This window comes from Micrasema longulum, unplaced genomic scaffold, assembly GCF_059751315.1.
Source record: "Micrasema longulum isolate JH-2025_06_02 unplaced genomic scaffold, ASM5975131v1 h1tg001268l, whole genome shotgun sequence".
Lineage (NCBI taxonomy): Eukaryota > Metazoa > Arthropoda > Insecta > Trichoptera > Brachycentridae > Micrasema > Micrasema longulum.
The window spans coordinates 278267-394875 of NW_028278455.1; the positions used below are offsets into that span (position 1 = coordinate 278267).

The following is a 116609-nucleotide window of genomic DNA, read 5'->3' on the forward strand; positions in this document are numbered from 1 at the left end:
TAAGGCATTCCTATCGATTTAATGAATTCTCTTTGTCATTTTCTTCGCGTTTCTGCCGCGCGGGGTGGAAAAGTCTGGAATCAAAGGCAAAACTTCCCGTAAAGGATAATACAACTTTCTTTTATACCCGTGTATCCATAGTTGCGCATCCTGTTTGGCCGATATATCCTCGAATCCAGACAGGAAAATGCGCGTCCCTAAAATTTTTCCAGAGTTTAATTTTTAGCTTTGTAAGATGTAACACGGTCGCTCGGTTATTGACCGTCAAATCTGGAAATTTCTGTCAAGCGTACTTATTATTTAAGTATCGAACGTTTTGATGTAAAAACATTGAAATACTGCTAACTGTCAAATTAAATTTTGAATTATTTGATGATTCTGTGAATCTGCGTGTTCATTTCTCAGGTTGTGTTCTCTTTGTTGTTTGTTTTTTTAATAAAAATCAAATTAATAAACGTTTTAGATACTTGTTAAATCAAGATAATTGTTTTTGTACGCGTTACAAAAAAATGTCGTACAACTTTCGTGCTGGTCAGGTAAGCATCTTATTTTACAGTTATCATGCTATCGTTACTTGTGTACAGAAAACTTAATTTTACTTCGTAGATAAAATTTAAGATAAACGCAAACTTCCCATTGTAATACGGGCCCTGATCACCGTTAAGACGATCATCTTGTTACGTTCGCCGCATCACGGCATATCATTGCCACTAGATAATGTCACAGCTTTCTTAAAAACAATGAAGTTATGTACTGATACAGTAATCATGCTATGGATTAATTAATATTAGTGATATCAAAGGGATTAATGTAATTTAATCAGTATACTATATTAAATAAAAAAAGGGCATCTATGATTGATTGGTTTGATAAACAAAAATTTAAATGTATATATATATATATTGAAACTATATTTTTAAAGGCTTTCATGATTGAAATTACAAATCGTTTGGATTTTTTTTTTAAAAACGAAATATTTGCGTTCTTATAATTTACGCAAATATTTCATTTTGAGGGCCATTTTCAACGAGTTTTAAATAACTCACTATTAGAAAATGGGAATCAAGTTGGGGTAGAGTGGGATTCGAACCATGGACCTTTGATCCGTGAGTCCGAGACACTAGCCACGGGACCACAACCCGACTCATTTTATTTCTATCATTTTTTCAACTAATGCTACTGAATTGCGTTGTGGTCCCGTGGCTAGTTTTGCGGACTCACAAATCAGAGGTCCGAGGTTCGAGCCCCACTTTATCCCAAATTGATTCTCATTTTCTAATGATGAGTTATTTACAGCTCTTTAAAAATGGTCAAAAAATTAAAATATTAGGGGTAATCATAAAAAAAAGATAAATATTGTTTATCTTAAGTTTTTCTGTTGTACCATTTTGTAAAAGACGTACTTTTTATTTGCAATTTGTTTTGTATTGTTATCAATGGGCCTATTAGTGTAATCTTCCCAACAACGGGGTGTTGTCAATTCAATGAAAAGTACACTGCACTTGTAATTTTTTTATACAAAGAGGGATCCGGTACCTCTTTCTACGTTTTTATATTATTTACACCCCATAAATTCACATAATCCCCCTGCAGAGGCGGCGCGTAGGGTTAAACAGGTTTACTCCCAACTCCGCCAATGAGGAAGTTCAGCGGTTTTTAATTCTTTTTTTATTAAAGAAATCCAATTTTTATTTGCTTAGTTTAAATTTTATATATATATATAATTCCTCTGTACGTGTGATGTCACCGTACTCCTCCTAAACGGCTTAACCGATTTACGTGCGGTTTTCAGAGAAATATAGATCTTTGCGCTGTGCGTGTTCGTAGATATCAAAATCTTCAATCGAATATGTAAAAAAGAAGTTAGGAGCATAAATGTTTAATTCATCGATCTACCAGGGTTGCATTCGAGGAGATTTATTTGCAAAAATATGGAAAGATGTTTTTTTTGTGTATAAAACAAGTTTGTTTTTGAATGTTTACAAACAGCATTTGTTTTTTGTGGATCTCAATCAGATTTTTTCCTTAAATTACTTATAATTTCCACCCATTTGTTTCTTTTTATTGGATTTTTGGTAACACTAAAATAATATTAAATTCAATACATTTAAAAAATCGTATTCCTACATAAGTACACCCCTTTGTTGGTGAGACGACCGGAGTTTGACGTTTGCAAAAAGAATGCCATATTTGAAAAAATATTTATTTTATGTTTTGGAATTCAACTGTAAACAAGTACCTAGGTACTTAGGTACCTACTTAAATGAAATTTTTTAATATTATCAATTTTAAGGTTTGGAGTTTAATCACAAACAGGTAGTAAAATACCTACTTATCAATGAAGTATTTTTCCAAGCTAATAGCAGGGAAGCCAACGTTCGGGCAGGACAACGTCTGATGGGTCCGCTAGTAGTCTATAAAATTGCAATTTTCAATTATAAAATAATTAAAGGGTTAAGTCAAATAAAAAAATTAACCAACGATACCACACGTAAGAAATTAGAGATAAAACAGTATAAGATTATTTATGAGGAGAAAAACAGTATCTCAAAACTCATTATACAAGGGTTTAAAACTGTGCAATGAGTTGTACCCGAAGAAATAAAAGAAATGAAAAAAAAAACCTTGATATATTTAAAATCAATTTGAAAAAATATGTTCTTGAAAAATTTTGATATAAATAGGAAAATATCACTTTTTTTAAAAACATTTTTAAAGTAAAAAGGGTTTATGAAATACTGTCCAGTAAAAAAATAATTTTGGTACTAGTATTAGTAGCATTAAAAACGTATTTAAATTTGTAATTTTGGATTCCCGCAAAAACGGTTATTGTATTGGTCACGCCCCTAATACGTCACGATTTATGTTCATTTTATTCAAATTTTTACAGAACATCGTCACGAATCTTGACGTCACAACTATCAATGCCGAACGTGTCGCATTTTTCTAGTGACATATATTTTTTAATTTTGTTTAAGGCTGTATATGAAAACATTTCTCCACAATATCCATATTGATTTTGAAAATACAATTGTTTTTTTCTGAATCCATTTCATATATTGTTTGCGGTATTTGTAGTAAAATTGATTGATATTTCCGTATTGTAATTTATTTAAAGTTTGTATTAATATTTGAGATGTTATGAATTAACTCAATAAAGTATAAATTAAATAAAAATGCTTCATTCGATAGATATTTTGCCACATTAACTGCCAGCCTAAAATGTTGAAATCTCGAAAAAATGAACATGGCTCGGAGATCAAATAATAAAAAAATGGAAAATAAGGCAAAAGAATATGTACATATTTTTGTGGAAAAGTGTAAAAACGATAGCTCCGCTAATAGACGGAGCTGGCATATGGATTAAAAACTGATGTTCAACTATAACTCCGCCAATGACGAAGGTCAGTACTACCGGGAATTGGATTTATAAAATGTTTTCTTAGGCGCCGTAAAAATTAAAGCATTTTTTATTTTTTTTTATTTTTTATGTTCTTCTATTTAGGAAACATACAGTACAGTTTTATATTTTACACAGTTAGACCAGTGAAGTTTCCATATTATATAATAATTATATTTAAGGTTATTAATTAAAGTACAAAAAAGAGAAGGAAAATAAACATAAATAGAAGTTGTTTAAAAATTAAAATTAAAGTAAAAAAACGAAGAAAATTTGTAAAAGTAATTAAAAGTTAAGAATTAAAATAAAGGATGAAAAACATGCTTAGATGTAAAAATAAAATAAAATAATAACATTTTTTAAAAAGGAAAAACATAAATATACACATACATATTTTAAGGGATTAAAGAACCGATGACGAAACTAAATTTATTTCAATTTAAAAAACATCTTCAAAATTAATGACACATAGTAAGGGCATCAATATATTGATTTCAAATACATGTACAATATAAGTAATCAAAAGTAGTTTAAAATTATAAAAACATGTCAATGCAGCAGATTAATTATACTGCGAAGTTTGTCTAAAATGTATGAAAAACAATGGATAAGTGATAAAAATTACTACTTTAAATGCCGTCTCAAGTTCTTCTTAATAAACTAATGATGGAGTTTTGTGATAGATTTCCGGTTTTAGGTTCGTTTTCGGTTGTCTCACCGAAGAGGCGTCACGCGTAGAGTAATTAAACAATAATAAAACTGGAAAATCGTAGCGACGACGATACTATACTATGCATAAAAATAAATAAAAGACGCTTTTTGTCTTAGTTTTATAGTCGATTAACAAATGCTTGAAGAAAAAAAAAACACTGAACTTCTTCAATGCACTATTTTTTTATTTAATATTTATTATTTTTATTTATGCGCCACAACAGTCAACGAGGCCCATTTACCAACAGTAGTGAATTATTATGCTCTTCTTCTTTATTTCATTGGTAATAGTTCTAGGTGACTATTTGTTACTATTGTTAAGAATTGTTTAAATTTCTTTATTAGTGTTTTTTTTCTTTTTTCGTTTCTTTTCTTGAATTAATTTATAAGTACAAAATATTTCTCTTCATCATTTTTTTTACATCATTATATATTTTGATACATAAATATATACTATTTACCTAAGTATTAGTTTTGAATAGTAATACATATATATATATTTTTTTAAATGTTATTCAAAATTGTTTTCTTATTTTTTTTTTAAACTGGTTCAAAGTATTTCTAATACCAAATTATCTTTTTTTTATCGATAATTCTATAACTGGTAATATTTTATTATTTTATATAGTTTATCTTTTTTAGACTTTCTTAATTTGTTAATTAATAATGTTGTTTTAAATGCTATGTATTACTTATAATTATGCTTACATGTATGTATATTTAATTGTATTTGTAACTAATATGTAAAAGGCACTTAGTGCCGTTTATTTCAATAAAATAAAAAAAAATAAAAAAAATATACAGAACACCCGGTCTTGATAAAATCAGTTTTTTTTTACGATCTCACCGGGAATCGAATCCGGAACCCTTCGTGTGTGAGGCAAGAGCCTTAGCCATTACATTACGGGGACCGCCATGATGCTTGTATACATGATCGATAACAATTAAAAAAAAAAAATTAAACATACCCGCCACTGAGTTTGTAGTTCACAGTCCCCTACACCATCCGATTGATAAAAAATATAACTGCATCTCAAACAATACTTTACGGGAGGATTACATAACACTCATAAATCACAGCTCTGTGTCATAACATACGAGTACTCGTAACACACGTGGACAGTTGCAGTGATATGTCATTTCCTTTATGTGACATATTTGCTACCATTAGCTTTGCAGGTTTGTTTACATGTCATAATCCCGGATTACCAAATACATACAGTACACAATGATTTTCGTTTAAAAAATAAAATTCGTAAAAAGAAGCCCGGAATTACAATATGGAGCTGTCAGTTATAAAGCCGGGATTTTTATTGAAAAAAATGTAGTTCAGTTTCAGTGCTGCAGAGCAGCGTTTATTTTATAATTAAAAAAATACATACAAGAATATGTTACCCACTAAGACTTTTCGGTGGGACACATTTTTTTTTATGACAGGTTTATATTAAATTTATTTTATTTATATTTTACAAATTTATTTATAAATAGGCACTATAAAGTTTTAAGACTAGTTTACTTGGGGCTAGTTGACCCAATTATTCAATATGGATTAAGAATATGGGGATTAAGTTTTAAATCTTATACGGATAGAGTCTTGAACTTACAGGTACAAATTTTAAAAATTATCGTACCTGTAAAAATAAAGAATGAGGCAAAAGACAACAATAAAATATTATTTGATTTTGTTAACGTTTTGCCAATTAACAAACAGTGTCAATATAAGATAATGACAGATCACTTCCTCGATTGCAGTTTCAAATCCAAAATAAACCACCAGATCATGACCCGACAAGTATCGGCACAGCAGCTGATGGTACCACGACAGAAAAACTACTATGGTGACAGAACAATGAGTAGTGTAGTACCAAAACTGTACAATTTAATACCAGCCAAAAATCGCGAAGAAAAAAACCTAATTTCATTTTAAAAAATAGTCAAAAAATTATTAAACAGCAAGTGAAACTTAAGTGTATAAATATATCTTATTCTTTAATGATTATTAAGCTATGTACTTACTTAAAAATTAAAAAAAAAAAATGTAATGTAACCCGCAGACAAGCTTCGGCTTTGCGGGAACAAAAATACAATTTTGTATGTTATTTACTTGTTAAAATGAATAAAACTTAATAATAAAAAATAAAAAAATAAAATAAAAGATATTTCTTCAGTTCTTTTTTTTCATTTGAAGATCTTTCATGTTAATGATGGTTTGTGGGAGATCACTGAACAATCTTGGAACAACGCAATTTAACGTTCGCGCTCCAAAGTATTTACAAATGTATGTTCAAAAAATTTAACATTTTTTTAAACATTAATTTTCCTATGGGTAATAGTAATACAATGAGGAATTCCACTGTTTTCTAATTTATTTATTTTCTATTAGCGTACAATTTAACTAAGCAAAAATACATTTTTTTGTGCGTTATTTATTAAGATTATTTACAAAGATATGATTTTTTAAAGTTACATTTATCATATACCGCGCCAAATGACTGTAATCAGTGTGTCACTTTTCAGTAGTGACGTCATGAAACGGTTGACGTTCTTACTTTCACTGACCGCGGTAGGTTGAATTTCTCCAGCCAATAACAAAACTGACAAGAATCTATAGAATATTGCTTTGATTACTTCATTTAGTTTATCGTAATTTGCTCATTTCTATGTTATGGTTGTTTTTACGAACGTTTCGATTTAGAAAAACCTAGAAAGTTGACATAATCTCTGGTTGAAATGTCAACAAAGTATTATTTGCCGGATTTCTATACTCTTTTTTTTCTATGGTCAAAACGTTCCTTACAAGGTGCGGGGCGGGGGCTTTAAAGCGGAAACCGGAAATACTACACGTAGATATAAGGAGTGACGTCATTATTTACGATTTTAAAATGAATACTATTTTAAACAATTTTTTATTTATTTTTGCTTGCCTTTTTGAGATATTTCATCCTACTCCAAATTTTTTAAATATTTACGTGTACACGAACACATTTTTAAAATTTAATTCCGGATTGGGCTGGAATTCCTCAATATACTATTCGTTATTGGAATGCCCTACATCGATCTTTTATTTATTTTGAGGATAATCCATACTAATAATATAAATGCGAAAGTGTGTTTGTTTGTGTTTCCTTCACGTCTCAGCGGAGGGACCGATTGACATATTTGTTTGCATAGAGATAGCCGGAGAGTAGGTAAATTAAAAATGATACATATTTTTTCTATTATAGACATTGTTTAATTTAAAACGTAATTTCATAATCTCAGACAAAATAAGTTAAATAATAACCTAAATGCATTAAAACCACTTCCAATTAATTATATTTTCTCTGTAAATCAGCTTCGGAAATATTTCCAAACACTAGAATGGCCAGTCTCCATAGAAAATTATATTACACGGCTTTTAAAATAAATAGAACCAACATGAGAAATACTTTAAGCTGGACGCATGTCAGTTTGTATTCTAATTTTTTGAAAAATAATGTTTACAAAATCTTCTCTTCGGACATCTATCTCCTTTTGTTAACCATGGAGTTGAAACAGTGTTTGATTTATTTAGTTTTTTATTGCTTACTTCTTGGCATGAGCACTTAACCAATTTACTACTATGCTCTATTTTTTATAAATTTATTGATATCATTTTAACTTTGCTGGAATTCCACTCGTCCATGCGCTTTTTAGCTGCAAGACGTGTTGTAATCTTACTCCTTTTTATTATTCATTTTTTTTTTTTAAATATCATTAATACACTAAATTTATTTGTCAATTTTTAAAATGTGTAAATGGGGGCTGAATTTCTAACTGTCTATGTGCTCTGTAGCTGCAAGACGTCCTGTAATCTAGCTCCTATCTGTTGTAATTTTTGATTGATCTTAATTGAAAACGAGTAACTAGAATCCCAACCGTCCATACGCTTTGTAGCTGCAAGACGTACTGGGATATTTATTAAATGTACAGCGCCCTTGAGGTGGTTTTTAAAAAAAATGGCGCTATATAAATTATCTAACTATATATTTATATGCGGGGTGTGGGACTGCGTCCTAGAGTCGGCGGCCTGCTAGTTCGTGTATTGGGCCTTAATATTATTTAGTTTTATTTATGACTAGTTGTTGAACTGACAGATGTTGGCTATAGTTTCAGTTCCATTGACAATCAAGTGGTCTTCAGGTCTCTCTTTAGGTGCACTTGCTGTGTTGTAGGTTGTAGGGCTTACAAATAGGATTAGAGGATTAGGGGTGAAATATGGCGAACAAGAGACACACCCTCCATCCGTACGTCAACCCTGGGGTGAGACTGGTAGATCATACTTAGAAGTATTTTTTATTAATAATAATACAATACGACACCCAGTACAAATAACGGACAGTAAAATAATTTACGCATTTTTATGTATATATATTTAGGATATAGGCAAGAAACCCCATTAATTTCTAACATATGGATATTTAACAGCTTTCTATTACTATTGAAACTATTATATTGTGTGTTTTCGGTTGATTTTGTAAGGAATATTGAAATTGCTATATTCCTCCCTATTATACAATATTTTTCAAAGGTGCAAATATTATTTCTCTGCTAAATTGTTCAATAAGTTGATCATAACTTAACTTAACTCATTAACTTCAAAATACCTAATCGAGTCACTAGAAGTACGGAGTTGTTAGCAACTACGAGTACATACGTGGGTACTAACTATGCACGACACTCCGATTCCGCGTTTACATTCCTTAGCCAACAAATTTACTTGTGAAATAGACATTTTTGATACGACAATTATCAATTTTAAAACGTTCTTAAATGCACTGTTTGAAACAAATTATTAATGTCGTAATAAAACTTTCTTTTTCATACAATTCTTTCTCTGTTTTTGATGTGTATTATTATTATCTTATCTCTTTCTGATATTAATTTATCAAATATTTTTGTGTGCCGTATATTATATTATTTTCACATATATACTTACTGTTAACTAATTTTCATTATTTGTTTTTAACAATAATTTGTTGATACCATTTTTTTATACTTATAAGTATATGAAAATGTATTTATTTTTTGTTTGAATTCTTTACAAGTTATTTACAATTTGCTTTTTAATTCAATTACTGTTATTATATCCATATAATTTTTTTTTTTCCTTTTTTACTATGTAAAGTTTCACTTTTTATTTTGCATGGCAGTATGCTTCTTATTGTTTCTAAATGTATACAAAAAATCATTGTTTATCTTTTAAATTTTTACGCACTATGTTTGTACTTACCTGTATATTTTTTGTAAATGCCCCTTGGGCGTATTGTAAAATTAAATAAAATAAAATAAATAAATAAAATAACAAAGAAAATTTAAAAAAAAAACCTAACCGAGGACTGGATATCCCCCCCTAGGGAGTCATTATGATTAACAAATTACAACAGGGATGGAAAACATTTTAGAGAAGGGAATATGGTAGTCTAGGCATTTACAGGGCTTATGACATGCCATTGGCTGGTTTAAGAGGCCACTGTTTGAATAAATAAATTAACATTGATTAGCTGTCTTGCTGCGCCATTTGATAGAATAATAGGTTCGATTTTCACGAAGGGAATGCCGAAAGAATACATTAATATGCATTTAGGCAGGCTATCATTTTTGATAATACAGATTTCAATGGTAACCCAAAACACAATGTAGGACAGGTATTGTTTGACATGGCGAATTTGCAAATTGAAACGAATCGCGAAGTTGCAATGTGCGTGTCTGTTGGTAATATCCCAGCTATACCGATTACGATACCGTCTTCGCTTCTAGCGATCTACTCAAAATAATATCTACGACAATCGAAAAGCCGTGTTGTCGCGTGTTCTGGGTAGGTTATTTTTTCGGTCGTCCTCTCACGAACCGGGCACGGTTTGTCCTTAAGGGAAGCCCGCAGGGCGCACTCCCTTCATCTAAATAATCGAATTATATTTCAACAAAGATGAGTTTGAGAAGGGAATAAGAAAGATACAATATATTTGAGTTTTTATCATTTTACTTTTATTTTTTTTCTCTATATGAACTTTATTGGGAACAACCTGTGACGAGGCATTAATTAAACTTTTTAATGCTTCTAGCTATAGTTCATCTCCTTGTATTCTAAATAAATACATACTAGTTGGTATCCATATAATATAATATACGTATACGTCATACACCCACCTACCTAACAGCTCGATACTTTAAGGACTCGGGCTTAGAGGATAAGATTTAGCAGCTTGCCCACCACATATGGCACACCTGATGACTGATGACATAAGTCTTCTTAAAGGTGCCGGCATCCACGGAAGATTGCTCGTTGCTGAAGAAAAAAAGCTACCCGAAGGAGCTCTCTGTATTCTGGTATCTTTAGCATCTTTTTGATGAAAGAAGGTAATCTAATGGGAATTGAATTCTTCGCTGACTGGGATTAAATTGATTGGACATGACTTTTTAAAGAAATAAAAAAAAACTTCATACATCATCTGCCCACTCAAATGTCCATGTACTTGTAATTTTCTCAAACTGAACGGTTTGGGTAAGTAGGAAAAAATTGCCTTAAGGCAATATGCCTGCCCTTATATCGGGGGTTAAGGGTCATAAGGGCGAAACTACAAAAACACAGTTTTGAGATAAATGATAAAACAGTTTTCAAAAAATAATACTGTCTTTTAAGGGTAACAAATTAATAAAATAAAAAATACAGTTAATAGAGCATAAAATGTTTTAGAGACAAAAATATGAAACTACGCTTTCGTCTATATGACCCTAACTTGCGCTTACATTAGTAAATTAACAAAATGATGTAAAAGGTGTTTTATTCTTCTGACTTTAAACAAAACGCTTCATTTGTAGTTTCACACAAATTTATCTAGGTAACTACTTATCGGATGAGTTTCATCTTTTTGTCACTGACAGGATATTTTGTTTGGATATCAGATTAGTACTTAACACAAAACAGCATTTTTTGTAGTTTCGCCCTTATGACCCTAAGCCCCCGATATGTAATAAATTGAAATATATACTCAATAAAGTGTTAAAATAAAAAATGTTTGTTACTCACACATAAGCAAAGTTTATTAATGAACTGTACCACGTATTATGTAAATAAAATGGGGTTTTAAGCTATGAGGTATTTTGTAAACAAACATTGAGGTTAGATTAACTTTAAAATATTTAAAAATAACTTCGACTTGTTATAAACTACTAAACTAAGGTGTTTTTCTATGTATGAATCTGCCGCACCGTAATTTGACATCATTAATTTAAAAAATAAACCTTAAACCTAATTTCTAATCCGTTTTAAATATGTCAAGTCACTTTTATGCCTGCGCCTCTCCCCTGTTTTTTGTAAAAACGTGTATTGTAAAGACAAGAACTAGCCAAATGGCGATATTCAAGGGGGATGTTTTAGGAAGCGGATAACGGGTGACATACTAAATATTATATACATACGACGATACGACATAATAAATTACTGTTTAGTATTAATATGTTTTGAATGCTATATTTTCCTCATAATTCCACACACATTTATGTATATGACTGTATTTGCAACTAATATGTAAAAGGCACTAAGTGCCGTTTATTTCAATAAAAAAAAAAATTATAATAAAAAAAATACATGTAGGTATGTGATGGCATAATAATTTTTGCTCCTCCGGGAGAGTAACGGTTTTAACATAGCTGTTTCATATTTTTGCCGCCTCTAGTAAGTATTAGAAATATAAATATTTAACATGCTGAGCTAATAAATTTCACATGAAAATGAAATTTTATCACAATAGCAATAATTGTCGTCTCTGGGCGACGCAACAGCGACATAAGAAAAGTGTTTAGACCTTTTATGTGTAGATTTCTAAACATATATAATTTTTGTATTTGGCTTACTAGAATATTCTGATTGTCTTATCGCGTAAGCGCATGGATATTTTTTAGTATGACGTAATTAATACTGACATTTTCTTGTACTTGTACTTGTATTTAAGTTTTGAAGCTTAAAAGATGCACTTTTGCCTAATCGTTAGTTTTAGACTATTGTGTCATGAATAAGAAACAATTGTATTGTGTTTGTAACATTGTAAGAGTAGGTAAAACAGGGCGCTTTAGAAAAATATATTTGGGTATGACTTTATTTCTTTGAACAATGCAATTCGTATGTAAAGCTCTTAAATTTTTAGATTTGCTGCGTAGTAATATTTCATATAAAGGAAATAGAATTTTGTCACGTTTGGGATTACGCAGTTTTGTTTTAGACGAATTTATTTTTAACAATGGCGTCTTGACGCCGGCCATTTTGCTTCATAACAAACTAATTGTTCTCCTTTATAAGAGGGAAATGCATTGAAAACACGGTCAGATTGTTGGCAGATTGTGGTCAGAATTAAGAGACAGTAAAACAGATAGTTAGACCAGTGGAGAGTGTTACTAGGCGGCCTTCGTGGTGTAGTGGTCAAGGCGCTTGACTCACACACGGAAGGTTCCGGGTTCGATTCCCGGTGAGAACACAAAAAATTCAATGTGATTTTTCTCAAGCCTGGGTGATCTATGATGTAATTGGGTCTCCTGGCCTGTTGTTGTGCAAAAAAAAAACTTAAGTATTGCATTGAATAATGTAATCTTCAGTGCACCTACGGTTTTTACTAACGCCGTTCCCCCGCGGGGGTAGGCGGAGAGGATAGAACGCCGTATTACTCTGTGCATCAGGACCTCGCTTCTTCTACTTTCTTACTCCTTTTCTTCGTAGTCGACATTTACCTGTTTGTTACTGTTGTACTTTTAAATTTGTGAGAGAAATAAAGGAAAGTTTAATCAAAAGTGTTTCTCTACATTTCGATCAACAAGACTGCCAAGTTCCAGTACCATTAAGACGAGACAGATAAAAGAAAACGACATGAAATCTAAAAAACGAAAAACCAAAACGATCATCTGTGGAAACGCGGGCTATCGCTGCGTTTTTTTGCCTTATTATTGTCGTGGCTTCTCATAGCCCTTTTGACTTCCGTGTCGTCATGAACAAATTCGATTATTGTTATTTGTATACGGGCACGCGAAGGAGATATAAAGTTCAGGCAAGTTGGAGGCCGTGGTGCCAGGGTTGCCAACTCGTCATCATCAGCAAACCCTTATTCGCACCCAATGGTGCATAAGGCACGGCACTGTTGATTCAAATGCAGCGTATTTCGATCATCTCTACGTGCTCTACGTACAGTACTCTTAACTAAATTGTTGACGATTTGAGATTTTGAGTTATTCTGTTATTTATTATGATTTTTATACAAATTTATATATCTTGATATTTTCATGTTTTTTCATTATTTTTTTATTTATTTATTCACATTTTTTGCTTACAAACCATAATTAATAATAAAAATAACGTTAACAATATACTTTTTTGAAATGTTTTTACATTTGAGAATAAACAAAGTAGACTAACTTAACAAACCGAGATAATAAACAAAATATTCAGACTGTTTTAAAAACTAGGTATATACGTACATCTATATTATTTATATTACAAAACATACAATCAAAATAACAAAAACCTAACATAAGCTATACACTTGTGGAGCAGTTGATTCAATATTGGTATGGGCGAATGAGACAATCCATTTTACTTCTACCTAACTCCACTATCCATTTTTTATAGCCTTTTTTAACTTTTCTCATTATTTATTGTTTTAATAGATGGTGGAAGTAGGTTATTGATTTTAATTGAATAATACTCAAAATCCCTTTGTCCGAAAGTGGTTTTAGTTTGTATTTGTTTAAGTTGTCTATGTGTTGAGGATCTACTGATTGTATTATTTGTGTGTGATGTATTGTGGGGGTTATGTCTTTCATTTGAGTAAGAGTAGTTTTTTAATCTATAAGTGAGTATTGTTTTAGCGTATAATTGTTTTGGTGTCATAAGTTGTGATATATGGAATATTTCTTCAGTAGATGTCTGTATCGGGACTCTGAGTATTATTTTAATTATGGATTTTTGTGCAACAAATACACTATTTAAAACTGTGTCACTCGCACCACCCCAACCGATTATACCGTACTCCAAAATTGATTGGCACAATGCAAAATAAATATTTAAAAGTTCTTGTACATTAATCATATTTCGAATTGTTTTGAATATATACGTTAGTCTCTTACGTTTATTAGTAATATTTTCAATCTGCTGTTTCCACTTTAAATTTATATCAATAATAACTCCTAAGTATTTGACATTGTCTGTCCTATCCAGTATTGGGCAATTACAATGAGCACTTTGAAGACAATTATTATCATGTAGTTTGATGTTAAGATAAGCATTTTGTGAATAGTTTCTAGAACTGATTTGAAATGGAATGAAGTTAGTTTTAGGTTTATTAAGAGTTAAGTAATTAGTACCTAGCCATGCCTTTACTATATTAATATATTGTGTATTTTTGTATTATTTAATTTAGTACTGAATCTTATTTGGCGTATTATTTATTACTCTTATTTCTTACTGTAGAGTAAGTTTCTAGAAACCATAACTCAATTATCATTTCAATTATGTTTAAATATATATTATTTTTCTATTGATTTCGATAAAACTATTATTTTGTTTTTTTTCAACGCTACTATATTTTAATATTATTTTGTTGAGTTCAACGATACTATTATTTTGTATGAATCTACATTTGTAAAATTTATATTTTAATATTTATATCTGATTATTTTTTTTACAATGTATTTTATTATTTATTATATATACCTTGTTTTTCTGGATTGTTTTTATATTGCATCACATGTCATTATAATTTAATCTGCTTAATTTTACTATATATTTTTTATCGTTAATTATTATGGCTTGACACGGGCACAGCCTAAAAAGCCTTAATAAGTTCATTTATATTTAAACGAGTGTAATTTTGAATGAATGAATAAATAAATAAATATAAACATTTGAAAAATACAAATAAAGTCATAATTTAAAGACGTATGCAATTCAGAAACGAAAATCAAATATGATGATAAAACCTGGACGAGTGAAAACACTGCAGAACTGTTTTCTTCATCCGCCGGACTCAGACAAACTTTACCAATTCAATCGACTGAAAATACGGGATCTAAAAAAACAATTAAAATAAAATACATACGTTTATTTTTTTTAAACATGCATTATATTCATTCACAATACGTAATTATGAAAATAATTCGTGCAAAACATCTCTACAGATAGGTGTGTTTTTTTTAAATTGCATTTTTTTCACTGTGCACAGAATCCAATGCCTTTGAATTAGCTCTTTTTTTTACAAACATATGTATATTAAATAAGTGAACGCATATTATATATTTCTCATTGTACGCAAACTGCATCAAACCGATTACAACTAAAAAAAAAGAAAGTATATTATGCTAAAAACACGCCTAACTACAGCATTATTTTGTAATTGGGATTAAAGAATAAATGTAGCAACATTATTTATTTTAAATCTTTACCTCGTTCATTTTTGATCCAATGCAAGTCTAGCCCTTTTTTTCGCTCGCCACAACTTCACGAACGTCTCACAATAAATCGTAGCTGATTTCAGAATATTTAAGCTGCGTTCCGGGAGTCGGGAGATAAAAAAATACATGTATATATTTTTCGGGAGCGTTGGCAACCCTAGCGTGCCCCGAGTTTCCTTCGATTTTGGCAATAATTCGATTCTCTTATTAAGACATATTTATCGCTAATTGCGAACCCAATGACGGTTGAATAAATATCTCAATTAAATTTATGTAAAAAGTTCAGTGACATGATGCTTTCAAACGTAAAGTGTACACCTGTTTTATATAATGAGAAACTTCCGTCCTACGGGAAATAGGATACAAAAAATGTTTTCTTAAGCTAGGGTTTCCTAAGACAGCGGTGCCCGTATCTTAACGGCCGCAGTGAACGGTGATGTGGGAGACAGCAGTCGTAACGGTGACTAGAGAGTGGTTTCCTAGGAAAACGGTGTTATCAACACCATTTTCCTAGGAAATCACTTTCTAGTCACCGTTACGACGGCTGTCTACCGCATCACCGTTCACTACGGTCGTTAAGATACGGGCACCGTTGTCCTAGGAAACCCTAGCTTTACGTGGGGTAAAAAATAAAGCATTACGGCAAAGTTTCTTGAAAATGCACGAATAAAAAAAAAGAAAAAAAGAACTACTTTGAACGACGTCACTAGTTCATATGAATCAATCAATGATAGGAGAGTTGTGGAAGACTTCCGGTTTACTTGCCGTTAACGGACCAATCGGCAGAACTGACCGAGAAGAAGCGGAAGAAAACTTGAATGTAGTTATGCAGAAAGCAGCTAGCCGTAGAAAAGTGAAACTGAGATAATAGCACTTTTGTGAAAAGAGTGAATAATCAAATCTACACAACCGTTGGAATGTTTTTGACTTGAACAAATGATAAACAATAAATACGAAATTGGTATAATAATGACAACGTTATCTTTAGATATTGTTGATCAATTATATGTGAACACAACATCTACATCTACATCTACACCTACATCTACTACCTGCATCGAATAATTTATTGTTGGTTGTGATTTTTTACAATTAAATTGAAATGTTCATGGAAGCAGAGAGATAGGGAGGAAAGTAGAGTAGGCCACTTAAACCAGCCAATGACAGGTCATAAGCCCTATAAATGCCTAGACTTCCTTAATCCCTTCTCAAAAACGTTTTCCCTCTCTGTTGAAATAAATTTAAATATATTATTTTTATTTAAAATCTGAAGTCTAACAAGGAGGCTGTCTGTCTCCGGCGCTTTTTAATATATGTATGGATGATCTTACCGATCGTTAAGATGATATAATTATGTAGAAAGTAATAAAGTAATTAGGTAGAATATAATAGCCGGACATGTGGCCAACAGGCTGCTCGCTTATTCCTGGAACTGCTGTAACTGAGGGATGGTGCTCATAAACTAAAACACGAGTTAAACTGCATTCAGTATTTTTAACTGCTTTATCACAATTCATAAAAAATACGTTTTTGTTTGGGATTCTACTACAGCCTTTCCAACCATCAAATGCATTAAAAAAATCGTTGCCAAGATAAAGGATACCTAAAAACATTACTTAGAGGAATATTTTCGTGGCTTGGCTTGGAAACACCATGTAAGCGGTCTTGGAGTGAAAGACTTTAAGTACGGGGCTATATAAGTTATCCATCGTAATAACAGTAATGAAGAGAGCATACGCTATGGTGCGCGCTGTGGCGAGTGCTGCAATCAAGTGTAATCATGTGGCACGTGGCCAAAGGGTTGTTTCTTCCCCTCCCTTATTTCCACTTTACAAGCCTGGTATTTAATGCACTGGAGAGTAATAAATAATACGACAATCTTTTATTGATATTTTTTTAAGACCGCAACAAGCCAAGAGGCTTGATTACAGTGTTGTAGATATTACACAAAACGCCCAGGCTTTTGAAAAATCATATTTAACTACACTGGAACCTTTTTTTACACGAGGGATACGTTCTACACTGTACGGTGTAAAAAACGTATAATAAACTACTACTACTACCACTACCATCACGCCATTTCCCCGTAGGGGTAGGCAGAGAGAATGGACCGCCACACACGTCGATCCTGACATACATTCCTAGCTTCTTCCACATTCATACATCTTGTCGTACATCCCCTTCGGTTCTGTCTGCTTTTGACACGTGACCAGACTTAAGATTTTGGTTTATCTGATCATGTCGCGTCTTCCTTGGTCGTCCTCGTCTCACGTTGCCGTTCATTTTCGTCATATATACTTGTTTTACCATTCTTTCGTCGTCGATTCGTTCTACGTGACCAAACCATCTCAGAGACCCTTTCTTAATCTTATCAATTATACTTGACTCAGATTTACACTCTCACCTGATTTCATCATTCGTAACCCTGTCATACATTGATTTCCCACACATTCGTCTAAGAGATCGCATTTCAATCGCGTTCACTCGGCTTTCATCCTTCTTCTGCCAGTTCCATGTTTTAAATAAAAAACAATGCTAGATGGGTCCCATGCATAAAAATCGATTCTAGATTTTTATTGTAGGTACCATATTTCATTTTTTTAATATAGCGTGACATCAAAATACTTTAAAACCGTTGAGTACTAAAAAAAATGGTTAAAAATAAAGTTGATTTATTTTTATTTGAATTGTAATGAATAACCATCAAGTTTATGCTTCAAAAATTAAAAAAATATAGATAGGTGCATAATAATTATTTTTCCTTTTTAAAAAAACGCTTTTTACAATTTCTCGCATAAATCAAAAAATTGACTCGTGCGTCCGAAAATCGCATGACTATTTAGACAAAATTTCTAACGATAAAAAGAAGATAACCATAAATCATATCGAAATAATCGCTCGCTGTATTTTTTATTCGGTGGATCGACGATCGTCGAACGTCAAATGGGCATAATAAAATTCAATGTTCATTTTGCTATCCTATTACGGGTAGATTATTTACATTCAGAAAGGCGAATTCAGATGGAAAGTAATGAAATTTAGACTAGAATATCTATTAGCATTTTCAGCCCGAATTTCAGCTCAAACGGTTTTCAGTATCGACGAACGCCCGAACGCCTGTTCGCAGTTTGGGAGTAGCCTTGTCTAGAAATGGTTGTGTTTATGCGTTTGATGAATTATTATATTTCATATACGTAATTTTCTATGCGAATTTCAAAACTGATTAAAAAAAGTGAACATAAAATTTCTAAAAACAAGTTAGTTCATTATATAAGCCTATAAGGTGTTTGTTTATTAATCAAAAGGTAAAATTAAAAGTTTTCATTATTATTTTATTATGTAAAAACTACTTTAACCAATATTTAAATCATACACTGATTTTAGTGTACATTTTTTTTCACACCAAGCATGATGCGTTAAAATATTATTTAAGTAGCTAAACTTGTATAATTGTTTACATTCGGGTTTCGTCGGGGCTGACATTGTCAGACTGGCGGGAGACTAAATAAATTCTTACGTTATATACAAGCGAAAGCAAGGGTTGTCAATATCTAATGCGTGAGAATGGACAAGACAAAAGTCGGAATAATAGTCGTGCGTGAATGAGAAAATGTATAAATGTAGAGGAAGCGAGGTATGTACGCACATATAGATCAAAATGACGTGTTATTCTCTCTGCCTACCACTAATGTAGTATTTAATTGGGTTAAATACCATTCTGTTTAATTATTAATAGTATTTTCATTGGATTTAACATCATTTTATTTGAACCGGTACTAGATTTTTATAGGATACGTTTAAAAATGTACCAATTGGGCGAAACAAATCGGATTATTTTTTTCAAAAAATAAAATTAGTAATCTCGAATCGGTGTTTGATTTAAATATTGAGATTACAACACGGAGTTCTACAAAACGCCAACTCAATTCAATAAAATATATTTAATAAACTTCCAACATTTTTTTTTTTTTAGTATATGTTTTTAAATCTTTTGAAAATAAATAAAAATATTATGCATTTTAAAAACCTTTTTTTTTAGTTCACGTCTTTAATTTAAATATATTTATTTATATTTTACAATTCTCTATACAGTGTTTATCTTGTAACCGATGTCCCGACTGTGTCATATTGTAAAATCGAGACAGGATCTTGACTTTCTTGGTTTAAGTCTTTCTAAATTTAAACAATCAATTAAACAGACAGACAGATTGATCTCGTCTCGAGGTCTTTTTTGTACTAGCTTTATTTTTAAAGTTATTTTAATCGTACCTGTACCTATATACAAACGTATTTTATTACAACTAAATAGATTGAACGAGTCCGTAAATATATTTTTATTTATTTAAATATGTTTGTTTTTTTACAATATACATAAGAGGTAAAAGAGAATATTAAAAAAATAAAGGATAATTACATAGCAGTGAAATACATATTAACAGTAAAAATAGTAAACAAAAAAATCCCACAAAGGCATGGCCTGTTCGTGGGTAAACAAGAAATGTTTGTGAATTTTTGCTCCTATAATAAATAGATAGGTATAATATTTTTGTGTAATATAAGAAAGAGAAAAAAAAATATTCTGTAAAAGATTATAGGGTACTTTTTTATTATATAGTAATTAAAAAAGAAAATAAAAAAGAAAAAAAAAACATAAAAATATTCCTTATTATTAAAGGGCAAAAAAAAAACAATAATTATTAGTGACCGACCGAAACGAGATAATCAGCCGAAACCGAAACCGAATTTCGGCTTCCGATCTAGTTTCGGCCTAAATCGAAACTTTTTTTAATAAGTTAAAAGTCACTTCAAAACGCCCAAAAGTAGGCGTTTTTATTATTAAACATTATAAGTTCATTAAAATAAACGTTAAATAAAATACGCAATGAAATAAAAAGAATAAATTTAATCGGTAATTTAGTTTATTTTTACCGCTTTTTGGTTCGCTGTTATGTTATGCATAATATAGCTTATGTGTAACAGTTCTTCGATGTACGCTATAGAACGTTTACTTATTAACTATGAAGCAATGAGGAAGTTCAGTGTTTTTTTTTAAATTTTTTATTTGTTAATAGACTGTTAAACTAAGTCAAATTTTTTTTAAAAAATTTTTATATATCGTATTATCGGCGCTACGATTTTTTAAAGTTTTGTATTTCTGAAATAACTCCGCGTGTAACGTCAGAGGTTCATTTCCGCTTATTCTCATTCAGTTCTTCCTATTGGTCCAGAAGCGGCAAGCAGACCGGAAATCTTCCATAGCTCTCAGATCATAGGTTGATTCACATGAACCAGTGACGTCATTTAAAGTATTGCGTTTTTATCAAAGTATTTTTTATTATTTTTTCTGTACATTTTCAAGAAACTTTGCAGTACAATTTAATGCTCTAATTTTTACCCCGCGTTTTTACCCGTATCCAATTTCCCGTAGGGCTGAAGTTCCTCATTAAAACAATATAAGAACTAAAGACTAGAGGTCCGAAATTCTGACAAAACCGAAACCGCGGCCGAAACTAGTTTTATTGGCCAAAACTGTCCGAACCAAAACCGAGACTTCAGTCGGTCACTAATAGTTACAGACAACATTAAATAAAACATCATTTTTTATACTTTGAGAGTAAAAAATTTTTTAACATAGGGCATCTTTTAAAATTAAAATAAATTATTTCATCTAGTACGGTAGTATTTTTATTACAGTCAGCGCGTTTGCCTACCATGCGAGAGGTCTCGGGTTCGATTCCTGACATGGTTGATATGAAATATTTATTAAAAAAGGTGTTTTCACACCAGAATATTTCATAGTCCCTGGACTGGTACCTGAAGCGTAAGACTGATCATCTTACCTTCGTGTAACAAAAATGATCAAGATACGCTGCGATTGGTGTACCAATGCAGAGCCCGATGCACCATTAGGTGCGGAAAGGGAATGCTGATGATGATGAGTACGAAAATCAGATCGTTGAAATTCTAAAACAAATTTTTAAAATGTCTCCTCTTGTTTTTTTATTTGAATTATTTAAGTTGATTGTAATTTTTAGTACGAGCGTCCATTCGCACCGAAGAGTCTCCGAAATTGGGAAGTTCCTCGTTGGTTTCCGTCTCGCCCTCGCACGCCTCCGGCGGCGGCGGGGCTACCGACCTTCCTCAGTGACGATCGGGGCCGCCTGCTACCAAGGGCTCCCCGGAACGGAGCCCCCGCTTGGAAGCACTATCCGACTGCTTGGGACTACCCGGATAACATCTCCAGAGAAAAGGGTAAACACACCCTCTAATACATATTCATAAAGATTTATATAATCACTGATAATATAGTCGCTACAAAAGTAAATGGTGGAGTACTCCATGGCTTTTGGCCATGGAGTTTGGAGTTGGAGTTAGGATATTATGTTAAGTACTATTTTTTGTAATTGAGGAGCAAACATAACAAATACTGATTTGTCTAAATTTGAAAAAAAAATAGGTTCATATAAAATTTTATAGTTCACATTATGTATATTTATGAGAAAAAACAAACTATTCATTCAAAGCGCGTTTTTTTTCTAAATAAAATATGTCCTAAAGTTCATGCATGTGTTGTTAACTCTTGTGTGACTGTGATGTCACACTAGTCTACATACGATACAAGACCTGATATAATCTCTTTTATTTTTTAAATGATAAATTTGTAATCTTCAAATGGACATTTTCGCACCGGATTTGGAAAGTAAAATTTGTATAACTATGCTGGATTCCAATAAAGAAAAAAAATTATCCTTGTTACGCGAAGAATGAATGTGACGCCAATAAATATAGAGAGAGCACGAAGATAGACTCATAACAAGAAAGACAGAGACGCTGTTCTGTGGCCAGTGTTTGTGAGAAAAGATATTCAGTCGGTTATTGAAAGTGGTGGGGGGTACATGCACGCACGTAAGATGACCAGCGTATTTATGATTTTTAATTTATTTTGCCATAACAGGGCTAAATTATTATATGTTTATTTTTGTAAATTATGGAAAAGGAATTATTTAACAGTAAGTCTCCATGTTTTTTTTTAATGTCTGAACTTAAAAATATTCCGTCTTTTGCTTGTAGTAACACAATGTTACATCACCGCGCGCAAAGCAATTATGTACCACAGACTTTTAAGAGTAGTAAAAAAAATATTTTCTTCATTTTTCAAAGTTTATATTTCTGTGACAAATCACTTTTTGAATGTTTGTTCGTCATTTTATTGTGTTCCTTTTTACTAAATAAATACAAGGGCGCTTGGTCAGAAGCTGAAAAATTAATTTAAATCATCATCATCGTCATCATCCACTACAAGACATACGCCTACCCTGTCTCCTCCAAATCTTCCGGTTCTGCGCCGTCCTGATCTACTGACCCCTGGCAAACCTCTGAATATCGTCCAATCATCTCATTAGTGGGCGTCCTTGGGGCCTTGTATTACTCGGTATCCCCTCAAGAACGAGCTTTGTCTTCTATCATCAGACATTCGAGCAACGTGGCCTGCCCATTTCCGCTTCAACCAACTAATCTTTTCCACCACATCACATACTTTGGTCAGACTGCGGATCCAAGCATTTATCTTTCGAACTCTTAATGTTGTTCCAAGCATAGCTGTGTAACTTCCAATTTATGAGAAGAATATTTAATTAGAGTCAGTCTCCTCGCCATATGTAGGTAAGGATGGGTAGTGGTAGGACACATCTGTTAGTTTTTAAAAAATATATATGGACCCCTGTATTTAGGAGCCTTACTTACGTCATGTACAAGGATAAGGTACTCTGAAAAAAACATTATTGTTTATCTTGGAAATGGGATATTCAATCACTGATTATGGTTTATTACCTTTATGAGCCCAATCAAAGTCCAAGAATAATAGCGCGTGATAACTACTTTTAACGACAATGAATATCTGTTAAGCATATTCCATCTTTCCTGCATTCTGCTTCAAGATTATGGCGTTGTAAACTGAAAAATTGGCACTAAAATAACAGATGTTCGATACTCTGTGAAAAAATATAATCCCATGGACAATAGTCATCATTCCTTTATTCAAACCTATATAGGTAACATCTCATCGTTTCGTGTCCGGTAAAAATTTGGGTCGTTTCTAAAGTACTTTAGTGATGACGGCTGAAGTTTGCTGCATCAGCCAGCATTGGGAAAAACATTTTAGTGATTTTACCTGTAGAAGAAGCGCGGTAATGATTCTCCCAACGCTGCTGCATATTTTGTTTTATACAGCGCTTGGTTTGCCAAGGGGAAATTCTGAGAAGAAAGGTGCCGTTCTTTTACAAGTTGCGGCTCTTGCTCATCGGTTAAATACTTTAGTCACTAGTCTTTAGGGATTAATTATATTCGATAGATTCATTTAAATAGTTTCCAAAAACAAATAAACCATCACGCCGTTTCCCTGTAGGGATAAGTAGAGAGGATAGAATGCCATACCACTCTGTCTTTGCATACAGACTTCGCTACCTCTACATTTATACATTTTTCTCATGCACGTGAAATAGGTTTCAGAGTGATAAAAAAATCAAGATACGCTGCGATTGGTGTACCAATATAGTGCCCTATGTACCATTAGGTGCGGAAAGGGAATGATGTATGCGATGTGGAAAATATAACCTGAACGATGCTATTATTTAATTTTAATTTTATAATGTGTTTTTTTTTACATTTCAGCTTGTGAATTGACTAAGGAACCACCTCCAGGCCGCTATTTGGATTGGCTTCCAAAGTCTGCTCCGAATTTAGTAAAAAGCCCTGAAAAAATAAATTTAATAAATCCAGAATCTGCTCAGGTAACTTTTATATTCAGCTATGTAATCATTAACTTACGGGATGCAGAATACAGGTCTGCGTGTAAAATATCATGAAAACGTTCTGGATTAAAATTCTAAAAAGGTATTGCAAAGCAAAGTTAGTACGTTTGCTTTGCCCTGAGGTCATGGGTTTGACTTCTGGCAAAATAGATGTGAAATGTTTATTCAAAAGGTTTTACATGACAATATTTCAGAATCCCCAGCTGACACCTGAAATGTTGAATTGTTTATCATACTTTCTAATAAAAAAAACATTATGGAAACATGCTGCTTTCGGCGTAGAAATACAGTGCCATATGCATTATTAAGTGCAGATAAACTAAATATGACAATTATAAATCTTTAACAATAATATATTTATAAAAAGTTAAATAATCAGTTTGAAAATCTGAAATGACTTATTTTATGCACTGATTCTCTATGCCGTAAGTCCGAGATACTAGCCACGAGACCACAATCTGATTTTTGTTCTCGTATGGGAAAGATCTCATTTGATTGCTTTCTGGGAAATAAACCGTATTCTTTTTTTAAATTTAGGAGATAAGGTAAATTATGCTTTTTAACAACTTTTATACTGGGTTTTAGATGGAAGGATCATGATGATTACATTCTTAGATTGTAATAAATTGATAAAAACATTTTTTTAAAATTAGTTAGAACCACGCTTTCATATAAACATAGGCGAGTAAGCTTTTAAACATCACAAACAAAATACCAAACTTTATGTATTAAATCCTATTTACTGAGACTACTAAGTGAATATGGTAAGTGTATTATATCAACAGTAAACAGGCTTAATGACTGATGCATCTTGGTAGTAGAGTTAATTAAAGATTTTTTTAAATGAAATTTTTTATTTATTTTTAATCAATTCCAAAAGAATGTAGGTAAGATAGATATTATGTAAAACTATTAGGGGTATTTAGGACAAATACCCAATACAGATTTTAATTTAAACCTAAATGACATTCATAAAAAATAGGCCCAATTTTATGCGATATAAATCTGTTGAATTTAAGAAAGTCATATAAGAGTTTTCTTTATGTAAATGACAAAATTTGTGCTCGATATACATGGGTATCGGCTAATATGACACATCTTTAAATTTTTAGATAAGTGGAATATATAACTCAATTTTGTCAATAGTCACTTATGCTTTTTACCATCAATATGTTATTACTTATTACATGTAAATGATTGTCCGATGTCAATAATAAAAATGAAAATATTATTGAAAGAATAGTCACAGCTGTAGTTACTTACCCTGTCTTTGGCCAATAATATAAAATTATGGAATCTTACCACTAACCACCAACTCTATAGCTAAACTTGCTCAGTCGTTTCGTAAAATAACAAATAATGTTAGTTGTCAAACATTATTATTTTTTACTAGTAACCATGTGATTCATTTTAACAATATTTAAGATTACAATGGCACTTTTATATATACAATACATAAAATATATTGTATAATAATTTAATTTCCGTTTTTCTTTGTTGCAGAGTACTGAATGATTATTATGAAAATATTTTTTTTGAATCTTGTTTTGTGCACGCATTCACCAAAATAAAATAAGATAATAAAACTTTATTTTGTAGTTTTATTTATTTTTTATTGTGCACGATTATCAATCACATTGTTATTATTTATATAGAGTTTAGGAATGAGAAACAGCAAACATGTCATCTTACCTAAAAAGCACTTGTGGTAAGCGCACTAGTATATTAATAAGCAAATATATGAATGGTAATGTGTTTCTAATAAATTTGATACTTTCTATATAGCAAACCAACAATAATGATCTCCGTGTTAAGGAATACCAACCAGGTTGTTTGACTGATCCCAAAAAGAGTGTTAATATTCCGCCATTGTTTTCAAAAGACAAAGTGCTAGAAGAATTAACAAATGGCGCAGAAATAGCTGAAGAAATCAACAGATACACAGTTAGAGAAAATAGCAAAATGCTTGAGAAAGCAAATAATACCTCACTTAGTAATAATAAAGATTGTATACCTTTACCGATGGTTGATGGAATGACAGGATTCCATTATGCTCGCAGAATGCACATGGACAATCTTTTACATCATCCATTACCAGATGCAATGGCTGCCAAACACAGTCACAAACTAATTAAAGAACCAGGAAAAGATATTGACATCAAACCCTATTCTTCAGCGTGGAAGGGATCATTTCCTGAAGAACATCGCCCGCTTACAAGTGGAGGAAATGGATTACATAACAAACATGATTTAGATCATATACTCTTGATCAGACCTGCAACTTCTGGGGGGCATAAGGAAGTCTCTCTAAAGAATACTACAGCAATGGACCTCGCTATCTGTTGGGATTACAGAACTAAAGATCCTCGAGATGAACCAAAAAGACCTAAACGTATTGATGGTTCCAATGGTTCTAAAGCACCGGCAGTATTCGCAATGGTTCATTCACCTAATCAAGACCCAGTCGTAGAAACGGGGAGATCTAACGCAATATTCTCGCACAATGTTCTGTCAGATAGCTCAGGAAGTGATCGTGTCATTCCGAGTTTTGAAAAGGATATGTCAAAATGTAGAAGAAAAGAGGCATGTGATGTTCCGAAATGCGAAGAACATTCTCGATATGAGAAACAAAGATCCCCGAGTGTTAATCATAATTCGAGTAAAAAGGAAAGTAAAAATTCTAATTCAAACCAAAAGGAAGGTAGAGCGCAAAGTGAAAAACGAATCAAGAGTGGATCGTGTGACGGAATTCACGGTTGTGGTACGCCAGAGAGGCGGTCGTCTCGCAGCTCTAGGAAATCAAAGAACAGCGAAAGTTTAGAAAATGAGAGACTTTTAAAAAATGCTTGGACAGAAACATCAAATTCAAAAAATGACAAGAAAGAAAACACAATTGCACAAAAACATATTGAAAAAAGCCACAGAAGTAATAGAATTTTAGATGAATTTAATAACAATGGAAGTTCTATAGAGTCCTTCAAAAAGAATCAAATGTGCCAAAGTTCTCCGAAAACGGTGAGTTCTATAAAATCTAAAGATAGTATTTCTTGTAGTAGTCGGGAATATATAAAATCATCAGCAAAAAGTGGCAAAAACACCCGACCTTGTGTTGCATGTGATGAACATAACTTAAATCATGATAAAGATCAATTTACAAATGAGATGAAAAAACCAGACTATAAGATGGCTTTCAAAGCGGGAAAGCCAAATTCAACTAGCAGCGACGGTAAGAATGGTGAAGTTTCAAGCAGTAACACCAAATCATCATTTCGGATACCGAAGATGAGGGATCCGTACAGCAAGAAGTCTTACGCAATCCCAACATTAGCTCCCCCTTTCAGTAGATGGAGAGATACAACGGGTTACCCGGAGCATTGGAGACTAGCAAGTGTATATCAACATGCGTACAAGCATCCCGGAGCTCGTAGGCATCCGCTTCTTCCAGCAGTTTACCGGTGAATTGTTATAGAATATCTCTAGATTGGATATACCTTAACAGATTGCCGAGATAATAAAACTCAAACGGTCATGGATATTAAATTTAAATTCCACCGAGTGACAGAAGGTAATGCTAAGTGCCAAATAGTGTGTATATATTTTTCACAGTAATATTAAAATTATCAAGATATATCCATACAGTCTAACTAATATAGCGGTTATGTTTCCTCTAGATGCGAAATAATGCGAGAAATGTTATATTAATCATAAATAAAAACATAATGTACAGTTTTAATGCATTTTATTGAAATATAAAATACATTTTAATGACATTGATGTAAACAAACATGATGTAGACAATGCATTGTGCATTTGGTTTGATTGGTGCTCATTTCCATCAAGAAATAACAAATCCACAAACTTCTTTAAGCGCCGGACATGTCTGATCTATGTAGGATCAACAAGAGACTTACTGAGAAGCATTTTATGATTTGACAGATGTCTCCCTAATGGTTCACGGAAGCAATCTTCCATATTCAATAAAGAATGTACTCTTTCTAATATTATCCCAGGCCTTATTGCAGTACTGGAGCCAAGTACGTTCAGTTAGTTGTACATTAGTAATTTGGTTTCTAGTGACACCGAAAACTTGCCACCTCAGCCTTTTGGCTAATTCTTCTATTGTAGGGTGACCTCGGTAGATACCGCTAATTTCTGAAATACATTTTAAATAATTGAACTTGTACACATTTAAACATTGATACTGATAGCATTTTACAAATTAGGATGTTTTGTATGGTAAACAAAGATTAGTAACGTTTTAGACAGTTTTAAAATATTGAAGATGTCTACAAGTCACATCTGCTCGGTGAAAGTTTTTGCGATGACATCCAAAAATTTTCCAAAAAATGAAAAAGAACATTACATTATAAGAATGGTCATGAAAATGTAAAAAAAGAAGCGCATCATCTTGTAAATTATCAAAAATGTACAAACTTCCATATAAAAGCAGATGACAAGTAAAAGGTTTTTCCGTAAAAAATTGCTCAGAGACATTAGCGTCTTTACTCAATGGACAACTTGATATTCCAAAACATCATTATGTGACTTGTTTATAATCTAAATTATTAAATAAATATTTGTATACATTTATAATATAATACCTAACTACCATGCATTGGAAAAATAATTTCACTAATAGTTAGCCTAAGAAGAGCACTCGTCTAGGTAAAGGGCAATATAAAATAAATTTATGGCTATATAATATACCCAATTATGTTTTTTGCACAAGAAATATTTTCCAGAGACTACCATGCAAATAACTGTATAAAATTGAAGATAGGTTCCACTATATAAATCTCTGGAAATATTAAATGGCGGCATATGAGGTATATCCTGAAAGTATGTTCCGTTTGACAGATCAAAGAAAACACATAAATATTCAGAAAAAAAAATATTGTGAAAAATCTTTAGACCTTAAACTATCTTTTTACATAATCCCACCATTTTATAGGCGCTTGTCATAGTGCGACACAAGCTTTTATATTTCTTCTTCGTAAAAAGGTGCCTCCCTCTTCATAAAAGGGGATGCCAACTTCTTTCGTAGTCGTGCACATTATCACGACCTTCATAGAACTGCCACACCCATATTCTAACCATTGAATCATTTATCACATGTTCTCCGTACACCTCTGTGGACTGATTACATACTCACAAGCGTCGGGTTTTTCAATTTTATTTGACATTTCAAACAAAGTGTACACAACAGTCAGCTACTCATAATTGCATCAATTCCTTCTCAATAGGTCAGGGTAAGTACCACGCATGCGCTTAATTGCGATCGCAGCGCTGCGATAGCAAGAAATACAAATGGAACTTGCTATCTAGATATACCTTGTATTTACAAATGTTAATAATAATATCTTGTCTTTGTTTCATTCCACTGATTTTGAAATGCAAATTTTGCAAAAAACATACACTATAAAGTTGTTTTTCTCAATTCTCAATGTGCCATAAGTTATTTAAAAACCGTGGAAACAAGTGTATACTATCATTGTAAATAAATAAATAAAAATATACCATTGAAACTCTTACCATTGTTTTCATCAACTGAAGGCAGAAGAAATAGATTAACAGGATTTCCACATCTCTTGGAGTTTAAATTGTGAAACAACCCATCTATAGATGTAGAATCATCATTTGAATCTAGATCGTACATGTACATTCCACTTTCAATATGCATTTTTGACTTATGGAAGGCTTTCCGGTATAATTCCTGCATCATACTGATGGACGTCGGTTTAAAATCTTCAGCAGAGCATTTGTTATGGAGAAATAGTAAGTGTGGGTAGTATTCACGATGTACTTGTGAGTCTCCAGAGTCAGATAAAGAAGAAGAATTGGAACTTAGATGGTTAGATGTAGGATTTGGATTAGAAGCCGCTGGGATTGCTGGTTTTACCATTTCTGCTGACTGGATAAATCTAGAATTAAAAAATATTGTTAAAAAAAATTTAGATATCCAGCTTTAGACATTGAAGCCTTTGCTGCTCATCTAGTAGTCTGGTTCCTCGACGACCTAGGCTTAGAGTTTTTAAAGAAAGGGGACTCATCACAATAGACCTTCGCTGGCAACAGCGAGGTCATAAAGAAGGTAGAGGCAAGCCATCAAAAGAATGCCAATATGTATTTGAGAACTGCGCACAATCTGCATTTGTCGACCGGAATAGAACACTCACAAAATGTTTCTTAACATTTCAAACAGTTAATATAATTCTTCTTCTTCTTGGTTTAGATCAGTTGATCTGTTATCGGTGACAGTTACAGGGTGACTCCTGAGACGTTTAGTTCCAGCTGGGATTTCGTGAGCCACGGTATAAGAGATTCTGGAGCTGTCTATTCTATTGATGTGATCTCTCCAGAATCTTCTCCTTGTTCCGCTCCATCACAAGTTGATTTTATTTCTTTATTCCGAATTCGGTCCCTTAGGGTTTTCCCTGTGATCGCCCTTGGTACTTTCATCTTTGATATTGTGAGTTAATTTTTTGTTCTTACCGTATCTACCGTTGTCTCTAGTGGAAGCGTCATGATTGGTCTGACCGGACGATATATCTGAACCTTTTCTTTCAATCCGCATGTGTTTATTGTGCTATACAACATTTCTCAAGCAGATGTTGGCTTTATTAGTTTATTTTATATCATTAATAACAATAATTTCCTTAATAAAGGATAAATATAATTATAAAATCGATTATTAACAATTGCATGTATAATAAGTATCCTTGTTGAATTTGCCAAATAAATTAAAATGTTAAAACAGATTGACAAAGGCAAAATGTGCGCAGATCTAAAATAGTTAATGGCATTTATTATCTGGTTTACTTTTAAGTAAAAGAGCAATATTTGAGTGACATGTGAACAATGCTAATTAAATTTTGGACACTATACAGTCTTCCTTGGACTCTTCAATTGTTTTTCTTCATACAGTATGATAATCGGTGGCCTCTGTGGTGTAATGGCTAAGACACTTGACTCACAAAGGCTCCAGGTTCAATTCCCGGTGAGAACACTAAAATTAAATGTGATTTTTCTCAAGCCTGAGTGTTCTGTGGTGTAATTTAGCATTGTGATTGGGTCTCCTGGCCCGTTCTGATGTTATTTTCTTTAAATAAAGAATATATAATAATAGAATGATACCTTAGCATGTTGACATCAGTAAACCAATCTTGCACTAATATGACGACATGGCAGACTGCGAGTAGTAGAGCTGCCGCTTCTAAGCCTGCGCCACCTCCCGCGGGCCTGCCCCCTCCCGGTACCCCCGGAGGGCCCCCCGTCCTGGAGAGGCCGCAGCCTCCAGACGCAGCAGTGTCAAGGAAAATTATGCGGGAGTCGGAAACGTAAACATCAATTCCTAAAACCACAAATACATACATAAAGTATAGGTTATTCAAAATGATCAATATTGCATGGGGATAAATAAATACCCCCCTCATCCCTCAACTCACACCTTCACAAAATCAAAATACTACATGGCACAAAGACTTGACTGATTATCTCCATATGTTTTTATATACGCCTCCATTTCTCCTTTAATGATACTAAGTAGAAACTGTTAAAATTAAAAAGTAGGACGATATCTATAAATTACTGACTGTTATTTTGATAAGAAAGCTTGTGCAGCTTCGAAACTGGTTGGTAATAAAATATAAAGTAAAAAGGTTAAAAGTAAAGTTGATTTATTTTAATTCAATAAATACCTGTTGTGCACGATTCTCCTCTCTCGATCTGTTCCATATTTTGACATTTAAACACCATGGAATCATCCAAAGACATGTCAGTATCATCTTTTTTAATCGAGGATTCTATGTTGAGAGATTTCAATTCATCATCTAGAGATTTGTATCCAGAAGCTTCGACATGGCTGAAGTTATCTGACTCCCCCAAATTTGAATTATAGTTGTCATCGATGTGGGATTTCAGAATTTTTTCTCCAATATTAGATACATTATGGCTGTGGGCTAGTATGTTGAGAATTGTAGATTTTCCAACACCTTGAGAACCTACGACATTAGCAAAAACGAAAGGTAAAAAAATAAGGTTTTCGTATTTAAATTTAGTTTTTTTTCTTCAATATGCTAAATTAATGGTTTGACTGTAAAATCATTGCATGTGAAAATGGTATCAAACGCAATTTTTTTTTATTTTTATTAAAAATAAAATCTTTGGAAGCCGCAAGCTAAGGCAGACCAGATCTTGTCTTGATCTTGTACCTGAATGTACTATATGGATATGTGTTTAGAATGGATTAAATCCGTTAATAAATAAAAGTGCCTTGATGTTTATTTATTAAATGTTATCAAACCAAGAGTTTTATACTTTGTATCACGATCATTTAATATATTTTTATTGGATTTTGAGTTTTGTCGTACCTATTACTCCAACGACTAGGAATCCAGTGTTCGAATCTTGCAAATATTCAGCCACAGCTGTATTGAATTCATGATTTTCATCTATTAATTTCATGGGATGTGGCATAGGAGTAGGTTGAATAAGCAAATTCACTTCAGGAACTAAAACAATTACAAAAAAAAGATAATTATCATTCAAGGCATGTGTGGTGGTTGGAAGAAATTGGTCTTAATTCATAGGCAATGAAAAATGAGGAAATCATACAATTTTGCCATTTTAATACAATGTTTTTTAAAAATCACACAATAAAAAAACATACATTGGATAAAATTTTTTTTTTTTAAAGATAATCCTGTTAAATTAATTCTATCCTAATTTATTTTTACAGTAATAACTAAATATCACATTGTTGAGAGCTAATAAGTCAAGTGTTTTTGTCATTTTATTATTTATTTTTTATTTTTATTTTTTTTTTTATTTTTTCTTTCTGTTGACGCCCATGGGGCTTTTACATTAAACATACTATATAATAAGAAAAAGTTACACATTAAACATAATTAACATTTTATCAAATATAAAAATTAAAAAAAAAAATATTTTTTAAATTTAAAAATAAAGTTACATAGTTAACATAATACACTATTAGGACATAATAATACATACATTATATTATGTTTATAATATAAGGCATAGTAGGATTAAAATAAAATATAATTATTATTATTACATGTTCTTTTAATGACAGGAAGTTTGAAGTGAGATGGATACGATCTTTAAAATTACACAGGAGTGGACCAAAGGAAATATTGTTTGTTCGGTTAATTAAAAAAATTAATTCATCCGCCTTTTTTAATTTCTAAGATTTCCAAGTTGTCTTATTTTAATATTTTATTTTCAACATGAAGAACTTTTAATCCAGGTCATTGATGATTATGATTATTTTCTATCAGATGGTTTGCAAATTCAGAAAAATTATTATTATTTAGGCACCTTAAGTGTTTTTTTACTCTAATATTAAAGTTTCTTTTAGTTTTTGCAATGTAGATTGAATGGCAAAGTTCTGTTTGGGAAATAGGCCCAGAACCCTGGACGAGCATTTTTGACTTGATGGCTACGCTCAGGTAAAAACCATGATAAAGGCAATTGAATGGAGACAAGTCCGCCTCGTAGTGAAATGGTTGGCGCATTCACCTACCTCGTTTAGGTCCCAGGGATGTTTCCTGGGATGGTCGACATGAAATATAAGACATGAAAGATATCTCGCTGTCTTTGGAGTAGATGATCGAGATACCCTACATTCAATTTAACAATGCAGTACCCTTTGCACCATCAGGTGTGAATAAGGGTCTAATAATGAGGTTCAATGTTAATTGATTTTCTTCTACCTGATAATCTTAGGGAGACCAAAGAGTCACTAAACGTCATTGGTAAAAGTAGCGATCGAGATTTACAAACATCCTGACAGTATAAACACAGATGATACGCTGTGATTTAAATCATCCCGGTACTCAGTTATAAAGAAATCACATAAAAGTGTACACTGTGAAACGTCACAGATTTCAAATAAACAAGTTGCAACATTACATATATCGTGATCGTAGAATGACAAGTGAGTTTGATCTTAAAAAGGTTTCGTAAGGGCTTAATATTCCTAGCATTGAATTATAATATACCACGCGTAGAACCAAGTTTGTATGCATCGTACTGTGTCCAAAAGTCCCCCCTCTACCTGACATCCCGCCTGCGCGCATGTGTGAAGTGGCCCTGTAATGTTGCCAGACCATGAACAATGCACACAAATATAAGATAATTTTATGTTATGTTATATTTTACAGCAAAAAATATTTTACTGACTGGACTATTACAAAAAAGGTACTTTTATTAGGCAAACATAAAAAATCATTAAATAATAAATTACTTCAGTAAATTAATACTGTTTAAAATTACACTAAGGCTTATTAATAGAAACCCGGGTAAAAAATTAGACTACCCTGGCAATACTAACAAAATGTCTACGTACTTTTATTTAACAATCTGACAGATGGTAAAAGAAACGAATTCTTAAATAGTATTACATGTGAATTTGCTTCTTACACATAAAATGTGAACCTACCGTATTCCCTTTTAATCCCAGCAGTATTTTGACACTTGCAAACGACACAACACGGCATAATTTAATATTAATTGGCAGTTGCGTACTAAACGATGTCTACAGAATACCTAATAGCCAAAACATAAAACTACTCATTTGTGAGTAGTTTAGTCGGATTCAGTTTTTGATGTGTGTATGTGTTATGGTTTCTGGACTATTTCAATTCTATGATTCCAGGTTTGAAAAAAAATATATATGTAACTAACCCAAGTCCCAAAGGATATATTTTTGTACTTGTTGAGTTGTGACATAGAGTGAAAATACAATTTTTACCGCTCTAAAGTTGAAGAAAATCACATGTGTCGTCGTTCTACGATCGTGACGATATATCTACACAAATAACCTTAACACTGATCATGGATGTTGTAATGCGATCCGAATCGTCGGAAGAGTACGAACGACACACAGCATAATAACCCATAAAAACTCACTGTGCATTTATAAATATTAAACAAATGAAAATAATAACAGTATTAGTTCAGTACTTGGCGGTTTTTTCTTGTCTTTGTGTTCATTCTGAGCTATCTTGGTTGGGTGAATGATCTGTGTTTCTATTTCTACGTCAGTCTCGGCGGCCTTCTTAGGGCTGTGTGGCCTGGCACTTTCGGCCTCTTTGGCGGCTGAAGGCTCCCGAGCCTTGATAAGGATCACCGGTTGCGGCTGCTTCTCCTTTTCTGCCAACACACCCCTTTCCCTCTGCAGCTTGTCCCTTTCCGACTCGCGATCATTCTTTACAAGGATTACGGGCCGTCGAATTGTGGGCTCTTTTTCCTGGATGTAAATTTTATAATTTTTATAAGAATAGATAATTTTTTTTAAAATTCCAATCAGTCCAGATTGACTGAGCAATTTCTACTTGGACTGAGTATTATATATGATCGATTTACACATATATTTACCTTGGGAGATGGAAAAAACTTCTTTTTTCCTCTATTTTTGTCGTATTCAGACATTTTATTACCACTCAATTTAAAACTTCGTTATAAAAAAGAACTACATATTTATGTTAAATTAATGTGGAGTAGTTATTTGCGAAAAACATTAACCGTAAGGATAAGGAATTCTGAAACTCGATTTAAACAAACTTGAAACGTCAAAATTTTGACAATTTCCAAGTTCCAATAGTTTCTTCTTCTTTTACTTGTTTGGTGGCTACGCTGCTTCTACCACAATAATATTTTTTATTATATTATAAGTAGGTATGTAGATGGTAATAGTTTCAGGCAGTGCAGTGCTCCGTTTTTTAAACTCTGTATATATAAAAATGAATCGCCGTGTTGTGTGTCGCAAAAACTCGAAAATGGCTTGACAGATTTACGTGCGATTTTTTGTAAAATTTTCTAATTTACGTACTCGAGGTTTGCAAATAATAATATCTCCAATATATTGAGTAGAAAAAACGTAAGAAGCACACATGTGTTTTCATCGATTTTCCAGGGTTGCATTCGACTGAAATGCTCATTCCAAAAAAAATTTAGAATGTTGTTTTTTTGTAAATTATAAATGTTTCTATTTTAACGTTTACAAACATCAATTAGTTTTAATGGATACTGAATTGATTAAGTTCCTAACAATTTCTTGATTTTTGATAATGTTTAAAAACTTTTAACCGACATTCGAGACATTTTTGGAAAATGAATTCTTACCCAGAATGCACTATTGCCGGTAAGGAGCTTAAAGTTTGACATTTGCAAAAATAATTATTTATTTGAAAAAATATTATTTCATATTTTGGAATTCAACCACAAACAAGTACCAAGGTACCTTTGTAATTAAATCCAATATTTGAATATTAAAAATGTTCAGTTTTGGAATTCAATCATAAACAAGTACTTTCATAATCATAAACATAAACAAGGAATAATCATAAACAAGGAATTCAATCATAAACAGTTTTTCAAGGCCAGATCGCCAAACTTTAGAAGAACATTCCTCACGGTAAGCTTTGAAAAAATCCTATTTTTTTTCCAAAAAGTCATAAAAAAAAAATAAAAAAAATCGTAATCTCAAAATGTACTAAATCCTTAATTTCTCAGACAAGCATTCCCTCCACAATCCATCCACAATCCCTACCCCTCTCCTACCCAGCAGCTTCCATTGTCCGCGTCTGGTGCGTATCGCTTCGTTGGTCAAATACGTTTTTATCACATTTTTTTTGTCGGAGAGGGGTACGGGTTTACGGAAGGGATTTCTGTCCAAGAAATTAAAGATTTACTCCATTTTGAGATCATATATATATTTTTTTAATTTTTGGATTTTTTTATTAAGATTTAAAAAAAAACTTACGATGAGGAATGTTCCTCTGAAGTTTCATGGTCTGGCCCTGAAAAACGTGTATATTATTTTTATCCGTAAGTAGCCGTTAAATATTTTATTTCTAAAGGCAATACTAGAATCATTTAATTTTTATTTACATGACAATACTAGTTCATATTGTCACTTATTGTCATTGTCATTGACGGTTTTGTATTTGGCATTTTTCGTGAGAATATGGCGTATTTTACTAAACATAGAATGCAAATTTTATTCCAATGTTTAATTTTGTACATTTGTTTTGTTTCGGGGAATTCTGACACTTGCGTGAAAAAAGGTCCTTGCAGGTGCGAATATGAAAACGGTACAGCTGTTGATCTTGACGACTCTAATGATAATAATGTTTACGCAACTTCCATAAGTCGGACTAACGATGTTAAAGGGTGGGACATGATATTTTACTATTTCCATCCCTGTAAAGCTTTCAAATTTCAATTCAACGATTCCGTGAAGAATGAATGCCAATCAACATCGGTGAGAATACCTACATTTTCTAAGACGCAAAACTACCCACAAATATAGCAATACTTTGTTTTGGTCTATCTTTTTTCGTGCTGAGAATAGTAAATTTATAATAGTTTTTATTTACCGTTCGAAAATATATTGTATGATAAATGCGTAAATAATAAAATGTAAAAAGTTTTTTTTTAATAGTGCCAACATTTTTAGGTATATCTCAAGGTCTCTTTACAGCAGTAATTTTATGTGATTGTTAATTAAGTTTGAATTTTCGTTTATTTTTATGCATATTTTGAAACATTATACATGTATTATAGATGTAAAGGTAAAGAAGAAAATAAATATAACTATCATCATCATTCCCTTTCCACACCTAATGGTGCATAGGGAACTGCATTGGTACACCAATTGCAGCATATCTTGATCATTTTTGTTACATAAAGGTATGATGATCAGTCTTACGCTTCAGGTACCTGTCCAGGGATTATGAAATACTCTAGAGTAAAAACATCCTTTTAAATAAATATTTCATATCAGCCATGTCGGGAATCGAACCCGAGACCTCTTGAACGGTAGGCAAAGGTGCTGACCATTACACCACGAGGTCGACTATATTACGAGACTAATTAAATATAAAGATAATGAAAATAAAATAATAGAAAAAGAAGACTTCTAAACTAACATAAATCAACACCATTGCTTACCAAATTACCATTTCTTCGGATATGGTCCAATATATTAAATATGAGGCTTAATAAGAATGTTCAGTGGTTTTTTAAACTTTTTATTTGCTAGCCAGTTTTTATGCATCATTAATAATAATTTATCGCTATGATTTTTCAAAGTTTTGCAATTTAAAATTGCACCACTCATTGAAAATCATGGCTACTTGGCAGCTGGGGTCTGGCCTACCAGGGCCTCGATTATGATGGGAAGATAAAGACGTCATACCTTCACCTTGACGGTATAGTTGAAGATAAATTCCCTCTAGCGATTATAAAGACATACTACCGACCCCCCACCTTAAAATTTTGGGTAGGTACATCGATATGAATCAAAGGGAAGCGTACGTCACGATACACATATCTAAGCTCTAAAATGACATAGCTTCAGTATGACGTCATAGTTGAAGATAAAAGTCTCCCGACCGACTACAAAGGTTTAGTACCGATACCATCAAGTTTTGAATTAAGTACATAGTTTTATACCGACGGGTCTAAAACCCCCCGATACGTTTATCTACGCATTAAAAGTGTCAAAAAAATTTGTTCCACCGAGCAATTTTTCCTTTAATTATGATTTATTAAAAATTTTAATCGTTTTGAGGTTGGAACTTTATTTCTTAAAAGCCTATTAAAAATATGAGAGAGAAATTGGTAAACTTTGAAGTCGAATTAAAGTCCGACATAACTGTCACTTTAATAAAACGAAGGCCTAGATGTGAAAATAATGTTGCTAGATTCTGTCCTATTAACAAATAAGAGTATCTAGGCGTTAGAAAATTACCACTCTAAAAAAATTATTTAGTTATTATATTTTTTCCATCTGTTTTACTATCTTTCCGAGTGTATGTATCGAGACGTTTAAGGAGCCGGCTTTGTAGTAAATCGGTAGATACATACAAATGATCGTTAAGCGTACCGTCTAGGTGATTTCCAAAAGTCAGACAAAATTCATGTTCATGTGAGCATTTTTTGTTTGAATTGGGATTTATTGGAGTTTATAATCGCTTTGAAGTGAGCGCTTTTTATTACAGAAGCTTATTTCAACTATAAATAAGAACTATTTGAAATGTTAATGACGTAAGGAACGCGGACTAATTGTTTGCTGTCATTCAATTGGCTTGTTTCGATCATATGATGTCGATATGACAAGTAGGTAGAACATACCGAGATAAGATACAAATAGTACAGAAGTTAAGTATACTGTCTCGATATATACAGATGAAGATAGCGTTCATAATCGAGGCACTGGGGCGTTAACCTCAGGGAGCGCACTTTGCAGACCCGCAGCCTTCTTTTCTCTTTCTCTTCCTAGAAAATAAGTCTCAGGGGGCGCAAAATTCAAATATTGCCAGGGGCGCTCATGACTCTAGCTACGACGCTGCTACTCGTAAACTGGAAATATATCACAACACTATAATCAATTGGTTATTGTGAGCACGTGTTCATGTGAACCTGTGACATTGCAAAATACTTTATTTTATTAAAACTATTTTTAAATGTTTTTTTTTGCGTTTTTTAGAATATCCACCGCATAAAACAGAAACACAAAACTTAATAGCGCTAATAATATGATATATTTGGCTTAGTAATAATAAAAATATTAAAAAAACCACTGAACTGCCTCATTAAAATTTTTATAAAAGTTTTTGAAATGATTTAATTATTTTTTTAAATTCAGTTAGCTCAACATTCAACGTGTTGGCTGGTTGAAAGCTAACCCTCCGGAAAAAGCCGAACCAAAAGCCATCGAGTTAGGTTAGGATAGGTTGGGTTAAGTTTAATGATAAAAAAATTATAGGTTTTTTTACTTAACTTATTAAGTTATTGACTAGTTATTATGTAAGTAAAAAAACGATTTATTTTATTATTAAACTTAACCCAACCTATCAGCGTAACCTTACTCCACATGATAAAATTAATTTCAAAATAAAATAATTATTATTGTATTCAAATTAAAGACGCCAAGCGAAGTTCAACCCTTTCGTTAAGCGTTCATTCAGCAAACGGCATAGCCATTCAGTTCAATGATAGCATTTAATGAATAGCCCAGCAGCTCAGTTGAGTGGCTGATTTAACTATTTGGCGGCAAAATATAGAGATTGTACGAAAAGTTGAAAAAAAAAAATACTTCATACTAAATGTTATTAAATATTTGTATATAACCACTTACCAATTTTTCTATGTCCATCGGTTTCGAGACACACCCGCCTCTTCATCAGGGCACTAATTAAACGAAGTAGAAAAGTCTGTAAGTGGTTATATACAAATATTTAATAACATTCAGTCAAATGTTTGACCACAAAGTTAATGCTTTAAATATCAATAATAATTACGTAATTCGGTTAGTACTGTTTATTTGAAAACTATTATTTTCTATGACTACGTTGTGTCAGGTTTTTTGTAGAGGTTGCATTATGACATTTGCTTGCAGGTTTGTTTACGGAAAATTGAAATGCACAATGTAAACAATACATATACAGCAATAGATGGTGGATATATTGACCGTGGTTCCATAAATACAGTATCTTTTGTATCTGGTGAAAGTGGAAACTCTATTGTCTATAATGTAGATTTGAACACGTAAGTAGATTGTCAATGGCACTAATGCAATTGTTTTATTTAATCAATAATATCTTTTGAGTATGTCCAAATGTCTGTAGACAAGGACTATATATTTGTTTATTTTATGTAAATGTAGTCAAGTATTCAAGAGAAGCCAAACTATTGATAGACATCAGAAGGCCTTCCATTTTAAATTAAGTTGATTTACCCATGTCAGCTGGAACGAGAAGGAATTTATTTTTACCTATTGCCATATTTATCTTTAAATTAAACACATCCAATACATACAGCGCTGCTGAGAATCAGTCTATATGACTTGTTTAGCAGTGCCGATTTAGTAAATATATAGTATATAAATATTATTGTTTGGCTTTATAAATATGTTTACACTGTACTTTTTGAAATTGTCTTTTTGATAAATCCATATCTTATAAGTCAACTTAGATTGTATATTTTTCTGTAAAAGTGTGTGTTTTAAATAAATAAATCTAATACAAAAAAGTAAAAATTAAATTACAATTACTATGGCGACTGCTTTTCTTGACGTTTGGCTTGCCAACCGCCGGCTAAATGCAATGAATAGCATGATAAATAATAAATAAAATAATAATAAATAAATATTTTTTTAAATCGCTAGAAGAGATCACGGCATTTTGTGTCCTGTTGTCATTTATTGTTCTTATTGCCCTCACTATTCTAACCATCTAAAATACTACCCCTTGTGATAAGTTATTGAGTCTTATATCTTCACTGACGCTTCTGGATCGCGCCTACAGGTCATATTCAGAAAAGGGGTCAATGACACATCACAAATAGGGGAACATCTTAAGAGGTTTAATTATGAACAGCTGTTGATCTCGGAATGTTTAAATCAGTGCAGGTAGCTCATAAACCCGCCCATGCTTAGCTCATTTTTCAGGATTTGTGTGAGTTTGAAGCTCATTGCTTTTTCCTAAAATCAATGCCATCAAAAATAGAATTGAAGAATATTTTGGTTACCTGTTCTGTGGTTTCGTTCAAATAACATTCCTCCTAGAGTTGCAGAGTCCTGCTTCTAATTTTTCCTTTATAAAAAACTAAGAGGAAAGTCCGTAAAATCAGGAGCTGTCCCTTTAAGTGTAGCTTTCCAAAACTTTTCATCCACCCTTTTGTTACTTTATTTACGTTTTGTGATCTGATTCGTAATTTATGGACTTGGATTGCATGTCCATTACAATAGTGCGCAATTGTATTGTTAATCCATGTATAAAAGTATTAAAAAATAAAAACCATACCTCTAATATTATGTTTCTCACATTTATTTTAAATTATTTAATACCCTTATTAATTTAATATAATTTATTGATGATATAACTATTATTCCTAAAATTATTGTACATAAAATATACATTAAAAACTTATAAGTACGAGACTGTTTATAAATTATTAATATTTAAGTTAAATTATCAAATTGTATAAATTATATCTATTTTGAATTAAATCTTATTAAACTGAATGAAAATTTTAATACATTGCATTAATTTCAATCTATTTAACATTTTCAATAAAAAACATTGTCATTATTGGTGTTCACATAAAGGTGAAAGATTTTTAGTTTTATTATTCTTATTCTATTTTATGAATTGTGTTTATATATTAATATAACTAAAATAAACATTATTAAGTGCAAAAACCTCATAAAATTAAAATAATTTCATTTGAAAAAAATATGTTCCCTTTGCCTTTCAGAGTCACAACAATTTTGTTGGTTTGCGTGAAGGGAGGCAATACCCTGGCTGTCACTGATCCAAATCCTAGTAATTTGGTATGAATATATTTACTGTATTTATTGTGTCAGGCCAGTATTTGATATTTGAATGTTTTTTTTAATGTTATTATGGCTTAAGAAATTATTGAATGTAAACAATTATTTTTTTAGTAAAGAAATATTTATTTTATTGAAATCTTCAAATACAAAGAATAAGTACTTTGGCGAACTTATTTCTAAAAGCAATATTTTCCAGCCAACCAAAAAATAGACTGGTCAAAAGAATAGTTAGTCAAAAATTTATATTAAAAAACTAAAATATATATATCAAAAGATACATATATGAAAAAAACCTAATTAATTAAAAATAACAGCTGTTTTTTAATGTGGAGAAAAGGCTCGCACACATTAACTTATGATGATGAAATATTTGTAGGCAAGTATGAAGGATGAATCTTATTTGTTGTTAATTTTTTTCAGCTGCTGACTTTGTACTCTCCGAAAGCGTGTGCATTCGGTGGCGGCGCCACGCACCATTCCCTCGGCACTACTCTGCTGATAGTCGTGTTCGTACTGGCGCTTGTATACTTGATAGCCGGATGTCTAGTGAAGCGTTTCCTGATGGGTGCTCAGGGTATTGAAATCATCCCAAATTTGAGTTTCTGGCGGGAATTGCCCAATCTTGTCAAGGTAAATTTTTTAAATCATCATCTGTTCCAACAGGACTGACCAATATAAATGAGTCTGTCTAGACAAACATTAAGGAAATATTAGTAAGATTGTAATGAAGAAATGACCAAACCTTTCTGTGTCCAGGCGAGTGTTTTTGACTTGATGGCTGCTTTCGTGTAAAAATCTTGAATAAGGTGTGATCTGCACTATTTCATTGTTCCTGTACTGGCACCGGAAGTGTAAGACTGATCATGTAACATGATCGAAATACTTAAATAAAATGTACCTTGTCGTTTTCGGCAATTTATTGATTTTCTCAATTTGTGCTTTAGTATTTGTAAGCGTATTAAAAATACTGAATATTTGTTTCTTTTAGGATGGTATGGCCTTCGTATCAAATGGCTTCAAGCCTCCTGCGCAAAGTACCAACCCTGGGCCAGGTCCTAACCCCAATCCCAACAGCTATGACAGCATATAAAAACACTCGTCCGAAGAGAACTTTGTGCTGAGCTATCTGATTAAGGCTGTTTATGTAATGTAAAGATATTCCTTACATGGAAAAAGGTATACCTTTAATTGAATGACTGATTTATGATTAGGTTTTCATACACATTGATGAGTACTTCTTTTTCTTTGTAACTCGCTGTGTAAGGTTATTTTTCCAACATTTAAAACCGACACATGTATTTTTTACTAATATAAATTATTTCTCATTGTCCGTCATCCCAGAGAAATATATTTTAATTTGTTGCATAATAATTTTTTTGTTTGCACTTTGGAATTTGGTATTCATTAAATTCAACCCGCTTAGTTCATAACCACTACTTATGTATATTATTTAGTTAAGATTTTGACATTAATTTTGTATTTATGTTATGATTTTTAGTTTGTTTTGTTTACCCAAGTATATACGGTGTGTTTTTTCTGCAAATTAAAACAATCATCGCTGATCTTAGTCCGTGCAGTTATGTACTTACTAAAGTTTACAAATCTATGTACTAGTTTTCAATCCACATTTTGTAATTTTTTTGGCAGTTTACAATGAAGTTCTGGCACCGCCCCTTATGTATGGGAGGGGTGTATGTAATTGGAAAAACAAGAATGAAAGTAGGCTGAATGCTGTCGAAATCCGATTTCTCAGGCGAATGTGTGGTAAATTTATGTACGATAGGTGCACAAATGTTGAGATCCGTGTACTATGTAAGTAAGAGAAGCATTATTGACAAAATCAAGCTGGAGTGCTGCGTTGGTTTGGACATGCAGAGAGAATGGCCAGCGATAGAACGGCTAAAGAGATTAACGATGCGAATGTTGATGGATGCAGAAAACAAGGAAGACCGAGAAAAACATGTCAAAAGTTGTATTAATTGTCGTTTGTGCATGAGAAGTTGAATAAGTACAGGGGAAGCGAGGTGTATGCAAATACAGCGTGATACAGCTTTCTTTCGTCTCTGCCTTGGGAAAACAACGTGATGGTTTGTTTGAAAAATTATGTACAAGCACAGGAGTTACGTAAACAAAACACGATTATATATTAACAGATTATCATAGCTGTAATCAGCCTATTAGATTTTGTTACACCAAGCGAAAGAATGCTCACATGCCAACAGGTGAGATTGGAAATACGTGAATGTACTAACCCATTTAATCCCATCCTATTTTGCAATTTTGGTGAGTAAAATAATTCTGAACACCCGCAATGTTTCTTTATCAATATGTTTATCAAATCTGCTCTTGAATATTTGTGTGTTAATTCTAAATAATATGAAGATGGTTAACTCTTAAAGTTATTTGGATCTCAAATGGATGGGCAATATTTTCTTTACATTTGAACTCTACAATACTTAAATATGATATAAACTTATTTATAATTTATCATGAGGTCATGAGGTCATTTTATAATACGGTACAAAGCTTCAAATTTAGCAAATCAAATGTAATATGTTGTCATTTCAGGTAAGATAATTGATTTTTAAATGCGTTGGTAAAATACAATAAAAAAAAACTATTTTAAGGTTTTCATTATTTGGTAAAAAATAACAATAAAATAGGAGCATGATTGTATTCAGTTGAAATAAAATAACATTTATTTGATCTATTGGTAAATTAAACAAAACATAATATTTGTATTAAAATACAATTTTTTAAAAAACATGAATACATAGTAATAATTCTCCTGAGTACGCCAAACTTACGCAATACAAGAAGTATTATTAGTATGTCTCTAGAGCCAAAAATATGAATCTCTTTTTTAAATTTTTTTTATTAACTCAGTTAAAAAAAAAACATAAAACCTAATGCCATTTTTTAAAGTTATTCGGATTATATCTCGATGAAAATTGAATAAACCACCAACTTTTTATCTTAAAAACATATTATTATGTATATCGTACAATTAAATGCTCAAATTTTTAACAGTTTGTGAAAAAAACAACGGCCAATTTGCTTTGATTTTATACTGCGTTTTCTTATTTATTTGGTGATGTTTATTTTTTTTAAATATTCTTAATTTTTTCCCTGAGTAAGGCTGCGTTCACAGGCATAAATAGGATCTCATTCAAATGTTGAACTTAAGCAAAATTTAAAAACTGAGTATAAAAAATATATTGTTTATGGTCAGTTCAATCTACAATAACATGATAATAAATTGTAGTCGAAAAGTGTTCAAATAAAGATGAGTTGTATTTAAAAATTGATGCCCAATTAAAAACAATAACTACAAGACTTTGTTTATTTGATTTAGATACAACTGAAAATTATCGTTTTAATACATACCAACATAGTAATTTTATGACACCATTTAGTATGAGAATACAATCATATAATACTTTGTCTCTGTTATATTAATTTTATTTTAAGAATAACATTTTATATTTATTTTGAATATATAAATCGGTAGTATGGTAGGAAGTGTTTTATATTAATTATAATTCACTAGTCTTTAATTACAATTCACTAGTCTGTATAATAATATTGTTTAAATGAATACCATGCAATATAATAAGTATGGAGTTGAAAAAGTATTCTTTGCTATTTTCTCATAACCAGGGCCCTAATTACAGAGGTGTCTATAAAGTAAAATCAAATTTTCTTTATGAAACTGTGCGTATTTGTATGAAAATTTTAACAAACCTTGTCAGTAACCTGTAATTCAACATGTTTCAAAAATATATACATATGAATATTCTGTATTTAATACAGAAAATTGGATTTTACGTTATAGATAGTTGAAGATAACTCTGTTAACTTCCTATTGTAGAGGCCCACATACTTCAATATCTTGATTAATTCATTATATTGGTGTTTCCTTTAATTTACTAATACAATGTAAAAACATTTGAGAATATAATATTATATTCAGCTTGAAAATCGTATTTAAAAATAATCTTTAAAAAATATCACGTTATTGCTTCCTTCAACACAATTAAACATTGTGTCTTAATAGAACTGCAATATTTCAGAAAATATTTGCCAGTGTTTTTTCGTATGGTTAACTCAAATATTTCATCCTAAAATGTCAGTATTTGTACATATTTTTTTGTTACTTTTCTCAGTTAATAGTACTAATTGTGTTACTGTTAAAAAAGTCATTTAAATATTGATCAAAAAATTAAATTGACTGTATTAATAATTACCAGTAAATCTCTTAATTTCCTATTATAATCAGGAGTTAAAGTTTTAATCCAGACCTTACCACAATTAGATGTTTATTTATGTTAGTCTAGGTTTTGTCGACAGTCAATAAAACTATTTGTTATATGACTTTGAATTTGAAATCCATAAGTTATTTTTATATGTTAGTAATGATACTTTATATAAAGGGGTTGATATATGAAGGGTACACGGCTAAAACGGGCTCATCGCATTTTTGAGATATTAATGCCATTTTTTTCACTCGAATGATTTCAATAAAAAGGAATATTAAAAACTAACAGAATGTGGCATCCTGCCTTCAAAATTGTAGGAAATAACTTTGGCAAAAAAAACAGTTAAGTGCGATGATTGTTGCAACAAGCTCATTTTCGTCAGTTCAAGAAGGGATTTTCAAAAATATATGATGTAGATGTTTTTGTTTATTTTTTGTGATTGTGTGTAAAAATACATACTAGATGAATTGAAAACCTGCTTTATTTAGTACATGAACTCAGTTTCCCACAAATAAAGTTTTTATTTTTGTTTTACTCTCCTGTAAAATAGTTATTTGTTAGTGACCACATTCTTGTTGAGCAACCTTCATATATGATATACATAAATAAAGATGTAATTTTCATAATTTTGTTTAGTTCTGCACTGTTTTTATTAGGTGATGGTTACTTATTGGTCAGTAAATACAACACGCTGTAAAAGCAATGCTTTTTATGACATACTTGGCAGCCATATTTAAATCTAATCGTCAGGTTTCTGGCATAGATTGTTAACTAACATTTCACTAATTGTGAAATATTGCATTTTTTAAGGTTAAAGCTCATGCCAAATCCACTATTTAAATAAAACCACAAGTAGAATATTATAAAAACATTCTTTTTTGCATTCATAAAATACAAAATATTTATATTTACTTTTTAAACGAAAAGATTATTTGATGCCAGTCATGAAGAAATCTCACTTTTCGAAAATTTGTTGCTAACAATTTGTGCCAGAAACAGCCAACGTAATATATCTACATAATATTTTAGCACTTTTAGGAAATAACTTATTTCATGTGCCCGTTTTCATTGTTGGGAGCATATTTGTTTTCCAATTAAAACATTTCTTGAATGCCATAAATCAACTAATGCCAGTAAATTATTTTTCGAAGTTAAAAAAAAAACTTTAAACACGAATCATTGGGGTGTGAAGCTGATCGACTACCAAAATTGAATTTGAAAATTTTTAAATTTTTAAATGACTATTTTGGTTTGTTAAAGTGGATATAAAATACACTGGATAGAATGATCTTGTGCCAAATGCATGTGACTATAAAACGCATTTTGTGCAGCAATTATTAATTTGTATGGTTTTGTTTTCTAAATTGTCAAATATGTATGTGAAACGTAAGCATCTATTGTTATTACAATGATAAAAAAAAGTTGTTAGGTCAACTGGGGGATAAATGTACTTGGGGTGATTTATATGAATAGTGTGGTGGTGTGGGAAGCGGGCATTTAACATCTTCGATCAGGATGACATTAAAAAAAAAAAGTTAATTTTCTTAATTTTTTTGTATTCGTAATTAACATAATTATATCACATTTAAAAAGTCTAGTTTGGGAAGGACAGGATGTATTATAATAAATTTCAGATTTAATATAATACATCCTTTTATCTTCAAACAAAAACAAAAATAAAACTTGTCATAGAAGCCCTTACTAAAATGTCTATACTTCTAATGTATACTTTTAAATATATAACATGCCTTCGTCATTAATCAATAGAAAATATAATAAAGAGATTTTATGACATTAAAATATTGAATGAACCGCGTACCGGAATATTTTCTCATTGATATTTTGACAGTTACAAATTGCAATGTTGTAACGGTAGTATTTCATGTAAACTAGCTTCAATTACCTTTCCTTTTATAAAACGAGAATCTAAAGTACATATCGTCGGCCTAACTTAAACAAAACTTATCATTTCGAATCATTTAGTTCTAGAATTGCCAAACAAGTGTCTTGTTTTTCAATAGACACATGTTTTGAAATTCTACAGTATCTGATAGCTACTTAAAAAAATATTAAGCTTTGTTTTTGCTCTTCTGTAAACCTCTCAAAATGCAGATTCGATTGTACCTGTGGGGACCGTCGATATATATGTATCTTATGCGATACCAGGGGCCTAAACAGGTTTTTTAAAAATCAGTACTCCCAAAATTTTGTATAGTTAATTTAAAACTAAAACTAGAAATATAAACTATTCTCCTCCTTTGAGGATTAATCTTTGCAAAGTGCCAACAACATGGAGCCACATCTTTACGGTCTAAAATTCAATGCCTGCTTGTAGAGCCATGTTCTTCGGCCACCCTGTTTCTTATTTTACATTTTAGTGATGTTCCATGGCCACCAAGGTACCTGATTTGTTCGCATCGCACCCTGGGAATCATAGTGGGACAACTCAAATACAGTTTTTTTTAAGGATTCAAAACATGCTTGCAAAATTGTTTATGTGGAAAAAATGTAAATTGTGTTATTAATGTACATATGCATATTATGTCACTATTCATAATTTATTTGAGAATATTTTTAGTTTCAACTGAACAAAACCATATTTTTATATCATCTACATGTTTATTGTAAATAACTTAACATTGTAATCATTTTTCAAAATAAATACACTGTGTTCACAAATATACTTTATTTTTGTTATTTTATGTAAAGCTAGTTCATTTGACAAATTCCTATAAACTGTATTTATAAAATTCGTTTCATCGGGATCGTAGTGAAACAACGGATGTGTGAAAAATGGGACATAGTCTTTCTTTTATATTTGATATTGAAAAAGTTGTAAAAGTTTTTTTTCCAGGTTTGAAAAAAATATACATACATACCCAAGTATCAAATGATACAATTTTGCACTTTTCAAGTTGTGACATAAAATATTTTAAAAAATCGAACCGCTCTCACGTGAAAAAAAAACCACATGCGTCATTGTTCTACAATCCCGATGATTAGGTTTAAATGTAATTTTAAAATATATTAAATGATAAGTGCAGGAGCTTCAAATTTGGAATGCTTTTACCTCATTTCTGCTTCTGTTCCCCCATTTTCATCGTTTTTTGAATTTGACTAAGAAAGAAAAAATAAAGTTAGCAAAAAAAAGTAATAGGTAGTAAGTAGCTACCCATAAACAGGTCAAGCTTTTGTGGGTTATTTTTTTGTTTGTAGTAAATCTGATATATTTTTTTATTGTGCTTTAAACGCTCTTTTAATTTGACTATTTTAGTGATGTCAAGCCGCAAAGTAAACTCCTAAATAATTAATAAGTTAAAAGGTTAGTTTTGTTACCACTGACGCAAACAATAGTATAGTAAATTAAGATAGAAAAATCATTTCGTATTTTAATATCTGTATCTTAGAGGATAAAACACCGAAGTCCACCTTTTGCTGTTTTGAAGTTAAAAATGCAAATTTATCACAATAAGCTATTTTATAAGTGAATAAAACACCACAATTCACTTTCACCATAAAAATGCTTTTTAAGTTGAAATAAAAATCGTAAGTGCGAGTCCCAGATACGCTATTTTAATAAGTACTATTATTATAAAAAAATGTTATTTTACATTGAAAGTTCTGTATAGGTTGAAATTATCTCATTTGGTTCAAAAGTTTTTGAAATTGCACAATCACAAAATCTTGTTTGTTGTGACTCCTGTGGTGTAGTGTTGTGATCTTGACGGATTTTCCGTCATATCTAGCGGATTGGAGCGCCCTCGAGGTGGGATAATTTCGTATTTGATGGGATTTTCAAGATGACAGAACTTTTGGTGGAATTGAAGGAAAAATATATGTATAAAATAAAAAGTAACTAACTTCGGAATTACTACCATCTGTGACATTTGAGTTTGATGACCAACAATGGCGGCGGCGGCAGAAAGTGAAGATGAAGAGGATTTAGTCTAACTTTAATAATTTTATTGCAGTTTAATTTAATTTGCTCGTGGTGTATTGGTCATCGCATTTGCCTACCATGCAAGAGGTCTCGGGTTTGATTTCGGACATGGTTGAAATGAAATATTTATTTAAAAAAAAGTTTATACACTTGAATATTTCATAGTCCCTGGACTGGCACCTGAAACGTAAGATTGATCATCTTACTTTCATGTAACAAATATGATCAAGATACGTTGCGATTTCTATACTAACTCAGTGCCTTATGCGCCATTAGGTGCGGAAGTGAATAATGATGATGATGATGTTAATTTAATTTTAAGAGTGAACATGAAAATTTAACAAAAAAAAAATAGTGCCGTGTAGTTATTTTAGTTCATAAAAAAAGGTAGTCAAATTCAGCGGAACATCTCGCGGAAATCCGTGTTAGTTTTGACGGGAATTTGACGGATTTTAATTTTTTTTTAGCGGAAATGTTTTTTTAAATTTTTTATTCATAAATTTCATAAAAAGTACATGTTTTTGTAAAACTCTAAACATATTTACTTTTACACATCTAGTAAATGTTATCATTGTAACTCTCCAAAAAAAGAGACTAATGAGAGAGACAGAACTAGAGACTAATGAGAGAGGCAGAGACAAAACTTTTGTATCTGCATACGGGTATAACTCTTGTGCTTGGAGAGTGAATGTAAATGACAAGGTGGCAACACTGTCGTGGTGTATCCTTTAAGGTACAGATATTACGATAACTTACTATAATGTGTAATGGGGGTTCCTCAATTTTACCCTCAAAGCACCAAAGTGCCTATCTCGCTTGGCTGAGTACCTGGCTGGTCATTGGAATTTCCCTGGTTCAATTCCTGAATCAGGCAATTTAAAAAAAAGAGATTTAAAGAATGAACATAGGTATTATAATGATTTTTCTACCTTAATTCATTAAATTCACTCAAATTTAAATGACAATCTTATCAACATTTTCTTAGCTCTTCCCAATAGGTGCATATATCATAATTTCTTTCATAAAGACACAATAGTTGTACGCTTCGGGTGTTGTTCAGTGACTATGAAATATCCGGTGTTTTCGCAGTTTTAACGATGTTAGGAATTGAACCCTGACGATTTTAGGTTAATCATAGAAACAGCTAAATACCCAAATTAAAAATGATATGTAAGATATTTACACACGGTATATTTTTATTTAATGTTATTTACAAGTTTTAAACAACCGTAATAGGGAAATATCACATACTACGATTACCGATAAAAATATATGAAATGGATTTAAAATAATTAATTGTATTTTCAAAATCAATATGGATATTGTAGAGAAATGTTTTCCTACATGAATGTAAAAAAGAAATTCAATAAAAATGTGTTGGTAGAAAAACGCGACGTGTTTGGCCTTGGTTGTTTTGACGTCAAGATTCATGAAATTGTTCCACACAAATTTCAATGGCAGGAACAAATAAACATGAATCGTGACGTATTAGGGGCGTGGCCAATGGAATGACCGTTTTTGCGCGAATTCAAAATTACAATTTAAAAAGTATTTTTTATGCTACCAACTAATAATTAGCAAAAAATTTTTTTTACTAAACAGTATTTTATAGAGCTTTATTACTTAAAAAATGTGATATTTCCCTATTAATCGTAGTTATGCAGAAAGCAGCTAGCCATAGAAAAGTGAAACTGAGAATTATCTCTTTTAAGCACTTTTGTAAAATGAGTAAATAATCAAATTTACCCACTAGTTGGAATGTTTTTTACTTTGACAAATCATAAATAATGCGTACATTCGTTTTTTTAATGCAAAAAATAATTTAACTTTGTATTTGACCAGTTTGAATTATTTTTATAGTCTGGCTGACCACGCAACCTAAGATGTGCATTTAGCAGAAAACAGCCAAATTTAATATTGAATGATATCTCATGCAAGCTTTGTATGTATGAGATGACATTCCGTATTAAAACATTTTTTTTTCTTTCAGCTATATTTTTTAATTCATGTATTTATAAAATTAAAATACCCATGTATTTACCCACTTTCATTTATTTAAGAGAACTAGATTTCTGTAGGAATAATCTTCCTTTTTAATATAAAAATCAAACACTGATTTGAGCCTATTGAATAATTATTTTATTTTTGAAATGTAAAAACAAAAATTTCGTGACAATTGTTTCGCCTTGTATTTTCAAACGATTGCGGTTTCAAACGATTTCGACATTTATTTAAAAATGCCCTAACAAGGCGAAACAATTGTCACAAAAAATTTGTTTTAATCCTTTAAAAATATAATAAAGTGTTCAATTGACTCAAATCAATGTTTAATTTTATATCAAAAGTATAAATACAAATTCTACAAAATAAACCCCAAATCAATAAGTTAATCTTCCCATCTGCATTTATACTGCAAGATTTTTCTAGTGCCGTGGGTATTTTTGCAAATTGAGAAATGCTGTTTTTGTGATCAACTCAATTTTTAGAAGGTGATTATTACTTACAGTTTTTCCATAGAATTATGTATAATTCTATGGTTTTTTGTATCAAGGCAGGCGCCATGGCGCAGTTGGTTAGACAGCTAACTGTGAAACTGGCGTCGCGGGTTCGATTCCCGCCAGTTGCAATAAAGAAATCTAAGAAATATTTTCTTCTCAATTGGTTTGGTGTTGTGGTGTATTTTTCATTACGTCTTTCCATATCCCCTCTATCCCACCTGCTGTCAAGCCTCAATATAGAGACTTAGCGGATTAAAAAAAAGCCTGGCTGTTTTTAGCAGAACATAGAATTGATCTAACGGCACCCCATAACATCAACACCAATGTTTTTCAAAATTGTGAACTGGCTGCTTTTTGCATAATTACGTTCAATCAATGCGTTATGCAATCAAAGTAAATAATTAATTACCTCTTCGCGATCTTTAGCAGTGATACAAGAGAATAAAGCCACAGCGACTTCGCATCCTTCTTCGTCGTCCTCAATACTTTCCACTAGAACATGTCCAATTGGATTAGACTTCCGCAGTCCAAATTAATATTCTACAACGGGGTGCTATTCTGAACCACTCTCGTGGCACGAGAAACACTGCTTTCTCGTGCTGCGAGAGTGGTTCAGAATAGCACCCCAGGGCTGTCCAAACCAGTGCCTCGATTATGAACGCTATCTTCATCTGTATTTATCGAGATGGTATACTTAACTTCTGTACTATCTGTATCTTACCTCGGTATGTTCTACCTACTTGTCATATCGACATCATATGATCGAAACCAGCTAATGGAATGACCGCAAACAATTAGTCCGCGTTCCTTACGTCATTAACATTTAAAATAGTTCTCATTTATGTTTTAAATAGGCTTCTGTAATAAAAAGTACTCAATTAAATGCGATTATAAACTCCTATAAATCCCAATTCAAGCAAAAAATGCTCGCTGCTTGAACATGAATTTTGGATGACTTTTGGAAATCACCTAGACGGTACGCTTAACGATCGTCTGTATGTATCTACCGATTTACTACAAAGCCGGCTCCTATAACGTCTCGATACATATACTCGGAAATATAGTAAAACAGATGGAAAAAATATAATAACTAAATATTTTTTTAGAGTGGTAATTTTCTGACGCATATAATATGTGTCTGACGCCTAGATACTCTTATTTGTTAATAACAGAGAACCTAGCGACATTACTTTCACATCTAGGCGTTCGTTTTATTAACGTATCAGTTAGTACCCTTGATTCATATCGATGTACCTACCCAAAACTTAAATGTGGGGTAGTATGTTTTTATAATCGCTAGAGGGAATTTATCTTCAACTATACCCTCAAGGTGAAGGTATGACGTCTTTATTTTCCCATCATAATCGAGGCCCAGCTCCCCCACAGTTCTAATCCTGGTCCATGTTTCGAAGCCAGGGTACGTTTTCTGATAGGAAGTTAAAATTTATCTTCAATTTTATCTACGAAGTAAAATTAAGTTTTGCGTATGAAAATCAGAATATGCATACATTTTTCTCTTTTGAATATGTTCAATTATATGTTACCGATGAAGATACTTTAAATGTTCATGCAAATATACTCATTTTCGTACACAACTATCGATTTTTCTTTATAGACAGTCGAAGATAACCCTGTTAACTTCCCTTTGTAATCGGGGCCCAGGAACGCTGTTTTTTTCCGACCCTCTATTTCCCTCGATCTTTTCCTTCACGACAAACTGAAGTATGGCATATTCTTGACATTCTACGGTGAATCCACATTTCGAATGCTTTAAGGCGGTTTATAATATTAACTTTAAGGCTGTAGTCTGGTAAAACGCACGCATGACTTTGCCATTTTAAAACGAATGTTTTTTTTTAAATCGCGCAATAATAAAAAAATAAAAAAACATAAATTAGATAAAAACAATATTTTTTAAAGGTATTTCCATAAAAAAATGTACTTAAAAGTTTAATGGAACTAAAATATAATTACTTTTATACCGGCAGATTACGCCATTTGAAATTTAGACTAAACTTTGATATCTGGGTTTTCATATAAAGACTAAGTATTGAACTAAATTTTTTTGAAACAATTTGAAGATAATACATTGAACATAAAAGTGGCCTAAGCTAAATCTTGTTTTTCTGTTTTTGAAAAGAAATACAAGCATTTTAAATCACATACATTTTTGTGACATTTTCCTTTATTTCTACCGGTTACCGGTACCGACAAGGGCAGGTATGATGGTAATAAAAACGTAAATAAGATATTGTTACAAATTTAATATTACAACCAGAATTATCTTCTTTTTAAAAAAAGAGAAAACAATTCTATAAAAAAGGTCTTAAATAAAATATTTCAATTTTTTTTATAAAGAATTACCGAAGGCATAATTTTACGAAGAAATAAAGAAAAATGACACCGTACAGTCTCTACACCGTACAGTAAGACAGACTATAATATAATAATATAACATTTGACCATTCGTTGTCTCAGTTTTTGGTTTATATTATCTTTACAAAGAACTACTTATCACCAGTTTAGATTTATTGAAGCATTTACATTAAGACGGTAGTTAAATAATTACCTTCTTGTTTACAGTAATCCATAATTTCTGTTACTTTTTCCATTACTTTTGGTTGAGATTCAAACATATATGCTGCCATCGCTACAACGCCGTCTGAACTATAGCGTCCCTCTGGAGATATCTGTGAAGTATAAACATGTTTCTTGTTAAATAATGAGGAAGTTCCGTGGTTTTATTAAATTATTTTATTTGACAATAATAATAATCAGTTAATAATAGTTTATTAACAAAAATAACAATTACTTTATCTACTACATACACACTTAGGTAATAGATTTCTCTGGATCATATCTAGTCTGCCTAACTTGGTACAACCTGTTTTAAGGCAGACATTTTTATGCAAAAATAAACAATAACATTACTACCTACATAATTTACTATGCAGTTATACAATATTAATTTATTATTTAGGAATGTATTTTGAGTAAATTTTCCGATTTATCTCGACCTAAACCCAGTAACCATTTTTTTACAAATTTATTAAATTGAATCTGGGTCATGGTTTTTTTGCAATCTTTGGGTAACATATTGAATATTTTGGGGGCCAGAAACCTGAAATTTCTTTGCCCGAATTCAGAGTTTGTGATAGACCCCATGACCCATCCTCTAGTTTGACTTCTGGTAGTGTGGGAGTGTTTTTTTTGGGATTTGATTGAATAATTTACTTTCACAAATATTATTATTCTAAACATAGATAATTGCTTTATATCTAAGATCTCAAATTCCTCAAATAACTTGACGCTGGGGTACCTAAAGGGCTTTTTAAACATTATTTTAATGATTGATTTTTGAGCAGATTCGAGAGGTTTTAATATCGATTTATTAGTGCCTCCCCATCCTATTATGCCATAAGTTATAATTAAGTTACATAAAATAAAATATAGTTGTTTGAGTTTAATTAGAGATAAGATGTTGATAAGATGTTACGTATCGATAATAGACTATCAAACTACGCATTTTTTAAAAGTTTTGTCATTTGGAAATATCACCGCCTGTGACGTCACGAGTTCAAGTCCGTGAATTAACATTTAAAAGTAGAACCCCGTTAAACGCGCTAAACGTCGAAAAACATGGCTGCCCGGAAACTGGAAATCTATCACAACGCTCTAATTGATCAGTTATTTTTAACTCACGTTTGCGTGAACCTGTAACGTTTCAAAGAAGTTCATTTTCATAGATTTTTGAGAAACTTCACGGTACAATTGAATGCTCTAATTTTTACCGCGTGTAAGAAAACATTTTTCGTATTTAATTTCTCTTAGCTCAATTCTTCTCTGATTGCTCAATATTTTATGATAAAGTTCACCCCCGCCTCCTTGGACGCCAAACATAATTTTTTTTTGAAATAATCAATCCATTCAACCAATGACTAAATAATTTGAATGAATTACTGCATTCGGACTTTCATTCGAATGAATTAGTAATTGAATGCATTTATTTTTATTCGAATGAATCCCCTCTAGTAAAAACCGAATGGAGGTATGTTCACCTCGTAGTGATAGTGGTCGGGTCATTCTCCTACCATGCTTCAGGTCTCAGGCTGGATTCCTGGCAAGGTAGAGGTGAAATGTTGATTTCAAAGGTGGTTTTACGCTGCAATATTCCCTTGTCTCTGGACTGGAACTTGAAGCGTAAGCTTGATCACCTTACATCATGCAACAAATGATCAAGATGCGCTGCGTTTGGTGTGCTTATGACTAATCACCAACGCAATATTTTAACATCTTTGTGTCGAAGGATGTAGAAATCCTAAAGTAACTCAATATTTAATAAGGAACTGCAAACTATTTCGATTTACCTAACCCATGCGAAAGAGTTCCCGAAAGTATTATTTTACTTGACAAAGATATACCTCCTTATGCTCTCAATGAAATAAGAATCTTTCCGGATGGTAGCCTGCTCGACGGTAAAGTGGGAGCGGCGTTTGTTCCTTTTGAGAGTGATAAAGAATTACCAGGCAGAACATTTAAATTAGACGATTTCTGCTCAGTTTTTCAGGCTGAACTACTCGCAATAAGAGACACTATCGAATGGTTATTTAAAAAAACCACCAGAGAGGTGGGTTATTGCAAAAATATTATTAGATTGTTGTTCGGGTGTTCAAGCTATAAGTGATACTCGGTCGGTGAATCCATTAATTGTAGATATTCAGAGTCAAAGCATCATTAAGCATCTAAAAAAAGAGGGATGATCATTCAAATAAAATATGCTGGATAAGAGGACATGCTGGTATCGTAGGAGATGAGAGAGCGGATGAACGAGCAAGAGCCGCAACTTGTAAAAGAACGGCACCTTTCTTCTCAGAATTTCCCCTTAGCTTTGCTAAACGCTGTATAAAACAAAATACGCAGAAGCGTTGGGAGGATCATTACCGCGCTTTTTTTTCAGGTTAAATCACTAAAATGTTTTTCCCAACGCTGGTTGATGCAAAAACTTCCGTCGTCATCACCAAAGTACTTTCGAAACGACCCAAATTTTTACCAGACACTGAGCTATGAGAAGTTACCTATATAGGTTTAAATTAAGGAATGATGACTATTGTCCATGCGATGATATTTCTTCACAAAGTGTCGAACATCTGTTATTTCAGTGCCAATTTTTCAGTTTACAACGCCATAATCTTGAAGCAGAATGCAGGAAAGATGGAATATCCTTAACAAATATCCACACTGTAGTTAAAAGTAGTTATCACGCGCCATTGTTCTTGAACTTTGCAACTATGGTGATTGGACTCATAAAGGTAATAAACCAAAATAAGTGATCGAACATCCCATTTCCAAGACAAACAAAAACGATTTTTCCGAGTACCTTAGCCTTGTACATAATACGTAAGAATGCTTAGGTTTTAAAATTATGTATCCAAAGATAGTTCGGTTGATGTGTTCGTTCAGCGAAGACAGTTATACAAAAAATGAATGATTAGCTCACTTTTCGATAGATGAAACTTACCGACTTGTCTCTTTAGGAAAACATCGATATTTTTGTTGTATTTTGTTTAACATTATTTTCAACATATTTCGTATGTCTTATTAATTAATGAATGTTAATATAACAATCCTATAAATTAATTTAATGAACCTGTCGTTTGGTATAAATATAAAATTTAAAAAAATATTTATAAAATTTCAGGATAGCGGAGAATAGGGAAAACAGGACAGATATTACGATGGTTTAATATGTACCGCTTACAATTTGAATTTTTTTGTACATGCAGGCTAGTAGACACTTCCCTTCCCTTGTCACTGGAGGCACATAGTCTTGAATATTTTGGATATCTGTATCGGGAGCCTTGATCAGCTCTAAACACTCGGCACTACCCAGATTAATTGGACCGGGGCTGGCATATTCTTCAGCACCCTAAAATTTAAAGAAAGAATTAAAAATTAAGGTTTAAAATTTTTTAAGTATTTTATTATTATTGACATAACGTACATTGCTAATTAATGAATTTTCCCATTAATTATAAATATTCTACGATGATACTGTCCTGAAAATTTTTCAATTAGTCTTCAAATTGAAGTATGTATGTATTAACAACATAGGTGCACAAATAATGTCGAGGTCTGTACATTACTCGTATATCGTATGTAAAGGCTGAGATAAGCATTATCGACAACATCAAGAAAGGAGTTCTGTGTTGGTTAAAACGTATAGAGCAAATAGACAATGAACGAATAGCTAAAACGGTTTACGATGCTAATATTGACGGATGCAGAAATCGAGGAAGACGGCCCACTCCTGAGACTTTGGTCAAAGCTATTAAATTTCCGCCACCCTAAAGTATAAGCGCTTCAAATTTTACTATAATATTTTAATTCTTTGTTTAATTTAAATACAGTTTTAATGAAATTTAATAAGGTTTTTTATTATTTATTAAAATTAATGTTTAAAGCAGTAACTAGTTTGTAACTTTCCATGTTAAATTATTTTACTATATGGCGATCGGTTTCAGAACACGACTTTCCTTTGTCAATGCTGAAAAATAAAAGAAACTGTCGTGTACTGAAATCCATTTGAAGTGTAATGTCCCTTTCCGAGCGTTTTTACAAGAGTTTTTATATTTTTTAGAAAGGCAGTGTGAATTTAAATATCAATTAAAAAATTTAATGACCTCTTTAAAAATTATTGATTCACCATAACCCGTCCCTAACTGTAATCAAAATATGTATAAAACAATAACATAAATAACTATTTTTTTTTTGTATTTACTTAATTATTATTTTGTCAAAATACTTTACGTAAAACATTTTTACGAAAATAACGAATATTATCTTTTAATCTACTTACATTGTCCATAAGGACAATTATCAAGTACTTACAATATAAAATTGCTATTGAGAAATAGATAGTAGAGGTGGGTTGCGCACGGATCGACGAGTGGATCAAGCCAAATAGGTAAATAGCAAATAGCAAATCTTCATTTGCTTTTAAATTTAGTCTACAAGTCTCTGTGAATTTATTAAGTTTTTTAAAACTATTTCAATTTATTTTGCTTATTATGTTTTACGTCGATAATTAGGTTAATTATATTTTATTATTATGTTAACTATGTTAAATAAAGATATCGCGTTGTGGTCATGAGGCTATTGTCTCGGACTCACGGACCAAAGGTCCGTGGTTCGAATCCCACTCTACCCCAACTCAATTCCATTTTCCAATAGTTAGTTATTTACAACTCGTTGAAAATGGCCCTCCAAATTAAATATTTGGGTAAATCATAAGAACGCAAATATTTCTATGTTAAATAAAGATATCGCGTTGTGGTCATGAGGCTATTGTCTCGGACTCACGGACCAAAGGTCCGTGGTTCGAATCCCACTCTACCCCAACTCAATTCCATTTTCCAATAGTTAGTTATTTACAACTCGTTGAAAATGGCCCTCCAAATTAAATATTTGGGTAAATCATAAGAACGCAAATATTTTTTTTTCATAAAAAAAAAGAAAAAAAAAAAAAACTAATTTAAGGCATAATCAAGTTAATTATATTAATTACGTTTTTATTTTATTATTATGTTACCTATGTTAAATAACCAATTTAAGGTACGTTTCATTATGCTTATTGTAAAATGTTTCCCTCGGCACGGGACAACCCCAGTGAGGGAACATTATTCTGTATAAAAAAAATAATACAAAATTGTAAAAATATAAATAAATAAATAAATGCAAAAATCAGCGTTAGCGCAATGATTTCATCTTTTTTAAAAATAAAACACCATAGTATGAGGCCATTTGAATTTCTTTTGAGCAATATTGTATAGATTCAGATTAACAAATCCTTCCATTTACAATTATAGTTATAAGTATTTTATTTCGCAATGTTAAAGCCGAATCAATAAATAATATAATGTACGATTTTATAAATTTTTCATACCTCGGCGTAAATTATGCTTTTACTTAGCATAAGTACCACAATGTGCAAAATAGTTATGGCCTTTCCCATGGCAGTTACACTGTTGGTCAGGTAGGTACAAGTACAGTTTTTATTTGCTATCTCTATACACATCTATTGCATTGCAATATGTCAGGATTGATTTTTGAAGAGAACAGATTTTTTGTGTAGCTTATATGTAATTTAATTCTGTGTGAGTTCATTGGCGTAGGTATTATTTTTGATTTAGTCAGTGCAAATATTTTTTCTCAATTTTTTTATTTTGAATCTTGATAAGGCATACATAAACATATTTTTATGTGTACTCTAATAATAACAATGTACCTACGTATATTTTATTATAAATTGTTGAACACATATTTCTTATCAACAAATTACAACAGAGATAAAGAACATTTTAGATAAGGGAATATGGAAGTTCGGGCATTAACAGGGCTTATGGCCTGTCATTGGCTGGTTTAAATGGCCACTTTACACACTGCGTAACGTTCGCCATTTTTGTTATGTGTTTGAACATCAATGTTTCTTCGATTCTTCCATCTGTTGATTTTAGTGAAGTTAAAGAGCTGAAACCTGTATTGTTGTGAAGAGATTCATTTGATCGAATTATTTCACATTACATACTAGGTAACGACGAATAATTCGATCAAATGAATCTTTTCACAACAATAAGGGTTTCAGCCTTTCAACTGTACTAAAATAAACTGACGAAAGAATTGAAGAAATATAGATATTCAAGCAAAATTGTGAATGTTATACAGTGTGTAAAGTGGCCAATTAAACCAGCCATGCCTGGACTGACATATTCCCTTCTCTAAAATGTTCTTCATCTCTGTTGAAAATTGTTGATTTTAATGGCTCCCTAAGGGGTGAAATCCTGTCTTTTGTCTACCAGCAGTTGGACAAACTCAAAATATTGTAACATATTTCTTAACCTTCTGTTTGAAATTCGATTTTTATTTTTCTTTTTAAAGGTTTTTTTCTATCATAACATATTTTTATTGCCTTATAAAATTGAATTTTGAGACTTCGCCTTTTTTCTAAATGGGAGTCTCATTTGTAAATTTTCTCTGGTATTGTGATCATGTTCATGTTGGCTTTGATGATTTTTTTTCCAAAATTCTGCATTTAAAAAAAAATAATAATATTATACATAAATATTATGTTCTTTGCTTATATGTGGCACTATTAATTAATTTATTTCATGCATTTCATATCGAACCTTCCAAGAATCGAACCCAGAACTTCAAGCATGGAAGGCGAACGCGCTAACCGCTACACTACGAGATGCACTTTTCTCCAAATTATTTCCTTTCTCAGGGTTTTTACCTGTGAGCAGCCATCGAGTCAAAAACAGTCCAGTTTAGGATTCTGGTTCTAATTTGCACACAGACCTGTACTCGTATGCCATCTCACCCTGTAGGCACATATTTTCTAAAATAATATATATTATTTGAATCATTAATGAATATATTGAAACTACTCTGATTTTGCTGATTGTGTACCAAAATGATTTTCACTTTTATATCAAATAAATTTGAAAGCACTGGTTTGCATCCATAGTTTCACTTCGAATCTTTTTAGCATGCCGGCGTCAGACAAGTTCTGAAAAGAAACCATTTGAAGACACAACCCCGACATTAATGGCGGCGCCGCATGCTTATTTACGGAATTTTGACCACCGTGCCATCTCAGCTACTATGCCATCTCAGACCACCTTCCCCTTCTGTAAATAATCACACATTTTTTAATAATATAAATACATTAAACTATTTGTTTATAAATTTGTATAAACCACTTAATTTTTTATTTTTTTTAAATTACACTTCGACCGGTTTCGAGGTTACTACCTCATCGTCAGGAATTTAACTAACTTATAATTACACGCGTTGCTATTTATATAATAAAATATTGTATGAAAGAGACAGAAAATTGAAAGAAAGAGAGAGAAAGAAGATAAAATAAATCATAACGGGAATAGTTTTAAAAGAGGACTCGAAGTTAAATTTAATTGATTATTTATTATTTGAAGTTTTTGATTAATGGCTTTACTAATTTCTAATAGTTCTAAATTATCTAAACGTAAACCATTTTTATTGACATGCAAAATTTCTACACACGTTTCTTGATTAAATTCATGGTTTTCGGATATAAGATGATTTGCGAATTCTGAAAAATTATTATTACTCAGACATCTTATATGTTCTTTGATTCTAACTTTAAATTTACGTGAAGTTTTTCCAATATAGAAATTTGGGCAATTTAAACAATTTAATTTATAAATTCCCGAATGATTTAATTTATCATCCTTATCTTTACAATTTGTTAATATAGGCCAGCTTTTTATACTAATAATAACATAGGTAAAATCGAAACCGGTCGAAGTGTAATTTAAAAAAAAATAAAAAAAATAAGTGGTTTATACAAATTTATAAACAAATAAATGTAAAATGTCATACCACAAAGTGAAAAATGTTTTTGATAACAATAATACATTAAACTATCTTTACACATCTCTAGTTAGAAGCCAACTGGTTTATAATTTTCCAATATGGTCATCTTATCAAATCACTTTCTCAAATTCTATTGAGAGAATTCAGAATAAGTTTCTTAGATGTATTTATTTTAAGATAACACCTAGAATATTCCTCTGTTATCTGGTCTCCACATTATGATGTTCACATCAAGAATATTGAATCAGTTCAACATCGATTTTTAAGAAAGATAGGCTGGAGGTTGGGCTTATCCAGAGACCTATATACGTATAATGAGTTAGAAACTACCTTAAATATATCTTCTCTTCAAGACCGTCGAAATAAATTCGACCTTATAGTCCTATTTAAAATTCTCAACTCACTCTTTGATGCGCCTGAACTACTGAGCTTAATAAAATTAAATATCCAAACTAGAAACCTCGAAAACTTACTCTTTCATACCGATAACCATAGAACTAACTATGGTTTTCATTCCCCTATGCCCAGAATTCTTAGGTCTGCCAACAAACATACCAGTCTTGATTTCTTCAATAACAAGTTGTCTTCTTTCAAACGATCACTGAATCAAATTCAATTATAAACACCCCTCTCCCGCTTCCACTCCCGCAAAGTTTACTATAAACCATTGAGTCTTTCTAATTTTGTTATAATAATTTTCTATGTATAAATGTGTCCATAAAAATGCCCATTGGGCGTATATATAAATAAATAAATAAAAGATGGGTTTTTTAGTAATCAATTAAATTATAACAAAATTCTAGACTCTCTAAAATTAACTAAATTGCATGAACGAAGAACATCAACCGATCTTACGACTTTATATAAAATAATAAAACCAATGATTAATACCCCTGATCTACTGAAGTTAATTTCATTCTATGTACCACCTAAGTTTAGCAAAACATCTACAATAGTTTATTGTCAAAATTCTCGAACGGTAGCTCAATATAACTCACCTATTTTTAGATTACAGAATACCGGGAATGAATATGCATCATATATTGATATATTTAGTTTATCTCTGCCTTACTTAAAAAATAAAGTGACCAACATATTTTTATCAAAAAGAGCAAATCAACTTCAGGGCCCCGATTATGAGCGGCTACCTTCATCGGTATATACTGAGACAGAATAAACGAATATCGATATTTTTGTATGAAATAGAGTATATTTGTATGAAAATTCAAAGTATCTTCGTCGGTAACTGATGATTGAACCTATTTATAAAAAAAAAAGATTTTATTTTTTATTTTTCATACAAAAAACTTAATTTTACTTAGTAGAAAAATTGAAGATAAATTTTATCTTCCCATCATAATCGAGGCCCAGGAGATTGGGTTAGAATAATTATACTTTGATTGATTATTGTATTTTGTTATTGTATAATTACTTTAAAATATGTATGTATTTCAAGTAATTTATAATATCTCTATAGATATTATAAATTACGTTCTATAACGAGTATATCAATATCTCATACTCGATTTTTTTATATTTTTATTTTAAAGCACTCTTTAAACCACATATACGTAAATGGCAGAAATGCCGTTTATAAATACATAAATGAATTACACCACCTCAGAGCTATACTATGCCTTCTCGGACCACCTTCCCCTACTGTAAATAATCACACATCACACCACCTCACAGCTATATAGTGGCAGAAAATGCAAAAATGGACAATAATAAGGCATAAAAGATAATTTAAAAATACAAATATGTTTTTTAATGTACCTCACTGAAGTGACAAAGAGGAACTCGGCATAATTTGTAAGGACACATTTGCTTTTATGTTATTCGATTTGGTCCGATAAAAGCAATATAAACATACATAGTTTACGAATGGGATTACATTATTTATTATGTGTTGTATATGGGTGCGGTGTTTGTGATTTTGATACACATAATGTAGGCGATACATTATTAATTAATTGCACGAGTGATTTTTTCATTATATAGGTTCGTGGAAAACAATTTGTTCTAGATAAGCTATCTATGATCAGTGAGCTTTGATTATCGAATGTTTTATAGCTGCGGAGTTTCCATATTGGTAAAAATGCTGCCACTATTAAACATGCATGTTTGCAAACATTTGGACATACTGAAATCATTGTTAAATTCGTTAGAATTATGGTAATAAAAGAAGTATAAAAATTGAAAAATTGTTTTCAGACGTTGCCTAGTAGGTGAATTAGTTCAGCAGGATGAATCTCACCCGCATGATAAAGGTTTCAGCTTTCTTACTTCACAAAAGTCAACAGATGGACGAGTTGAGGAAATGTGGATGTTTAAACATAGGCAGAATGGTGAATGTTATACAGTGTGTAATGTGGCCACTTAAACCAGCCAATGACATGTCGTAAACCCTGTAAATGCCTAGATTTCCATATTCCGTTCTCAAAAATTCAAAAATGTTTTCTCTCGTTGTTGCAACAAATTTAGATATTTTTATTTTATTTTATTAACATAAACGGAAAATCTGCCTTTTACCAACATTTATAATACTAACTGGCTTAATATATGTATATATATTTTTTTTTTAACATAAATTTCCTTATACTCAAGATTTATAAAAAAAAATGAAACCTAAATCATACTAGATTTATATTAAAAAAAATAACCTAAAAAGTATACAGCATATTCAGTAGAGTGTTTAAATAATAAAACATTCTATAGTAATACAACAAGAAAATCATAAGTACTGTTTCATACAGCTGGGCAAAGTGAACAAAAAACTGTATATATTATGAAATGCATGTATAATTATTATATTTTTTTCATATATTTTCCTATCTTCCTAAAAGTAGGTATCTACATATCGATAAAGCCGGATTTGTAATACCTCAGTAGATACAGAAAGATGAAAAATTAAACTTACCGTCTCGGGAATTGTTAAATGTCACTAAATCATGTTCAAGCGAGGACTTTTTGCTTTATTAGTGATTCATTTAAATTTTTAATCGTTTTGATGTGGCTATATATTTTATCACAGAAGCCTATTTAAAATACGAAATAGAAAAACTTAATTGGCTTGAAAATATTAATTTAGCATTGAACGCGGAGTAAAGTTTCCGTTCTATCTCTTGGTTGAATTCGATCATGTGACGTCTGAGATGACGTAATGAGTTTTCATAAGTGTTTCACTTATCGACATGTTAGTAGGTATACCAAAACTCGCCAAATCGAGGAAGGTACACATAATAGAAAAGCTAAATATACCGTCTCGGTATACACCGATGAAGGTAGCGTTTTATTCATTGGTACATATCGAGACGGTATAAAGTTAAATCAATATTAATTTACAAAAATGTGTATATTTTTATGAAAATGTAAAGTATCTTCGTCGGTAACCTGTAATTGAACATGTTTAGAAGGAAAAAAATGTATATGTTCTATTTTTCATGCAAAAACTCAATTTTACTTTGTAGATAAAATTAAAAAACTCGATGAAGTCTTTAAAAAGTAAACAAACAAGTAATTTATTTTATTTATTTACTTTTAGTTTTTATTTAAAAGTATAACAGGAGGGAAAAAAATGAAGGGAGTTCCATATTTTTTTCCGACAACCAATCGACACTATTTTACCTGTATAAAGTATTTCTATCAATTTCATGGCTATTATTTCTCAGGAAAGATGGCCGCTAATCTCCGGTAGGAGCGGCAAATGAAGAAGATGAAATTTCTCTCTTGTGGCTCCAAGAGTAATCAATGTCCTGGATACACATATTAATCTCCTTTTTGTTCTGCAAGTTCTAGGACCAACTATCACATGCACTCGCCTATCCCTAGGCTCCACAGATATGGCAATCAGTACGAGGACAAGGCTGATATATTTGTTTCTGGACTTGATAGTTATAAAACGAGTCTGATTTCTTTTTTTCTCTCGCAATATTATTCTTAAACTTTTCTTTATATTTAAAAATATTTTTCCTTTTTTTGTTTTTTCATATTTATGTGTTTATTTCGTTAATATTTTTGGTTGCTTATGTGTACCTAATTGTTACTTTTGTTATAGTTATGCAATTTTATAATTTTTTGTCATGTATTTATACATGTATTTTTTTCCATATTTTTGTTCAATATATGTTAAACAATATTTTGAGTTTGTCCAAATTTTTGTAGACAAGGACTGGATTCAACTCCCCGGGGAGCTGTTTATATTAACATATTTCAACAGAGATGAAGAACATTTTAGTGAAGGTTATATAGAAGTCTAGGCATCTACAGGGCTTATGACCTGTCAATGGCTGGTTTAAGTGGCCACTTTACACACTGTGTAACATTCACTATTCTGCCTATATTTGAACATCTATATTCCTTCAATTCTTCCATCTGTTGATGTTTGTGAAGTTAAAGAGCTGAAACCTTTATTTATGCTGGTGAGATTCATCTAATTGAATTATTTCACCTACATACTAGGCAACGCCTGAAAATGTTGTTTTTTCAATTTCTATACTTCTTCATGGACCGGGTAATTTATCAACAATATTTTGAGTTTGTCCAAATTTTTGTAGACAAGTACTGGATTCAACTCCCTAGGGAGCTGTTTATATTAACATATTACAACAGGGATAAAGATGGATGGAAGAATTGAAGGAATATAGATGTTCAAATATAGGCAGAATGGTGAATGTTACACAGTGTATAAAGTGGCCACTTAAACCAGCCATTGACAGGTCATAAGCCCTGTAGATGCCTAGACTTCTATATTACCTTCTCTTAAATGTTCTAGATCTCTGTTTTAATATGTTAATATATGTTAAAGGCAATTTATGCCGTTTATGTAAAAAAAAAATAATTAAGTTCTCCAAAACGAAAGGCATTTTCAGGAGAAGTGTACACGTTTGGATTTCGTCTAAGAGAAGAGACCATTGCAGGAGACTGCTGCGAGATATTGTATACATTTGAATACTATTAAGCGTGTTGTCCATATGTTTATTGAAATATATGTTTCTGTAATACTTTTTATATTTAGTACTCTTTAATAATATGCGTGCTTCCACTTTTTATTATGTTGTATCCCAACTCAATACAGGGCTCTTGGCCTCACAGAGTAAGGGATACGTTATTATTTTTTTGTACTACGTGTATTTGTATAAATAAATTAAATACGTAAATAAATGGTTACTCTCAGGTAAAATTCTGAAAAAGATACTTGAGCGGAGATGAGTTCGCCTCGCAGTGTAGTGATTCGCGAGTTCGCCTACCGTGCTTGAGGCATCGCATCGGTTCGATTCCCGGACCCGTATTGCAATGGGAAGTTAACATTTATCTTTAATTTTATGAACAAAGTAAAATAAAGTTTTCCATATGAAAAATAGAACACGAATACAATTTTTTCTAAGCATTTTCAATTACAGGTTACCGACGAAGATACTTTTACAAGAATTTTACAAACAAACACATTAACATCACGCCGTTTCCCTGTAGGGGTAGGCAGATAAGAAAGAGCGCCACATCACTCTGTCTATGCATATGGATACACTTGATCGACTTCAGAATACATGCATAAGGTACATTTTTGGTCTTAGGAAATATGACTACATTTCTGATTATCGTAGGCAATGAAATGGCTCAAAATTAGACAGCGGAGAGACTATCACTCCCTCTCACTTCTGTTTAATGTACTTCATAGTCCTAACGCTCCTATATACCTGCGTGAAAAATTTCAACGGTTATCAGTTCACGGTTTACCTCTTCGTTCCAATTCTCAAGGCACTCTCTTAATACCCATCCACAATTCCTCTTTCTTCTCTATCTCATATAGTGTCCATGCGGCTCGACTGTGGAATCATCTCCCATCCACCATCAAAGATGTTACTACATTATCTCTGCTTAAATCACGCCATAAGAAACATCTCCTTTCTCTTCCTTAATCTCTCCTCCTTTCCTCTTTCCCCTTTTTTCCTTTTTTCCACTGAGAAATAGTTTTAATTTAAGGTAATTTATAAACATATACGTTTATTTCTATTTTTATATATCTTTAGCTTTTTTTTTTCTATTGAATATGTTATGTAACTTGAATTATAAAAATAAAACTATAATAATATTGGTTGGTTGGAAGAAATTGCCATTTGGCAATAAGCCCGCCAATTTACAAATAACATTATGTACAAAAAGTTAAATAAATGAATAAATAAATAGACCTCGCTTCCTCTACATTCATGCATCTACTCATGCACGCACGCCGATTATTCCTACTCTCGACATGTCCATCTTCAAATATTTGATAGAATTGATCGTGCTATGTCTTTCTCGGTCTTCCTCGTTTTAAATCCGCCACTCAACTGAGCGATTAGGCTGTTCATAAAATGCCGGCATTCTTCAACTTAATGGCGAGGCCGTTCGTTGAATGAACGTTTAACGAAAGGGTTAAACATCGCTTAGCCTCTTTACTTTTAATACATTATCTACTTGAAAGACTTCCATTCCGTGTGCCATCTAGACCGACAAGACAAAATTGTATGTTTTACACAGACAACGCGTCAACGAACTATTTAATACAATATACAATACCTAGAATATGCGAGCAACATAACAATAGATTTACCGAGGCTGATATTTTTCATGTCAATGAATGTAAATTTAAGTCAGAAGTCGTAGAAATATTTAGAGAAGCAGATATTTAATTGATTTTATTATTATATGTCTTTAACATTTCTTATATTTTTAAACTATACAGAATATACATTCTGTTTAATTTCTTGTCTTAAGTGTAAACCATTTTTTTGGCGTGTGCATGGATGTCCTACACTAATATACCAAGCAATTGACAATATATTTAGTACATGCTGTTTGTTTACCGAATAAAATAATAAATAAAACAATATATGTAATTGTATTAATAATGTTTTTTATTTATAACATCATTATTTAGCAAAGAAACTGATAAGTACAGAAAGCAAAAAAACAATCTGTTAAAATCTATTTTTAATATTTATTTAAAAAAATCTAAATTTACAACTTCACATAAATGGTTTATTTCGGAATTATTTTTTAGTCATCATTTTCGTACCCCAGCTGAAACAAAAGAAGAATCAGACTTTATTTATTTATTTTAAAGAAACAAACAGTCGACAATAATACAATAACATTAAAAAAAATACAGTTTAAAGACAGACCAGCAAAGTTTCTAAATAAAAATCATACATATTATTAATTTGTGTTACAACAAAAGGATGTGTTTATGTGTATTTGTATGAGAGTAAGTGTAGATGTGTGTTTATGTGTATTAGTGTGGGAGTAAGTGTTCAGGAGTGTGCATCATTAAATAGTAAGTGGATCGTATCGCAGCCAGAAATAATAAGTCTTAATTTATTTTTAAATAAATTAAGGGGTATGTAAAATATATCAATAGATGAAAAAAAAAACATAGTTAGAGCAAGAACGATAAAGGAAAGAGTTTTGTGCATAGTTAGTGCTACAGACTGGCAGATGGAATAAATAATTATTTCTTGTCACGCGAAAGGGGACATATGGATTAATTTTGGAGAGTAGGTTAAAAGAGTCTACTTTAATATTTAATAGTTTATGATTACATAATTATAGCATAATTCAGATGATTATGTAATGTAAAAAAAGGAAAAGGTGTTTTTAAAATACAATTAGGTATTAACACATAAAGAGAGTTTTTTTAAAATTAAAATTAAAATAAAAACACTTTGTTTTTAACCACTTATTTAATTACCAACTGGTTTCTGAGCTACAACGCGCTCCTTTATCAAGAAAATGAATATAGTAATCATATTTTATAATCTTAACAGTGTCTGTCTGTATCTTAAAATGACGGTTATAAATCTGTATCTTGAAGGTTATAAATCAAATCTTTGTGGCGTCGTAATCAATTTTTTGAAAATTGTGTGTGCATAGCTGAATACTTAAAATTAGTGTTTTTTCCGTTTGGTTACCTCTTTTGCTTTCTCCATTGCACAAATATGAAGTACCGAGGCTCGTTCACAACCCTTTTCATCATCTGTCACTGCATTTACTGAAATCAAGAGTTACTTTTCATTTACTAAAATTCAGAGTTACTTTACATTTACATTTCAGTCATTGTATAAAATCCATAAATCCGCACCTTGAAATGTATTTACGTCAATTTAATTTTATATATACGGGACAGGAATATAAATATGTAATATTGACATGGATATTTATATATGTGCATATATATGTTCATAAATGTGTATGTGTATATATGTGTGTATAGATATGTATGTGTGCATGTACGGGTATCGATATAGATATGGATAAAGATATGGATATTGATATAGATAAAGATATATATAGATATAGATATAAATATAGATATAGACTAGGTAAAGAAATAATGTTTTTAAAAAAGACTTTGTGCCTATTAATTATATACACACTTCTGTTTTAAATTTTCGTATTCCGGTATTGTATTTATTTTTTATCTTATAGTTGCGATATCAAATACTTTTTTTGCATTTTTCTAAATATTATTTGAAAACATAAATTACATGTATTTTTTTTTCGCTCCTTATATTTAGGTTGGTAGTAATTATTATTATACAACTATGCAGTGTTAGCGTATGTTTTCATGTAGGTAAAGTATCTTTACCGACAAGCCATGTTAATTGGTGAGTCCTGTAAAAAAAATTAATTTTAAAATGTTTTTAAAAAATAATGAAAATGTAATATTGTATGCAAATAATAAATAAATAAAAAAAATATTTAAAAAAACATTAATCAAAACTAGTTTAAAATACGAAAAAAAAACTTTAAAAAATACATATCCTAAATACCATAAATGGAAAATTATTTTGTGATTGGAAAAGTACGAAATATAGAAAAAGTGACGCTCTTTATAACCAAGTATTTTTAAATTAAAGGGATTTAATTTTTTTATGTTAACTTCATATACATACGAGTACATATGTTTATAGGTAAGTAGGTAGGCACTAAAAAAATAGTATCTTCTTACCTATGTTAAATCTAAGTCCTTCATATAAAGCAACAATTATTGGACCCAAATAGTCACGTGGCTAGTGTTACGGACTCACCGATCAGAGGTCCGAGGTTCGAGCCCCACTCTACCCCAATTCAATTTCCAAAATAAATCACAACCACAAAATATTTTTTTAAAATAAGAAAAATAAAAAAATAAACGCATTTGAGTGACAATTAGTTTGATTAGATCCAGAATGTTTTTCATTCAGAACTTACCTTTTTAAAATAAGATAGCTTTTTTAGAAGCTTAAATTTTCTGAGTCCATTTTCAGAATCTTTCAGTTCCTCTTAGAAAATTTGTACTTAACCGAATATTATATAATAGAAATACTTATATTTTTATTCATGTTATATATTTGTTAAATAAGTAGTAAGTAGAAAGAGAATCAAGTTGAGGCAGAGCGGGGTTCTAACCAAGGCTTGTAATTCGTGAGTCCGCGACTCTACCATGGGACCACGACACGGTCATTTTATCAACATTTTAATGTTGCGTATAATCAATGTTCGTAAAGCGCCATTGATGCAGCCATAATGGCGCTTTGTATATTTTATAACGATAAGTTGAGTTAATACTTACTTTTATCTTTGCAAGCATTTATGAAAACTTTTGTCTTTTCAATTTTGTCTGGTTTATCAGCAAACTTTTCCTCTGCCAGTTTTAAATTTTTCTCCTCATCAAATTTTCCTTCACTGTCCAACTGGAAAAATAATTTTATTTGATTATTAGTGGTCGTTAATATCAAATCTATAAAAAATAATTTGTTGCCTTTTTGTTTTTCTTAGGTGAACTTATTATTTTCTTTAAACTTACTTACAAACTTATAAAATATTTGTTTTATAAAAATAAGAAATGAAGTTGATTGACATTCTGCACCAATCAATATACAAAAAACATCATCGACGTATCTTTTCTAAATAGAATGCGAATATATTTTTAAATTAAAATGATGTTAGAGTTGAATATTTTACCATCAATGCTATCTTAAAATATATCTGCAAGCCAGTTGACTTGATAACATTTAAAATTAATGGGAAATGATTTTTTATTCAAGAAAATTAAGCCAACGGCTTAAATCATTTAATATGTTTTCAGGAAATTCCGATGAGTTTAGGATATCTGTGATTCTCTCACAAAATTAAACGCTTAGAAAAATAATTTATCAGTGCACGTTAGTGTTGGCTACTAACGTTATGTGTTCTTTCAACACCTTGGTTTTATATATTTGTGTAACTACTACTATTGTGAATGTAATTAGTGTCCTAAGAAGAGACGGGCACGTCTTGAAATTAAAGGGTAGTGACATTGAAAAGGCGGACAAATTTAAATACCTCGGCAGCATTTGAACAGAGACTCTTGACCCAGATATAGAAATTAAATGCAGAATTGAGACAGCGAGAGCTGCTTTTAATAAAATGAAATCCCTCTTCTGCAATGCTAATTTCAACTTGAAAATAAGGCAAAGATTGGTAAAATGTTATGTGTGGTCTGTATTGTTGTATGGCTGTGAGACTTGGACTCTGAAAGTGAACACTATAAATAGGCTGGAGGCTTTTGAGATGTGGTAGCATCGCAGAATGCTTAAGATATCTTGGACAGACCTGATAAAGAACTCAGAAGTATTAAGTCGAGCTAGAACGAACAGAGAACTCTTAAGCACCACAAAAGTTCGTGAAATTTCATATCTGGGGCATAAAAGTACCTCTTGCTTCATTTAGTTTTAAAGGCAAGATTGAGGGTCACAGAGAGGCTGGAAGAAAACAGATGTCCTGGCTGCAAAATTAACGGACTGGTCTGGCTTTAGGACTGTGGAGCAGATTTTTAGGCAGAAGAGGAAAGAGAGACTTTTGCCAGAGTGATTGCCAACGTTGGGGATACCTGACAGGGCACTAAGAGAAAAAGAAGAAGAAAAAAACGTGGCTTTAGGTTTTAAGCAGTGGAACAAATTAATGACTGATGTAACCTACCACTCCAATAGTTTTAAAAATACAAGCCATCATGCATTTGGCTTGTGGAGTAGTTGGATTTTCCTTATTCATGAGAAGTTTTACGTCATCATCAGATGCTCCCGATTCGTCCTTACACTTCTTACCAATTTCCATCATCTTTTCTTTATCTATCAGTCCCACCTGGAATATAAATGAAAAATACACATCAGGCATGATAATTGTTTATTGCCAGTAAAACTTTTTAGACAATAAAGAAATTTAAGGATGGCGATCGATTACAACTTGGGAAAAATTAAAACTTTTGCTACAAAATTTCAGTATCCCTCGAGTATATTTTAAAAACAGTCGGTAAAACTTTGATGACAGGGAAAACTGTAATGTTCCTAATTCAATTTATTTATCTTAGAGGTATGATTTTATTTTTCTAGTATTAAGATTACTTTTTCATTTTATTACTGTAAACCACAAATATTCTTCTACCTGCAACAATAATTATGTTAATATTGGAAATTTGTGTATATATATATGATAGTATTAACCATTGTGTGAAAAAACTCCCTCGAGTCACTGTGTGGCAAGCTGAGGTTAGGAAATGATCGCCTGATAATGACTGTTTCTTTTCAACTTATTATAATTTCATATGTGTCTTGCTTAATGATCTCATAAGATTACATCTCTTTCTCTCTAATCAAGTCTGCTGTGAAAGGAATGCTTGTCCGAGATATAAAGGATTTGATCAATTTTTAAATAATAATAATTGATTTTTTTTTGAAAAAAAATATTGTTTTTTTTTTTTTAATTTACCAATAGGAATATTCCTCTGAAGATTTGCAAATTGGCCCTAAAACACTGTGTATATCGGCATTGTTTTGAAGAATAAAAATAATAATATGGAAAAATGGCTTTAACGCGTGTTATTGAATTTTTTGGTGTTTTTTGGAAATTCTGTTTTTTCAGTTAAGACTTTATTTTATCAGAGGTGCGATATGCAGAGATTCATTCATGATTTGGGGGTAAGCGCTAAACATTTTTCTTTTACTTTTTAAAAGTTGATAAGAAAACGAATATACGATGAAAGTAGGTTCATTCGCAACCAAAAGTCCTGCTTTTTTACACTTCACGATGTAAATTTACATACTTCATAATATGTAAAAAAAACATCTTTATTAAAAATATTTTGACGTGGCGACACGTTTTTTTTTGTTGTTTAAGAACCAAACGATACATTTTGTAAACAAGCGCCAAAAAGTAGCTTTCAGAACATGCGTTAAAGAGTTATTTGCCATGAAATATTTTTATGTGACATGTTTGTTTGTGTTCAAGAACTTGTCCAGAAAGGGCGAATACGCCGCGATTCTCTCGTGCGTTACGTAATCGCGAATCAAGTGCGAGTCGAGAGTCTGGCGAAATGCACGCGACGCGCGAATAAATTCGCGCGAAACGTTTCGTGGCGAATGCGCCCCTTCTGGACAAGGTCTTACTGTTTTCGTACGCCCTCAAAATAAAAGCGTTAAATTGTAAAGCAAAGTTTTTTCAAAATGTACGAAAAAAAACTTTAATAAAAACGAACTACTTTGAACCACCAGTTCCACTAAATCAACTAATGATTGAATGTTGTGATAGATTTCTGGTTTGCGGGAACTAACCAGCAGAACTCACCGAAGAGAACTTGTGACGTCACCACGTGGAAAATTTCAAAAGTTAAAAAAATCGTGGCGCTGATAATGCGACACATGTTTTTTTTTGGCTTAGTTAAATAGTTAAAAAAATGGCAGCTTTTAAAAATAACTAGGAGAGGAGAATAGCAGGCGACACATTCAGCAGTATGGAGGCTGTCTGGAGAGCGGATATTTACTCAGTGAAAACCAAATGCCGCCTATATAACGCCTGCATAACACCTATTCTCCTCTACGGATGCGAATCGTGGCATCTCACTAGGGCCCAAAATAGTTACATTCTGAGTTTTGAGAACAGGGGTCTCAGAAGAATCTTGCATGTGCGGTGGTTTGACTTTGTGAGGAATGAAGAAATAAGAGAACGGACGCAGCGAATCCCGATGACAACTGTCATCAAGCGGAGGCGATACGGTTGGCTTGGTCGTGTACTGCGGATGCCTCCTGAGAGCCTTAATCACGCCTGCCTACTTTACAAGGCATCAGGTTCTCGACGTTCTGGACGTCCACTGCTGACTGCTCGTCGGCAGTTCGTGTCAGAACTACAGGAAGCAAACCTGACTTGGGAGGATGCAAAGGAGCTGGCAGCCGACAGAGATGCTTGGAGAATCTTTGTGGACACCGTATGCTCCAACTATTGAGCGGACATACAATCTACTTCCATTATCCATATGGACAATTAGTAAGTTCTCACAATATAAAATTGCTATTATGAAATGGATATTATGAAATTGGGTCTATTGGTCTATATAAATTGGCTATGTTTTTAATGATTATTTTAGTTTATATTGCTTATGTTAATGATAATTAGGTTGATTAGATTAATTACGTTTTTTTTTATTTTTATTATTATTATGTTAACTTTGTTAAATAACTAATTTAAGGCATGTTTCACTTTCTGTAAAATTTTTCCCTCGGCACGGAACACCCCAGTAAGGGAACATTATTATGTATTACAAAAAGAATACAAACAATGTAAAAGTATAAATAAAATAAAATACCCAAATAAATTGTCTATGAAAAAATCTTCTAAAATGGACTTCCTCATCAAGAAAAATATTAAGAACAAATGTTAATACTAACTTTAGATTTATGAAAAACAATAACATATTTTCCAGTCATTATTAAAATTAACACAATAAAGTCATTATACGTGCCATATTCAGTTTCAATTACGTTTTCCAAGAATCACTTATAATCACGTGAACATCCGATTAATTTATTCAATGGACGTTATGTGACGATAGAATTACATTTTAATAGGGAATTAAATAAAAAACGAGTCATTATCATTGTAAAAAGTACAGAAGTGAGAAAATACAATAGGTATATAGTATACAGGGTTTTCCAAGGTTTTCCATGTTGATGTATAGGCGATTTTACATGACACAATAAAACATGCATCATTGTAATTAGGATTGTGTTTAAAATTTCAGTTGCTTTTGTATGTCAATGAGTGATTTAATGACAGTAACGTCAATTAATTAAAAAACCAAAATAACTCCCTGTCTGCTTTGCCTAAACTGCAAAAATTGTTAAGTCATCCTTCAGGGTTTTTCAAAATCTTTCTGGGCGGTTGTTCCAGATTTTATGGATTCGTTTCTTTCATACTTTGAGACCTTATTCAAGATCTTACAGATTGGCGAAAAAACTCAATCAATCTACATTTTTATGTCTAATTTACATAGTTTTAGGTTAATTTAATAAATATAAATGTTGTATATTTTTAGGTTTCATTGTTTTTTATAAATCTTGAGTACAAGGAAATTTATGTTAAAAAAAAAATAAATATATAAATAAAGCCAAAAATGTTAGTATTATAAATGTTTGTAAAAGACAGATTTGCCGTTTATGTTGATAAAATAAAATAACATAAAAATACTTAAATCAGTTTAAAACACAAACTTTATAGTAACGCGATAGTTATATTATTATTGTCTTATAGTTTGTAGCAAAAAAGTACGTAGCTTAACATAAGTTGTTGTCATTTTTTTTTTTTTTAAATAAGCACTAAAAGCAAAATAAAATTGAAAAGATTATACGTCACTCGAAAGCAAATTTTCTGCTCTACAAGACATTGCGTTTGCTGTTACGTTATATATATTATTTCATTTGATTACAAATCTACGAAATGGAATGTCAAGACGAAAGTAAGCATTTTAAACTCCTCTTTTTGTTCGCGTTCAATTGATGTAATAAAGCTGCCAAAGCTGCTTACGATATTTGCGCAGTGCTATAAATTATATACTAATTTTAAGTTTGTCCAATTTTTTGTAGACAAGAACTGGATTCAACTCGCAACATTGTTGTAATATGTTAATATAAACAGCTCCCCACAAGAGGAAGAACAAGAAGAGATGAAATTATTTCAAAACAAATTCTACCGAGAGAAAAAAACTGCTGTAGGTACATCGTTGATACCAAAAAACATGATTGTACAACAATGTTTTGAGTATGTCCAAATGCTTGCAGACTTGCTGGATTTCCTTCCTAGGGAGTTATTCATATTTAAATTTGTTGCAACAGAGAGGGAAAACATTTTTGAGAAAGGAATATGGAAGTCTGGGCATTTACAGGGCTTATGCCTTGTCATTGGCTGGTTCAAGTGGCCACTTTGCACACTGTGTAACATTCACCACTCTGCCCATGTTTGAACATCTACAATTCCTCAACTCTTCCATCTGTTGACTTTTGTGAAGTAAAAGAGCTGAAACCTTTATCACGTGGGTGAGGTTCATCCGGCTGAACCAATTCTCAACCTACTAGGCAACGTCTAAAAATAACATTATTTTTTTTATACTTCTTCTTCAGTCTGCAAGCATTAGTGAATTCGCTCGTAATAAATGCCGTCGTGAATTCATTTTCGCAGCGCTCACGTGTGAACTGCACTCGAATTTTCGTATTGTCCTGCGCGGTCAAGGCTGTTCACGGAGTTGAGACATGACAATATTGTCATATCTATTGTACTGTCCACGTGTAAACGGCCCATTACTTTTACAATATAACATACAATAAAAACTTCTAACAAGGATAACAAAATGTATTGAATACAGATGATATTATGTTAGTGCTGTTATTGCTTTATGTGTGTGGAGTGTAGTATGTGAAGTGAAGTAGTATGAGGAATTTAGTATGTGTGTTGTATTGTGTTGTATTATGGGAGTAGATTAAGTTTGGATAAAAAATGCTATTTATTATTAATATCGATGAGATGCAGCTTCTGTTTGTACTGGAGAGCTGAGTCGTTGTACAACTCGAAATGAGGAACTTCAGCCCTATGGGAAATTGGATAAAAAAATGTTTTCTTGCGCGCGGTAAAAATTAAAGTGTTAAATTCTACCGCAAAGTTTCTTGAAAATGTACAAAAAAAATATTTTTTTTAAATAAATAACATTGCACTACTTTGAACGACGTCACTGGTGCATTCGAACCAACCAATGATATGAGAGCTGGGAAGGATATCCGGTTTGCTTACCGTAAACGAACCAATCTGAACAAATGACAGAGAAGAACCTCTGACGTCACACGTAAAGTTATTTCAGAAATACAAAACTTTAAAAAATCACAGCGCTGATAATACGATATATCAAAATTAAAAGTATTATTTGTTTGGCTTAGTTTAATAGTCCATTAAAAATATAAAAAAACACTGAACTTCTTCATTACACATCTTCTTGTATTTCGAAAAATTACTGATTATTCTTCCGAAGGGAGAATTATGAGCTGCTCTGGTGTTGCATTTGGGGCTTTACAATAATGTAGTGTGTCAAGTGCAACGAAGGGGATTATTGGGTATTGTTATGGCCATTCATTGATCAGATATCAGTACATACACATGGTTTGACGATTTCACAAAAGAATAAGACTCTCTTAAAGATTTTGCTCACCGTTGATTGAATGGCAAGTGTCGCGCAGACCAGAATGAGCGGTAGTCGGTTCATATCGTCCTCTTTCACTGACTTCTAGAAGTGGATGGTTGACAGTTGACAGCCGTGTGACGAACTGACGGATTGCAGATGTCACCTCCGTATATATATATGTACACAAGTAGTTACAGGAAATTCAGCTATTGTTAACGAGCCACAACATTCAAGCTAGATCAAAAGAACTAATAAACAAAGCAGTGGCGTCGAGTATTAGTATTAAACTTCGCCGAAGAATAAAAAAAAAAAACCATGGAAAAAAAATTGAAATGTCCATATTCCTAATTTTTTTTTTAATTAAAAGAAATATTTGCGTTCTTATGATTCACCCAAATATTTAATTTTTAGGGCCATTTTCAACGAGTTGTAAATAACTCACTATTAGAGAATGGAAACAAAGTAAGTCGGAGTAGAGTGGGATTCGAACAACGGACCATTGGTCCGTGAGTCCGAAACACTAGCCACAGGACCTCAACCCGATTTGATATAAAAACGCTCTCATTTATGTTAAGATAAATGTTATGTTAATTTAAACTCTTAGGTTTTGTTAGCAGGGTACTTAATGACTACTAATATGTTCACAGTTAAAACACTATATTGCTCACTTGTTCGTCCTCTTTTAGAATATGCTTCCGTAATCTTCTCTCCCTTCTATGCAGGCCGGATACTTATTGAATCGGTGCAACATCGCTGGCCTCAAGAGGGGAGACTACACTTACGGAGAAATGGAGTCAATGTTAAAAATCTCAAGTCTATAAAAACGTAGAAATAATATTGACTCCATATTTATGTTTAATTTACTGAATGGCTTAATTGATGTACCATCGTTACTGGAACAAGTGGCATTCAATGTTCCAATCCACCGGTTGCGAAATAATAATGTACTGTTTCTTGATCATCACAGCACAAACTATGGCTTGCATGCACTAATGTCCCGATTGTGTCGTATTGTAAACTCGAGACCGGATCTGGACTTTTTTGGTGTAAGTTGTTATAGATTTAAAAAATCGCTAAGATAGACAGGATCTTGTCTTAAGGTAGTATTTTTTTTGTCCTAGCTTTAATTTTATTTAGTTGTATTTCATTTGATTAGAACATGTATTTATTATAAAAAAATGTATTTAACATTGTTGAAATGAATTGCATAAATCCGTCAATAAATGAATAAATAAATTATTATTTACTAATTGTGAATGACTATTTACCTAATTACTTCGTCTGTGACGAGATATTTATATTTCAAGATTTAATCCTAAGAAGGCTATCAGCTAGCACAGACAGTAGACGAGGATGCGGGTAATATAATAATGTGTCTAGTTTAAAAAATTAGATGCCATCTTTTTTTAGCACTACAACGGGCTAGAAGGCCCAATTACAGTGGTGAATTACTCTGGGCGACCAGGCTTGATAAAAATCACATCAAATTTTTATGTTCTCATCGGGAATCGAACCCGGCACCTTCCGAGCGTGAATCAAGCGTCTTAACCACTACACCACGGACGCCGTATTTATGTTTTTATACATCATTAGCTCGTACTTTTACATTGATTAATTTTTTTAAGACAATTTCCTTGTTTCTCTAAGAAGATTGAGGCCATTTCCAAAATAATTTTCATGAGACGAAATATTCGTTACTTAAATAGGATATATATAAACAAAAAACCACCACGCCATTTCCTCGTAGGGATAGACAGAGATGATAGAAGCATATGACTCCATCAATAAACACAGACCTTGTTTCCTCTAAATTCGTACTTCTTATGCACCCACGACGATTATTCCGACTTTTGACACATCGATCTTCAAGTGTTTATTGAATTTTTCTTTCTCGGTCTTCCTCGTTTTCTGAATACTTTAACATTCGCATAGTAAATCCTTTTTATTGTTCTTTCACTCACCCATTTCGCACAGCTATTCGCTCTACATGTCCAAATCAACTCACCATTCCTTTACTGATTTTGTCAATGATGCTTGTCTCAGCCTTACGTAATGCATTGATCTTGACAATTGCGCACCGCACACCTATCACAGATAGTTTTACCACACATTCGTTTGTTAATAACACATGAAATGTGATGCCATCCTGTTTTTTTAAGATCCTAGCAGTATTTCTACACATTAAAAGGACACAACGCGGCATAGTTGAATTTAAATCAGGAGTTTCGTATTGAGCGACGTCTAAAAAGAAACTAATGGGGCAAAACGTAAACCAACTCATTTATGAGTAGTTGAGTCGCCTTCTGTTTGATGTGCGTATGCGGTTTCTTGACCATTCCTAATTCTATGGTAGACATACATATATATTTCTCTTGTTAATTTTATTTTTACGAATCCATGTTATTGTTTTTGATTTTTGTATAACAGAGCTCATTAAAGTATTATATTTTAAATAGTGAAAAGCACTTGTACCCCATAATAAATAAATAAAAATAAAACTCTGAGAGTAATTATCTTTCATCTTCCTTTAAAGAGAGATGATTGCATATAAAATATTGATGAAGTCAACGAATTAGTTGCATATATATACATTTATACGTACGTATTTTTTTTTATTACAAGTCTCACCAACTCAATTGATATTGCTTGTCGGTGATAAAATTAGGCAATGGTGCATAAGCACCATTATGCTCAGATAAGACAAACAATAACGAAACTAAATTATTGGTCAATTTTAACAATAATGATAACGATTGTTTTTTTCTGTTGTGCCGGCACTGGAATATGACAAAAAATGACCCGCCCAGTAAGGCGTAATTATTTTATACAACAAAATAGCAAAATTATGTTTTATTTAGCTAGAACAAATTACTTTGTTTAGAAATATTAATATTTATTTATATCGTGTCAAGGAGAGCCATGACAGTTGGCAGTGACAGTAAACACATAATATGTGTCTTTTTAAAATGGTAGGTAGGGTAGGGCGGGGCAAGTTGAGCATAGTATAATGATTGCGGCACATCTTGGATCAATTTTAATATAGAATCACTACATGTGATTTAATTTTTCTTTCCAAAATTCTCAATAATATAGTTGATTCGCCGTATCTTTTGCAAAATATTGGTTTCCGTTGTCCTCTTCGCCATACTAGATTAAATTCCCTTTTTTATGTACCAACTTGTAAAAACAATTATGCCTCGAATTCATTCGTTAGACGTACCTGTAGAAATTATAATGGACTCAGCATTGATGTATACATTTTTAACTGCACGTTGCATTTGTACAGAAAATTTCTTCATGGGGTCGATTATTTGGGATAGTTGCTGAATGTGCGTCTTGAGTGGTTTATGCTATGTATATGTGCCGCATGTAAGGTATATGTTTGTGTATGTTTTATATGTGCGTTCATGTGTGTGCGTGGATGGCTCGGAGTGTACATTCGGTATTTTTATTTATTACCTCCATGGAAAACGCAAATGTCAACAATTATTCTTTTCTCACTTGAAATTCTTATTTATTTATTTTGTCACATTTAATGTTTATATCTTTTGCATAATTTATGAAAACTTAATTGGTCTTTTTATGTTAAAAATTGTTGTTTTTTATACTTATTATGTATGGCTGTATGTTTTCTGAATAAAATAATTTTAAAAAATATTTGGAAATTGAAATATCTTAAAAACTACACATCTCACGACATTTAGAATGAAGGCTATAAGGGGATGAAAAAGAGAAATACATCATCCGACCGTCAGTTGGCGCACGGCGATCAATTAAGGTGCATGGTCGGTTTGTTTATTTTATGACTAAAAAGTAAAAAATACGTTGATCGTTATTTTTCTTCTGGACTCGTACAAAAACAGTCGTATGCAATCACGTAGGTGTTGATGTTTTACGTATTTATTGTACTTATGATAACAAATACCCGTTTGATCTATAGTCTTGCCGTTTTTTTTCACAACCTAACTTTTGTTCCAATAGGTCAAGTTGGGCAGGCTTGCTTAACTTAACTGACCTAGAATAATTTTGCTGGAAATTATGCTTTTTTTCTCTGAAAATTTAGTACTGGGACGTGAAATATGTACTCGTATTTCATTATAAACTGTACTTATGTAGGAAATTTATATAATTTCCATATGACTTTTGAGCCTTTTCCTTCTATTGCTTAAATTGTCTCATACCCTTGCCCAACTTGCCCCAACCATGTAGCAGGTTGAGCAAATCGAAAATTTCTCACATTCACGACAGTATATTCGAAACTAGAACTGAAATAGCTTTATTTTCTAAAGACGTTTGGAGCAAAACAAATTGCTTAAATTGTGCACAAAATAACACTGGGAAACATACAAGAAAACGACATAATATTAGTCAAAAATGCTGACATACACAAATATAACACCAGACAACAACAACACTATCATATTGAAAAAGCAAAAACAAACACAGGACAGTCAAAAATACTACATAATGGACTTAAACACTACAACGACTTACCTTACTACTTGAAAACTTTTACTGGAGACAAATTTAAAATCAATCTGAAAAAGCACATGATGACTGAACTAACTAGACTAGACGAGACATAAAATGACTAGACAATATTAAATTTCTAATGTAACCCTAACGGGTTTTTCAAAATAGTAAATAAAAAAAATAAATTAAAAAAAACATTGTAGTAACCAAGTAAATCTGATACACCGTGAAACGATAGTGAACACGTTAGAGTTATGATGGATTAAATAAAAAATGTTCAACTAGCTCCGCCCCACCATACCATGCCTATACATGACTTTACGCAGATGTTGTCTAAGATGTTTTGTGTTACAAATTTATGGAATTATTCCCAATAATTATGAGGTATGTTAACAATGATTAATATTTATCTTCTTTTAATGTTAGCTGATGTGATTTCAATGATTAAATGTGACAACTTGAATGTGGCTTGTAGGAGAAAACAGGGAACATTTGTACAAACGACTTTACGTTGGTTTTCAATTAAACAAATGATAAATTAGAAATGGCGATAGCGGGTTTTGGAAAAAGATGACTCAAACATGAAGAAAGTGTTTATGTAACTTCTGGAAATGTATAGGAGATAATACATATATGTATTTATTTGCATTTTACATGTAATAATAAGTAATGAACATATATCCATGATTATATTAAGAAATAAGAAGTTTTAAATTTGTTAACGTTTAATGACAAACCCTTTAAAGTTTATATCTACATATTTCATAATACTTCTATTCAATATAGGTCCCCTGTGACACGTTTTCAAAAGGTGCAATTTTTTTATGATTTCTTCCAGTATTAGCTTTTATTTCATATCCCCCTCTCTTCATATAAAAGTGTAGATATTTAGTCAATTTTAATTTCTTGAAAATATAGATGTACATCAATGTTTTGTTTCATAATGAAAATATCATAAAATACCCAAAATATGTTCATATACGACAGATTTTCTCAAATTTAACGGTATGGGTAGGTAGGAAGAAATTGCCTTAAGGCAATATGCCCGCCCTTCGTATGTATATAAAATGCATATGTATGTATATAAAATGTTTAAATAAATAACTAAATGAACTAGTGACGTCGTTCAGAGTAGTCCATTTTTATTATAAAATGTATATGATTTTTTTTTTGTATATTTTGAAGAAACTTCGCCCTACAATTTAATGCTCAAATTTTTTCCGCGCGTATGAAAACATTTTTTTGTATTCAACATTTCGAAGGTCTGAAATTTCTAATTATAAATACAGTCAAAATATTACTGTGTTTTTATTTAAACTTAATACTGTTAAGGTGATTTTCATAAAAATGGCGTTACATATATATAATCTTATCCCCAGTATGCCATATATATAAGTAGAATAGAAAATATTCAAAACATATTTATAAAGTACCTTAAATACAAAACCGGTATTTTTTATGTATCTACTCTCACTGCCTCCACCTTCCATGGAATCATTTCTCTACAATACCGCAGAGTGTGTGCGGACCAACTACGGCTTTACAAAATTATGACAGGAATGGTTGACTGTACAGAGCTGCTTGGTTTAATAACAATACATGTGCCAGCCAGGATTTGTAGACGGTACCACCTGTTTCATGTACCAATAAGTAAAACATCGTATGTTAAAAATGCTTTTTTTCGTAGGACTTTTTCAATGTACAATACAAAATTTAAAAATATAGATTACACAAACATCACTCTGCCAGATTTAAAATTTACACTAAAAATGTATTATGTAACTTAGTAGACATTATAATAATAAATATGTACATCTCCTCTCCCCTCCTTATCCTCTCTTCAAGCATTTTTGTCCTTATCCCGCCCAATTTACAGTAACTTAATGTTCTTAAAATAAATATTTAAAAAATCTTTGATTATTGAGTACATGAAAATAACATTTTTATACGTATAAAGTGTATGTATTTATTTGATATGTAATATATTTTCTTTACTAACTTTGTATACTATGTGGAAATCTGTTATTAGTTCTGTTTGCTTACTAAAAAAATGTATGTAGAACTGTTGATTTCCCAAATAAAATAAAATAAAATAAAATAATTAACAATTACATTTTTAATACAATTTGAACGGCATTAAAAAAAATCGTTTTGCCTTACTGTAAAACGAATGTCGTTTGAAAATCCCCTTATAAGACAAAACAATTGCATTAAAAAAAGTTAAAAAATTCAAATCAGTGTTTCATTTTGTATTAAAATTCTAAATAATAAAAAAAAACTCCCACTCGTTAAATAAAAATTAGAGCTAATCCATCTCTGTAATTGACCTTACGATGGTATAAGTAAATAATAGATACGACGGGTGGATCATATTATTTAAAATCATCCGGCAATTTTGACAAATTTTGAAGTTCAACCTGCAATTTGATGACCATCACCTACTAAGGATATAATTTGTCATACGCCAACAATAACTTCACGGTCTTGTTTCCGGGAGTACTTGCATTGTATTTGCCTAACCTCAGATAAATCGAGTGGGATATTTAAAGTGGCAATTATTTAGCAGCTAATGCTTTTTAAAATGCTTGACTAAAGTCTGGATTCCGGTATTTTTCGCTAATTAATCTAATGATGAAAAAACATTGTTTACTGTGACAGTCGACGTCAGCCGTTGGCGTGGTCGAACAAATTTTGTAGCCAAAATAGGGTTAGGAAAGATACTCGACGTCAATTTTTCCGGAGTTTGTTTTTATAACAATTTACACGTTTATGCATAAAGGCCCAAGACACAAAATGGCAGGCCTCCAACGCTAGGTATTTTATATACTTATGTTTATTTTTTAAATCAATTCGAACCGATTTGCGTCCAGCCCAAAGTATTTCTCAGAACTGACAAATTCATTGATAGAGTCAAAGCACCAGTAAATGACCACCCCCCAGTAAATATCCATTGGTTAATAAAACAGAATATAATAGGAATTGCTACATGTGTCCTGTCAAAAAACTTTTAGAAAAAAATATACCGTAATACAGAAAATTAAAAGCCTACCTATGTTTATTTAAGAAACAAAAAAATATGCTTTTAAAGAAATGCTTTTCAATTATATAGTTTCATGAAATCAATCATTAAGATCTCTTAACTGTTTTTTGTGAGCCAAGGTTATTATTTTTTTTATTGATTTAATTTTAGGATTTATTATTTTATGTACGAGGGTTGTGTAAAAATAAGGTGCTCATTTTTTTCAGGTTTAAGGCATTTTTTATTTGAACTGAAAAATACATCATTGGGAAGCTTAGTTTCTTAACTATTTTTCAACATAACCACCAGATTTTTCAACGCATTTTTGTTAAAGACTAATCCACTTTTGGAACCCAGCTTCAAAGAAGTCCGCCGCCAGTCCGTGGAGGAATTTGGTGACCGCTTCCTGAACTCTTTCATCAGTCTCGAAACGTTGTCCACCCAAATGTTGCTTTAATTTTGGAAACAAGTGGAAGTCACTCGGTGCAAGATCAGGGCTGTAGGGAGCCTGTTCAGCGAGATTCCAGCCAAAATTTTCGATTACATCCTTGGTTTGGCGAGAGACGTGCGGGCGCACATTGTCGTGGTGCAGTCTGACGCCTTTCGTCAGTCTTCCTCTCCGGCGATTTTGGATGGCCCTTCTGAGTTTTTTCAAGGTCTCGCAATAATTTTTCGAATTTATTGTGGTCTCTCGAGTCATAAACTCAACAAGCAGGACGGTCACCAAATTCCTCCACGGACTGGCGGCGGACTTCTTTGAAGCTGGATTAGTCGTCAACAAAAATGCGTTGGGAAATCTGGTGATTATGTTGAAAAATAGTTAAGAAATTAAGCTTTTCCATGATGTATTTTTCAGTTCAAATAAAAAATGCCTTAAACCTGAAAAAAAATTGAGAACCTCATTTTTTACACACCTTGTATTTCAGTTGCCATGTAAAAAAAAACATTGACTCGATTTACCAGATATTTATTTTGGTTTTCTCACCTATTGAAACAAATAGGTTTTTTTTCTGTTTGGACTATAATACATTTAGAGGGTTTTATTAGTATATTGTCGATATAGTGTGCTCCAAAATAAACTCAAATGGTCCTATAACAATATATTTTATTTAATAAGTTTTATATACCAATATTTATGGCATTTATCGTTACATATTATTTTATATGAAAAATATGTCGTCGCCTTGGTAGTGAAAAGTCTACCACAATATAAAAGTTTTTAGAATTTTTCTCAAATTGAATAGGTAACAAAAAAACACATATCTCCTTAGTGCCACAGACATTAATTTATTTAGCTACTACACATTTTAGAATAACATGTTAGGTATTTTCCACTGGGGTTTTTTTTACTACCAAGATCATTATTATCTTTGTTACATATTGAACGATAGTATAATATTTTAAAAACACATGTTTCTTTCATAAAAGGGCCAGTTGCACGATAAAAAGATAAGTTACTTATTTTAGGTATTTTGACGAAAGTGCAAATTAAAAATAAACATTGTTTTATAATTTTTATGGTGCAACTGGCCTTAAATCACTTGATAATTTAAATAATTAAAATATTATGTTTAAAGTACTGATTGATTTATTTTGGTTTTCCAACGACGTGGATGTAGAAGGCCGGGTTTTTGACTTCGGTTAATTCTTGAAAATCTCCATAGGTTTTGATTTTTACATTTTTACCAAATGCCTCATGAAGCATTTCCTTAAATGTTTCAATTATGTGGGGATAGTAGGACAGCCGGAATTCACTGTAATATAAGAAAAAATATTTTGATTAATAAATTAAATGTTTTAACAAAAAATTGATATGCTGTAGGAAACAGAGTTTAAATTGTTAAAGAGGGGGAAAATAAAGTTTAAAAACCATCGTAAGTATTTTTAGTTTTCAAAAACAAGAAAACTCAGAACAATCCGTATTGTATACAAAGACTTAAGATGTTTAATAAGTTGCCAAACGAGATTAGGAATGCTGGGTCAATCGCATTTTTTCGTGGGATGGCGATGGTTTTTGTTAAAAACAAACATCCACATTGATAAATAGAGTGTCATCGGAAAGCGTCTGGATTTTATAACAATGTTTTGTTTTTTAAACTGTTTTTGTATATATATTATTTATAAGGGTATAACTAGGTGTTTAAATTTTATTTGTGCAACTATCTAAAAATAAATACATACATTAGAACAGTACCCGGCAGTAAATAAAATACATCGGGCTTAAGAATGAGACTGCCGACTTTGTAGAGCGCCGTCTCTGTCCCAGGAGTTCGGTATCTGTTTGCATGTATGTATGACAAAAACGCCGCTCTACAAAGCCACAGTTTGCCAATTACGCCGGTAGTCTCTTTCATAAGCCTGATGTATTTTATTTAATGCCGGCTACTGTACACGCGTGCGCCACTCCGTACCGCAATTTGCTTTAAGCCATTCACTGATGAGTTTTCGAAAGAGACATAAATTAAATGGGATGATTAGGAGAACTTTCAAAAGAAAGTAAAAAAAATAAATAAGAAACCATAAAAATAAATTTGATACGCCAAATCACCGCAATTGAGTACGATAGATATAAATTCATTCGATTAGGTTCGTACTGTAAGTAGAATCACAGTAAATCACATCTTGCTGAGTGATGTGATTCTATAAAATGCTGCGAACGCCCAGTTGCATTTCACCGGCAACACTACTGAGTAGTCCAAATCGTTAGCGTCCACACCGCGAACCCTGGGCAATTAGATCACGCTTTTAACGGTGTGATCGCAACAGATAACGAGAGGATGAAAGGCGAGTTTCTGGCGCCTCAAAACCAAAACCAACCAGCTAAGGGATGGTAACCCCGATAGAAAAATCCTCCAGAGAAGGCTACGGGAAACCACTCTGGTCACTTTTCCCCAGGAATCCCAAAGGCGAGTACATCTAACAGGCAGTTGTACTGGTTGCGGAATATAAAAATAGCGCGGGACAGGAATGTTTTCGCTGCAGTGATCGCCACCATCGGGGGGACCCGACAAGGCACCGGAAGAAGAAAATATAAATAAAATTTCATGAAAATATTTAGAAAAAAAGGGGCTCGTCGGCTTTAGGGTTAATCCTGTAGTCTGACAAAAAGTAAGAAAATCATAAAATTTTGCCATTTTAATACGCCGTTTTTTCAAAATAGGGGAATATAAGTATTTTAAACAATTTTAACGTAAAAAGGGTTTATAAAATATTTTCGAGAAAAATAAATATTTTTTTACTAATTAGCAGCATAAAAGAAATTTAAATGTTATAATTTTGAATTCCCACGAAAACGGCCATTGCATTGGCCACGCTCCGAATACATCACGGTTCATGTTAATTTTGAACTTTGTTTGTAACCATTTAAATTTTTATAGAACATCGTCACGGATCTTGACGTCACAATTATCAAGGCCAAACATATCGCATTTTTTAAGGACATTTTTTTAGGTATTTTCTTTTTTGAAGTTATATATAAAAACATTTTTCCACAGTATCCACATTGACTTAAAAAATATGATTAATTTTTCTAAATCAATTTCATATATTTTTATCGGTATTTGTAGTATGTGATAATTCCGTACAGCGCAATTTAAAAAATAAAGTAAATAAATATTAGATAAATGCAATCATTTTCTAAGGTATTTCTGATAAAAATATACTCTACAGTTTTATATGACTAAAATATACTTTTTTGCCAGCAGATTAAGCCGCTTGAAATTTATTCCAAACTTGGGTACATTGTAACTCATATTAAAACAGTATTTGAGTAAAATATTTTTCCTAATTTTGTAGACATCTTTGTGTAAAACAGTCGGTATTATTTACTTAAATCTTTAGTAAAGAATTAACGTGCTATGTGTTTATATATCCGGTGAAGGCCTTGGTTTTCTCAGTGTTCATGTACGGTGTGGAGTGTTGGACACTGAGGGAATCTGAAAAGAAAAAAATCGAAGCTTTCTAGACGTGGTGTTGGCGTCGAGTGCTGCGGATTCCGTGGACGGCCAGACGTACGAATGCATCTATTCTCCAGGAACTGGACATACGAGAAAGACTGATATCCATGTGCTATGATATCCATGTGCGAGAAAAGAATCCTGCAGTTCTTTAAACATATTTCCAGGGGAGACTCTAATAGTTTGGAGAAAACTATTCTCCTGGGAAGTGTCGAAGGGACAAGGTCGCGTGGACGTCAACTGACAAGATGGAGCGGCACAGTCGCTGAGTTATCAGAATCACCACTGACGAATGCCTATAGAAGAGCACAAGACTGTTCCAGATGGAGGGAGACTGTCCACAGACGAGCCATGCCTGGAGTCAGGCGTAATCACCATCCTCAGACATGAGGCACGGATTGAAGAGAGTGTGTATATATATTTACATATTTTTCTTATTTGGGTATCAAATATTTATTTCCAATACAAAAATATTTAAAACACACGATGAAGTTTTAAACAGGATGCGTATGCTATGCATTTGAAATTGGCTTTCACCTTTCCGTTGATAAAAAAACCATATTCTTTTCAATAATAATGAAGTTCCTACCTGAGGTAGCTTTCTTTATTTTTTTTGTCAATTTTTCCCTCCTCTATAGAAGATGTATCTATGGTGTAGTCTAGCGTCACTAATCGACTTTTCCCGCTCACCAATAAAACGGATGTTTTAATATCTGTGGTATGGACGCTCTGAAACGTAAAATAAAAATAAGTTTTACATATTATTTTAAAAACCTTAAAAAAATCTCCGTTTTCGAACAATTATTTCTACCATTATTCTCACGAAATACATTATAAAGAGGCATTCGACATGGTAACGGTATCAGCTCTTTTACTTCACAAACGTTAAGTTACCTAGACTTCCATATTCCCCTGTCAAAAATGTTTTCCCTCTCTGTTGCAAATAATGTGGACAATAATGTGTATTTAACTTAAAAAAACACATTGATAATATTCAATTTTTCCTCACAAGTTGTAAATGGGAACAAAAGCATTAAAACAATAAGATAAAATTACTTGATAATATAGTTGCTAGGGTCACATACACAAATAAACATGGAGTTCAAGGGTTATCACTGTATTCAAGAAATAACTAGATCTTTTAGTATTATTTTCTGATGACTTAGAGATATGAAAAGCAAAAATAAATATTTATCTGTAACTATGTGTTTGAAATATTTGCAGACAATTTACGAAATATCACTTTTTTTTAAGAATCACCAAAAGGAAATCGTCATATGTTATCTATAATTAAATGATATCTTTCGTGCCAAATATGACGAAGATCGGGTTTTCGTCCCGTGGCTAGTGTCGCAGATTCACGGATCAAAGGTTCGAGGTTCGAGCCCCACCCTACCAAACTTGATTGCCATTTTCTAATAGTGAGCAGATAGTGAGTTATTTACAACTCGTTGAAAATGGCCCCAAAATTGAAATATTTAGGTTCTTCATAAGAACGCTGATATAAAAATAAAAAAAACAATATCTAAAGTTTGAATTTGTCGTTTTCAGGTCCGAAATTTTCCAGGGTAATTCAGAGTCATTACATATTATGTAAAGCTGACATGCAATTTTCATTTCCGTCGGTGTTTTTACACTGAAATATTTCAAAATCTCTGAAAAAGCGCCTAAACCGTAATACTGATCACCTTACCGTCATGTAACAGGTGGTCTAAAAAGCTAAATTTGGTGTACGAATGCAGTGCCCTATGCACCACATTTAATAGTATTCTTTTTTCTTGCAACTCAACTGTTGTTTCCTGCAATCCATCAGCACTTAAAATCTTCTTGGGTTATCCCCGATCACCGGACTATGCAGTTTTTATCAGGTCATGGTAAATTTAATGAAAAATTATTTGTTTTCATTATTGTTCATTCCCTTTCGTGCCGCAGCGGGTATCCTAGTCAGTCTTATGAACACATCCTGTGGTCTTGTCCCTTTCTCCCTCTCTACGATTACCGAATGGAGCTTCTCGCTACTATCTGCGACCCTGTTATAGGTCCTGTCGGATATACAGATCTGGAGGCTATCAAAAATAATTTCAATGCCTTTGAAAAGTTTTGTAATCATTTCGGCGAATTGATCATGTCCAATCAATTTAATCGCAGACAGCGAAGAATTCACTTCCCTTTTTTTCAGTCCAATGAAGTGCATATTATATACTTCTGGATTACCTTCTTTTTAGGCTACTAGATTACGGAGAGCTCCCTCCCTCCGAACTTTTCCGTGTATGTGGGTACCGCCAAGGAAACTTATGTCCTCAGATGCCGTGTGCGGTATGTGATGGGCAAGCTAGTAAGAACACGTGTTTACACAATATATTCATGATTGAATATTAATCAAATAAATTATGATGTGGGTTATGGTCCCGTGGCTAGTGACAAGCGCTGACTCACGGATCATAGGTCCGAGGCTCGAACCCATTTTACCTCAACTTGATTCCCATTTCAACTCGTTCAAAATGGCCCCCAAAATTCATGAATTTGAGTAAATTATAAAAACGCAAATATGATTTTTATAACGAAAAAATACCGAACATAAATTGACGTTTCATGCAAAGTTTTCATGAAATATGGACAATGAATTACCCTAGAAAAATAAGATAAAATAAATATCGTACATTGTAATATATGCTCTTTTGGGGAGTCGAGCCACTTTCTGTTATCGAATCAAAGTTTCTATGGTCGATTATGAGAAGACCTCCTGGCTTGATGCATTTTTCAAAGTTGGCCAAAGCCTGACGCTGTTCTCTTTGGTCTCCGTACGAGTCTAAAAGATGGGCGAAGGAGTTTCCTAAGCAGATGACGGCATCAAATCCTCCCTTCAGCAGTGGTTTGATGTCATCATACAGTGATACCCAGTTGGCTTCCTCGATAGCTAAAAAATAATAACAGTAATAAAATTAGATGTTCCTTTTATTTCAACCATAGTTAATTTATTTAAAAAATATAATTTACGATACATTAAAATGATAGGCGACAAAAAAGAAATTTGATGAACGGGCATTTGAACAAATTTTTCTTTCTGACAAACTTGAACTTGGGGAAGGATACATTTATAATGATTTAAAAAAGCGTTTTCATACTGCAAAGGAACTTTAATAATTATTATTTCTCAGATATTTGAAATACCAGTGTTCAGACTTTTAATAGGATATTAACTTACTCCATTGGTCAAATTGAGGGTCCTTTCGCCTGTTCCACCTGGATTTCAGGGCATACTTGAGCATTTTATCGGAAGCATCTACTGAAGTGACATCAAACCCCGCTTCCAACAACATTATTGAGTCAACCCTGTCAAAAATATGCATTTGTAATGGAAATTAAAGCACCGCGTGTTTGAAACTTACAAAATAACAATAAAGTAAGATAAGTAAAGTAAAAAAAACAAGTGCAACTAAAAATACTGAATATAAAAAAAAACCACCCGGTTACAAATTTTGCACTTTTTGTAATTTTTTCCAGTTCGTACACAATGTTATACCGCATTGAAAATTTATTGGAAAAATACATTTATAATGATTTATGCCAAAAGGTCTAATGTTTTAATAGTGTCCGAGCCCAGAGTAAGGAACTTAAAGATAAGGGAAATATGCGGGGTCGAAAGTGGCTCTCTCGTTAGGTGGGGTAGGCAACGGAGAAGATATTGGTATGCAAATGTGAGAAGAATAGTCATCCAGACTCACTGATATTGCATTGCAAGGCCAACCCCAAGGTAGACGATTCCTGAACAGACCACCAAAGGGATGGATCGACAGCTGGAAATCGACCCCGCAGGAGGCTAAGCCCTTTTAAAAAAAGACCACAAGAAGGCCTTCACTAAGAAGAAGATGACATTTTGGAGGCGTTTTATGGTCGAAAATAACTGTGTGAAATCGAAATCGGAAATGCAAATTATGTGGGACGAACATCAGACCTATAATCTGTGTCAGAGACACTATCGCTAGACCACACCCCGTTCTATAGAATATAACAAATTATAGCGTCATTTTTACTAAAACATTACTTCATTCGAAAACTCTGCCAATATTTTAGATTATAAAATGCTATTGAGCGTAAATAAATATGACTTTCATACCCTGTGCCGCAAGCAATGTCTAGGATTCTATGGCAACCATTTTCTTTCAGAAGACCAATCAAGAAATTCTTATAATTTTGTGTCCTGGAGTTCCTATCTCCCATGAACACCTTCCAAACTTTAGCTGCCCTTCCATCAGCATACTGGTCCGCAACTCCTGCTGCGGAGATACCATGAGATCTACTGTAAAACACGGTGTCTGCCATCTCAATCGAAATTAAATTAGCTATGTGACTAGAAACTGTCTTCACAAATCCAAGGAGAAGACTGAATATTGGATGAAGAGATCTGGTTTAAATAGAAGAGAAATGAGTTACATCACCCCCTTTGACAAACGGTTAATTTTGACATAAATGATAAGTGTCACAATTAAGAGTGCCAATAAATATGAAAAACAGAGGTGTAGGTTAATTATTTTCTTAATATTTATTATAATAGTCCATAAAGCAAATACACTCGCTTTATAACTAGCGGGAATAAGTAATATGTATATGAGGGTGGTTCGATTTCAAATTTTTTGGAAATTGAAAACGGCCCTGTGCGGAAAATATGTTCTTTAGCCTACAGATTACGGGAAAAATAAACAAAAAAAACATTTTTACGATAACATTTACGAGACTGTTAAAGTTTAGGTATTTTTACATTTTCATGATTTTTTTTGGAAAGAAAATTTTTTAATTTTTTTTTTTAGTATTTATTGCAAAGATACATACGATAGAACATCTTTTCCGCATAGGGCCGTTTTGATAATTCCATTTTTTTTCTCCATACAAGATCGATCCACCCTAATATATATAATGACTCGCATGAGAATATGGAAGTCAGGGTTTATAATTTTTATTTTATTTTATTTTTATCGAATACAAATTGATGTACAGGTTAAATGAATATAAATAAAAACCATAAAAAATGTATAGGTACATAGTGGGGCCTGCCATCCAATAATACGTATTTACTAAATTATACTGCAATAAAGCGACGACGGTTTAAACTATATAAAGAATAAATATACTTTATATTGAAATAAAATAAATATGGACAAAACAAGGAGATAGTAGGAAGGAAAGGAAGGAAATTGATAAGGAGTGGTGAAGGATGATTGAAGGAAAGTACGAGTGGAAAATTGCATTTAATTTAATGATTAAAAGCAAGAAAAGAGACAAAACGTGTATTCTCTGTAATTCTAAATCAACCCTATTAGTTTTCTTCTGTACCTATTATAATATGGAGTGTTAAATCATATAAAATTAAACAACAAGATTAAATAACATTTCACTGTCTGGTTTAATTGGCCTGCATGTGTTTGATCATCCTTGTTTCTTCCACTCTTCCATGTGTTTATTCTTTTTTTTAAATATGCATAATTTACTTTTCATACAGAAGACTTAATTTTACATTGTAGATAAAATTGAAGATAAATGTTAACTTATCATTGTAATTCCACGAACCTCTAATCCGTGATTCCGGGACACTGGCCACGGAACCACAACCCGATTTTTCGATAGGAAAGGGGAAATAAAAGGAGAGGAAGAGAGAAGTGTTCAAGGAAATAAAAATATTTATTTACTTACAGTTCCCAAATGTGAATTAGAAAGTTCGGTGTTTTGTTTTTAAGACTATCAAACTGAGCAAAAAAAAAATTATGTGTCTAACGAGTATTTTTTATTTTTCTTTATTTTTTAAAAAAGTTTTGTAATTTTGATATAACTCCGTGTGCGTCACAAGTTCTCTCCGTTGAGTTCTGCTGGTTTGTGAATTGGCGTCCCGTAAACCGTAAATCTATCACAACACTCTATCGTTGATTGGTTCGGAAGAACAAGTGACATCGTTCAAAGCAGCGTATTTTTTTCGTATACTTTCTAGTACTGTACAATTTAACAACAACATCAACAAACCATCACGCCGTTTCCCCGTAAGGGTAGGCAGAGAGGATAGAACGCCACATCACTCTATCTTTGCATACAGATCTCGCTTCCTCTACATTCATACACCTTCTCATGCACGTGCGCCGATTATTCCAACTTTTGACATGTCCATCTTCAATTATTTGTTGGATTTGGTCATGCCATGTCTTTCTCTATTTCTGCATCCATCAACATTCGCATTGTAAATATTCTTTGCCGTTCTTTCGCTGTCAACTCGTTCTACATTTCCAAACCAGCGCAGAGCTCCTTTCTTGATTTTGCCAACAGCGCTCATAAGGCTGATTGCTCTACAATTTCCACAATGCACCCTTGAACCATTATCCATGTATAGAGGCATAACAAAAGCAGTTCTCCAGTGTGGAGGAGTGTACAATGCGTAAGAAAACATTTTTTTATATCCAATTTCTCGTAGAACTGACCTTCCTCATTATTATAGATAATAATTTTATACCTCGTTAATAAATTTTTACTATTTTCGTTTCTTATTTTATTGACATATTTTAGACCTTAATTTTGATAGGTAGTTTTAATTTTTGATTTGTAGATATAAATTGAAATTTTTGATTTATTTTGTTTTATATTTATTTTTTATCTTGTTACGGTTCAATTTATGAGCGCCCACTACTTTTGCATTTTTTTTTCTAAAGTTTCAAATAAATTTAAGTACATGTTTATACGAGTACTATAATTTAATTGTATTTTTTCCTCTTTTTTTACTTTTTAAAACATATTTTAAACCATTTTATTTGGTTTTGTAGAGTTTTTTTTCTTTCTTTCTTCTAAATAGTTTTTTTTTCAATGCATCAAAAACAAAATAAATATATGTTAATTATTTTATATGTTCACAATATTATGTCGGTACTTTTTTATTCGAATCTTACTAAAAACTAATGTCTGAGTACCCGATGACAAACATTATTTATCGGCACAAATATGTTTCAATTTTTTTTTCTTCTTCTTCGCCTTCTGTCCTCCACTGCTGGATATAGGCCTCTTTCATATCCTTCCATTTTTCTCGGTCGGTTGCTACTTGCACCCAATTTTTACCCCCTACAGCAGCTTTGTCGTCGGACCATCTTTTTTGAGGTCTTCCGACGCCTCGCTTATTCTCCCAAGGCTCCATCTTAAAATTTTAGGGGTCCATCTTGTTGGGTCTTGTTACGCAACTTGTCTTGCCCATTACCACTTCAGTCCTGCCGATCCATGATATCCGTTATTTCGATTCTGTTCCCAGTTTCTTCATTTCTTATTTTGTCCTTAGGCTTAAACCAAGCATGGATTTTTCCATGGATCGCTGTGTGCATTTAAGCTTTTCTACATTCCTTTTTGTGAGAGCCATGGTTTTTAATGCATATGTAGTCACTGGCAGTATACATGATTCATATGTTTTCCTTTTCAGACAAATCGGAATCTCTTTATTTTCAAGTATGTGCCTAAGTTTTTCAAATGCTGCCCAACTCATTCCTATTCGTCTTTGCAGTTCCGCCGTTTTTATTCTTATAATGAATTAATATTGTAATAACACGTGTATTTTATTGAATAAAGACTTTTAAATTATACATTATATACGTTTTTTATATGTTTCCTAATTGCAAGCAACAGTTGTTTAAAGTTAAATAAGTAAAATCAGTAAATGGAGATTGACACTCAAAAAATTCTGAAAATACTATTTAATAATGAAAATTTATGAACGCGTAACAAGATAATGAACATATATGCATTCAAAACTAATTTTTGCTCAAAATGGTCTATTGAACATACAACAATTAGGGCAGTGAAATTACAAAACCCCGCAATATCAATTACAAAAGGGCCAATCAACGATTAGTCGCGTTGCATTTTGGCTGAATAACCATACACCGCATTGAATGGTATATTTTTTCAATCATTCCGGCTGACCGAACGATCGGCCATTATGTTTATTATGCAAAAGAAACTAGGATGACCGTGGTTTTGGGTGAAAAAAGAACATCCACTCTGGGAGAAAAAAAATATGAGGAATATAGCCAATGAGTATTACCTTTTTATACGAAGAATGTACCCAAAGACTCAACGGTGTGTGTTGTTATATCTACGGAACAATATTTTGATGTGTAATATGATGTTAGGTTAGGTTAGGTTTTTTTTCCATTTCCTGCTAATTTATATGAAATAATTCTTGTTTCATTAAAATTAGCAGGAAATAAAACTTACCTAATCTAACCTAATTCGTTTATAATAACGAAATAAACATGTTTCTATGTATAGTATTATGATAGCTCACTAAAGTTTTGAAATCTTCGCCAATAGAGAAATATTACATACTACGAATACCGATGAAAATATATAAAAAGGATTTACAATAATTAATTGCATTTTCAAAATCAATACGGATATTGTGGAGGAATTTTTTCATATGTAACTTAAAAAAAGAAAAAAAAACATTAAGCTTGATAGTTGTGACGTCAAGATTAGTGATAATGTTCTAAACAAATTTGAATGGTCAGGAAAAATAAACACAAATCGTGACGTATTAGGGGCGTGGCCAATGGAATGACCGTTTTTGCGAGAATTCAAAATTACAAATTTAAAAATATTTTTTATGCTACTAATAATTAGCAAAAAAAAATATTTTAATGGACAGACCTTTATTACTTCAAAAATGTAAAAAAAAAATATATTTCACTATTCACAAAGCGACTTAACGTGGCAAGGGCTGTGTTGACAATATAGCTAATCGTGGATTAGCTTTTTTACAATACGATGTCGTTTTGTAATTAGACTAACCAACATATTTTATTCTAGCTAAAATGAAAATCCGGCTAAAACATAATCATACTATAATATCTTCTGATAAATGATTTATATTTTTTTTACTGATCGATTAATTTTAATTTACTGATCGCGTACTCTGCGTATCTTGTTAAACGTAAAGAAGAACTTGAGCATGAAAAAAAACTATGGTATTTTTTTTCCGATTTTCAATGCAGCCACCACTGAACGAATCTAAGTGATATGTTTTTTGTTAAATGACGGAGTTTTAGGTCAGTTTGATAAACTTAGTTCGCAAGTAAAGAAAAGCAACTCTGTCCACAGGCTTCCTGTAACACAACTCATACTAATTTTTAAGGAATAAACCATATTTTCTTGTATTGACTATTTGTTTTAACATAGTTGATTGTGATTAAAAAAGAGTGGTTTATTTTGTGTTGATTTGACATAGCAAATATGCTAATAAACGAAAGTTTTTTTAAACGTAAAAGAAAGTACAACCAGAAAAAAAATTGTGTATTTAATCGTCACAATCAGTCTACACATGTCGCATTGAAGTCGTGAGCTTATACTATTTAGCAAGTACTTCCATCAGCATAGTGTCTTTAATAATTTGGTAAGGTATCTAAAAAGAAAAACATTTATTCGATTTAATTCTATTTTTATTATTCAAATATACAAAAGTGTATAATTTGACGCGTTTCATCTTGTTCATCTTTTCTTATCAAACTAACTTAAATATTTACAAAGCTTCCTTATTTACTAATATTCTTTAATCATTATTTATTTACAAAGTTACACTCTTCAATTTATAAAAAAAAAACAATTTAAGATTATTTAATCGGAGCTATTTATTTAATCACTGTGCGCAAAAAAGGAATGAAAGTGATTAAAACTATCGCCAAGAAAATACAATTATAAAGACATAGGAAATGTAAATAAAAAGTGTTTTTAAAGGTGACAAAACTATTACTGGTAAAATATTAAAGGTATGTTATTTGTGATATCATTGACATTATATTAAAATAAATCAAATATTTTAATTGAACGTGTTATAAATTAATATCCTTGATACGCATTTGATTATTACAACAATTAGCATTTCACCCTTTAACGGAGATTTCAGACTGCTGAATATTATTTATACAATATCATGGTACCAAAAACACCACACGAATGCAATATTTTCTGAAATACATTTGTTGGCAGAGTAAAGTAAAAAATGGTCTTATTATATTTATTTTTTCTAATTATATTTCGCGCGCAATTTTGGACGTTATTTTGGTAAAGGATATTTTTTTATTTTAATTTTTTTTTGACTAATTGTACATATTCTCGTAAAATAACTTAAGCCACTAGAAGTTTGGGGCTTTTTCTAAATTTTTCTAAATTTTCTGACCCACATAATTGGTTAAAAACACATGAAAAATAAATTTTTAAAATTAACCAAAATTATGGTTTGACTCCATCGTCTTGAGTACAGTCGATTTATCGGAGATAAAACAGAGTCAAAATGATCCTAATGCAACAGCTGATATTGTGTTAAATAAGAGGAAATTTGATATGAATAAAAATTAAGCTAATCACCAACGAATTAACCTGATAAAAGATCAAGAATGTTTTTAATATGACTAAGTTTAAGTGAGTTTCGGTATATACATTTTAGATAAAAAATAATGGCATAATGTTTCTTATCTTCATCGTAAATTCAAAACAAATTAACATTCATCAAACAAATAAAATAACATAAAATGTTTTCATCAACTTAAATTTGTTATTTAAGATTATAATATTTGTTTAGATATTATTTGACCTTATACATTACGAGAGGAGAATACAATTATCAGCAAAGGGACATGTGCAAAACAAAATACGTATTTCGTGGTGTCGCTAAATAAAAAAATAATATTTTATTTATTTATTTTTTTATTTTATTTATTTACAATTTTAAAAAACCCGTTAGGGTTACATTAGAAATGTAATATTGTCTAGTCATTTTATGTCTCGTCTAGTCTAGTTAGTTCAGTCATCATGTGCTTTTTCAGATTGATTTTAAATTTGTCTCCATTAAAAGTTTTCAAGTAGTAAGGTAGGTCGTTGTAGTGTTTAAGTCCATTATGTAGTATTTTTGACTGTCCTGTGTTTGTCTTTGCTTTTTCAATATGATAGTGTTTTTGTTGTCTGGTGTTATATTTATGTATGTCAGCATTTTTGACTAATATTATGTCGTCGTCTTGTATGTTTCCCAGTGTTATTTTGTGCACAATTTTTAAGGTCTCAATTTTAGTCAAGTAGTTTATGTCAAACTGGTGTGTTTTTTTGTACAGTTCAGTCGTAGAGGTCAGGTAGGGTAGGTTAGGTAATTATTAATTATTATAATTAATTATTATAATTTAGGGTAGGTAATTATTTATTGACAATTCTTGATGGAATTCCATTGTAATAATGTGATAACTTATATTTACATGTAAGTTATTATTTTAAAAAAAAAACTAATAAGTAAATTTATAAATAACATATTTAGAACAAAGCGGGAGAGCAATTAAATATAGACTGAAATAACATTTAGCTTCACATAGATTAAATAACGATGTATCAAACTATGCATCACATTAAAATGAATAAAAATATAATTTTGACCAATCAAAAAACAAAGGACATAAAGGTAAAAAGTTAGATAGATTAGAAATTTTAAAAATAAATAGGAAAAAAATAATAGCTATAGAATTTTCATAAATCAGCAGATATAATTCAAAACTCACCCTTATTAGCCCCCTTAGTTGGACTCTGTACATTGTAATAAAACAATAAATGTTTTTCACATAATAGAATCTTCTTTTAAAGTACACCGCCAACACATGATTCAATGATTTGTCTCACTCTGTTCCATTGAAATATTGCGTATTGTATCTTTTTCAACTTATTTTTAAATGTACCTACACTTAAGATAAGATTTAGTTTTATAAAAATTATCCTTACAATGTATAATATTCACCAGTCTGAATTAGAGGGTGAAAGCGCTAATTGGTCAAATAAATAATTGTAAGTGTACCAAGTATTATTAAATTAATAACTTATATGTAAAAAAATAATACTTTGTACTTTAAAAGTTATATCATGGCGTAAGAGGAATGTTGTTACCGACTCTGCAATAAAAAGAACCAATGAGTTTCTAATACAGTATTATTATTTATTTATTCATTCAAAACTACACTCGTTTAAATATTAATGAACTAATTATGGCTTTTTAGTATATGCCCATGTCAATCTATTATAATTAACAATAAAAAATACATAGTATTTTATTTTTTTTAATAAAAAAACATTAGCATTCTTATAATTTATCCAAATATTTCAATTTTGGTGGCCATTTTGTGACATTTGGTGACATGTGATGCAATAAAATAACAATCCAGAAAAACAAGGTATAAGTAACAAATAATAAGATTCCAAAGAATACAATACAAAAAAGTTTAAAATATAAATTATACAAATTTAGATTCATACATGTTCAAATAAACAAAATAATAGTATCATAAAAATCAACAAAATAAGAGTACGATACAGTAGAATTGAAAAAAAACAAAATAATCGTATCATTGAAATCAATAGAAAAAGAAAAAATATTTAAAAACAAAATTGAAATGATAATTAAGTTATGCTGTCTAATTATAATCATAATACATTACAACAGAGATGGACACTATTAGGTCGAGAAATAAGCATTTACTTCTCATGATGAAAGTATGCAGTACCATGGAATAAACTCTCTTAAAAATCGAAGAACAATGTTAGACCAGTTATTTTAATACAAATTAAAAAATAATAAAATTGATTCTCCTAACCTACTTGAAAGACTTCCGTTCCGTGTGCCATCAGACTGACAAGACAAAACCTTCTGTTTTACACAGAAAACACGTCAATAAACTATTTGAAACAATCTACAATACCTAGAATGTGCGACCAATATAACAATAGATTTACCGAGGCTGATGTTATTTGTGACAATGTATGTAAGTTTAGGTCAAAAATCATAGAAGTTTTGAGAGAAGCAGATATTTAACTATATTATTATGTACATTTTTAAAAATTTCTTTTCTTTAACATTTGATATATTTAACATAATTAAAATTATTGTATTATATGTAAACAATTTTTTGGTGTGTGCATGAGTGTCCTACACTAATATACAAAGAAATTGTCAATATTTTTGTACATACTGTTTATTCACCCAATAAAATAAATAAATAAATAAATATTGTAGAAAAGAGAAATTTGAAATATATAATTTTCTGATTTAAGTGACAAAAAATAAACTTTATTTTTCATAAATATATAGGTATATAACATAATGAATCGCGCTAAGAAACCTTATTAATAAAGGTAAATATTTTTGTGAGCACATAGAACCACCAACAAATATGTGGATCGGGTTTGAAATTGCCCACATTCCACTTTGCCCTCTTTAACATTCCGCTTTGCCTTTATGGTAGAGCAAAGCAGAAAATATTGAAGCTATTCAAGCATGTGTATTATCTTTTTAATTATTGAAAGACTAACTTGGCGGAACATTATTATTTAATATATGGAAATGAAATAACCAAGTTTGCAATTAACCCTGAAGAAGTGTTTTGACGAAACCTGGAGGTTATTATTTATTTTTTTTCTATTACTAAATTTTCATAAAGAGTACATGTTTTTGTAAAATTCTAAACATATCTACTTTTACACATCTAGTAAATGTTATCACTGTAACTCTCTAAGAAAAGAGACTAACTCTTGTGCTTGGAGAGTGAATTACACTGTTTTAGTTGTTTATTTATAAGCGTTTATATAATTTGAAATACGAGTACACGAGAAAGAAAAAACAACATAGGACAAATAAAGAAAAAAACTTAAACAATAATACATTTATACTAATTAAAATTTAATGTTGTTTTTACACGTGTTCAAAAAATTTCTTTAGATTAACTTTAAATTTATTTATTGATTTATTATTTTTAATAGTTTTTAGTTCACTGGGAAGATTATTATAATTTTTTACACCTTTGAAGATAAAATTATTTTGACCATGACTTGTGTGGAATTTAGAAATTTTAATATTATTTTGGTATCTGAGTGACTTATTCATCTCAAACTCTTTTATTTTTTATAAATTTTTATAATAGAATTTATTTTATAAAGAGTGTTTACTGTATGAACCTTAAATATTTTATATAGACTTTCCATATTAACAATATTTTGAGTTTGTCCAAATTTTTGTAGACAAGGACTGGATTCAACTCCCTGAGTAGCTGTTTATATTAACATATTACAACAGAGATAAAGAACATTTAAGAAAAGGTAATATAGAAGTCTAGGCATCTACAGGGCTTATGACCTGTCAATGGCTAGTTTAAGTTGCATCTCTGTTGTAATATGTTAATATAAACAGCTCCCCGGGGAGTTGAATCCAGTCGTCTACAAAATTTTGTAAAAACTCAAAATATTGTTGATAAATCCACCTGGTCCATGAAGAAGTATAGAAATTGAAAAAACTACAATTTTCAGGCGTTGCCTAGTATGTAGATGAAATAATTCCATTGTATGAATCTCACCAGCATAAAAAAAGGTTTCAGATCTTTAACTTCATAAACATCAACAAATGAAAGAATTGAAGGAATATAGATGTTCATATATGAATGTTACACAGTAAAGTGTCCACTTAAACCAGCCAATTACAGGTCATAAGCCCTGTAGATGCCTAGACTTCTATATAACCTTCACTAAAATGTTCTTCATCTCTGTTGTAATATGTTAACTTTACTATCAAGTCCAGAACCAAAAATATCAACCTTATCCTCATAATCAGTTTGTAGTCAATGTCAAAATAACAAATAAAAAGGTTTTAATACATCAACCATATTGATAAAAATACAATATTGTTTATTCCGAAAACAAATTGATTTTTAATGATACGTTATGTGTTTGTGATGAAATGAATTCTGTATACCGTCATGAAAACATTACTAATTTTCCATTGTATGTCATATTTTGAAAGAACAATGCAACAGGAAATATTATGGATACAATTAATACATTGTAATGGCTAGCAAAAAAAATATAAGAATATGCTCGCATTACAAGTTCATTGCCAAATCAAAAAAATAAAAAGGTGCCAACAATGTTTTGAGTGTGTACAATTTTTATGTTTATTTTTTTACTAAAAATAAAATTCGACCAAGCCAGTTTCTGTAGCTTGTTGGGGAGATTTATATTTATACTAACTTACGTAACATTATCTACATTTATAAAAACAATGAATTAACAGCCGGAAAGATCAGAATATATATGTATATACAAATAATAATAATATTTTATTTTTTTAAGTACAAGAAAATATATGAAAAATTGAAATATTTACACATTAGCTACTATTCATGTATAAACTTTTGATTGAGTAGTTACTCTCTTATTTTGCTCTTGTTACATTGAGTGTTCAATTTAAGTTCTTTCGGCAATAAATTAAAAATGCTGGGAACCAAATTTTCTTTTACTTTTTCTAAATTTTTCATTTATTTATTTTTTACATATTTATTACAGCAATTTACAAGTTATTATTTATACAACAAATTAATTGTAGAGTAAAAGTAAACATATATATTTTTACAATATTTGAGTTTGTCCAAATGTTCGTAGACAAAAAACTGGATTTCACCCTTTCGGGAGTCATTAAGATTAACAAATAACAACAGGGATAGAGTATACCTTAAATAAGGGAATATTGAAGTCTAGGCATTTACAGGGGAATCTCTTCACAACAATAAAGGTTTCAGCTCTTTAACTTCACTTATATCAACAAATGGAAGAATTGAAGAAATATGGATGTTCGAACATAGGCGAAATGGTGAATGTTACACAGTGTGTAAAGTGGCCACTTAAACCAGCCAATGACAGGTCATAAGCCCTGTAAATGCCTAGACTGCCATATTCACTTATTTAAGGTATTCTCCATCCCTGTTGTTATTTGTTAATATATATATTTTATTTTTGCTGTTGGTTCATCTAAATTGCCTAACTAGGGATAGCTTCCCCGTTCTAAGGCAGTACATTATGTGTTTTATAATAATATCAAAAAGTTATTGCAGTTGTATTATTATGTGTGCTTTTTCAGTCTTAAAAGTAAACAGTAAATATCCAGAGAAAACCTAAATAATACCTAAATCTCTATATCCTAAGTCCTAAGTCATTACTAGTAAAACAAGAAATCGGCTACTACCATACTTATTAAACATTTTTGGTACTACTAAACCAGTGTTTGTAGACATGATGGATTTCCTCCCTAGGGAGTTATTAAGATCTAAATTTATTGCAACAGAGAGGGAAATCATTTTTGAGAAATGAAAATGGAAGTTTAGGCATTTTCGGGCTACTGATATAAAAAATATATTGTTTTGTAAAGTATATACCATTGGCTAGATGCATGCAAAAAATGGGGCAGATTGGTTGAGAAAATAACGAGATATGATTATTTTTCATCGTGTATCTTAGGAATGACGCTGGTAGTGAAAGGGTTAATAGACAAGCCAAAAATTAAAATCTATATTTTTATGTATCGTTTTATCAGCGTTACGATTTTTCAAAGTTTTGTGACTGAAATAACTCCGCCTACGTCACTAGTTCTCTTCGGTGAGTTCCGCTGATTGGTGAGTTGGCTTCCCGTAAATCGTAAATTTATCACAATATTCTATCTTAAGATGATTCGAATGAACTTGTGACGTAGTATTTTTATTTTTTTAATCGTACATTTTCGAGAAACTTTGCCGTACAAATTAATGTTCTTATTTTTACCGCGCGTAAGCAATCATTTTTACCGCTCCCTATTTTGTCGGTTTTTGAGCGCGCGTCAAATGACCGGCAATATGAGCGCGAGTGGCTGGCCACATAGTCGCGCGGTCGCAGGACGCATCGAGCGCTCACACAAGACGCACGCGTCATTTTTGAATGATGTATATTTGTTTGTATGCCATCGATATAATAAGCTATACTAAAATTGCATGGCGCGCACGCTGCCACAGTTTCATCGTCCATTGTATGGCAAAGACAAATGACAAGTGCGGAGCGTCGCGATTAATTGCACGAGTGGAGCAGTGTGTGGGCAGATAGGGCAACATCGGGTGAGATGGTGACAGCGCGAGGAGCATAACGATGAGCAGCGCAAGGAGCATAGTGTTGTGGGGCTGCAACGCATTTGTAACGTGTCTATTTTAATATATATTGAAATTATTCGTGTTTCTTAACAACATGAACATAAAACATGGGGTTCTCTGTTTCCTCCAATGGCTTGAAGTCAGCGTACGCAGCCATTTGTGCGTCTTGTCCAAAGGCTTCACGAAGTAATTCCTTGAAACTCTCGAATTTGTGAGAGTAAAAAGACAAAGTAAATTTCCTAGAACAAATAAAAAAATGCATCATTATTATTTATTCATCCAAACCCATTGTGTGAAAAAAACATATTTGCGTTCTTATGATCTACCCAAATATTTAATTTGAAGGGCCATTTTCAACGAGTTGTCATTATTAAAGAATGAGAATTAAGTTGGGGTAGAGTAGGATTCAAACCAAGAACCTTTGATCCGTGAGTCCGAGACACTAGCTTCGGGACCACAACGCGATTCGATTCTCGATTCTAATCGCAGGGTATTTAGAGATCCAGTTTAGGGACCCTCCTTTTGTTCGAAAGGGGAGATATTGTAAATTTCATATTTTATTCATTTATTTATTCATATTTTTCTCTTACAAACTATTAATAATAATAAAAACAATGTGACCTTACTGGGGTTACTCGTGCCGAGGACACTTAACATTATACGGGTTGTGGTCCTGTGTCTAGTGTCTCGGACTTACGGACCAAAGGTCTGTGGTTCGAATCCCACTCTACCCCAACTTGATTCCATTTTCTAATAGTGAGTTATTTACAACTCGTTGAAAATGGCCCTCAAAATTAAATAATTGGGTTAATCATAAGAACGTAAATATTTCTTAAAAAAAAAAAAAAAACACTTGTTATAAAATATTTTTACATTTGAGAATAAACAAAGACTAACTGAATAAACAGAGATAATTCACAAAATATTCAGACAGTTTTAAACACTACGTAAATATGTTTATATTAAATTACATCTATATTATTTATATTACACAACGCACAACGAAAGAGCAAAAACCTTACATAAGCTATACACCTGTGGAGCAGTTGATTCAATATTGGTTTGGGTGAATGAGACAATCCATTTTACCTAATTGTTGAGAATTTTTGGGAGGGATATGATAGAAGTTATGTATTTACATTGACCTGTCATAGACTGGTTTAAGTGGCAACTTTCTTTTTTTTTTTTTTTTTCTTGCACCTTAACAGGCCAGGGCCGCGATGATGAACGGCTATCTTCATCGGTATATACTGAGACGGTATAAACTAATATCGATATTTATATACGAAAGCGTATATATTTGTATGAAAATGAAAAGTATCTTCATTGGTAACCGGTAATTGAACATGTTTGGAAAAAAAATGTAACTTTTTATATTTTTAATACGGAAAACTAAATTTTACTATGTAGATAAAATTAAAGATAAATTTTGACTTCTCATCAGAATACGTACCCAGGGCCCCGATTACAATGGGAATTTAACATTTATCTTCAATTTTATCTACAAAGTAAAATTAAGTTTTCTGTATGAAAAGCAGAATAAGAATACATTTTTTTCTTCTAAACATGTTCAATTATAGGTTACTGACGAAAACACTTTAAATGTATACTTATTTTCGTTCACAAATATAGTTTTTTTTTATAGACAATCGAAGATAACCCTGTTAACTTCCCATTGTAATCGAGGCCCAGGGCCTCGATTAAAGGAAGCTAATCTAGGCATTTACGGGGCTCATGATCTCTCATTGACTGGTTCAAGTGGCTACTTTATACACTGTGTAACATTCATCATTCTGCCTATATATGCATTTGAACATTCACATTTGACATCGACATTTTCTCAAAGGCAGAATAGGCAGAATGGTGAATTTCTACATAGGCAGAATGGTGACACTTAAACCAGCCAATGACAAGTCACAAGCTAAAAAGAAAGAATATTTTATCCTTGAAAATAGACGCATTATATAATGCAGATATCTGAATTATGCTATTTATATAAACTGTTAAAGAATAAGGTAGACTATTTTAACCTACTCTGCAAAATTAATCTTATTGTCCTCTTTCGCGTGACAAGAAATAAGTATTTATTCCATCTTCCAGTCTGTAGACTAACTATGCACAGCACTCTTTCCTCTATCGTTCTTACTCAAACTAAAATGCTTTTTTTTCATCTATTGATATATGAAACATGCCCCTTAATTTATTTAAAAATAAATTAAAACTCATTCATTCTGGCTGCGATACGCTCCCACTTGCTATTTAATTATGCTTACACTTACACACACCTGAACACTTACTCCCACATAAATACACACAAACACACCTCTACACTTACTTTCGTACAAATACATACAAATCACACCCTTTTGTAGTACCACAATTAATATGTATGATTTTTATTTAGAAACTTCGCTGGTGTGTCCTTAAACCGTATCTTTTTTATGTTATTATATTTATTTATTTATTTTATTTAATGCACAAAATACACAAATTTACATAGACACAATTATATGTTTTTTATGTCCCGACTTGTTAGAAAATTCCACGTTAATTCGGGTCTCTTCGATATATAAATCAAAAATAAATATTTAACATATTACAACAGTGATGAAGAACATTTTAAATAAGGTAATACAGAAGTCTAGGCATCTACAGGGCTTATGACCTATCAATGGCTGGTTTAAGTGGCCACTTTACATACTGTGTAACATTCACCATTCTGCCTATATTTGACCTACCTTATGTTAAATGTTCTTCATCACTGTTGTAATATGTGAATATAAACAGCTCCCCAGGGAGTCGAATCCAGTCCTTGTCTACAAAAATTTGGACAAACTCAAAATATTGTTCAAAAATATTTAATTATATCATTGTTGACTGTAAATGCCTAAACCTCCATGTTTCCCTTCTCAAAAATGTTTTGCCTCTCTGTTGCAACAAATTTAAATCTAAATAACTCCCTAGGGAGGATGTCCAGCCTGTCTACAAACACTTCGGCAAGCTCAAAACATTGTTCAGCAAACTAGCTTGTATAAGAAGAATTATAACAATTGTAAAACTGTGCACCATTATGACAGATAGGTATGCACCATTCGGTGTGAAAAACGGAATGATGATGTTTTTAATAAAAGTTCAAAAATAAATAAACAGCAGTCTTACCCGAGAATTTTCAGAGAACCTTCATTACTGTTTTTGTCAGGTACAAATACTGTATAGTCCAATGTCACTATTTTATTTGCATCCCTGTCAGTTATGTCGTCGGATATACGAACGTCGATTTTGCACTGAAAATAAAAAATCCGTAGTTAATATTGCCTAGTCCTAGCTTCGGACCTATTGTCCGAGTGTGAACAGAAATTTGGGGGACAGGACAAAGGATCAAGACATTTATATAGAGATAGACGAACAGGTTATTTCCTGTTATTTATTAGGAAAATAGCTCACACCCACCACCGCGCGCGTCGTCGCGTATCCATTTTATTTAGTTTTAGGTTCACAAACAGTAAAAGATGTAAGTCTTATGTAACTTTGTAAATATATAATTAACAATTTTTTGAGTTTGTCCAAATTTTTGTAGACAAGGACTGGATTTAACTCCCTGGGGGGCTGTTTATATTAACATATTACAACAAAGATGAGAACATTTAAGAGAAGGTAATATAGAAGTCTAGGCATCTGCCATTGACACGTCATAAGCCCTGTAGATGCCTAGACTTCTATATTACCTTCTCTTAAATGTTCTTAATATAAACAGCTCCCCAGGGAGTTGAATCCAGTCCTTGTCTACAAAAATTTGGACAAACTCAAAATATTGTTGATAAATCCACCTGGTCCATGAAGAAGTATAGAAATTGAAAAAATAACATTTTCAGGCGTTGCCTAGTATGTAGGTGAAATAATACATTTATATGAATGTCACCCGCATAAATAAAGGTTTCGGCTCTTTAACTTCACAAACATCAACATATGAAAGAATTGAAGGAATATAGATGTCAAATATGGGCAGAATGGTGAATGTTACACAGTGTGTAAAGTGGCCACTTAAACCAGCCATTGACAGGTCATAAGCCCTGTAGATGCCTAGACTTCTATATTACCTTCTCTTAAATGTTCTTCATCTCTGTTGTAATATGTTAATATATAATTAAATAAATATACAAAGCACAAAAAAAAACATTGCATATCTTTCACCATAAGGAAATTCAGTGCTACAGGAAATTGTTTACAAATATTTTTTTTACATGCGGTAAAAAATTTTTTGTACATGCGGCATTTAATAAATTTTAGGGTTAAATTTCTCGAAAATGTATGAAAAAAATTATAAAAATCTCACAGATTCCTGTGAAAAATAACCAATATTTTTTTTTCTTCTCTCTTTTTTTATTAAATGTAAACCAAATGTTTGAGTAAGCTTTTACTACATTGATGTATCATATATATATATATATATAAATATATATATTAATTATAATTATCTTTCTGATCCTATGTAATATTTGTGGTGATATACTCGTATGCCTGTGTTAACTAATTACTCGTCCTAAGTCCTAACTCAACACATGACTTTTGGTCCCATGGAGCTGGGACTTACGTCTCACAAAATGTGTAATAAACGGTTTATAAGTAAATAAAAATAATGAATATAAATATAGTGTTGTTATGTTGTGATAGATTTCCGGTTTCCGGGTAGCCATTTTTTTCAACGTTTAGTGTATTTTGACAGATACGGGATTCTATTGTTAAATATCAGCACAATGGGGAACTTCAACCCTACGGGAAATTGGATACGAAAAATGTTTTCTTGCGCGCGGTAAAAATTAGAGTAATAAATTGTAACACAAAGTTTCTTCAAAATGTACGAAAAAAAACGCACTACTTTGAACACCATCCCTGGTTCGTATGAACCAACTAATGAGATGAGAGCTATGAAGGATATCCAGTACCCATAGGAAGAACTGACAGAGAAGAACCTCTGACGTCACACGCGGATTTATTTTATATTTTCGCTGATAATACGATATATAGAAGTAATATCATTTTTTTGCTTGCTTTAATAGTCTACTAACAAATAAAAAATGAAAAAAAGACACCGAGCTTCTTTATTCACCGACGACAACTTTCGACGTCACTGGTGGAGTAATTTCAAAACTATAAAAAATCATAGCGATGATTAAACGAAACATGAAAATATATTTTTTTAATTGGCTCAGTTTGATAGTCTATTAACAAATAATAAAAAACCACCGAACCTCCTCGAACAATAATAAAATACAGATTTTTTATTTATTTAAACAATTTGATTGGATTTTAAACAACAAACATGGTGGCACGAATATGAACGTAAAACATGCGTTTAGGATTAAAGGATAGTAAATTGATTATCAGCAATATTAAAACGATCAATAATATTTATATTCAGTACCTGGTAATATATGCTAACATTTGGAGCAACGACATTCTTATTTATGGACTCGAAATTCCTGTGATCTATTATGAGAATTCCTCCCGGTTTAAGACATTTTTCAATATTAGCAAATGCTTGACGTTGTTCTCTTTGATCTCCGTACGTATCAAGAATATGAGCGAAAGAATTCCCCAAACATAAAATGGCATCGAATCCTCCATTTAAAAGGTGATGTACGTCGTCATAAAGTGTCACCCAGTTAGCTTCTTCGATCACTGAAAAGAACCAAATATATCATTATTATTTTTGTAACGAGATCAATTACGAATCAAGAAAGGGGTGCTGCGTTGGTTTGGACATGTAGAGCGAATAGACAGCGAAATAACGGCTAAAAGGATCTACGATGCAAATGTTGATGGATGCAGAAAACGAGGAAGAGCGAGAAAGACATGGCACGATCAAGTCCATCAAATACTTGAAGATGGACATGTCAAAAGTAGGAATAATCGGCGTGCATGCATAAGAAGATGTATGAATGTAGAGGAAGCGAGGTATGTATGCCAAGATACAGTGTTATGGCGTTCTATCCTCTCTGCCTACCCCTACGGGGAAACGGCATGAAGGTTTGTTTGTTTGTAACGAGAGATCTCAGTAAAATGTTTGTACGAGGTTTTCCCAGAGCGTAAATGAGGAACTTCAGTCCTACGGGAAATTGGGTACAAAAAATGTTTTCTTGCGCGCGGTAAAAATTAGAGTAAAATTAGCATTAAATTGTACAGTAAAGTTTCTTAAAAATGTACGAAAAAAAAAAAAATATTTTAATAAAAACGCACTACTTTGAATGACGGCACATCCAACAATATGAAAGCTTTGAAGGATATCCGGTTTGGTCACCGTAAACGAACCAATCAGAAGAAATATCATAGAACAACTTCTGACATCACACGCGGAGTTTTTTCAGAAATACAAAACTTTAAAAAATCATAGCGCTGATAATACGATACATAAAAATAAACATATTTTTTTTGGCTTAGTTTAAAATTCTATAATTTTTTTATTTTTTTTTAAAGACACTGAACTTCCTCATTATGTTATACCCAAAACGCGTATAACGTTTACCCGAAGGGAACTCTCCATTATTTCATCGAGAGTATTTATGTTATGTTGGGGTCTACCACAAACTCAGGAATTTCAGATTTTTGGGTCCGAAAATATACAATGTATTGCTCGATCATTGTAAAATCATGACCCGGATCCAATTTAATACATTCATCCATCCATCCCGATGCTAAAAAAAATGAAAATCACAGATGGAAGAATTGAAGAAATCTGATTTTCATACTATACTGTATGCTGATGATGCCGTGGTTCTTGCTAACAACAAAGAAGAACTGCAACTCTTGGTAACAAAAGTCTACGATGTATGTAAGGGAAGCGATTTGCTGATGAATGTCGATAAATTGAATGTGATGGATTTGGAAAGAAATTATTAATTGGCTAATTCACTGACGTAAAATAAATACTAGACACGTTACTCATATACTCCCGTACGTTTTCGATAATCCCCATACACTCGGAATCCAATACAATTCGTTGGTTCGAACCCGGCTTGAGAATCTTGGCGATATGGAGTCCGCACGAGGCGAGATATTCCCTTATGTTAGAGAGGGTGAAAAAAATTTCTGAGGTATCTCTGCGTAAGGGTGTTTGGTAATTATCAGTGGCTTTATCCCACTGCGTTCTTCTTGGGCATGCTTGGGACCAACCATTTGCAACTTAGAAAGTATGGGTTCACATTGTCACATTTTTTCAGAAGGTCTGTTTGTGTATCTCTATAAATTTAACAGTGTTTAAACTTTTGTTGTTGCGAAGTTTGTGTTAAAACGAGGCAAGTAGGTACGTTTTGTATATTTCATTGCATAAATAATAACAATGCCATAGAAAGTATTTCTACATACTACTTTGAAAAACATTATCCAGACAAAAACTTGAATACCCCGTTGCTCAAACTGGCCAAGAAATCAGACTTTATGCGAAAGATTTAACAAATGAGATCAAAAAATCTAATGGGGGGGGGGGGTCAAATCAAATACACGTTGAAAACGACAAGCCTCTCATTCCGTCCATTGCCATTGAAATCTTTGCTCGAACAGGTCATCTTGCGCCAAGGTTTTCATAAATTCAACAAGATTGAACATTTTTTTGTGACTAAATTAAATGTTTATTTTTACCTATCCATATGGCAGTTAAAGATTTATTTATCATTTTAAATGTTTTGTTTTGTACAAATAATAGGTTGGGGAAAAAGTAATTTCGTATTTTTCGCTTTATTTCAATGCTTTATAAAAAGTGTTACAATCATCCGATTTAAGTCAAATATGCGCCGTTCTGTTCGATAACTTGTTGCCAACGAGAATCCAAGTTCATA

The 116609-nt window shown here is 31.8% G+C and overlaps 6 protein-coding genes across 8 annotated transcripts; 2 read left to right on the forward strand and 4 right to left on the reverse strand.

Annotated features, from left to right (window-relative positions):
* The first annotated feature begins 335 nt into the window (after nucleotides 1-335).
* On the forward strand, nucleotides 336-25961 carry LOC148276143 (protein Flattop). Its single transcript, XM_088234702.1, has 4 exons — nucleotides 336-536; nucleotides 21601-21817; nucleotides 24236-24354; nucleotides 25879-25961. Exons 1-4 carry the CDS (start codon nucleotides 510-512, stop codon nucleotides 25888-25890), a joined length of 375 nt encoding a protein of 124 aa, XP_088090828.1. The 5' UTR covers nucleotides 336-509; the 3' UTR covers nucleotides 25891-25961.
* A 2136-nt stretch (nucleotides 25962-28097) lies between these two features.
* Nucleotides 28098-36046, reverse strand: LOC148276144 (nonsense-mediated mRNA decay factor SMG9-like). Of its 2 annotated transcripts, XM_088234709.1 has the most exons (7): nucleotides 35776-36046; nucleotides 35362-35647; nucleotides 32745-32885; nucleotides 32073-32375; nucleotides 31510-31726; nucleotides 29908-30296; nucleotides 28098-28527 (listed from the first exon to the last, which is right to left on the reverse strand). In XM_088234709.1, exons 1-7 carry the CDS (start codon nucleotides 35827-35829, stop codon nucleotides 28328-28330), a joined length of 1590 nt encoding a protein of 529 aa, XP_088090835.1. In that variant the 5' UTR covers nucleotides 35830-36046; the 3' UTR covers nucleotides 28098-28327. The 2 variants fall into 2 exon arrangements, with proteins under 2 accessions (XP_088090835.1, XP_088090836.1); XM_088234710.1 differs by lacking the exon at nucleotides 35362-35647.
* A 1244-nt stretch (nucleotides 36047-37290) lies between these two features.
* Nucleotides 37291-49680, forward strand: LOC148276145 (uncharacterized). Its single transcript, XM_088234712.1, has 5 exons — nucleotides 37291-37663; nucleotides 40805-40953; nucleotides 42664-42739; nucleotides 43163-43372; nucleotides 43731-49680. The coding sequence occupies exons 1-5, from the start codon at nucleotides 37367-37369 to the stop codon at nucleotides 43830-43832; spliced, it is 834 nt and encodes a 277-aa protein (XP_088090838.1). The 5' UTR covers nucleotides 37291-37366; the 3' UTR covers nucleotides 43833-49680.
* On the reverse strand, nucleotides 48464-61528 carry LOC148276146 (general odorant-binding protein 19d-like). Of its 2 annotated transcripts, XM_088234714.1 has the most exons (6): nucleotides 61382-61528; nucleotides 59198-59365; nucleotides 56009-56129; nucleotides 53849-53931; nucleotides 51698-51803; nucleotides 48464-50118 (listed from the first exon to the last, which is right to left on the reverse strand). In XM_088234714.1, the coding sequence occupies exons 1-5, from the start codon at nucleotides 61511-61513 to the stop codon at nucleotides 51732-51734; spliced, it is 576 nt and encodes a 191-aa protein (XP_088090840.1). In that variant the 5' UTR covers nucleotides 61514-61528; the 3' UTR covers nucleotides 48464-50118; nucleotides 51698-51731. The 2 variants fall into 2 exon arrangements, with proteins under 2 accessions (XP_088090840.1, XP_088090841.1); XM_088234715.1 differs by lacking the exon at nucleotides 51698-51803.
* Nucleotides 61529-70735: 9207 nt separating this feature from the next.
* Nucleotides 70736-80530, reverse strand: LOC148276147 (general odorant-binding protein 28a-like). The gene is made up of 5 exons (XM_088234718.1): nucleotides 80375-80530; nucleotides 74833-74994; nucleotides 73445-73565; nucleotides 71802-71881; nucleotides 70736-70914 (listed from the first exon to the last, which is right to left on the reverse strand). The coding sequence occupies exons 1-5, from the start codon at nucleotides 80426-80428 to the stop codon at nucleotides 70891-70893; spliced, it is 441 nt and encodes a 146-aa protein (XP_088090844.1). The 5' UTR covers nucleotides 80429-80530; the 3' UTR covers nucleotides 70736-70890.
* An 8573-nt stretch (nucleotides 80531-89103) lies between these two features.
* LOC148276148 (glycine N-methyltransferase-like) lies at nucleotides 89104-96248 on the reverse strand. Its single transcript, XM_088234720.1, has 5 exons — nucleotides 95913-96248; nucleotides 95001-95128; nucleotides 94456-94712; nucleotides 92385-92524; nucleotides 89104-89593 (listed from the first exon to the last, which is right to left on the reverse strand). The coding sequence occupies exons 1-5, from the start codon at nucleotides 96116-96118 to the stop codon at nucleotides 89428-89430; spliced, it is 897 nt and encodes a 298-aa protein (XP_088090846.1). The 5' UTR covers nucleotides 96119-96248; the 3' UTR covers nucleotides 89104-89427.
* Between the last annotated feature and the right edge of the window lie 20361 nt (nucleotides 96249-116609).

Coding starts and splice junctions, on each gene's coding strand:
- LOC148276143 (XM_088234702.1), top strand. CDS start 510: ATGTCGTACAACTTTCGTGCTGGTCAG. Junction 537..21,600: donor ACAACTTTCGTGCTGGTCAG/GTAAGCATCTTA, acceptor TGTAATTTTTAG/TACGAGCGTCCATTCGCACC. Junction 21,818..24,235: donor TAACATCTCCAGAGAAAAGG/GTAAACACACCC, acceptor TTTACATTTCAG/CTTGTGAATTGACTAAGGAA.
- LOC148276144 (XM_088234709.1), bottom strand. CDS start 35,829: ATGTCTGAATACGACAAAAATAGAGGAAAAAAGAAGTTTTTTCCATCT. Junction 32,376..32,744: donor CCTAGTCGTTGGAGTAATAG/GTACGACAAAAC, acceptor CTAATGTCGTAG/GTTCTCAAGGTGTTGGAAAA. Junction 31,727..32,072: donor AGGAGAATCGTGCACAACAG/GTATTTATTGAA, acceptor TTGTGGTTTTAG/GAATTGATGTTTACGTTTCC.
- LOC148276145 (XM_088234712.1), top strand. CDS start 37,367: ATGGCGTATTTTACTAAACATAGAATGCAAATTTTATTCCAATGTTTA. Junction 37,664..40,804: donor ATGAATGCCAATCAACATCG/GTGAGAATACCT, acceptor ATTTGCTTGCAG/GTTTGTTTACGGAAAATTGA. Junction 42,740..43,162: donor ATCCAAATCCTAGTAATTTG/GTATGAATATAT, acceptor AATTTTTTTCAG/CTGCTGACTTTGTACTCTCC.
- LOC148276146 (XM_088234714.1), bottom strand. CDS start 61,513: ATGTGTATAGAGATAGCAAATAAAAACTGTACTTGTACCTACCTGACC. Junction 56,130..59,197: donor TGTACAAAAAAATTCAAATT/GTAAGCGGTACA, acceptor TATACTTCACAG/ATATCTCCAGAGGGACGCTA. Junction 51,804..53,848: donor CTGCTAAAGATCGCGAAGAG/GTAATTAATTAT, acceptor TGCCTGATTCAG/GAATTGAACCAGGGAAATTC.
- LOC148276147 (XM_088234718.1), bottom strand. CDS start 80,428: ATGAACCGACTACCGCTCATTCTGGTCTGCGCGACACTTGCCATTCAA. Junction 74,995..80,374: donor CACTTGCCATTCAATCAACG/GTGAGCAAAATC, acceptor TTTATATTCCAG/GTGGGACTGATAGATAAAGA. Junction 73,566..74,832: donor TTTTTAAAACTATTGGAGTG/GTAGGTTACATC, acceptor TTATTTTTCCAG/TTGGACAGTGAAGGAAAATT.
- LOC148276148 (XM_088234720.1), bottom strand. CDS start 96,118: ATGGCAGACACCGTGTTTTACAGTAGATCTCATGGTATCTCCGCAGCA. Junction 92,525..94,455: donor AAAAGAGCATATATTACAAT/GTACGATATTTA, acceptor TTTACGTTTCAG/AGCGTCCATACCACAGATAT. Junction 89,594..92,384: donor AATAAAGAAAGCTACCTCAG/GTAGGAACTTCA, acceptor CTTATATTACAG/TGAATTCCGGCTGTCCTACT.